This window comes from Phocoena phocoena, chromosome 4 (genome assembly GCF_963924675.1).
Source record: "Phocoena phocoena chromosome 4, mPhoPho1.1, whole genome shotgun sequence".
Taxonomy (NCBI): Eukaryota; Metazoa; Chordata; class Mammalia; order Artiodactyla; family Phocoenidae; genus Phocoena; species Phocoena phocoena.
In genome coordinates, this window is record NC_089222.1 from 98,456,280 (window position 1) to 98,589,906 (window position 133,627).

The following is a 133,627-nucleotide window of genomic DNA, read 5'->3' on the forward strand; positions in this document are numbered from 1 at the left end:
TGGCGACGCTTAAACCTTTGACCCCCTTCAACTATAATGGATAATGTACATCGTTCTTAAAGTCTACAGCAGCTGGTTTTCATAAATTATGCAGAAGCAAGATATTCTAATTGATATATGTGCTAGAAGACTGAGAATTAATGGGAGAGCAGACCAGGCAAGAGGTAAGATGAAATGAAAATGTATTTATAATTGCCCATGGCTATTTTCTACAATAGGTATTACTATTTAACAGTGTACTTTTTAAAGAAAATGCAGGTTGGTTGTGTATGTAAAGACTAAGTGTGATAAGTAGTTAATTAGCTTAAAATTTCTAGTGAAGAAAATGTGGCCTAACAGTTCAAAAAGGATGAAAGTCGGGCTTCCCTGGTGGCGCAGTGGTTGAGAGTCCGCCTGCCGATGCAGGGGACACAGGTTCGTGCCCCCATCTGGGAAGATCCCACATGCCGTGGAGCGGCTGGGCCCGTGAGCCATGGCCGCTGAGCCTGTGCTCCGCAACGGGAGAGGCCCCAACAGTGAGAGGTCCGCGTACCACAAAAAAAAAAAAAAAGGAAAAAAAAGATGAAAGTCTCAGATCCAGAAGCATAGTATTTCCTGAAGTGACAAGTTTAATGCTTCTTAACTGTGGCTACATGTACTTAAGGGATTTTGAGCCAGTATTTTCAAAGATGCTGAGGACACGTGGAATGCATTTTAATTTTGAATTAACCTTGGTCTCTAAGGCCTGGCTGACTGACCGTGTCCACACTACACTAAGGTTTCTGACAGCAGATTTTTGTTTTGTTTTGTTCATTTTACCTTTACCTCACCCTCTTACTTAGAAATCACTTTGTGTTTTTTCCAGTTGTTACTTTTATAGATCATCCTTTTGCTTATATGCTGGATTTTTCTGGTGGGGGTGGAGAGGTGTTCTTAAAGAGTCTCTTGTTTTGAGATATTCAGGGTGGGGAGAGGTTTACTTAAGTCTGAGTATAATAAAAAGAGCAAGCCTTCAGTTTTACTTTTCTGGAAAGCGTTTTACCCCTCTTTCAAAGGGTGCTTTATCCTATTGAAACCGAAAGGTCTTGTCAAAATGCTGTCTTTTTAGAAGCTACTAGAAATGATTCCCTTCCAAAGTCAGTCTGGAAAATATTGAAGGGGCAATAATTGGTGGGGGGCAATTAACATAATTTAAGATGGTTTGGAATAATGGAATGTTTGAGAGCTCTGCATTTTAGTTTTTAAATTATGCACCTACTATAAGCCCCGAATACAGAAATGTTCTATATCTCTGAATAACCTCTGACTTTAAAAAGAAGTTTTTATTTGCATGGCTGTATTTACATTAACACTGATATTTTCTTCTCTCTTCTCGCTTCCTATCCCTTGGGGTTCAGTAGAAAACACACAAAGGAAACTGAAGCATGTACCATTCAATACTAACATTCCACATCCTCATGGACTATTGCCTGTTCTGAAAAATATTTGAAACTGCACTGAAAGCTGCGTCTGTGTCTTTTCTATTGTAAATGACCTCACGTGTAAATTCACCAAATAAATATTACCTTCAAGCTTTTCAATCTATTCTTTAAATAGAAAGATAGGTAGTTTATTCATTTACCATAGTATTGGGTAAATTCATAATCATTCTCTTTGTGGGCTCAAACTAACTTTGAAAAAAGGGACATACTGGACACGTTAGTATCTGAAGCACAATAAGTTTTCGGTATTAAAGATGGAGTTTCCCCATCCTTCCTCCTGGTGAAGCAAAGCTTTAAGAACTGCTAGTAGAGCCACTTACTTTATTCCTACCTATACCTTACCCATACTTGCACAACAGCCTGGAAGGTTACCAATCAGACCTGAGGCCTGTGACTAAGTTTATACTCAAACTGGTTTCACCAGTGAGTTTTGATCAGTTTTCAACCACTTGGAGCCTTTAAGAGAGGATACCTGAAAATATCTACCACCGTTGAGTATTTGTGGTACAAATAGGGAATAGATCTCAAAGCAATAGTAAGCAGCTTTGGCTTTAAAACACAATTCAGATAGAACTTCCTGCCCTGTGGAGACTCAAATGGTAGTTTAAATAGTCCTTTTTCCCAGGAGAGCTCAACTAATTGTCATCTTCTTAAGGCTGTTTATAAACAGGGAGACTATATAATTTACCCAAGAAATTTCTGAGCATAAAGTAATAATTACTCAAGACTGTCCTGGGTAAGTTGGGTTGTATGGTCTTTGTATTTATAAAGAAATAATATGGGAGTGGTGATGGGAGGGGTAATAATTAAGCCTACTTTTAGTTCTCTGCAAAACTGATTTGCAAACAGTGACAAGAATTTTAACTTGATCTATTTATAAGCCTTAACACACTGCAATAGAATGAATAATGGTCCTCCAAAAGATACCAAATCTTGATCCCTGGAACCTGTGAATGTTACCTATTTATGTGGCAAAAATGGACTTTGCAGGTGTTATTCAGTTAAGAATCTTGAGATGGGGAAAATATCCTGGGTTATCTAGGTAGACCCCAAATATAATTACAAATGTCCTTGTAAAAGGGAGATTTCAGGAGAAGAGAAGACAGTGCGACAACAGGCAGAGATCAGAGTGATGTGGCCACAAGCCAAGGAATGCTGGCAGCCACCAGAAGCTGGAAAGGCAAGAAATGGATTCTGCCCTAGAGCAGAGCTCGGCCCTGCTGACACCTTGATTTCGGCCCAGTGAAAGTGACTTCGGACTTCTGGCCTTCAGAACTATGAGAGTGAGTTCCTGTTGTTTTAGCCACTAAATACGTGGCGGTTTGTTACAACAGCCACAGGAAACTAATACTCCTTCGGTTATTGTATACAACACAGCTTACAGTTTAAAGGAATTATTTTGAGTATCGCAGAGTTCAGCATGACTTCACATGCACTTAAGTTTTGGCCAAAGGTGTTTTAGGCCCAGAGTGGAGGTTTAGTCAAGAGCTGGAGCATTTGTGATGTAAAATACATATGAGCATGGTATAATCACCAGGCCAAAAGCCTGCTCTTCATGAGGTAAAAATTTTGAGATGCCTCTGCTGATACCTAGAAGAAACATCAGAAGTAAGATGCTCTTTCCAGGTGTTTTGAAACTCTTAAAATTAGGCAGTATGAAAACTACAGTCTGGTTTATTTCAAGCAGACGGTGCATAAATTCTGTTGGGGGTTGAGAGCTAATATTAGACTCTTCTAGATGGCCTACATGCTAGAAGGGATTAAAGAGCCTGCTGATCACTGGGACAGGAATGGTGCTAACCAAAGGAGGGGAGGAAGTTCAAGGTGGGAGGAGGCTGCGGGCTAACATGACAGCTACCGTTAGAGCCCAGAGACACGTGGTTCAATTTCTCCAGCATTTTTTTCTAGCACTGGAATATAGCATGACTCTGCAAGTGCTGTCCTAGAGGCCATGAGAGGGTTTGGCAGATAGGGCTTCTAGAGCAAATAGAGGGGAGGAAGACCATGACTGAAACAGACTCCTGGACACCATTTTGGGGGCTGGAAAGTTTAAAGCAAGGGGGGACCAGATAGAGCAGGTGGGATTCTCTGCACAGATGACCCATAGTCTAAATTTCAGTGAACTGCTGTATTAAGCAAATTTTACCCAATTTTATTTCTCAGAATATCTACAGGAACACTGAAGGGTCTAAGACTTTACTCTTCTTCCAAACAAGTTTCATGAAGGCTAGCAGAAGATGTGAGATCCTGGGTCAGAGACAATGGATTTAGTTACTTAGAGCACGGTAAGCAACATGAGCTTCATGTTTGCTTTGCACCCCACATCCCATGGAGGTAACCGGGAGTAATCTAGGTGGAGGCTGCACATGGAGTGGGTTTGTATCACAGCTGAGGAACTCTGAGTTTAGGAAACCCAAATCTTAATGAGCTGGCCACACGCAAACCTGCCTAACTTTTGCATCAGAGGGAAACATTTTTATTGTACTGGTTAGTAAAGAGACCGTCTCTGTCTTCTAAAGCTGTTCACTTTATACAAACATCTTTGAAATACCAGTCTGGAATAAAAGCTATCAGTGCCTCTATTTGCAAGACATGCAGAAACTAGAGAGACCTATGGAGAATGGACTACCCATCTCTACATGTTCTTAGCTCTTACTAATTCATCTCGAGCTTAATCTTTCATGAGTTTAGAAGATTACAGTGTCTATTTTGGACCACAGCATAGCGCAGAGAAAAGTCTTATTGCTCTGAGGATCAGTTGGCCTTTGTTCTAACTAACACAGCTTTCCACTGGCTGTGTGATCTTAAGTAAATGAAGTTCCCATCCAGCTCTAAATTATACGAAGCTATACCATGTCCTAGATCTCCCCAGATTAGAATCCCTTAGGGTAAGGGAACCATTCCAGAATATACAGAAGTTATTTAACCAGAAAACTGGCACATGTACAAGTACGAACTGTAGGAATGAATTCACTGCAACTCAGCATTTACTGAGCACATATTCATTGGGTGGCTCAAGGAGTGCCAAAGCTAGGATGAGTTTCAGTGCCATGAAGTTATATATACTGTGGTATGGAAATACATGACAGTAATAAATTCTGCTAGGCCTTGAGTAATAATTAGGATTTAGGTAAGGAGCTTTCTAGAAGATGGGGACATCACAAAACAACACACACAAAAACTAAGTTAAGGGACATTATGAGTCTGAGCTGAAAATAAGCCATCCAAGTTAGATTCCAGCAAGATGAAGCTGTTTTCTTTAAACTGGTTAGGAGACACCAATAGTGGAACTACCTGTGTGAGGATTATCAGCATATACTTAAGACCATGCAGGTAGATGAGATTACATCAGGACAAAAAGGACTAAAAACTGGGAAACATCAACATCTAAGGGACAAAGTTGGCAATGAAAAAGTGGTCAGATAGTAAGACCTAAGACCAAGGTCACGTTGATGGTCTTGCATTTCAAGAGGCCAAATGGACAGGTCTGCAAATAGATCATTAGTAGTCTTTGCCAGAGAAGTGTAACTAGAATGATGAGGGGAGAATCTGTCTAAAAGGGTCTGTAAAGTAACTGAAAAACAAGAATTAACTGGTGAGTAGAAATGACTCCTTTAAGAAACTGGGTGAAAAGAAAAGTTTTTTACAGGATGGCATGGTTTTTGTTTTGCTTTGAGGGAAAAACTTTCAGAATGATCCTACAGACACAATAGTAGTTAGAATAGTTGCACACAAAGAAATACATCTATAGGGTTTAAAATATTTCAAGAAAAGCTAGGATCACAAACTGCACCTTGACCATGCTCCATTCTTCCAGATTCTTATTCATTTGGTGAATCATGAACCAGCTACCAAGTAATCACTGAACAAGAGGTAATGTCCTTGTGTGTATGTGTTTATAGTAATTTGTAGATCTGGGGCTTTATTTTTTACTTCCTGATTTTAACAAGACCGTTTTTTTTTTCCTAAAGTGAAGTCTCTTCAACAGCTATATTTTTAATTACCCTCCAGTCTTCACTCAAGAAGAAATAGACCTGAATGAAGATAATAATTTGACAAGAAACTCATGACACAAAGGTGTTCATAAGGCATAAAGGAGAAAAGCCCATATTAAGCCTGCCACCCTGGCAATATGTTTGGTGAGTGCAGACATTACAGAACACATCTTTTCCCTTTCCATCACCTGGCTTTATCAAACCCATTCACCACCAAAACCTATACAGCAGTGCTTAAGGAGCAGCATAAAAGACTTAAAACTAGTGCCAGTGGAGCAGAACATTTGCCCAGAAACCTAAACTTTTGAGAAACAGTAGCTGATAATGTTCTAAATTTGATGAGAACTTAAACCCAAGGATGCAAGAATCTCACAGAACCCCAAGCATAAGACACATGAAGAAAACTACACTAAAGCACATCCTATAATCAAATTCTGTAAAATCAGTGATGAGAAAATCTTAAGAGCAGAAAGAGAAAAAAAGACATTACAAGAGGAACAACAGGTACAAATGACAGTACACTTCACCTCTGAGAAAGTAAGCCAGAAGACAGTAGAGCAAAATACTTTAATTATTCAAAGGAAAAAAAAAAAGGTGAGCCTAGAATTTTATAATCAATCAATCAATAAAAATACATTTTTTAAAATGAAAGCAAAATAAAACTTTTTTTCAGACATACAAAAGGTGAAAGAATTAATCACCAGCAGATCTACAGTACCAGAAATGTAAAAGGATGTCCCTCAAGCAGAAGGAAAATGGATCTACTCTAATGAAGAGAGATGATAATGTGTTGGTAAACATAAAAGACACCTACCTACTTTTAAAATCTCTTTAGAAGATTACTGGCTGTTTAAAACAAAATCAGCAATGTGTTGTTGTGGGGTTTATATATATGTTGAAGTACAAAATATGACAATAAAAAAGGAGTGAAATTAAGTATACTGCTGAGATCCATACCTATCAAGTGTTACACTACTTGAAGGTAGACTGCCATGTTATGGATGCATACTGCAAACCCTAAAGGAACAATTAAAATAACACCACAAAGAATTATCATTTATAATCCAACAGAGGCGACAAAGTGAATCAAAGAATGAGATTCAGTTAATCCAAGAAGAAGACAAGGAAAAAGGGAACAAAGAATAAGATAAATACAAAATTTTAAAATGGTAGATTTAAATGCAACCGTATCAGTAATCACATTACATATAAATGGTCAAAAAAACCCCAATTAAAAGGCAGAGATTATCAAACGATAAAAAAATATATGATCCACCTGTATGGTGCCTAAAAGAAACCCACTTTAAATATGAAGACACAAGTAAGTTAAAATTAAAAGAACTGATGGAAAAAGATGTATCCTGATAATACTAATCAAAAGAAAGTTGGACTGGCATTATTACTATCAGAGTCCCTTTAGAGCAAAAATAAGAGATAAAGTGTTATTTCATAATGAAGAAAGGGCCAATTCATCAAGATGACACAGCAGGCCTAAATATGCACTAATAAGAGAGCTTCAACATACCTGAAGCAAAAAATGAGAGAACTGTAATGAGAAACAGACAAATCCATAATTATACTCAGATATCAACACCCCTCTAATAACTGATAGAAAAATTAGAAGATGACTACAGATATAGAACACTTAAAAACACTATCACCCAATATGACTTAATTGACATTTACAGAACACTCCACCCATAACAGCAGAATACACATTCTTTTCAACTGCACATAGAACATTTACTAAGAGCATATTCTGGGCCATAAAACATCTCATTAAACAAATTTAAAAGTATTCGAATTATATAGGTGTGTTATCTGGCCACAATGGAATCAAATAATAAATAACAGAAAGATTTGGAAAATCCCCAAATATTTTGAAATTAACATAAAAAATAACCCTTGGATAAAGACGATGTTAAAAGGAAAATAAGACAATGTTTTAAACTACATGAAAATGAAAATACATCAAAGACTGGGGATGCAACTACAGCAATACTTAGAGGGAAATTTATAGCATTAAACAACTTTATAAGAAAGGAAAGGTCTTCAATGACCCTAAGCACCCAGTTTAAGAAACTAGAAAAATAAGAGCAAATAAAACCCAAAGTAAACAGAAGAAATAAGAGCAGAAATAAGCAAAATCAAATCTGAAAAACAGATAAGTCAATGGGACCAAAAGCTGGTTCTATTGAAAGATCAACAAAATTGATAAATGACCAGAATAATCAAAATTAAGAGACAAGATACAAATTACCACATAATTCTCAGTCCATTGAAGAGAAGGAAATACATCCTAAGTCATTCTGAGGCCAGCAGACCCTGATTCCTAAACTAGACACAGGTATTACAAGGAAAGGAAATTCTTAAAATGTAAGCAAATCAAACCCAGCAATTTATTTTTTTAAAGAAAGCAGAGGGTTTTGGGGTTTTTTTTTTAATTTATTTATTTTTGGCTGTGTTGGGTCTTCGTTGCTGCTCTAGTTGCAGCGAGCAGGGGGCCACTCCTTGTTGCAGTGCACAGGCTTCTCATTCAGGTGGCTTCCCCTGTTGCGGAGCATGGGCTCTAGGCGCATGGGCTTCAGAGTGCAGGCTCAGTAGCTGTAGCGCACAGGCCCAGTTGCTCCATGGCATGTGGGATCTTCCCAGATCAGGGCTTGAACCCATGTCCCCTGCATCGGCAGGCGGATTCTTAACCACTGTGCCACCAGGGAAGCCCAAGCAATATATTTTAAAAGAAACTTAATATATTATGGTCAAGTAAAATTTATCCCAGGAATGTAAGTTTGGTTTATCATTCCAAAATCAATATAATTCACAATATATAAACATAGACTAAAGAAGAAAAAAGATAAGTTTGTCTCAATAAGGCAGAAAAGACATCTGGAAAAAAAATCCAACATCCTTTCCAGATAAAAACTCTCAGCACACTAGGAATAGAAGGGAATTTCCCCAACCTCATTGAAGGCATCTTTGAAAGACTAAGTGCTTTCTTGTAAGATCAGGACCAACACAAATATGTTCACTCACTAGTCTATTCAGAACTGTACTAGAGGTTCTAGCCAATGCCATAGGCCAGAATAAATAAGTTAATAAAAGAACCAGATTGGAAAGGAAGAAGCTTATTTTGTAAACTATTTGCAGATATGATCATCTATGTGAAAAATATGGAATACACACATATAAAAAGCTGCTAGAGTGAATTTAGCAAGGTTTCAGGATAAAAGACCATATACAGAAATAAATCATATTTTATACACTAGCAATGAAAAACTAGAAATGTTTCCAAAACAATACTGCAGCATCAAAACACTAGTCTTCAGGGATAAAATGGACAAAAGATTTGCATTACCTTTATACTGGAACTAACAAACGCTGCTGAGAGAAATTAAGGAAGGCCTAAATAATTGAGATATCTCATGTTCCTGAGTCAGTGATTCCGTATGGGTAAGACTTCAACTTTCCACCAAACTGTTCTATAGATTCAGTGCATTCCCAGTGAAAACCCTGACAGGCTTTTTTTCTGGGGAAATTTACAACCTGATTCTGAAGTTTGTATGGAAATACAAAGGACTTAGTTTAAACCATTTTGAAAAATAAGTTGGAGGACTAATACTATCTGACTTATAAAGACTTACTATAAATTTACAGGGCTTTCCTGGTGGCACAGTGGTTGGGAGTCCCCCTGCCAGTGCAGGGTACACGGGTTTGGGCCCTGGTCCGGGAAGATCCCACATACCGTGGAGCAACTAGGCCTGCGAGCCACAACTACTGGGGCCCATGTGCCTGGAGCCAGTGCTCTGCAGCGGGAGGGGCCGCCACAGTGAGAAGCCCATGCACCACAACTAGAGAAAGGCAGTAGTGAAGACCCAGCGCAGCCCAAAATAAATAAACAAATTTTTAAAGAAGAGGCAAACCATTTAAAAAAAGAAAAAGAAAAAATAAAGTTACAGTAATCAACATAGTAAGTTACTGGTGTAAAGATAAATAGATTAATGAAAAAGAAGAGACGAGTCCAGAAATAGATCAAGATACATATGGCCAATTCATTTTAATAAAGATGCCAAGGCAATTCAGTGGAACGACTGGATAGCTATAAGCAGAAAAAAAAAAAAAAAATATCTTGACTCTTACCTCACACCATATACAAACAATTACCAATTCAAAATGGGTCATACCCTGAATAGCCAAAGCAATCTTGAGAAAGAAAAATGGAGCTGGAGGACTCAGGCTTTCTGACCTCAGGCTATCCTACAAAGGTACAGTAATCAAAACAGTATATTACTGGCACAGAAACAGAAATACACAGATCAATGGAACAGGAGAGAAAGCCCAGAAATAAACCCATGCACCTATGGTCAATTATTCCACGACAAAGTAGGCAAGAATATACAATGGAGAAAAGACAGTCTTCAATAAGTGGTGCTGGGAAAACTGGAAAGCCACATGTAAAAGAATGAAATTAGAACATTCTCCAACACTATAAACAAAAATAAACTCAAAATGGGTTAAAGGCCTAAATGTAAGACCAGATACTATAAAACTCTTAGAGGAAAATGTAGGCAGAACACTCTTTGACATAAGTCACAGCAATATTTTTTCGAATCTACCTCCTAGAGTAATGAAAATAAAAACAAAAATAAACAAATGGGACCTAATTAAACTTAAAACCTTTTGCACAGCAAAGGAAACCATAAACAAAACGAAAAGACAACTCACAGAATGGGAGAAAATATTTGCAAACAATGCAACCAACAAGGGATTAATCTGCAAAGTATATAAAGACCTCATATAACTCAATATCAAAAAACATACAGGGGCTTCCCTGGTGGCGCAGTGGTTGAGAGTCCGCCTGTTGATGCAGGGGACACGGGTTCGTGCCCCGGTCTGGGAAGATCCCACATGCCGCAGAGCGGCTAGGCCCGTGAGCCATGGCCGCTGAGCCTGCACGTCCGGAGCCTGTGCTCCACAATGGGAGAGGCCACAACAGTGAGAGGCCCACGTACCGGAAAAACAAACAAAAAACATACAAACAAAAACCAAACAACTCAATTAAAACATGAGAAGACCTGAACAGACATTTTTCCAAAGAAGACATACAGATGGCCAGAAAGCACATGAAAAGATGCTCAACACTGCTAATTATTAGGGAAATGCAAATCAAAACTACAATGAGTTGTCACCTCACGTGGGTCAGAAGGGCCATCATCAAAAAGTTTGTAAGAGAGTAGCACTGACATATATACACTACCAAATGTAAAATCGATAGCTAGTGGGAAGTGGCTGTATAGCACAGGGAGATCAGCTTGGTGCTTTGTGACCACCTAGAGGGGTGGGATAGGGAGGGTGGGAGGGAGGCTCAAGAGGGAGGGGATATGGGGATATATGTATACATACAGCTGATTCACTTTGTTATACAGCAGAAACTAACACAACATTGTAAATCAATTATATTCCAATAAAGATGTTAAAAAAGATTAATAAAATAATATCGTTTTTAAAAAGTTTACAAATAATAAATGCTGGAGAGGGTATGGAGAAAAGGGAACCCTCCTACACGGTGGGAATGTAAACTGGTACAGCCACTATGAGAACAGTATGGAGGTTCCTTAAAAAACTAAAAACAGAGCTATCGTATGATCGAGCAATCACAATCCTTAGGCGTATATCTGGAAGAAGCCATACTCTGAAAAGATACGTACCCCAATTTTCACTGCAGCACTACTTAGAACAGCCAAGACATGGAAGCAACCTAAACGTCTATGGACAGATGAATGGATAAAGATGTAATAAATATACACAATGCAATATTAGCCATAAAAAAGAATGAAGTAATTAATGGCATTTGCAGCAACGTCGATGGACCTAGAGATTATCATACTAAGTGAAGTCAGCCAAAGACAAATATCATATGATATCACTTATATGTGGAATCTAAAAAACATGATACAAATGAACTTACAAAACAGAAACAGACTCACAGAAAACAAACTTATGGTTACCAAAAGGGAAAGGTGGGGGGGGGAGGGATAAATTAGGAAGTTGGGATTAACATATACACACTGCCATATATAAAAGACAATCAACAAGGACCTACTATTTAGCACAAGGAACTCTACTCAATACTCTGTAATCTACATGGGAAAAGAATCTGAAAAAGAACAGTTATATGTATGTATATGTATAACTGAATCACTTTGCTGTACACCTGAAACTAACACAACATTGTAAATCAACTATACCCCAATATAAAATAAAAATTAAAAAATAAAATAAAATGGGTCATAGACCTAAATTCATGACAAACTTTATTTAAAAAAAGCAATTAATTGGCCTTCATGAAAATTTAAAACTTTTACTTTTTAAATAATACGTTTAAGAAAATGAAGACTGGGCTTCCCTGGTGGCGCAGTGGTTGAGAGTCCGCCTGCCGATGCAGGGGACACGGGTTCGTGTCCCGGTCTGGGAAGATCCTACATGCCGCGGAGCGGCTGGGCCCATGAGCCATGGCCGCTGAGTCTGCGCGTCCGGAGCCTGTGCTCCGCAACGGGAGAGGCCACGACAGTGAGAGGCCCGCGTACCGCCAAAAAAGAAAAAAGAAAAAGCTATAATAACATTACACGCATATTAAAATCGTTAAAATTTAAAAAGCTCATCATACCAAGTGCTGATGAGGATGTGGAGCACCTAGGACTCTGACAGACTGCTAAGTAAAATGGCACTGGCAGTGAAATACATGTAAGACTCCACCATTCCACTCCTAGACATTACTCAAGAGAAATGAACAACATGTACAAAATGTAGCTAGCAGCTTTATTTGTAATAGCCCAAAACTGGAAACAATTCAAAAGTCTATCAACAGGTAAATGGATAAATTCCAGTACATCCATACAATGGACTACTAACTCAATAAAAAAGGAATGAATTACTGAAGCACACACACGGATGAATCTCCAAATAATTATGGTGAGTGAAAGAAGACACAAAAAACTATAGTATGATTCTACTTTTGGGTAATTCTGGAAAATTCAAACCAATCTGTAGTGACAAAGCTGATCAGTGTTTGCCTGAGGATGTGAGGAGTAGCCAGAGAGATTATAAAAGAGCACAAAGAAGCTTTTAGGTGTGGTGGGTATATTCATTATCTTGATTGAAGTGGTTTCATGTATATACATGTCAAATTTTGCCAAATTACACACTTATTTTTAAAAAGTCATTTGCCTTTTTCCCTGTACAACACCGTACACAGCGCTGGTTAAACTGCACATGATAATGTCATCATTCTTACAGATAATGGGATGCGTGTTCGTGTATTCTTTTGTTTTAAATTTTATTTTCCAGTATGGCAAATATCTATCTATATGTAAACAGTGGTGTGCTGGAGTAGACTTGCACCGGCTCACAAGAGCCAATCGAGCACATCTATTCCCAGCTCTGTGTTTAGAGGTGTTACACTGATAGCTTGAATTTGGCAGTAAGTACACCATGGAAATCGGCAAATGCTACTATAAAATCGACTTCTTCTCAGACAGCTGGTCATTAAACATTTACCAACCTACCACTAGCTATAACATACATAAACCTCAATGGAATTCTTAATTTTTAATTATGTAAAAGGATTCTGAAAACCACTAGGCTAAAAATTTACCTTTATCAAGCTATAAGTGTTACTAGGGAGAAAAGAAAAAGAGACACACCCCTATCAAGAAAATCTTTTGCAGAGACTCACACTTTAGTTACCTTGACCAAATTATGCTACTGCCATTCTCCTAGGGGGCTCATTATTGAAACAATGTTTCCCCTAAAACTAAGGGGGTCTTAAATAGTTAGCTCCTTCCTGAGTTTGAAGAGCCCAAAGGCTGCTAGGAAAGGTGCTGCCATCTCCTCTAGCCAACACCAAGGATCCATCACCTTGCTTTCCATAGCTACTCACAGACCAAAAATGTAACTTTAAGGTACTGCTCAAAGAACAAGTTTTCTACATAATGGATTCCAACTCCAACAATCAGATAAGAGGTTCATGACACAGATATATTCATACCTGCTCAATCAACCATTAAGGATACCAAGATCTGATACTTTTACTAATTGCTTTGAGGTAACCTGAATATGGAAGACTTACAGCCAGCCATCCCCTTGCCTTCTGCTCGTCTATGCCAGCCTGAGTCCTTTTTGACTATTTAATGTGGTGTGGAGAATACCAGCATCAGTTGATGCTCCACCATCTCAACAGAGAGCTTCCCTATCCAGGAAGGGAAAGGGCTGAAATTAAAAAAAAACAAAAAAGAATCTCCATTAAAGAATTCAGAAGGGAGTTGATTATGTTGTAGAAACATATCTTCCTGTTTCATGACACGTTGGAAACATAAACATTAGGGCTTTTTCGCCTCCACTGCATAGAGGTCTGAGCGCTTCTGGCTAAAAATGGGGATTTGCTGGCGTATTTCAGCCAACTTCTTCAGGTCTGCAAAAACAGAAAAGTGCACTATTAGTAAGATGTAATTCCTTACCGACCGACGGGAATTTCTTCCCCAAACACTATAAAAACAACCAGAGCCTCAGCAAGTAATTTGCTCACAGGCCTTGTCTGGAGGCACAGACAGCCTGTCAATGCCCCTGTATTCATTTCAAACCAAACCAAGAAAACTCAGGCTGAGATACAGCCCCGGGGCTTGGCCAGAGAACCAAGGATTAATGAGGAGGGTGGGGCATAAAGGAGCCCCTCCAGGTGACAGGGTTGCACAGCTATGGAATCTGGCCTCAGAGAAAGGGGACACCAGAGGCCTAAACTGTGCCAGAACTAATCTTACCTATGTCTGAATACACGATCATTTCTTCAGTGCCAGCTTTGACGAGGACCTCCCCCCTGAAAAAGATTCAGGGGAAGAATGAGTGGATTCTCTGATGTTTGCTGATATTCAGGGTCTCTCTGTTTTTCCTCCCCATCTCACAGGCCAAAGGGGAAGGAATCTGAGATTTAAAACAAGAAGGTAGGGGCATAAATTCCTGTTCTACCATTGAAGTAGCCGTGTGGCCTTGTGGCAAGTCATCTGGAATCTCCATTTCCTAATCCATAAAGTGGAAATATGAGCTCTGTGAGGACTTGGTGAGAAAATTATGGAGTGTATTTTGTAACCCACAAACTGCTAGGGAATGGTGATTATTCTAAGATGTGATGGAAGAAATTTTCACATAATGAGGTATGGGGAAGTCATTCTGGCTTATACATCATTTAACTTAAACTTTATTTTAACTGGAACAGCCTGCCTTGTGGCCTATCACACATACATTGTACATCTGCTTTAACTATTAAAGAAAAGGGTGCACTGTCCAGAAGGAAAGAATGTTCGTTCTGAAGATGGAAATAAATGCCTCCCTTCCTGAGACATCAATGCTAATACTCTTTCTATATAAGGCTCCCTTCCCAAGCACCAAGGCCATACCACTTGCTGTATACGTGCTGATCTTTTTTTTTTTTGAAATCTTGAAAGAATGTACACCTGTTGTGTTTGACATTCCTTGTTCTGACAAGATATAAAACTGTGCCGCAAACCATGCTTCTTCAGAATAGTTCCTCAGAGCTATGTGAGAGGCTGTCTCAAAGGCTACAGCCCTCAGTTTGGCTTGAATAAAACTCTTTTCTATTCCTATTATAGATTATTTGTTATTTCTGTCGACGGATGTAAACATCTGGGAATAGAGACACCTATAACCAACAGGAAGCTCCATCTGTCCCCTCGTGAGTACATTCAAGACCCCTTTACCAGGGTAGTCTGGCTCTGTTTCTTCACACCTCCCAAGGCTGCTACCCAACCATGCGGATGGTGAGACTAGGCCTGGGCAGGGCCCAGATCTGCCTGGATCTCTGTTTTCATGCCTGTGATCCCTGGATCCCTATGTTAATGGCTTTCAGGGTTTGAGGGAAAGGTTTCAACCTATGGGGCCTGGGTAGAAATGCCCTGGCAGGAACCCCACACTGGAAACAGCAACACTCCATAAATCTGAGGAAAAGCTGATTTGGAAAACTCTTTCCAGTGCTGAGGCTCTTGGCCCAAAACAGAGCTTCAGAAACATATCTGTGAAATGAAATTTCTCCAAAGCACAAAACAAAGTAATCTGATACAACAAACAATCTGACATAATAATTGGTTCCATCTACCAGATGGCCAAAAATTTTTGGCACAATGAGCTACAAACACCATCATTAATGCCATTTAACTGAATCCTTTTCTAGTCTCTTCTATTTCTTCCCCATTTGCCCTGGCATTCAAAGATCTCTATGTTAACCCCAGGCGCCTATACCAACGCTGATATAAGCCAGAGGGCTCCCAAACCGAACGGGGGGGATTCTAAAAAGGAAGAAATAAAGGTAAATCTTATACAACTACTTTGTGTCAGAGCAGCCAGCTTGATCAGTAACAGAGTTCATTAGGAGAACCAGCTGGGGAGCAGAGCTGCCCAAAAGGTCAGGAAGCTGATCACTAACATCTGCAGAGGAACTTGAGTCAAGTTTAATTCTGAAGCCAACTCAATCCTTCCAGTCTTTCAATGCCTCCCAAATCCTAGCATGCAAGAGGCCCACTGGGACTCTTGCTGGTCACATCTTCTAAGGCCTTCCCTACCACACACTTTAATCTGTGGATCCTGTAAAGTCAGCAGAGAGAAACTTTAGGAACCCCACAGTGACGTTTAAGCCTTTGCAGCCTTGTTACTGGTATATTTATCCTGAAATTGTAGAAATACATATCTGTGTGTGTGCTTGTGTGTCTGTAATCATACAGACATACGAGAAGTAGTATGGAATAAATCTCAGTTCTGAATTCAAAAGTCTTGGATCCAAACACCAGTTCTAGCCACTTTATCCTGTAAACTTCAAGTCTACCATCTATAAACTGGGCTAAATAAAGATAAGTCCCTGAGAGTTCACAGTGAGATAATGTGTGTGAAAGTACTATGTAAACTATACAAATGCCAGTAAGATATGTCTATTAACATATGTATATGTATCTGGGCAGACTTCCATGCTGGTTTCGCTAAGTAATAAAATGCTTTTCCCTCTCACAGAGGACAAGTTCACAGCTCCCCTTAATTCATCCCATCCTCCACTCTCCTCTAATCATTACGCAGGGAGCAAATCCTCAACCTGCAACTCATTCCTGCCCTAGGACCATTGACCCAGTCTAAATTTTAACCAAAAGCCAAGAGTTTGGGAGCCTCTTTTACCAAAACCACCCACCCGTGACTGCTGCCTTGTTTCCAAGTTTGCTTGACATTAAAAGTCACTTAGAAACTCAGAAGAGGGCTGAGGCCAAGCACTCAGTCAGGAGAGCAGGACCGTTTCTCTCTCACATGGTTTTCAAGTGGAAGCTTCTCTCACTGAGAGACCTGGAGACCTGGCAGGCATGTGGGGAGATGGGAGTGGAGGGAGGGGCGGGACCAGGCAGGAATCAGACAACCCACTTGCCCAAGTGCCATCTCCCAAGCTCCTCGTGAGCCTGTCCCTGTGTAGCCAACTCACCAAGGACTCACAACGGTGCTGTGTCCCCAGGCAACATAGGAGGCTTTGTCATCCCGGGCAGGAGATGCCGTGGCCACGTACACCTGATTATCAACAGCGCTGTAGTTAATGGACAGAAAAGAGGTAAATTATACAGTGATTACATAGATCTGTGACTTTTTATCCTAAGTGTACAGATCCTTCTTTCAACAACTAGAATAGGACAGGCTGGCTCAGATGTGGAAGAAACATCCAAAGCCACAGGACCCTCTCTTCAAAAAAGATCTTATTGCATAAGCCAGTTCTCAACTAGAGCAATTCTGCCCACCAGGGGACATGTGCCAGTGTCTGGAGACATTTTTGACTGTCACGACTAAGGGACTGCTATTGGCATCTAGTGGGTAGAGGCCAGGGGTGCTGCTAAACACCCTGCAATGCACAGGGCAGCCCCTACACCAAAGAGTCATCCAGCCCAAGATGTCAGTGCTGCCAAAGCCGAGGAACCCCGGCCTGAGCCAACCTGTAACGTGTAAAGAGCAGAGCTTCTCTGGTTAATGCAGTCAAGGTGGCCAGAGAGAACGGACTGGCCTTGCTCTGGGACAACACACCTTGCAGGGCTGCAGGGCCCTTCCATGCCAATGTGGCAGCCCCATTGTCTCAAATTAGGCAAGAATTTCGGGTGGCAGCCCGGGTGCACCAAAGCCACCTGACCCAGAGCCCTCTGGGCTCAATCAACAGATTCATGCCAGACCATCCCAGTCTCTCCCAGGCTTTTCTTCCTTTCAACAAGGCGTTTATTAATACTCATGGGTATCACGTACCCCTACCCCGCCTTCCATCACGCAACCAGCCAAACACTTCTACATCCCCTTCCAATAAAAATTACCATCATCTCCAGACATGAGCTAGTGGCTACCCCTGGGCGGAGAGAAGAGAGTACTGACTGGGAAGGAGCAAAAGGGAGCATTGCAAGGCACTAGAAATGTTCAAGATGTTGATCTTGGTCATAGGTGAATACATATGTAAAAAATTACTAACCTGTAAACTTAAAACTAGTACACTTTTCTGTAAGTATATAACACCTCACTTTAAAAATCTTTTAATGAAAAAAACTGTCATCTCTGACCAGCATTTGTTTTGCAGAGCACTTTACACAGTCACACTCCTTTCCCCTTCCATGTTACACGCACCTCTGCCATCTGCCCTTCACCACTCCTCAGCCTCAGGGGACCAGGGAAACAGCAACTGTGACATGCACAACATAGCTGTGCAACACTCAGGACTCAGAGGTTAGAAGAGCGAGAACTTATGACGAATTTCTTGGCAGAGTGCCAAGACTAGCAGGACACTATGGAGGATGGAGTGGGATAAACACCCAATCTGAGCAGCACAGGGTCCACGGAGTGCAGACCACAAGTCTCTCCCTAGGGCTGTCAGGCTAAAATAACCCCTGCCTTTTCCTTGGCTTCGGACACATACATTCCGTGGGTCTCCAATTCTCTGTAAAAGTTGCTGGCAACTGTATCAGAGACACCAATCCATGCCTGAACACAGAAGAATGAAATTACTGCCCACCTGATGCAGTGAATGCTCTTCGAAATGCAAAAATCACAGTCCCCAAAATCCATGAGACTGGTGCTGTGGCTTCTGAGGAGAAGGTGCCCTACACTAGAAGCCCTCCTTCTGGACTGGAAGATGAAAAGAGTCACCTTTTTCAACTGCATTTGGATGCCGGGGCATTCTGAGTCAGAGGCAGCATTCCATACGGGGAAGGTTGGTGCTTCCACCAAACTGGAAATGTTCCCACAAAGAAACACTGAGACTCCTGAAGGTGTGCTTGAGATGCTTTCTTACCGGCCTCGCTGAAGCAACTCCCAGTGGGCTGGTCCGGTGGTCAAATTAAAAGCTCCAGGATATACCAACAGCTGGCAGCCTTGGGGAGAGAAAGGCCAAAGAAGAGCAGATGCAGGTAGACACCCAACCACACTAGCCCCTCCCCCTATTCCTTACCCATCAGGGACCAAACTCAAACTTCCCCAAGCATAAAAAGATTCAGCCAAGTCAGACAGGGTCAGCAGCATTAAGTATGGCTCTAAATTCCTCTAGACACACACACACAAAACACATACACACAAGAAAAGTGGTATTGACAACCAAAACCACAACATGTGACTTTGCTTTAAAAAAGTGGAGAACCTGTCATTCGAATTCCTCTCAGCGTCATGTGGTCAGCTCCCATGGCCAAGGACCATGTTCTGTGATGCTTGTCAGTTGAAACGAGGGGCAGAGTAGGGCTCTACTACTTATTGCTAAGACTCAACTGAGACTGCCAACCCAGAGCCCTTGTGCCTCCACCTTCTGCTGAGCAGGGAGTCAAACCGTTTGCACCCACTTCACTTTCACCGACAGATAAATTGGAATCAGAGTATCTTTGGCAGTCTAGTAGGTATGCTAATATTTGTTGAGTACCATATGAGGAATTCTGTAAGTCCTCTCTCCTTAATCTTCACACTGTTCCTGTGGAGATGCATATTTTTCCAGAGATTAAGTAATTTACCCAAAGTATTGTGCCAGTTAAGGGGAAGAGTTGGAACCAGAACCCAAATCTTCTGCTCTGACTTGGTGCTTCTCCAGGATGGTAGCATGCTGCTCTGGACCAAAATGTCACTGACTACATTTCAACCACCCAACATCTAGGACTAGCAAGTGGTGAAAGCCATGTGCACGCAGACCATTTCCACTGGGCCCCGAGTGACTCTTTCCAAACACAGTAGCAGGAAGGGCTCAAAGGGTAGAGCAGAGGTTTAGTTTAGGGGTATGGCTCCTCCCTCAGCTATGCGGCGTGTTCAATTACAACCCCCAAAAAACCATACTGTCCATACGCAGGAGAAGTCTGAGAATTCATATGGAGGTAGAGAAATTAAGACCTCTCCTCCAGGTTTTCTGACCAAGGGTTCCCTCTACCCACAAAGACCAGCCCAAATTAAACCTCCAAGCATTTATACAACATAACTGTAGTGCTGCCTTACCTCTCTGTGCATAGATTTGTGCCAGCTCTGCAAAGCGGATGTCGTAGCAGATGCCCAGGCCCACTCTGCAGTAAGCTGTTTTCCAAACAGAAAATATACAAACAAAAAGTTAAGCCCCTGCCTCATGGTGCAGCAGGGGAAAGCCTCCAAGATCTAATGATCACAAAACACTGATGGGAATACATTCATGCAGGGCCCATGGATGGAGAAAATGTATAAGCTTATTCCTGCCTGGACCTCACCTCGTGAAGACATCATTTACAACAGCAAAGCAGAGATGAGAAACTCGTTCTAACTGAATGCTTCTTATATAAGTGGGAAGTGTTCAATCGTGGCCTAATGGGTACAGGCCGGAAGCTATCATACTAATAAAAGGCTGTGACCAAACGGAAGAGCAAAACCATGTCAAACCCTCAGTTCTCCATCCAGCCCCCCCTTTCTAGATCTCTGACCATTCTCTGCCCTTCTCACTTCTGGCCTTTCAGTCAGGTTTTGTAAAGAGGTTGGGAAGGGAGAGAAGTGAAAAACATAGGACTACCTGATCCTTTTCTACAGGGACTGCTAAAAGAGGTGAATTTATCTGGTACGTACGAGTATCAAATGTGGAGAAACTATCACCAGGACTCAATGTTTTAGATTCTTGAAATGTGATTTTCCCAGGAACATCAATGTCAAACAGATGGAGCTGCATCACAAATAATGGATTCGGTTACCTCTTTTCTGCAGGGTTCATGACAGTAATAACACACATCTTTCCCTGGCCAGCAATGGGGGTGTTCTAAGATCAACTGTACAAACAGCACCCCCAATCTGCCCACAACCCACCCCACAGGCTGACTGACATCATATCAAAATAATTTCTAACACAGGGAACTGGAAAAATGATGCTGTAGGTCTTAGACCCTTGTTTCCTTAGTGGTGTGCAAATCAACATCTAGATTTCTTATGGAAAGCAATTAATGTGCAGCTTTTTTACTCAATATAAATGCTAAATGAAGACTTCTCAGAATCAGAATCAAACTCATACACTGGCAGAAGAGGTGGAGAGTGGGTGAGCAATCACAAATAGGTAAAATTTGCAAACCCAATGCAGCAATATATTAAAAAGAAACACATCACTTCCAACTTGGACTCATTCAAGGAAAGCCAATGTGATTTAACATTAAAAAACCAATCAATGTGATTTACCACATGAACAAAACAAAGGGGAAGAGTCATATGATCATCCTAAGACGTGCATAATGAGCATCTGGTAAACTTCTCCGTCCATTCTTATGTAAAAAACGGAACAGAAAAACTCTTCTAGGAAGGGAACCTCCTTCATCTGATAAAGAATATCTGCAAAAAAAAAAATCTAAGGAAACATCATATTTAATGGTGAAACATTAAAACCCTTCTCCTATTGAGATCAAGAACAAGGTAAGGACACCTGCTATTCAACACTGTACCAGAGGTCCTAACCAAAGCAACAAGGCAAAGGAAAGGAATAAAAAGGATAAAGATTAGAAAGAAAAAATTAAAAGCCATTATTCTCAGATGATATATTTGTATACCTAAGAAATGTCAAAGGAAATATACAGATGAATTATTAGAATGAATAAGTTTACACAAGGGTACTATATACAAGGTCAGTATTTTAAAAATTAGTTCTACTTCTGTACACTAGCAAGAAACAGAAAATGAAAGGGCATCAAGAAATACCAATTAGGAATAAATCTAGTAAATGATATACAAGACTATACCCAAAAAACTATTTAAAAACTTTGAGAGAACTTAAAGAAAGCCTAAGTAAATGGAGAGAGATATATATCATATTCATGGCCTGGAAAACTCAATTCTGAAAACAAGCACTTTAAAGAGTTGGGTTAATAGCTCAATGCTGGGACTTCCCTGGTGGCTCAGTGGTTAAGAAGCCACCTGCCAATGCAGAGGACACAGGTTTGAGCCCTGGTCCAGGAAGATCCCAGGTGCCGCAGAGCAACTAAGCCCATGCACCACAACTACTGAGCACCCCCTTATATTGAGACTGTGACAATATAAGTTCAATCGCCACAACTACTGAAACCCACACACCTAGAGCCCGTGCTCTGCAACAAGAGGAGCCATTGCGATGAGAAGCCTGCACAACGCAACAAAGAGTAAACCCCACGCTCCGCAACTAGAGAAAGACTGCATGGCAACGAAGACCCAACACAGCCAAAAAATTAATTAATTAATTAAAAAGAAATATACTTAACTTAAAAAAAAAAGAAACATAGCTCAATGCTGGGTCCTCTTCCACTAATGGCAGAGTGGCTCTTATCAGACCAGCTTTCTCACAGATAACTATGAACTCTGGACAAAATAAAACACACAACTACTTAAAAGCACTTGAGAATAATCAAAATCAGGCAGAAACAGAAGAGAAGTCAACACTTGGAAGAAGGGACTAGTGCTGTGTGAGTTTCCCATTTGTTTACAGCTTTTAGTTGGAGGCAAGGCCCCAGCTGTTGCTAGGAGTGGTGGTGACAACTACGCACAATCATACCAGCTGAGGAACCAGAGAATAGTTTCATGGCAGGTGGAAAGTGAGGGGGAAATGCTGAAAAGGAGAAAGCCAAAGAACAGCCCTAAATTTTACATATAAAATCTGTCCAAATCTCTGACTAACCAATGAACTAAACATGTGTGGGGCAAACTCCAAGCAGCCCAGCTAAATAAAGCTAAACAACTTTACAGTAGAACAGAGCAGCTGAAGTCGCTACCCACCTCACAAAGGAAAAAGAGTTTGGTGTTTGAGTATGCCCAAATTAACTACTTGCTAAAATAAAAAATTCAACACTTTTCAGGGGAATGTAATAGAAGTTAGAATCTCAACAACATATAATCCAATATACAATCCTAATTACTAGATACACAAAGATATTACCCAAAGTCTTAAAGAAAAAGCAGCAATGGAGCAGACCCCAGTAAGACCCAGATGTGATAATTATCAAAGACTTTAAAGCAGCTATTGAAACTAAGCTCAAGAGAGTAAAGAAAAATAAGCTCTTAATGCATAAACGAACAGAAAATACAGTAGGGAATAAAAGCTATGAAAAAGAATGAAATGAAAATTTTAGAACTGAAAAATTCAACATCTGAATTTTTTAAAAATTCCACTGGATTGATTTACAGGAGAGTGGAGATTACAGAAGAAAGACTCAGTGAATCTGAAGATGGGTCAATGGAAAATGCCCAATCGGAAGAAGACAGAGATAAAGCATTGAAAAACAAAAATAAAAAACAGAGCCTTGGTGACCTGGTTTGGTGAACAGTATCAAAACTGGAATCCCATAAGAAGAGAATGGGACAGAAAAATACTTAACAAAATAATGCCCCCAAGTTTCCCAAATACAGTGAAAGACTTAAATTTTACAGATTCAAGAAACACAAAGCAGGACAAACACAAAGAAAACCGTATCTAGGAATATAAGAGTCAAAATAGTGAGAACGAAAGATTATGAAAAGACCTTGAAGGCAGGTAGAGAAAAACATGAATTGCATGCAGAAGAACAATAGTAATTATCACTAACTTCACATCGGGGGTGAAAAAGAGGCTGGAAGATAACTGAGTAATAACATCTTTCAAACTTCTGAGGAAAAAAAGAAAACTGTCAACCCAGAATGCTATTCCACCAAAAATCTTTTTTAAGAATAAAGGCGGGACTTCCCTGGTGGTCCAGTTGTTAAGAATACACCTTCCAATGCAGGGGACGCGGGTTTGACCCCCGGTCGGGGAAATAAAATCCCACATGCTGTGGGGCAACTAATCCCCGTGCACTCTAGAGCCTTCACGCCACAACTAGAGAGGAGCCTGCGCGCCACAATGAAAGATGCCGCAACGAAGATCCCATATGCTGCAACTAAGACCCGACGCAGCCAAATAAATATTTTAAAAAAAAGAATAAAGGCAAAGTAAAGGTATATTCATAAATAAAAACTAAGATAATTCATAGCTAGCAGAGCCTCACTACAAAAATGCTAAAGGAGGTCTTTTTGTTTGAAGATAAACATACCAGACAGAACTAAGATCTTCAGGAAGAAAAGAAAAACACTAGAAATGGTATTTGGGTAAACACAAAATATTTCTCTCTTAATTTCTTTAAAATACACATGACTACTTAAATTAAAAATTAGTGTTTTGTGGGATTCATAATGTATATAGATGCAATATGTATGAAAACCATACCATAAAGAAATGACCTATACAATTGCAAGATTCTTAAATTTCACATGAAGAAATATATTATTAACTAAGTAGACTGTGACAATATAAGCGTGTATATTGTCACAGGGCAACAACTTAGGGAAAAAAAAGCAAACTACTACTCAACCCAAAAGAATGCAGGAAAGAGGAACAAAGGGAAAAAATAATTAAATGTCTATCTGCTTAAAATCCAACCATATCAATAATTACATTAAATATAAATAGAGTAACCACTCCAGTTAAAAGGCAAAGATTGTCAGAATGAAAAAAAAGCAAGACCCAACTACATGCTGTCTGCAAGAGAAGCATTTTAAATATAAAGAGACATATAGACTGAAAATAAAAGATTAGTAAAAGATGTACCATACAAGCAGTAAGTATAAGAAGGCTAGAGTGGCTATAGTAATATCAGAGCTAAACCTCAAGACAAAGAGTACTACAATGAAAAAGAAAAAAGACATATAATGATAAAAGAATCAACTTACCAAGAAGACTTAACAATCCTAAATGTATATGCATGCACTTCTACTGCAAAGATGTCAGCTCTCCCCAAAGTTGGATCACTGTATGTTCAATACCATCCTAATCAAAATTCCTGTAGGTTTTTCCTTGGCTGAAATCGATAGGCTGAGCCTACAATTTATATCAAAATGCCAACAGCCAAGAATAGCCACCTGTGCCAACTAATCAAATGCCTGATGTGTGTACCACATGATAAGAGTTACTGGGAACTTCAAAGCAAACTCTCAGGAGGCAATGAGACTTGCCACATTCTCTACTTACCTTTCTGTGCTTTACCAGTAAAGTTCCATCGGGCCCAAACACGGCACAGGTATTATATAATTTCCCAGCATCCTCTTCAGGAATGGAACCTTTCATTGAGAGGAGAAACACACAGACACAGAAAACACTCTGAATAAAGCATTCTTTTATGATAACAGGACAAAGGCTTGATAAAATTTACTATCTTCTTGGGTCCAACAATAAAGTTTACTATCTTCTAAGGGTTATTTAATCATGTTTTTTTCTTCTTGAATATGATTTTTCAGAGACCGACTTCAGAGTGTAGGTGAAATATAATTAGGTTAGATGCCAAAGAAAGGTTTCAAAAATAACCAAACTGTTTCTGAATTCAGCTTTGATCTTGAGCAACACTTCATCTGAAGCATTGGTGCAACACGGGGAATTCACTGTTGCTCAACTTAAATTCACCAGGTCCTGCAACATAACTGTATCCAAAAAGGTCTTGAGGTGGGAATGTAAGCCAGTCTTTCCATCACTGAATATGGTTCCTGCAATTCTATCTCTTCTTGCTTTGCCTTCTTTTCTCCTCCTCTTATTCATTTCTAATTCTTACTATATGATAATAGAGAAATAATTTTGTTTGCTATATTAAACAGAGTTTTATTGTATTTTTATTTAAACAAATAGAACACTTTATTTAAACAAAACCACATAAATAAAGCTACTTTTTTAAAATTGAAGTATACTTGATTTACAATATTATACTAGTTTCAGGTATACAACATTGTGATTCAATGTATTTTTTTAGATTTTACTCCATTTAAAGTTATTACAAAACACTGGCTCTATTTATCCGTGCTGCACAATATATCCTTGTTGCTTATTTATTTTATACATAGTAGCTTAAATCTCATAATCCTCCATCCTTATATTCCCCCTCCCCCCTTCCCTCTCCCCACTGGTAACCACTAGTTTGTTCTCTCTGTGAGTCTGTTTCCATTTTGTTATATACATTCCTTTGTTTTCTTTTTTTAGATTCCACATGTAAATGATAGCATTCAGTATTTGTCTTTCTCTGTCTGACTTAATTCACTAAGCCTAATACTCTAAGCTACCTTTGATGTATGCGGCCTCTTTATGGGAAAAAAAATAATCTTAACACTATATTAATGAAAGACATTCAGATATGGTTTCTCTTTCCACCTGCCCCTGTACTTCCAACTCCTTCTCCAGAGAAGATCATCATCAGTTTGGTGTGTGTCCTTCTACAGTATTTACTATGTCTTACATACATAAATACATATAAAAATATACAACCTTCTTTTGTGTGGGGCATTCATCTGTATGGAAGTACCTGTTCATTTCATATTAAACTTGCTCTTTTTCCACTGAACAGTGTGTCTCAAAGATCCTTCCGCATTCCTAAATACAGATCTACCTCATTCTTTTTTTTTTTTTTTTTGTGGTACGCGGGCCTCTCACTGTTGTGGCCTCTCCCGTTGCGAAGCACAGGCTCTGGACGCACAGGCTCAGCGGCCATGGCTCACGGGCCTGGCTGCTCCGTGGCATGTGGGATCTTCCCGGACAGGGGCATGAACCCATGTCCCCTGCATTGGCAGGCGGACCCTCAGCCACTGCGGCACCAGGGAAGCCCCTACCTCATTCTTTTTGATAGCTAATTTGTATTCCATGATTTAAATGTAACAACAAAAGTTACTCAGATGTTTTTAATGTTTAGGCCATTATACCTTGAGGGCAGGAAGTTACCTCCAATGACATATATGCTGCACTTCTTTGCTACTTCAGAAAGCTTCTGTGTGGAGTCACCAGGAATTTTCTCTGCATATTCAGGAAAATATTCCGTACCATATGGAGAATTAAAGCATTCCTAGAATAATGTTGGAAGAGAAAAAGGGGAAAAAAACACCCAACTCACTTTAAAGTTCTGCTGTAAAAAGACATAGCTCTCAAAGGGGTAAAACACAGCTGATAAGAAAAACATGGACACCTCAGGGCTAAAGAGCCTGTGGACACAGACAGGACTCGGCCCCTGACTCAGGTGGGGCTGGAGGAGACAAGTCAGCGTGCTGTCCCAGATCCTGGTCACCTTGGCAAAAGACCACACTTGCCCCTCCCTGAGTTCGCAGGAGAACTACGCCTTCCCAGCCTTGGGCACCCAGGCCCCACTACCACTGGGCTTACTCATAGGACTTTGGGTGTTAGGATGACTCCATAGTCTCAGTACTATATTATTAACTATGTAAAGTAATAAAGCCTGTGCTTTTTAAAAATACAGAAGCTTTGAAAGCTACAGAGGTTAGGGTGTTTCCTCATGTATAAAATGATCTATTTCTAAGCTCCCTTCCAGCACTATCATTCTGATCCTGCAAAATCTCTCACTCCCCTGAATATGTCCCAACAGCTCTGTGATAAAAGAAAAGCAAAACTACTAGATTTCGACTCTAGTTCATTCATTTCGCATTTACTGAGATTGCCTGTGCACCAGGCACTGTGCTAGGAAACTCAAGGCCGAGGATCACCAACTTGTACAAAACACGTGTTAGGTAGAGGGGAATTCAAGTGCTTTCACTCCTGGCCTTTAGACTCTTTTACCCCTAGCAACTTAAACCAACAAGAACCCGTTATCAGGTGCAAGTACAGGTGAGTCCCATGGTGCAAAATTAAGATCTCGAGCTCCCTTGTTGAAGATTCCTACTCACTGGCCACGCTGTAATGGCCTGGAGCCTAAAATAAAATACAAGGTAGCCCTGAAAATTCTCCAGGGTTTGCAAACGGCTGCCTCCTCCCCACAGTGGGGTAGTGGGTGGTCGGGAATAGTTCTCCCACTGACCCCAGCAGGCCTCTGCCAGTAGATGCATGTCCTGACACGTGCAGGACCTTCTCTGGGGCTGACCCTGTATTTGCTGACAAACAAATGTGGCGCAATCTTCAGCTGATTCTGTTCTAAAAGAGATGACGTAGGAGACAGATGCAGAGTCCTACTGGCTTACCACACTTTGGAAGATACCACAGACTTCCTAAATGTCTCTAACAATTTTCAGTTTTCAACAATTTTTTTAAATGCTGGAAGCTTAGCGCTAAAATCAATAGCTGGTCCTGTAAAGACTTAAGTACACAAGGAAAGAAGGTAAATATCTGAGGCACTGAGTATTTTAGCTTTAGGTCCCTCAGCCTACTAGGCTTCTGAACCGAGCAAGTGACCTAAAGTTAAAAACCTGTAAGCATGCTGGCACATCCTATCACAAAGACTCTTGCTAGGGTCATCTTCCAGACAAACATGGGACAATCCTGGGGCCCCAAAGGACCTTGCTGGACCCCAGGACACAGAAGGACAACCAGAGCTAGCGGACATTATTCTGCTGGGACAACAGTCCCCAGAAAGGGGTGGCTGCCTCCATACTTACTGGCAGAGAAACTATTTTGGCTCCCTGCTTTGCTGCCTCCCAGATAAGGCCACAGGCTCGAGTGAGGTTATCTGATTTGACAGAAGAAACTTGAAGCTGGATGAGGGCCAAGCGGAAAGCTGAGGATGAAGATAAAAGAAAACAGCTGTCAGAAGATCTGACTGCTGAATCACATAGAGCAGCATTTCTCAATGGAAGGTTAATTTTGCCCCCCAAGGCATCTGGCAATGTCTGGAGACATTGTTGATGGTCACAGCTAATGCAGTACTACTGGCATCTAGTGGGCAGAGGTCAGGGACACTGCCAAACATGCCATAACGCACAGGACAGTCCCTGACAACAAAGAATTATCCAGTCCTAAATGTCAATAACGCTGAGGTTGAGCAACCCTGAGACAGAGCCACATCCGTGGGCAAAGCCCATTCCAGGCACAAGAATCTGAAGTGAAGCAGGCAGGGCCAGCTTCTGCCTTACAAGTGAGAACATGGCTTGAAGAAAGAAGACTAGGTCCTTATGTGACCTCCAGCCTCCAGTCTATCCCCAGTCCAGATGCTGGGCACCTCCCAGCGTAGCAGGTGAAATCCCTTTGGAAGTCTCTGCTCCACCGTGAGTTGGGGCAGCAGGCCCATGGGAAGCGGACATGCCTGTCTCGAAGTCCCCGTCACCAGCTGGGACACAGTGCACTGGTCCAGCTGCAGGTAGAGGGGGAGCCTGGCAACCAGTGGGCCGCACATGTGCCTCGTCACAGGGCAGGGCCCCTGGGCAGGTCTGCACTCACCGCATGAACATTCCCGTGCCCAAAGGAGCACAACGTTAAGTAGCAAATGGAAAATACCATGAGAGGTTGAGAGAAACACTGTGCAAGGAAAACCCAACAGCGTTTTTTCCTGCTCCCTGAACAAACGGCTCCACATTTTCACTGGAGACTCAGTCCCACATATTATGTGGCCAGCTCTGCCAAGAGGACCTGCTGTCAGCCTTGGGGCAAGCAGGTCAGTGGCTCCTCCAGGCTTACTCCTTCCTTGAGGTAGTAGCCACACCCTACATTTGCTTTTCCTATAGAGTTCTCTTTTAGCTCTTACAGTAATCACCTTTTACTGGTTAATAGTCCTTTATATGAATTCTTTTCCTGTTCAAGTGACTGGTGTGGTTTCCGAGTGCTGCCTGGACCCTGATTGACAGTTTTTCCTTATGGTCTGACGAAAGGCTACATTAAAGGTTCCAAACCATGTCGTAACCCACAAAGTTTTGCAAAACTTCAGGAATTATCAGTAATGGCCTGGCCTCGCTTCCCTACCTGGCTTCTGCTGTGGAGTCTGAAATCCCACCATTAGTGACTTCTCTCTCTGGGTCTCTCCTGTAGCTGTAAAAACATCCCCAGAGAGGCAACATTGACAGACCCTAGCCTTTGATGAAGGCCTGTTTGGCTCATGGTTAACCCCAAAAGTAAGAAAACTCAGATGTTCCATTCCTTGGTTTCTCCTAAATATTCTGAGAGGAACTAAATTTAACCCGGAATGCAGTTCGTCAAATAGTTTCAAAGACTGGATGGAAACCAAACAGGAAACAAAAGCTGGGATAATTACTTTGGGGCAAACAGCCTGAGCTGTCACTAAAACATCACAGACCAACTAAAGGTCTCCACTATAACTTAGAAGCTGGGTTTGTCTCTGCTTCTGAAGGAGGGTAAGATGAAGTCCACCATGGTTCTGTTGATGGCTTCCTTTCTCGCCCATCACACCCAGAAAGGCAGCTGTCCTGCACCAGGCTTGGGACTGCCCGACATGCTGCAAAGCACCCGCTCCACAGGGGGGCTGAAGCCGGACAATTCCACCACTGGGGAGTTCCCTGAGGCCAAGGACGAGATACTAGTCACTTCATCTCCTCAGCAGTAAAATGAAACTACCTTTCATTGTCAGGTCCCTGGCTATACTAATATTCATTGTATTCTAAAAATTAAGGACTTACCAAGGGGAGCAAAGGATAAAATATCTTAACTGAAGGGACCAACATGGAAACAGCAGAAGGAACAAGCAGGTCCTTTACTCATGGAAGTATCTGTGAGGTATCATTAACAGTATCTTGTAGATGAGGAAACAAGAAGCTTGCAGAGGGAAAGCTGCACGAAGCCAGTCAACAAAGTGAGTGGCACAGCCAGAAGCAAGCCAAAATCTGGACTGTAGACAGAATGACTACCTTGTTTGTTTTTGGGTGGGTGGGGCTGAGGTCATGTAACTTGAAAACATTCCTCAAGGGAGTCAGATCAACACCACTCTCAACCCCACCAAGAACCACAGCTCTCAAAGTCCATCAGCCTCTTCTGAAAGAGACAGTCACACTCAGAGGGAGGTGTGTAAAAGGGCTTTTTTTTTTTCTTTTTTGACTGCGTTGGGTCTTCTTTGCTGTGCACAGGTTTTCTCTAGTTGCAGTGAGCGGGGTCTTCTCTCGTTGCGGAGCACGGACTCTAGGCGAGGGGGCTTCAGTAGTTGTGGCGCACGGGCTTAGCTGATCCGCAGCATGTGGGATCTTCCTGGACCAGGGATCAAATCTGTGTCCCCTGCAATGGCAGGTGGATTCTTAACCACTGCGCCACCAGGCAAGTCCCTAAAAGGACTTCTATACCTTGATCCTGAGGGTTCATTCAGCCACCAACTTGCACTGCGCTCCAGGAGGTTGAAATGAAAAACAGAGAGCACTTCCACAAACCTTACCATCTTGAGGGAGCCTCACTAGCCCTTGGTAGGAACAGTTTATGTCCATTTTTTTTAAGGGTTTCAAAATAACATTTATTTCTTAAAAATGTCCATTTTAAAGGACAGGAAACTGAGGTCCAGAGAGATCAAATGACTTGTTGACATGGGCTGAGCCAAGGCTGTAATAATCCCGGTCTCCAGACTTTGAGCCTAGAGCACTCCACTGCCTCATGTAAAAGAATCAGGCAAAGACCTGGGAACAAACACAGCTAGAAACTCATCCCTGGGGCTGATCCAGAATGGGGATGTGTAAGTAACATGTAGTACCTAACCTGAAAGCTCAACGTCCAGGTGCAGAAAAAACTTGCCCAGTTTTTTTTTTTTTCCCCAAGAGAAGTGGGCATTCTGCAATGGGTGTGAGGGGGGCTCACTGTGGAGCAAATTAATCAGTCCTCTTACCACAAAAGCACAAATCAAAGAAAACAGGTGCTTCATTTTCACCTGACAGGGCTCAAATTACAAATAATCAGGGTTGGTGCCTTTGCAAAACTCACGTTCAAAACTAAATCAAACTACCACTGGCATTTTTCACAGAACTAGAACAAAAAATTTCACAATTTGTATGGAAACACAAAAGACCCCAAATAGCCAAAGCAATCTTGAGAATGAAAAACGGAGCTGGAAGAATCAGGCTCCCTGACTTCAGACTATACTACAAAGCTACAGTAATCAAGACAGTATGGTACTGGCACAGAAACAGAAAGACAGATCAATGGAACAGGATAGAAAGCCCAGAGATAAACCCACGCACATATGGTCACCTTATCTCTGATAAAGGAGGCAGGAACGTACAGTGGAGAAAGGACAGCCTCTTCAATAAGTGGTGTTGGGAAAACTGGACAGGTACATGTAAAAGTATGAGATTAGATCACTCCCTAACACCATACACAAAAATAAGCTCAAAATGGATTAAAGACAAATGTAAGGCCAGAAACTATCAAACTCTTAGAGGAAAACATAGGCAGAACACTCTATGACATAAATCACAGCAAGATCCTTTTTGACCCACCTCCTAGAGAAACGGAAATAAAAACAAAAATAAACAAATGGGACCTAATGAAACTTCAAAGTTTTGCACAGCAAAGGAAACCATAAACAAGACCAAAAGACAACCCTCAGAATGGGAGAAAATATTTGCAAATGAAGCAACTGACACAGGATTAATCTCCAAAATTTATATGCAGCTCATGCAGCTCAATAACAAAAAAACAAACAACCCAATCCAAAAATGGGCAGAAGACCTAAATAGACATTTTTCCAAAGAAGATATACAGATTGCCAACAAACACATGAAAGAATGCTCAACATCATTAATCATTAGAGAAATGCAAATCAAAACTACAATGAGATACCATCTCACACCAGTCAGAATGGCCATCATCAAAAAATCTAGAAACAATAAATGCTGGAGAGGGTGTGGAGAAAAGGGAACACTCTTGCACTGCTGGTGGGAGCGTGAATCAGTACAGCCACTATGGAGAACAGTATGGAGGTTCCTTAAAAAACTACAAATAGAACTACCATATGACCCAGCAATCCCACTACTGGGCATATACCCTGAGAAAACCATAATTCAAAAAGAGTCATGTACCAAAATGTTCACTGCAGCTCTATTTACAATAGCCCAGAGATGGAAACAACCTAAGTGTCCATCATCAGATGAATGGATAAAGAAGATGTGGCACATATATACAATGGAATATTACTCAGCCATAAAAAGAAACGAAATTGAGCTATTTGTAATGAGGTGGATGGACCTAGAGTCTGTCATACAGAGTGTAGTAAGTCAGAAAGAGAAAGACAAATACCGTATGCTAACACATATATAGGGAATTTAAGGGAAAAAAATGTCATGAAGAACCTAGGGGTAAGACAGGAAAAAAGACACCGACCTACTAGAGAATGGATTTGAGGATATGGGGAGGGGGAAGGGTAAGCTGTGACAAAGCGAGAGAGTGGTATGGACATATATACGCTACCAAACGTAAAATAGATAGCTAGTGGGAAGCAGCCGCATAGCACAGGGAGATCAGCTCCGTGCTTTGTGACCACCTAGAGGGGTGGGATAGGGAGGGTGGGAGGGAGGGAGACGCAAGAGGGACGAGATATGGGAACATATGTATGTGTATAACTGATTCACTTTGTTATAAAGCAGAAGCTAACACACCACTGTAAAGCAATTTTACTCCAATAAAGATGTAAAAAAAACCTCAATCTGAAACCTAGCAACAGTCTCCAAGAATCCCACGGGACAAAGTTTCACATTTGAAGAAGCATCATAATTACTGAAAGTGCACAGTCTTCGGGTCGCTGAGCGGGGGTAGCGGTGAAAAACAGGCAAGACCACAGGGAGGGTGCGGAAGTGGCATTTTAAATAAGCACCTGCCCCCGCCCCTTCCCGCGCAGGTGAATCTAGAGTAGGGGCGCCCGGAACGCACCTGGAATCTCTGCCTTCCGCTTCACACAAGCCCAGTGGGACGCAAGGCGAGGGCCCTTCCGGCACGCAGGCCCAACGCTCCCGCGGCCCCTCCGGCCCTCCCGGAAGCCCGGAATCCCCGTGTGCGCCGCGCTGTGCTCCGCGGCCTCCCCTCCCCGCCCCGCCCCGCCCGCGCCCACCGGCCTCGCCGCTCGGGCCCCCAGCCCCGCGGCCACTGGAGCAAGGAAGGCCATGGGCGCAGCGGGGACACGACGCGGAGGCGAGGGGCTGAGCCGGCGAGACCGTCCGCCGGCGCCGCGCCCGAAGCCTCCCTCCAGTCCGAGCTCGGGCCGCGGCACTACTTACTGGCCATGGCTCTGCCGGGAAGCACCACTGGCTCCGGAGCCTGAGCGGAGGTCTGTGGGCCACGCGCCGGCGCCGCGAGGGGCGGTGCCGCAGCGTCCGAGGATCCGCCCCCGCCACGCCACGCCCCGCCTCGGCTCCGGGCCCGCTGGCTCCGCGGAGAGGGTGTTTTCTTTCCAGCAAGCCTCAAACACCTATTAATCGCCCGCTGTTTATGTAACATCCTTGTAGTCAGATCCTCGAAAGGCAAGGGACGACCAAAATCCGGGGGGTGCACTCGTCAGTGTTTAACAACCGGCCTCTTCGATTCTCAGCCAAAGAACTGAGCCTCTTGCCAGTTGCATCACCTCTGTGGCCAGGGGAAATACCAGAGGCTGATTGCCTTGGGCTATTTGAACAAGTCGCCGTGACGAGCATAGAATTATCTAGGTTATTTTAGGCACTCAAGACAACAGTGGGATTGGACTACAAGGCTGCTACGTTATTGGGGAGGGGAAAAGAGAAACTGGGTTCAGACAGAATATCCTCAACAACAATTCAGTCCTCTAATATGCTGAAATCTGCTAATAATGTTTCAGGATACTTGCATTTATTAGTCAGGATTGATTTTTGTGTGTTTGTGCTTTTGTCAGGCTTGGGGATCAAAGATCATAAGACGAATAAAGTTTGCTATTCTTAATACTCTGGAATAAACTATATTGAAATGTATCTTAGTTTTTAAAAGGATACTATAAAAAACATTCTGGAGACAATTAGGGACATTTAAATATGAACTGGATATTTGCTGCTTTAATGAATTTTGTGTGATAACTGTGATTATGCCAGACATTGTCTTCACTCTGAGGAGATTCATGCTGAAGTATTTAGGGGTGAAGTGTCAGAATGTCTGACTTGAAAATATGTGCTTATATAGAGATAAACCAAATATGGCAAAATGTTAATTATTAAATCTAGGAGGAGGATATATAGCTGTTCATGGTACTATTTTAAGACTTTTTAAAAGTTTAAATTCTAACACTTTCATAATAAACTCAAGGGGAAATGCATAGCAATTATGGGGTTTTTGAAGCTTTAACAGACTATCTGGACCTGGCTTGGCAGCAGAAAGATCTTTAATAACCTTTTAAATTTTGCTATACTTATAGCCTTTTGAAGTTCCTTATTCAATATTAGCCTCTTACAATCTGTAAAAAAAAAAAAAAAAAGTTACCCTTCATTTAGACTTGGAAGTTTATGGCATAAAGTTGTATCCAACAATGGTTCCAGACATGGCTGGACATGTTATTGGAACATCCAGGTAGAGATGCCCAGTAGGCGGTTGGACATAAGCCTCAAGCTCAGATGCCCAGCCTGGAGACTGATTTAGGAGTCATCAGAAGTTTAGACCAAGATGGAGCTCTGAATGCAAATGACAACAACTCAAGTGGACTGTGAAAGGCACAGGCAGAAGAGGGGCCTGTGAAGCCTGGGAAAGAGCCATCCAAGAGGCAGGAGAAGACCATCAAGCCCAAGAACCGGTGGGTGCTGTGTTCCTTACATCCCATGCAGGGAAACTGCCAACCCGGATTCTAGAGAAAAGGAAAGTAATAAAAATGAAAACTGTTTTTGCGCTTTCCCTTAGAACTTTCTGGGCATAACAGAAAAGCTAGATGCTGGGTTCCAGTTCTGGCTCTGCCACTTATTTTATGTTAACACCTAGGGCAAATCACCTCACTCTCAGGACCTTGTCATCATGTGTAATACAAAAGGATTTAGAGGCAGAAGGAGAGAGGCAGGTGAGCTGAGTTTGTGCAGCCCTTCCACCACTCCACTCCCTGCCCCTTCAACCGCAGCAGCTCTGCCTGCGTGTTTCCATATTCCCTTTCATCAGACATTTGAAAAGCAGCCGAAGAGTAAAATCACTACACTAGATGGATCTCTAAAACCTAGCTAAAATTCTGCTGTTGCCAACCATGTCTCACCGCTTTAATGTCCATGTCCAGGCTGGTACTGATCAGATTTCCATTTTTACTCCAGAGGACCTATTCCACCATCTTCAGCCATCTCTATTTACATGTCTTGATACCAGTTCAAACTCAACTGTCTGAAACTAAATTTATCCCCTCTAAAAGAGCTTCTCAACCGTACTTTCCTCTTTCACTCACAGGCACCACCCTTTATACTGTTTTCCAGTTCCCTCTGCTCCCCATCCCCTCCTCCCAAAAATCTAAGTCACTTCTGTGTCTTTCAAGTCTTTTACCCCCAACCTCTGGCTAGCGACAGGGCGCTTCTTATTCTTCTGAAGCACCCCCTTGATTGCTGCCCCTTTTTCTGTCCCCATGACCACCATCCACAGCAAGGTCTTCCTCATTTTGGGGAGACTACTACAGGCAACTCGTAACTGGTCTCCTTTCCACCAGCATCTTACCCTCCAGTCAATCCTTCGTAGTATTAGGGAAGTTAGTCTGGGGGAACATGAGTTCAATTTTGGGGGTGAGGTAGGTATATAAATGACTAAGAGAGATGAAGGACCGAAAATCAGGAGGAAGAATTGGAATCATCTGCACCAGAAAAAGAGAAGAAACTTTAAGAGTGGATGAGATCCTAGCAGAATGTTTGATACTACAAAACACAAAAGACTCAAACTTGGGAATTATCATATTGGGTTTAGAGCTTTGCACAGGGTGAGAGTCGAAGGAGAGGGGTGGTGTGTGTATGTAAATGTATGTATAACTGCTTCTAAATTTCTGACGCAATTGTCTACAAATCAGAAGACCAGAGTTAAAAACTTTGCTTCATCACCGAAAGGCCATGTAACTTTGGGCAAGTTATTAGCAGCATAGGGATAGCAACTTATAATACCTACATGGACTAGAAAGGTACCTATGGAGTGAAGCTGGTGACCTGAAGAGAGAAAAGTGAGCAGTGACCTGACAGAGGCCCCTAGCTCTGGCCTACTGTTTCCAGACCCCGGCAAAGAAGTCAGGCACAGCCTATCAGTCATGAGCGTGAACTCTGGAATTGGATGGTCTGGTTTTAAATCCTGGCTCTAACACTTATTTGCTATATATCTTAGAAATAGTTATCCTCTTTGTGCCTTTATTTCTTCATCCATAATATGGGGATAATATCACACATAGCCTAAGACTGTTATGAGGATCACACTGTGACCAACTGGGATTTACCCCAGGAATAGAAGGTTGGTTTAACATATGAAAACCAATTAATGGAATAAACTTTTAATAAAGGAGAAAAGCCACATGACTATCTCCACAGATGCAAACAACTTTTGACAAAAATCCAACACTGTTCATGATAAGAAATACTGTCACAGGCAATGTTTGTGTACCCCTACAATTCATATGATGAAACCCTAATCACTAGTGTGATTTGGAGACAGGGCCTTGGGGAGGTAATTAGGGTTAGATGAAATCATGAGGATGGGGCCCTCATCATGGGATTAGTGTTCCTGTAGGAAGAAGAAAGAGCAAGAGAGCTCTCTTTGAGAGCATAGAGGAAAAGACATACAAAGACTCAGTGAGAAGGTGCCCATCTCCAAGTCAGGAAGAGAACTCTCTAGAACCTAACCATGCTGGTACCCTGATCTCAGACTTCAGCTTCCAGAACTGTGAGAAAATAAATTTGTTGTTCAGGCCACCCAGTCTATGGTATTTTGTTATGGCAGCCTGAGCCAAACTGTCAAATTTTAAATAGAACTGTCAACCTATGGCAGTTAGTTTAGTATGTTAGAATATCCAGCTAAGGAGTTTTAATGGTCCTGTATGAAACACACCAGTGGCAAAATGGTTGAGTACGTATCAGTAAAAATTTATCATCTCTACTAGAAAACATGTTTTATTAATGGTGGACAAGTGACATCAAATATTACATAGGAGATTAATTTTACACCTTAATAAGCAATAATAATTCCCAGGGATTGGGGAGAGATGAGGGGTACTTTTTCTTTTCAATTTCTTTGAGCCTTGTTTTTCTCATCTTGAAAATACAGAAAATACCAACCGCATAATGCTGCAACCCCTGCAATCCTTAAGGGTCCACGAGAGGTGGATATCCCAGAGTGAATTCTAGTTCTCTGGTTATCGGGACAGTGAAGGGAGGATAAGCTACATAAGTGTCTAATACAATCAATGAAACATCTTTCTATTTGGTATTCATGACTAATAACTGGGCTATTTCAGATGAGAAAACTGAAGTTCAGATGAGTAGTTCAAGGGAGGAATTTACTACATGTAGAATGTAATGTAATTAGTTTTAAACCACCTCTTTCCTCCTCCCCATCTAGAAGAACAGAAATAGGAATCTAATACTTTCAAACCTAAAATCTGAACATTTAAATTCCACTGAAAGGATAGCCCTCAATTTCCTAATTTTGTTGTATCCATAGAGATTTACAAATGGGGGGAAGGGAGAAAAAGAGAGGGAGAGACACACTGTCCTTAAGAACAAAGTTTTGAGCAAACTGTACTGATTTATTTACAACTGTAATTTATAAAGAGTAACACAAATATCTTTACACTAATATTATGAAAGAAGTCCCATGGCTGAAATGGGCAAAAAATGAGACTTCAAGACATTTCTAAAAGGGGCACCAAAAGAAGGGAAAAAATGCAATACAACAGTTGTGGGGAGAGTTATAAATATCAAGTATTGCACCAGGTGCAATTTCATGCAAATGTCTTCAACCACTCAAACTTTATTATTTAGATATTAGAATAAAATATCTTTAATTATGTTGCCTTTTTTTCACTTGATTTCCATTAAGTAAATTAAAATAACTGGCTGTAAACAGAATACATCTAAATATTTCTCCTATCAACCCCTTAGAGACAATCCATTACATTTTAGGACATAGCAGGTTGTGAGGATTTGCTACTTCCCAAACAGATTTTATAAGCAGTCATTCCATGGCCCCAAACGTGTTCCTGGATTTCTTTCACCAAATGTGTCTAATATGAACCTCAATGAATTAAACTGAGAAAGCTGCAAAATAAAGCAGACCACTTTTCAGTTTTGTCATATTAAGAGACTAAAAATCTTCAAACCACTGGAACTTTAGTAAGAGAACAAAAACCAAAGAAGAAAAAGAAATTTCAGAAAGTGATGATAAAAACTAGTTTAGACAGCTCTCTGGTTTATCTGGCTTTTCTTTAGGTGGATAATAGTGTGGTCACAGACATAATCTCACTGAGGATAAATCCATGTGTACTCAACACCTGTTTTGAAACATTCTAAATCAAACATTCCTCTGGTAATAAAGACCAATGACATTTTTAAAGATACAAGTCAGTCCCCCAAGTGTTAATTTTAATCTTAACATGCCTACCTACTTATTATAATGCTTTTAACTGCTCCTTAGAGACAATTAGGATGAAGTTTAGTATCTGAAGCACTAAGTGTTCAAACTATTAGCTAATGGTGCAAAGATGACTTAGAAACTGATGTTTCAACATTTCACTAGTTGGTCTCCATTTGAGTTGGCTGGAATCTTCATCCATTGCATTAAAAAAGATTTCACTCTTTTTAAGAACAGAAACAGCAAGCTAATTATTAATCTATGTAATACTTTTTAGTTTCTCATACTGCTCAGTGGGTAAACCTAAATGTAGCAATTAAAGGGGTCTCTTCAACGAATTCTACCTCTAATTTTCAGTGAAGACACTGCAAATATATATGTGTATGGTTGTTTTTAAATCTAAACTGATGCATGTTCCCTTAAAACAGCTCTTCAAAACAGAACTGCATTCTGCACCCTTAGTTCATAAGGGCACACGGTCAGTTACTTCAAAGTCATTTAATAACTGACCTTTATAAGAAATCATTTTACAAAACCAAAAATGCAAAAGAAAACTTTAAAACAATTTAACTTTCCAGAGATTGATTGTAATAATTTACACCTTCTTAGACTTGCTATTCAAGCACCCCCATAAGCAAATGAAAGTCTCCGGTTAGTACTCAGTCAGGAAAATATGTCCATATTTCTCTTGGTTGCCTTAATTTCTTTTGAAAATTTTTCTTTTATATTAACTTTCCAAAGCATCCAAAACTTTCATGATCTGTTGTTTTATGGCTTTGGTAGCATCTCCTGCATTTGGAATCAAATACCTATGGGGGAAAATATATATATATTAATATAGAGCCTTCTGTTCAGGATTCAACTTAGATATCAATTCCAATGTCGAAGTAACCTACAAATCAAGCACAGATGCCCTCCTATGTACTCCCCATCACTTATTTCAACATATACTCAAAAGAGTTATTTTTAAAGAAAGAAAATCTAAATGCAAAAGCAAGGTGATTTTTCATATTGCATAGAGCAAGGTGGAATGAACTGGAGATCAGGAGTCAGAAGGGCTATATTTGGTTCTAACACAAGTGTGAAGATCTGGAAGTCATTCAACCCCTCTGGGCTTCACATTTTTACCTGTATGATTAAAGATGGTTTAGCTTCAAGAGCAGTGTGGTCTACGGCCCTTGTGCCAGTCCATGAACTGTTTGTCACTGGTACACAATGAGATAAGGAAGAACTTGTACCAGACTGTAAATTAACTACATCATCCAGCACACTGCTTACTTCGTTGATACGTTTTTAAAACAAGAATTATTTGATGAAGGAAAATAAAAGCTCGTATTTAATTGCAAACCAGCATTTAGTGTAGCACTGGTGTAGATTATTCCTAAAGACCCTTCTGTCAAAAGGTTTGTGAAATTAGCTACTGCACTTAATGAAATCATGTGCTAATGGCTAAACCATATATTACTACAAATTTGTAAGAAGAAAGATAGCGAGAATACTAATAAAAATGGTTCAAGTATCCTGTTCCACCATCCATTCCCCAAAATAGAGAAACAAACCATGTTTAATAATGAACTAATTCAGTAATTCAGATAACATCATCCTAAGAAAATCTTACCTTTCGATTGCCAAAATTTCTATTCCTGAAGTGCTGCTGTTTCCATACTTGAAGGTAATTAGCTCAGGATGTTTTTTTTTGGATGTTATTTTAACCACAGAATTTAGTGCTTGTCGAGACTGTATATAAGCCAATCCTTTCCGTGAAAGAATCTCCCTTAAACAGTACATATGTGTTGCAGTAACCAACAGATGACTTGAGAGGGACAAAAGTGTTAAAAAAACAAAAAGAATTTAAATAAATGTCATTTAAAACAACTATTACTTCAGCAGCCCCAATTATAAAAAATGTTCAACTCCAGATGAAATTACTTTTGAGTTAAAAAGTGAAGGCAAAGGATCGTCTATAAACAAATAAGCTACCTAGTAACAGCTTTTAATTTTCCTTTAGTTGTATGCAAAATTGATGTTTTATTAACAGATAATCCTGTAACTGTTTAAGAGCAAAAATTATATTTAATATAATAAAAACTAAAAGACAATTAGAAATCATTAAAATAATAAAATTTTAGAATCTATTCTATATGGTATTTGGAATATACTACCTTTCAGACTTTTAACAGTAAACTATCCTCATTCAACATACCATAACATATACTTTACGTCAAAGACCACTAAGCAATACCTGGGCTGCCTTACATATTTAATAATATTCTTTAACTGGATCCTACAGGCAAAATAGGGATAGAATTATTAATACACACACCCTGCTTTGTGTCTCAGCTCACTTTTAGTATAGTGATAATACTCACACACTTTTATGAAATACAACAGGACAAACATCAGATATCCAGAATGTGGGACATTCTGCAGAACAGTTGGCCTAGACTCAAAAAGGATTCATTCAACATGAAGAAAAGGGGGAAGTGTGGTGAGGGAAGCAGTATTGTTCTACACTGGGTGAGACTAAAGAGAGATAACAGGCAAATGCAATGTGTGAAACAGGACTGGATCCTGGACCAGGAAGAAAAAAACAAAGACAATAAAAGATACTTTAGAGACACTGAAAAATTTGAGTGTGTTCTGTATGTTGAATGATGTTCATTAATTTTAAAGTTTTTAAAGATGTGATAGTGCTACTGGAGTTGTGGAGGAGACTGTTCATATTCCTTGGAGATTTATGCTGAAGCATGTAGGGGTAAAGTGTCATATCTATAAGCTTCTTCCGAATGGTACAACAAAAAGAAAGTGTATGTGTATGTGTGTATGTATATACACACATAAAGAGAGAGATGGGGTAGTGTGAAAAAAAGTTAAAAGCTGGTGAGTCTGAGAGAGGCTTATAAAGATATTCAATGTACTACGTCTTCAACTTTTCTGTTTAAATTTTTCAAAATAAAAAAATTACATTAGAAATATTTTTTAAAAATCAAGACATATAATACAAGTTGACAGAGGAAAATTACATCTCATTGTGTGTTTGTTTATTATTTTTTTCTGCACTGCACGGCATGCGGGATCTTAGTTCCCTGACCAGGGATTGAACCCGTGCCCCCTGCAGTGGGAGCTCAGAGTCTTAACCACTGGACCGCCAGGGAAATCCCCAGGAAATTGTATCTTATTGTACTTGGATACATAAAATTTCTTCTGCAGCTACCTTTTATATCATTCTTCCCTAAATTCAATTTTACTTCTGAAGAAGGTATTTTAAAAAGTACCTAGGAAATATGTGTCCACTTTCTTTCACTTCTTTACAAGGAAAATGATGCTTGACGTCTGGCTTGTTTATCCAAGTCTGAATGTTTACAACCTCTTTTCTATCATCATCTGACATTGAAGAACTGTCAATTTCATCTATAAAGAATTATAAGATGTTATAAGTGGGTATCACCAACTTTAAAAATGATACATTTTTTAATAGCCTGAAAAAAATTTCAGTAGTATTTTAAACACACATGTTGGAAAAAAAAAATTTCTAACCCAGCTACTATATTTCCTTATGCCACTGGTACTACTATAAAAGACTATGAAACATCATTCTAGATGGTGTGAAAATATTGAGAATATACTTTTAAAATATTAAACTATGAGGAATTTCAACTTTTGTTTTGTTTTGTTTTGCAGTACGCGGGCCTCTCACTGTTGTGGCCTCTCCCGTTGCGGAGTACAGGCTCCGGACGCGCAGGCTCAGCAGCCATGGCTCACAGGTCCAGCCGCTCCGCGGCATGTGGGATCTTCCCGGACCGGGGCACGAACCCGTGTCCCCTGCGCATCGGCAGGCGGACTCTCAACCACTGCGCCACCAGGGAAGCCCTCAACTTTTTTGATTTATATAACATAACTCTAATCTATGACTAGTCTGTCGAGAGATGGCAGAACTGTCCAATAATAATATTAGCATCTATCTTGAGGGCAAAGATGGCAGAGTTCTTTTTCTCTTGCTGGTTTCTTTTATTTTTTTTTATTGAAGTATAGTAGATTTACAAAATTATACTGGTTTCAGGTGTACAACATAGTGATTCAATATTTTTATAGATTGCACTCCATCTGCAGAGTTGCTGGTTTCTGATTTTAAGGAAAATAACAACAAAAAAATCCATGCTGGGATAGATAAGTAAAAATCTATTTAGTGGGATTTTTTGCGAAAGAAATATAAGACATTCTAGTTATTTTGTTTTTCTAATTTAACAAAGGGGAATTACACTCCCTAGAGTTAATAATTGTAGATATTCTTCTCTTTGCTTTTTAAGAAGTCAAAATATAAAAAGACATAATAAAAAATGAAATCTCACATATCTATTCACCTCTAGCTTAAATAAAAAAGTGAAGCACTCATGGATTTTTGCCCAGTCACATCCCCCTTTCTTCCCCACTAAGAAACAGTGACTATGTGAATTTGGTGTCTCATCTTTACTTTTAACCCAACATGAATATTCTTTTTTTTTTTTTTTTTTTTTTTTTGCGGTACGCGGGCCTCTCACTGTTGTGGCCTTTCCCGCTGCGGAGCACAGGCTCGGGACGCGCAGGCTCAGCCGCTCTGCGGCATGTGGGATCTTCCCGGACCGGGGCACGAACCCGTGTCCCCTGCATCGGCAGGCGGACCCCCAACCACCGCGCCACCAGGGAAGCCCTCAACATGAATATTCTTAAATGATATACAGTAGCGTTTTGCATTTTAAGTAAAATTTATACAAATAGTACACTGTTCAATTGTATTCTTCTGCAACTGCTATCCTACTCCCAACATTGTAAAATTTATCCATGTTGACACACATAGCTCTAGTTTTATTTTTCATTACTGTGCAATTTTCCAGAGTGTATATATACATGTATGATATGTGAAATATACCATCATTTATTCATCCATTTCCCTCCTCCCTTTGTAAATGGAATAACACATATTTAGAGAGAGATAGAGACGGACAGGTAACAGGAAAATGGCACAAGAGGGGGAGGAAAAAGGAGAAAAGGAAACAATTACAAATAGCACACAGAAGTGCATGAAACAGAAGATAAAGAATAGCTAGAGAAGGTGTTGGGGAAAAATCTGTATAGAAATTAAATAAATGTACTGATTATTTTACTATAATATAAAATAAAAGAAGAAGTATATTTTTGGATTTTATATACAGGAATATAAAAATTTTGTGTAGGAGAAAATAAAAATTCTGCGTATTTGCTTCAAAAAAAAAAGAAATAACATATAGAAAATTACATTTACCTCAATGCAGTTTTCAGGAAGCTGACTCTGTAATATCCATTAAAATGTCAAATGTGAGTCCCTCTAATCTGGCAATCTTACTGTTAAGAATTTACCCTCTGGATATACTTGCAAAAGTTAACCTAGATATATGCATAAAGATAGCCACTGCTATTTGAAACAGAAATAAAACTGGAAAACTACCAGTGTCAATTGGGAGAAGAATGATTTAATTATGGTATGTTTGTACAATAGAAAGAGAACAGAATGATTTAATTATGGTACATTTGTATAACAGAAAGAGAACTGTGAAGGTATACAGGCTGAGGTGGAAAATATGAAATATATATTACTAAGTGGAAAAAGCAAGATGAGATTTGGGAGTATTTTTTTGTACTTTTACATATAACATATACTTTACATACCATACATATTTTAATATATTTTTTCTAACTCAATACACAATATTAATTATGATTACTTAAGCAGGGTAATCTGGGCAGTGGGATTATGAACCAAAGTAATAAATTATTTTTTAAAATATAAAGAAAGACAATCACAGAGGATGACAAGCTTCCCTGGCATAATATCCCCAACTTGTGGCCCTTTAGGCTACTGCCTCCAGTTTCAAAAGGCTCTTTTCAGATGTCTCAATTCCCTCAATCTCCTACCTGGGTGGATCAGGGGGATTTAAATCCAATCCCATGGATTTAAATACTATTTATACACTGATAATTCCCAGATTATCACCAGCTTAGACTTCTCTCCTCAGCTAAAGACTCCTATAATTAACCGCCTACTCAGCATTTCTATGGCATAATTTAAGATGTCCAAAACCAAACTCTTAATAGAAAAACCACAGACTCTCCAATCTCCTCTACAGAATTTCACTGTGTCTTTTTTTTTTTTTTTTAAGCAGTTGTTCAGCTACTCCCAGAATTATCTCTATAATCACTCTCGGTGCTTGAAGAAAGCAGTCTATAAATTAGTGTATTGCCATACCTGTGTCGTATTCTTCTTCATCCCCAATGCTGAAAACAGGCTTTACACCACGGTAAGGCTTTCCCACCCTGTCACTGCTGCTCACATGCCTATATTCAAAGAATTTTAGGAGGGAAATCATTACTCAAGTTACCAAAGATTTTCACCAAGTATCATTTGAATATTAAAACAAAATACAAATGTTCTAAAAAAAAAAAAAAAAAAAAAAATACAAATGTTCTGTGCGCCCACCACGTACCACCCAGTTTCAGGAGAGCTATGTTAAGGAAATTGAAACAAGATAAGGAAATTGTTAGCAAAAGTGGCATAAGGTCTTGGGTATGCGGAATGTTTTCAAATCTGTAAAAGTTAAATTTTAAACAATTTTAATGTTCACATAAAACCAATGCATTGTGAAATTCCTTAACCTCTCTGTGCTTCTGTGTCCTTATCTGTAAAATGGTGGTAACAATATCTACCCTTCCTGGTTACTGTGAAAATTAAATCGGTTAGGACTTCCCTGGTGGCACAGTGGTTAAGAATCTGCCTGCCAATGCAGGGGACACGGGTTCGGGCCCTGGTCCAGGAAGATCCCACATGCTGCGGAGCAACTAAGCCCGTGTGCCACAACTACTAAGCCTGCGCTCTAGAGCCCGCGAGCCACAACTACTGAAGCCTGTGAGCCTAGAGACCATGCTCCGCAACAAGAGAGACCCGCGCACCGCAATGAAGAGTAGCCCCCGCTCCACGCAACTAGAGAAAGCCCGCGCGCAGCGATGAAGACCCAACGCAGCCAAAAATAAACAAAAAAATTGAATCAGTTAATATTTGGTAAAGCTCTTAGAACAATGCCTGGCATACAGCAAGTGCTACATACACATTTGTTAGACAAAATAGTTTATGAAACCAAATATTCAAATTCCAGTAGGAGTGCCTAATTCTCATATGGGTACAAATGTCTTAAGGTTTTTCCTCTCATTTTTTTTTTCATTACTGTTACTTTTGTTTCAACAGAAACTAAGATGCTACTTCTTTTACATAAATAAACCATGAAAATGAATTTGCCTTTCACTTTCAAGTGACAGAAACATAAACATGTAAACTCAAACTTAGTAAGTTCTGCAGGAAGTATGACCTCTCTCTTTTTTAATATAAAAATCAATACCTCATTACTTTTCAGGTAACCTCAAATAAACCAATAAGTAAACTTAAAATATTTCGACAAAATACCACATTTCTGGAGAAAGAGTATTGTATTATTTGTAGAATAAGGTTCAGCTAAGATAATCTATGATGAAGGAAAACTATGGCTTTTTTTTCCTTGTCATGTATTGAGAGTTCAATGTGGAGAAAAATCAAGTTATGTGTCTTTAGTCTTAGAATTCAATTTTTCCAGAAGACAGAGATCAAATCTGTATTTTAAATGATTTCTTAATACATATCATCAATAAAAATGAAGACCTAATTTTGTTAAAATATGCTTAAATCTTTATTTCTCCCAAAACAACATTCCTCAACAGAAAACCAATGAGAGTTGAGTATATAACAGAATTATAAGTTAATCAGTACACTGCTTACAGTTTAAGTTATAAAATCATTTTTTATGTTAAAGCATATCTAATGTAAAATTATCCAATAAATTATCAAACTATGCTCATTAAAGAAAATGAAAGAAATAATTCAAATACCTATGAAACTCAGATTCAGCTTACTTACAAAAGGCAAAGATAATATAGCTTTGTGTAACAATACTTTAGTGCGGTCTAGATTATAAAGTTGTATGAGATTAAGTTATTGGTGCTCTCCTGATATTGAAGTATAAACTGCTATAACATAGAAAGTAACAAAGATAATGTTTATAGTAAATGCTTGAACCAGAATATAAATGACATCCAAAAAAAAAAAGCTGGACTCTTTTTAAAAAGCAGTATAGGGCTTCCCCGGTGGCGCAGTGGTTGAGAGTCCGCCTGCTAAAGCAGGGGACACGGGTTGGGGACATGGATTCGTGCCCCGGTCCGGGAAGATCCCACATGCCGTGGAATGGCTGGGCCCGTGAGCCATGGCCACTGAGCCTGCGCGTCCGGAGCCTGTGCTCTGCAACGGGAGAGGCCACAACAGTGAGAGGCCCGCGTACCGCAAAAAAAAAGAAAAAAGCAGTGTATCTATGGTTTTTAGCAGAAACAAAATCTACAAGAGTTTGACTAGATTTTAACCTGATTTACTGACCTCAAAAACCAACCCAATTTATTCTAACTTTTCACTAAACTCTATTTTCAAAATGGATATATCTGCCTGTGGACTAGAGAAGATAATTTGAACGTTTAAAAAATTATTTGCGATAAAACTTAGGAGTTAAAATTAGACTAATTCAATGGTCCTGTAACAAGAGAAAACAGAAAGATGATTCACAAATAGATTATACTTTTAAAAGAAGCAACCTCCTTTAAAATTATAAAATTATAATAGAAGCTCTGTAACTGGCATTGGCCAACTCTTATCCGTAAGTTGAAAGTAAACTATTGTTAAAAATGCTACTTCTAATTCACTGAAAATATTGAAATGACCTGCTAAAAAAGTCAACTCCATTATTCTGAAGCTTAACTTACATTCAAAGTATGATTAGAATTTCTTTTTAAATGTTCATAGGGATTGCTATAATTGATATTCAAACTCAAATTGCAGAAAAATCATGAGTATAGAAACTGTAAAGCCATACAGTATAATGTTCTTTTGTTTATCCTAATTGAAGATCCAGTAGATTTCTAAACTTTAAACCTATGGAATCTAATGATAAGTACCCTGTTTTATTGGGGTCAGAGAAGAGATGGATTATATTTTAACATGTCCACCATGGCCTAATTTCTTTCAAGGAAAAGCAAAGGTAGAACCCTAGAACTATAGTTTGTTCACACCAATTTATATAATGTTAACTCACCAACTTAAATACATACATCTTATTAAGAAAAACCTAGCAATATTATAAAACTACATAGTGTACATGAAATAACAAAAAATTTGAACCACAAACTGTGCCTTTTCTCAGATGCTGTAATTTTCCCTACTGTTAGAGCACAAGACAGAAGTAAATGATCTCCAAAGCTAATACCCTCCTAACTCTCAGACTACATATTTTCTTTGTTTCACCTTCCTCTGTCTCAGAATTAAAACTGCAGATTTTATGAAGTTTTTGGGTTTGAATGTACTTGATTTTCATATGAGGAATGGGAGATATAAAGAAGAAGGCAAGGAAAAAAATTAAAATGATCGAGCAAAAAACCAAAAGGAAAACATACCAGCATCACACACTCCTAAAAGCAGAATGAGAAAAGTTTAGCACTTGAAACAGCTGCATGAAATTTTAGCCAAGACAACATGAGGCTTATAGACAGCATGAAGCATGCTAAAGGAAAAGGATGGTCCAGTAAAGCTGCTCTACTCATTGGCTTACCGCTCGGTACATGTTCTGTCTGGCCAAGGAAGATTGAAAGACATTCTATAGCAAATTGAGGCAGAGGACAGAACAATATGATTATTAAAAATGCAAAAGCTTTAGAACAAAAATATAATCAGTTTTTCTAACCCAGGGTGTATATTGAAAAAGAATATTTTGATCATCCCAAGTACAAAGAAAAATGAAGAAAAGTCAGTTTCACGTGATTCTTTAATGAAAATAGTCTTTTCAATTTAGAATTATCACTAGTTCATTTTAAAATAAATTTTAAGTGTTCATGCTACAAAATGTACCAATAATAGTACCCTAGGGCTTCCCTGGTGGCGCAGTGGTTGGGAGTCCGCCTGCCGATGCAGGGGACACGGGTTCGTGCCCCGGTCGGGGAAGATTCCACATGCCGTGGAGCGGCTGGGCCCGTGAGCCATGGCCACTGAGCCTGCGCGTCCGGAGCCTGTGCTCCGCAGCGGGAGAGGCCACAACAGTGAGAGGCCCGCATACCGAAAAAAAAAAAAAAAAAAAAAATAGTACCCTAATTGAGAATGCACTAACTAAAAGTAATTTTAAAATTAAGGCTTTTGAAAGCAGACATAATTTTAATGAGCAAAAAAAACCTTTCAGCCTTGATAACAACACTTTAACATTAGTCCATTGTAGACAAGGTACAATTTTTTTGGATTAGTGAAAATAATCTATATCTTCTTTGCTATTTACTAAATGGAAAAAAAAAAATCTGTATGCATATGTCCTTTATTTAATAAAGTGAATATTAATAAATGCCTTATATTCAGTTCTTAAAATCAAATACTTCAACTCTCCTAGGGTGCTGCAAGTAAGACATGAGAGTGAAATTAAATACTATAACACATTTCCAAGATCAGGCTTGCTTAGAAACAAATTTCACGCTGGGATTGTTAGGTTAGCTTTGAACCCTAAGAACAAGAAAGATCAATGAGACCAACATGTGGAGGACAAAAAACATACTGTGCCCTCACAGTTCCAGTAAGAAACAATATAACAGACATTCTTAAACTTATCATTTGTTAGCTGGATACTTCATTTGTAATTGGGAAAATAGGGGTCACACATGCTGTGAACAAAATTCTATGAAGATCTGAATTCTTCAACTTTACAAAAACGGGTTTCTGCTTGATTTAGTATGACCAAATTTTCTAGGTTTTAAATTCCTGAAGCGGAGAAAGAGATTCCTGCTATGAGATTACTGCACTTAGCAGATGATTCCCAACCATTTGACATGTGAGAAGCAGCTGCTATATGAAGTGTCATATACATAATAGCATTGGAATAATTTTTTTCTAATGAATGGCGTGAAGGGGCAGAATTATTACTTGCCTCCTGTTCTGAGAAGTGGGAGAAGAGAGAGTAATCTTTACAGTAAAATTTTATAGCAATAAAGAACATCTCTGTGATGACAACGAAAACTGGAATCATCTAATAAAAAAATGTAACTTACGATCCTTTTCTAGAGCACACTCTATTCAACTAACATTTACTGTTAAGATACTTTTCTATAGTTTTAATTACTCATCACAAATTCATACTGTATAAGCAACTCACCGGTCCACAGGAGTTGATGTATTCTCAATAAAACTGATAACTTTTTCCCTGACATTAACGGATTTTGTCTTCAAAGCAACAGTCATTTTATTTACTAGTGATTTCATTCCTCTATCATTTGAGCCATTAGAAGATTCACCCTGAAAAAAAGAAAAACAAACAACAACTTACTGATGGATTAACTACTCTCCAAATGATTAGCAAGATACACTACTGCTAAAGGTTATCTAGATGCTATGTCCTGAACTGGGTGCACCCCCCTACCATAAATTCGTGTGTTACAAGTTCTAATCCCCAGGGTACCTCAGAAAGTGACTGAATGCGGAGATAGGGCCTTTAGAGAGTAAACTAAGGTTAAATGAGGTGGGCCATAGCCAATATGACTGATACTCTTACAGGAAGAAGGGGATACATCAGGGATTCACATGCACAGAAAAAAGGCCATGTACCAACATCACAGGAAGGTGGTACTCTGAAAGCCAAAGACAGAGGCCTTAGGAGAAATTAAACCTGCTAGCCCTTTGATCCCAGACCTGTAGCCTCTGGAACTATGAGAAAATACATTAAGCCACCAGTTGGTTGTATTTTGTTATGGCAGCCCCAGCAGACTGATATACTGGGTGAAACCATTTTAGGAATGGAAGGTAGAAATGAAAAATGAGGATATGTATTACACACATAAATGTGTGGAGGCTGAAATTACCTTATTTATTCAATAAGAAATAAAGTTATTGACCTTTTCTTAACTCAGATTACTCTATAAAGATAAGCAAAATTATAATCAGAATATCATTCATATAGCTAAATTTTTAAACATTTATTCCTTGTAAATTTTTGCTGTTTAAAACATTATTACTTAGGCCTTTAATTTCTCAAGAAAAGTCACTCTTACGTACCTAGTGTAAGAGATGTGAGTATAATTCTTGAGTTGTATATAATTGCTCCTTTATACCCTACAGGGGAAGCTGGTAGTAGATGTCAAAAGTTTTAAAATGTGCCTATCTTCTGCTTATTAATTCTTCTTCAGAATTTATGGGGAGGAAATAATCAGAAAATGCCCTAGGATTTAGGAACTATTTGGTGGAAAACTATACTGATACTAAAAAAAAAAAAAAAAAAAAAAAAAGCATTTAAAAATACTAGAAAATACTCGTATGTTCAATGAGAAAGCAGAAAATAAAACTGTATGTACACTCTGATCACTACTTTTAAAATAAAATACTAAAAAAAAATGCATTATAAAAGATTTAAAGAAAATATTTCAAACTATGAATAGCTGTTATCCATGGTTGGGTTATAAATAATTTTGATTTCTTTATATTTTTCATATTTATATATGATGCTACAATGAACATGTATTATTCTTAAGAGAAGTCATTAACGAAATAACACAAAAATCATGTTCCCATTGCAATATCCAAATTCAAAACCAAATTAAACTGACTGTGGAAATTCTTTGGTACTTCTGAATGTAACACATCTTTTTTTTTTTTTTTTTTTTTTTTTTTTAAACAAAATTCACATTTTATTTAGGTTGAAATAAACTATACAAAATTGATTTTCTTCACCAAAAATAACAGCAATATTTTCTATATTATTCCTAGATAAACCACAAAACACTTATTTTTGTAGGTTTTCTAGGTTTTGTTTGTAAATCAAGATGAGGCAGTAGATATAGTCATGGAAAAAGACAGAAGAAAACAGACAAATCAGTTGTCAGTATCCATGGTCTCTGATCCTGTCTTGACCATGAAACAGAAGTGTTCAACATATACCTGTCAAAAAGCTTATGAAGATGTAGGCTCAATAAAGGAATGTAAACAGCAACAATCAGATGTGGAACAACAATGGCAGGCTCTTCCATTCAAACTTTAACTATAACTTGTTCCTTCAACTTCATTTGATAAAGGCAAAATCTACACTGAAATCCCTGTTTGGTGAGCTCACACGTTTCTCTTACAGTCTGATCATTTGAACGGTCCCTTACAGATTTTTAACAGCATACTTAAAGTTCCTACTATTCAAAGGTCAGTCATGAGCTTCACTGTAATGTTTTATAAAATGTATTCCTTCCTCCCATACCTCCTCAAAATTTATTTCTTCAAAGAAATGATAACTAAGTACCTGACAACTGGATCCACAGTGACAAATGTTATATCTAAAATGACTTAACTAATACAATTTCAAAGTGCCATTAGCAGAGATCACACAGAGTGTAACATGGTACTTTCAATGCTATCTTCTGGAAGAACAGTTAGGTCTCCAAAGCGTGGGCCTTCAAATGGGCCATTTAAACAGGCAGATTATCAATGACTAATGTACTCAATGGGAGGCCTACAGGTCAAGATATTCAGTGATTAAGTGGCCTACGTACACCTTACAACTTTTCTGTAAGATATTTTCAAATTTCTTACAGATTTTTTCAAATATCAAATATAAGAGAAAGCCTATGTTAAAAGTCTCTTAGGTATTTTCAATGGTTTCTGAATTATCTGTAGGAAGCTCTGACTTACTTGTATAGAGTTTGATATATGTATCCACCATTAAATCCAAATCGTGTTTTATATCAAAATTTATGTTAAGCAAAGCCAAGTTACTTGACCTTTGGTCTGTCAAAGTGTTCCTCAGGTATGCTTTGAGACGCTTTCGCCCATTTTCATAGCGTTCATTCTCAACCTTCATCACAGGAAGAATACACAGGACCTTCAGCAATGCATAAACATTAGGAAAAAACTTGATGTCTGGCAGATGAAGGGCTTCATAAATAGTGGATGGGAGCTCTATATCTTTCCCTCTGTGTTTCCACTTGATTCTCCAACAATGTAGCTCAGCAGAGAGTGTGTCAGGATTAGGTAAATCACTTCTGTACATGTCAGCGTGATGCTCCTCTGATGTATTGAATTTGAGCTGTCCCATGACAGAGGGTACCAGAGATAAGCATTTAAGAGCTTTGAGGTGTTGTTCTGAGAAGATATCTTTCAGTTCCTGAATAATGTGTTCCACTGTTGGAACACTCAGAGTTTCTTTATAGTAACTCTCAGAGGTTAGCTGAGATTCCAGGTTACTGTGCTGAGCTCTGCGAAATTTCCCTGGGAGTTTCATCTGAATATCAAGTTTGGCTGCCAAATTTGTGGCTTCCTCAAACCAAAATTCATGATAAACTTCGATATTTTCCATCACTTCATTTAGTGAATGCAGCACTGCAGTCAAACTACTGGCTGCAAAGAAGACATCAGAAGTTTGCCCCTGAAGATTTTTCCCAAAGGCTCTTGTAAAAGATAGAACATTTTTAAGAACAACAATGGTAACGATGAAATCAAAATCTGTTACTGCACTACAGAGTACAAATGCTCGGCCAGCTATACAGTTATTCCATCTAACATTTGTGTCACTATTTATACCATCTAAACATAAAACAAGTGCTTGTAGGAGGTCCACTAAGATTTCAAAAGCATCATGCCTGCCTGTCCACTGAGAATGGCAAATTTCCTTCAGTTCTTTGCCCCTTTCTTCATTGTTCTGAAATAGGACAGAAATTACATTGTCAAGTTCTAAAAGCAGTTGTGGTGATCGATGGAAAAAAGAACAAACTTCCTCAATTGTTCCTAACGCGACAGATACTCCCATAACAGGCACTGATTTTGCCAACCACATATTTAAGGCACAGGAAGAGCAGAGTGTGTAGATAGCTTGGGGGTATTTCTCTAAAAGTCTAGAAGCAACAACTTTCATTTTGGAAGAAAATCCACTGGACACAATGTAAGCCTGGCCACGACAGTACTCCATGTTTAATCCCCACTTCTCAGTTATCGTAGTGTGAAATTTCACAGCCAAAATTTCTGCATCAGCTTCATAAGGCAGGAAGCCCACAAATTCCTCTCTCAGGTTGTGAGCTTCGTCAACAAACCTCACCAACACAGGCAGGTGCTCTTCCCCTGCTATGTCCACCACATCGTCAGTGACGATGGAAAAGAAGTGAGAGTCTCTCACTTCCCTGAGGGTTTCTTCCCGAATGCAGCTCTCACAGATCTCTAGCATCTGTTTCTGCTGTGTTTTTGAACAGAACAATGTGTTAACTGCTGTTGTCTCAAAGCGCTTTCTCAGAACCTCTTCACCAGAATTGATTCGGCACTCCAGCAGTGCTTGAAAGTTATCAGGAGTAAAGAGACCTTCTGGGATTTCATCAGCTTCATGTCCATCCAGAGGTATGTTCTGTTTTCCCATAAGAATCAAAATTTCAAATAAAGATTTTAAGTATTCTTTGTTTTCCTTCTCTTCAAGGGTTAAAGGTAAAATGTCTTCATCCTGCTCTTCACCCCCTTCTTCTGCACTGGGGTTCTGAGCATTGCTGTTGTTTATTTCCTTATGTTTTGGTTCCTGTTCAGAAGTTTCATCAATTTTTTTCTGTTTCAGTGTCCTGATTTCATCTTCACTCAATTCTTTTATTCGTTTTCTGTGTCTACTGTGTGGATTATTCAAATGGCTGGTAAGATCAAATATTGTTGGTATTGCATTATCTCGAAGAACTGTCCTATAAGGGCTAGTTCTACAGATCATAGAAGTCTCAAAGTGTTTGGCACACAATCGATAATGTTTATTTAGTTGATCGGGTGTTTTATCTTCTAAGTCTGCTCTCCTACAGTTCTCCACCCACTTCTGGCATCTGGCTGGATCCCGCGGGAACCTGAAAAAGGCCAGGTCCGACTGCGTGCTCTTCCGCGTGCAGTTGGGGGCCGCGCAGAAGTTCGGCATCGTTGTCTGCCCGCCGGCCGGCCCAGCCCTCCCCTCCCCGCCTCCTCAGGGCAGCCCGCCCGCCCGTCGGGGCCGGGGAGGGGAGCCAGGCCGGCCGGCCGGCTCGTTAGGGCCGGCGCGCCGGGGGGCTGTAACACATCTTTAAGACAGTTATCTTTAGCCTCAATCATTGTTTTTCAAATCTGAAGATAAAAAGTTCAATACAAAGACCATCCAAAGCTGTGGACAGGAATATAAATTAGAATAATGTTTTTTGGAGGGCAATTTGACAATAATGCAGAATTCTAAGGATTCTGACATGTAATCTTCTGATCATGTTATTTCACTTCTAGGATGAAATAATCATGTCATATGCAAATATATTACTACAAAACTTAATTGTAGTAGTGTATATAATAGTAAAAGACTAGAAACAATGTAAATATTCAACAATAAGGGGACTAACTGAACACATTATAATACATCTATACTATTTAGATATTTAAAATGAAAACAGCAAATACTTATTAAATAAATGGTGAGCTCCTAGATACCTAGATCAAGCTGAAAACCTAATTCTCAGAGAAGACTTATCCGCTGATAATTTGGCAATAATTCGCTTTGACTTACATGGCTGAAGATAAGCCTCAATTAATCATCTAATGAGTTACAATTTTATAATAACTACTATAAGATATATAAGTGACAGGTACTACACTTTACATTCACTTGCACATTTAATCCTCATGTCATTATTGTGAAGAAAGCTGTGTTATTATCATCATCCCTATTTGCACAGATGGAGAAACCAGAGTGGAAAAGATCTTGCTAGAGATCATGAAGAAAGTAAACTGTGAAGACAAAACCTGAATACCCAGGTGAGTCAGACTGGTAAGCCCAAGCTTGTAACCATCACCCTGTACTGGAGTTCTCCCTCTATTTCTTTAAAGAATGACCTTTAGGTAGATGAAGACCATTACTTGTTAAGAAAATGATTTAATGACACCTAGTTCAAATGACATGAAATACTGAAAACACACAAGACTTATTGCCCAAATATTTCCAAAGTAGAACAGAATGGATTTACCCACTATTGCAAAACCCTGCAGTAATATACACCTCAATAACTAAAACTCAAATAAAATGGGATTGGCAACTGGTTCCTGTCTTCCTCTGCCTGGCCCATTCTCAAATATGGGTGGACTGAAGTTTTAATCATGTAGGTATGTGGTGGGGAGGAGAGCTACAGAGACAGTATGCTGGAGATGCAAACATGAGCCTCAGTATTCTCCAGACCCAAACTAATTGGGAGATTCCTAGAACCAGCTCACTTTAGAGTCCTAGCTAGTCACGGGACTCAGAATTATCTCCATTGACATTTAAGGTGGAGTAGAAAATTGTCACTAGGTGATACCAAGCTGCAGCTGGAGAGGGAGAAATCTGAATTCAGCAGGTAGACCACCAGAACTCCTGGCTAGTTTAGCTGCTTAGGCCTGCTCCCACCATTTCATTAACCTCGCAATAATATGATTCCTCACTGCATGTGTCTGAATTATTTTTACTCCATTTCTGTTATGGTAGCTGTTTAGTTGTTAATCACCTGGGCATTTATCCAACTCTGGTGACATATTCTACATATACACTTACATCAAGAGAAGAACTGACACTGCTCCTTGAGCCTGAGGTACTAGCAATCCAATGGCCATATCCATTTTCTGGTCCATCCACATTAATGTCTGCTAGGTGCTGCTGCAGTGCTTAAAGATAAATAGGAAGAAGAAAAAAAAATCCTGACGTATCAAACCCTTTGGAAAGATTCAATACCAGAGAAGTACAATAAACATGTCATAGCTGAATGAAAAGGATCCAAAGGCATAATCACAGGTATTTCTTTCAGCACCTCTGTAAAGTACTAAAAGACCCCAGGCTACAGAAAGCCTTCCTTTTCCTCTTCCTTCTAAAGCCCTCTCTCTATACACATATAACTTTTCTTAATTGACCCTAAGGGTAACAGTAACTATATATATAGGCTTGATGTTTTCCTCTTTGGAAGGTAATCCTTCAAGTATTAATAGATAAACTTAGCAATGGTTTTATGACATAAAAGATTAATAGAAAACCTATGGTGGCTTTTGTTTACCATAAGGAGACATCAGTTAATCCTTCCCATAATAAAGAAGCAGTCTTAGGCATTAACTGCTATGGAAAGAGAGATTATTCTTGGAACAGAAATAATTTAGAAAAAAGTTCCTAAAACCTAGGATATCTGTGATATAAAAGAATACTTTTCAGACTCTCAAAAGTGTCTTGTATCACGACGTTTTGTATCATGTTGTCAGAACTTCCAATAACACTGGGCCTTAGGCCAATACTTGCTTAACACTAGTACTTATTTAAATAAGCCCTTTTGTTAAATCACTTTGGGTATGAGCTTCAAGGGTAGTTAGTTATCAGGCCATGATATACAGGAGAAATAATTCTTACTAATATCAACAAAGACCAAGAAGAAATAGACCCTAACCTATCAAAATGTCTAAGTCATAACATAAGAAAATCATATTAAGCCAGAACTTAATCCTTATAAGACTCTTATGATTCAAACTCAGGATTCTATTGCCTCCAACAAATATTAATTTGATTTTATCATTAATTTTCCTAGTAATTATAGTTCAATATTTTTATATCTCTTCTCCTAATGAAAGGTGCCTTATCTTTTAATTGAAATATATTTGACATATAACACTGTGTAAGTTTAAGGTATACAAAATGTTGATTTGATACATTTATATACTGTAATATGACTTCCACTGTAGCAACAGCTGCACCTCTATCATGTCACACAATTACCATTTCTTTTTTGTGGTGGGAATAATTAAGATCTAGTCTCTGCAAGTTTGGTGATTATAATACAATGCTGTTGTCTATATTCACTATACTGTGCATTAGTATACTGTGCCTTAGTACTCCAGGACTTATTTATCTACTAGTTGTAAATCTGTACCCTTAAATAACATAATTTGTAAAAAAAAAAAAAAAAAAAAAGAAAAGAAAAGAAAAAAAGATAGTCTTTTTTTAACCTTACTACCCTGACCTACTCCTTCACATATTCTCAAATATTTGCTGGTAGGGATTCTGTCATTTTACTATCCTGAATTACCAGATATTATCTGCAGACTTGAAAATATCAACTTATTTGTTTTATTCTATTCAGTCAACATTTTTTCAGCAGCTAATACTCTCATGTAGTTCAAAACTAAAATGAAAACAGAACAAACAAAAAAGCAAATAGCACAAAGAGTATACAGTGAAAATTATTCCTCCTACTCTCGTTTCCCAGTCCTATCTATCCTTCCTTCTCCACAGAAACAAATCATGTGGGGCAGTTTTTCACCCATCTTTACAAAAACATTTTCTACAAATACAAGCTAATTAATACACATCCACTTCAACAGTCTTCCACTATTTATTCACTCATTGCAATTGTCTATTGTGTTTGTCTTTATCTATATGTCCTGCTGGCCTTGCCTTTTCTGAAAATAGTGAATGACTGAAGAGAAAGTGTACCCATTAACTAATTTGGTCATTCTAAATCAGCTCCAGTGATAGTATAATTTCCTCTGAAAAGTAGGGACAAAGGGATTAATAAATTAAAACCTTACCCATAAATCCTCCACTGGCAATGCTCACATATTCTTTGTTTTTCTGAAATGGAAAATAAAATTTAAAATTATTCCCAAATGCAATTTAATTAAAACTTCTGGGGGCTTCCCTGGCGGCTCAGTGGTTAAGAATCCACCTGCCAATGCAGGGGACATGGGTTCCATGCCCTGGTCCATGCCACAGAGCAACGAAGTCCGTGTACCACAACTACTGAGTCTGCGCTTTAGAGCCCGTGCTCTGCAACAAGAGAAGCCACCACAATGAGAAGCCCGCGAACCGCAACGAAGAGCAGCCCCCACTCACTGCAACTAGAGAAAACCTGCGTGCAGCAACCAAGACCCAACGCAGTCAAAAATAAATTAATTAAATAAATAAATTTTTAAAAAATTCTATAAAACTTCTGATAGTTCTATAAGCATTGACAAATGTAATATAAGGTTATATACTAAATTTCTGAATTTCTTCTTTGACATTTTGGACTTTGGCACAGAGAAGTACATACATTTATCTTGTGTACTATAAGGTCTGGTGCTTGAGTGGGAAGAAGTGGATAACTTCATGGCTACTAATGAGACTGTGATTTTACTTGTATTATAGTCCCAATAGTGCGATACAGAGTCAAACCAAAATCAGTTACACTGTATTTTCGGATGTTACTAGAATGGTTTTTAAAAGCTTGCCAAAATATTTTGGGTCTTTTATAAAAAGGAAATACAAAAGCAAATACTACAGCTAATTATGAAGAAATGACAGAATGTTAACATTTTACAAACTACTAAAAATTAATGAATCTAAGCAATGATAAACAAACAAAGACACAAAAAAGAAAGATATCTGGGCAGTATTTACCTCCTGAGGAAGTACACAATACCCAAGACTTCCTATCCCTCCCACCCCCAAAAGTAATCTAATAAGTCCCTAGGTCTAATTACCAGTTTACAGGAAATACCAGGGATAGAACCTGATAAACAACACCATGTGAATGCAATCTGCAAAATCCAGATTGTGGGAAAATATAAGACAAAGTAACCAGTTTTTCCAAACAAATATATACAAGGAAAAAAATTAGGAAAGGGAACCTATAAATTAAAAGATACTTAAAAGATACCAACCAGAGTGCAATGTCTTGTTTCAGATCCTGAGAAAACCAAGGGAACTTGAACACTCGTTACTTTTTTTTATAATAAAGTGTAATAGTGATAATGTGGTTATGTCTTTACAAAGAATTTATAGAGTTCAATTCTCCCTACTTGTGGATTTGTTTGAAATTTTCCACAATAAAAACTGGGAGGGGGGGAATTTCTAAAACCACATTAAGAACTCGAATTATTAATAGAAGTCCACAATATTCCAAATTCTTGCCATCTGACACCCTTCATAATATACAGCCTATACCAGGCCATTTTTAGAACAGGTCAATTAAATTTATAAGTAAAATGAGTTTGAGAACCTATTTTTGTTATTCTGTATAAACTTCTAAAATCTTTCCCCCAGTAAAGTATAACTTTACCTTATAATCCCTCTCCCAAATACCTTGCTCCTTCTCTGATTTTGTCTTTCAAGGACTGCCCTTTAGACCAGCGGTCCCCAGTCTTTCTTGGGACCAGTTTTGTGGAAGACAATTTTTCCACGGATGGGGGGTGGGGTGGGGGATGATTTCAGAATGACTCAAGCACATTATATTCATTGTGCACTTTATTTCTATTATTATTACTTTGTACTATATAATGAAATAATGATACAACTCACCATAATGCAGAATTACTGGGAGCCCTGAGCTTCTTTTCCTGCAACTAGATGGACCCATCTGGGGATGGTTGGGACCACCTCAGCTCCACCTCAGATCACCATGCATTAGATTCTCATAAGGAGCACGTAACCTAGATCCCTCGCATGCACAGTTCACAGTAGGGTTTGTGCTCTTATGAGAATGTAATGCTGCTGCTGATCTGACAGGAGGTGGAGCTCAGGTGGTAATGGGAGTGATGGGGAGCGGCTGTAAATACAGATGAAGCTTCACTGGCTCGCCCACTGCTCACCTCCTACTCTGCGGCGCAGTTCCTAACAGGCCACCGACTGGTACCCGTCCATTGCCCAGGAGTTGGGGACCCCTGCTTTAGACTAATTTTCTCAAACCAGATTCCCAGTAAAGTGGATGTAAATTGAGTGGCTTGTGTAATAGCATTCCTATTGTCTTCCTGATTCCATAGTTCAGGGCCACACAAAATGAGGACTTTAATGTATAAACTACCAAAGAATACCTAATAAACAACCATTTTTATAAAGAAAGAGCCATCACTGAGTGAGGCTTTGTAGAAAAGGTAGAGGGGACAGGTTGCATAAAATCGCTGATACAAATTAGTTGTGCTGAAGACAACATTTAAACACAAAAAGGAAAGGTGGCTAAGTGTCATGAGTACATATACATGTACATTTATTCAATTTCAAAGTGAAGATATTAAAATGAATTATATAGCAACTGTAAAAAGCTGAGGCATGAATAGGCATAGAGAACAATGCAAAAGAATAATCCAGCAATAGACCCTGATTCATTGAGGAATTCAGTATATTAAAGAGGTAGTATTTCATACTGACAGCACAACTGGTTAGCTATTTGGGGAAAAAATTTTTTTTGATTCCTACCTCACTTCTTACACAAAAATAATTCCAGATGGGCCAAGATTTAAACATAAAAGTATAACACATAAGCACGCAAGAAAAATCTGGGGGAGAAGACCTTTGTTGGCAAGACACAAAACCAATAAAGTGTTAAAAAAAAAAAAAAAACATAAATTTGACAAGGTAGACAACAGCACAAAATTACCTAGGAGAATTTCTTAAAGGTGATAGCAGTAACCAAGGAAAACTGAAATAATCTGTCGGCATACCTGTAAAAAGTGTGCCAGGACCATGTTCATATACATGTCTTCTTCCTCTCTGCCACTGCCCATGAAACAGAGGTGCTCCCCACCAGCGATGGAGCCAGACTCAATGGACTGCTTCTGTGCTTCCAGCAGGGATTTTACTGACTGTGCAAACTCAGACGGATTCTGGAGCATCTAGACAATTAAAATTTTTTTTAATGTGGCAAGCCTGTGCTTCTTATACATTTGCAAAACAAAATATTTTCCCAGGGCGGGAAAAAAAAAACAATATTTAAATTGCCACCATGAAAATAAAGCATTTTTTTGTTTGTTTTGGTCACGCCACGCAGTTTGTGGGATCTTAGTTCCCCCGCCAGGGATCAAACCCAGGCCCTCAGCAATGAAAGTGCAGAGTCTTAACCACTGGACTACCAGGGAATTCCTCTAACAAAGGCTCTTATAAATAAAATCCCTGGGATAAAAGAAATGTGTATAAATGTACCTATAATACATCAGAAAACAAAAGTTGAAAATTCACAGAAAGATTAAATTATGCAAAGAAAATACTTTACTAGACAAAAAAATTGTTTTTGCTGTTTGTTTTCTAAGCTTCAGTGTCTTTAGGTATCATGACAAGAAAAGTTTAACACTGAGTGGAAGGGCCCCTGACAAAAACAATACATTGAAACAACCTATATTTTTTAGTTTCCACTTACATGGCAAACCATGAATTTCTTAGAGGACAGTCAGAAATTATAGAAGCCATTTATTCATCAGCACTACTCTAGATACTAGAGATACGAGGATGAAAAAATTGATTTCCTACCCTCAAGAAAACAAGTATGCCAATAAATACAAAAATTTGTTCAAAAAACTGTTCATAAAAAGCACAGTGGGGCTTCCACAGTGGTGGTACAGTGGTTGAGAGTCCGCCTACCGATGCAGGGGACACGGGTTTGTGCCCCGGTCTGGGAAGATCCCACATGCCGCGGAGCAGCTGGGCCTGTGAGCCATGGCTGTTGAACCTGCGTGTCCGGAGCCTGTGCTCCGCAGCGGGAGAGGCCACAACAGTGAGAGGCCCGTGTACCGCAAAAAAAAAAAAAAAAAGACACAGTGAAAATCCAATAGAAAAATGGACAAACCATAGAAAAGCAATTTGCATTGATAAAAAAATACAAATTAACAGCACACTTGAAAAAAGATGCACAACATCACTAGTAATAACAAGAATGACCATCATTCTTGTAAAATAAAAAATTGGTAATGTCCAATAATGCTGATGGTATGAAACAATCATTCTCACTTAGAGTTGTAAAGTATCAGTTGATTCAGCCTTTCTAAAGGGCAATACGGCAGATTCTAGTAATGTTGTATATGCCCACAACTCTCAACCCCAAAATTTTACTTGTAGGGGTCTATTTTACAGAAATATTTGCACAAGTCCACAAAATATATATACGGATGTTAACTACAGCATTGTTTTATTACAAGAAAACTGAAAACATTCTAGATGTACATCAATCAGGCAATAAATTATGGTATATCTGTACCATGCACCACTATACAGCCGTTAAAAACAATGTACTAAAATGAAAAGATCTCCAAAAAACTGTTAAGTGAAAATGCGAGTGAACTGTTAAGTGAAAAATCAAGTGGAAAAAAAAAAGTGAATAAGAAATATGTAAATACATATTAAAGGTCTGGATGATTAAACAAACAGAGCAATTGTCAACTCTGGAGACATCCTTTGAGTTTTTTAAGAATAATCAAGTTATTAATGATGAATAAATTTTAAAAATAAGCATAAAAGAAGGACCATTTAGGTCTTCCTAGATGAATCAAGGAAGAGAAAGGCACAGAGTTCACTTTTAGGATGCAAACAAGTTAGGACTGCCTTCTTCACCTATAGCACCCCAAACTCTCTGGGTTGTTTCACCTCCATTTTCCATGAGTTTCCTCTTGATACCACCTAGATCTTTCAACATGCCCTTTCACAGCTTCAGCGTCAACTTTTTCAGACAAGTTGGGAGGAAGGGCAGATAGAATAGTCAGCAAAAGAAGTTATTCCTCTTTCTGTCTTCTCCATCCCTGAGGCTCTAATAACCCCAGAAGGGCTTAAATGATGTCAGTCCCAGTCCTACCAAATGCTCTAAGCATCTCTGACAATATTTAATTATCTACTTCATCTAGTCCTTCAATTCAAGTGACCCTAGGACAGCAATTTGAACAACTGAGCCCCTATACACCAGATACCACCCTTATTAAATATTACTTTATTATATGCATAAGTACTCATGATGGAAAAAAAGGCTTATAGACTAATTACCCAATCATAAGAAGAGTTAATATTCACAGAGTACTTACTAAGTGCAAGACACTATGCTGAGTGCTACATCAGGTAGCTCACAGTAAGAAGTTTAGAATTTACTGACATAACAATGGTAAGCAACAGTAAGCCATAGTTAACAGTGCTTTCATCTACCCTTTATGATCCCAAAAGGGTGTCCTAGGTGAAAAGGAAACCTGAGGCAACACTTTTATAAGGGCAGAGACTCCCTCCTTAAGCAGAAAGAAAAACATCCCCAATCTGGTACATGTGTATTTATTTATGGCCTAAAGAAAAGAAATCCATTTCTTCTCTTACTTTTTAAAAATTTTTAATCAGCATTTATACTAACCAGATCTGAATCTAAGTGGAAAGCAGTTGATAAATGCCCAGCATTATACTGTTCTGCAGGACGGCAATCCACCACAAAGAACCGGACTCCTTCCTAAAAGGGAAACATTTGACAAAATAAAACTTGCCATGAGGGTCACATTTTACACAATATAACATTAACAATTAACCAAAGAAGGGGAAACAGATAGATTAGAAATGGATCTCACATAGGAGGACCCATAAAGACTCAAGAAAATAACCTCAAGATCTTAAATAGTTTTATTCATTTTAAATAGTTAAAATACTCTGTATATACTGTTGACTAGAAAGTCTTAAAATATGTAGCAGAAGAATATTAGTTTGAGCTATAAAACTAATTATACTGGAATTTAATAATTTAATATCTATCATGTTAAACACTTTTAAAAACACTATGTAGTTATAAACACAGATGTAGATACAATTCCTGTTTCTGAAAATAAACACAGATGTAGATACAATTCCTGTTTCTGAAAATAAGCCCACACATTTATCAACAATGCAATTCACATAAGGATTAAATAAATGTCTTTTGGGGGTGAGAGAAGGTTCTCCAGTGCCAGTCTGAACTGAAGAAGTTCACATGGGTCTCTTTAAACTAGATTACATGCTCTGATTTGTTTTTAAGTAATAGTTCTAATAAGAAAAATATGTGAAATGCTTGTTTTAAAAAGATCTACTGTAAAAGGCCTGTCTTTCCATGTCCGTTTCTCTTCTCTCCATCTTCGAAATACATCCAACCTTCCAAACACACACGGTTAACTGTTGCACTGTTAGCAAAAAGATTTTCATGAAGACAGCAACAGACAGAAAACCATGGTATATCCTCAATTCTCCTTTGTAACATGCCTTTTGGCGTTAAACCATGTAATTCAATTAGCTGTATAAGTATCCAGAATTTAACTGTTAAATCCACCCTTTTAAGTACTTTATATAACATTCAGTTGCTTTGCTAAAATATGAAAAAAGATTTGGCAATTTACAAAAATTTGGTGTCAAAATTAATTACTTGTTGACAAGTAAAATAACACGTAAGCTGGCAGTTTAAAAATGAGCATATGGACAGAAGATTTAACACATTAATCATTCAAAAAAAGCAAAACAACAACATTGTTATAGTAAATTAATTTTGTGAGAATCAACAAACAGGGAGGAAATGTTGATTCCTTGCATTTAAAGGGGATAGTTTTCTGATAAACAGTGGGGTTTTTTTTTTACTTACCCCTTGAAGCTGATTTGCTTGAAGGATCTCTGACACGGAGATGGCCAGACAAAGTGCTTGACTCAAATCTGCATCATCATCCTTAATTCCCAACAAAGTACTACCAAAGAGATGGTGATTATCCTGTGGGAAGAGGAATTTTTGAAACATTATGCAGAAAAAATAAAATCAAACTTTCTTCCTAAAATTATTCTCAACAGACCAAGACAAAAGGTAAAATAATTACATAACATCTTTGAGTCACGTGATTTAACATATCCTCTCATATTTTACAGGCTAAAAGCTACAAAAAGTCTGCATACAAAGTCCCCATTAGATTTCACACAAAATGAAAGACTAAGAAAAAATAACACATTCTACACAGCTATTTTCTATATTATCACCTATATTTAAATAGTAAATTTTTAAATGGTTACTCACAACTTTTTATATTTTAATAAAATGAAAACAAAAACATGGCATAAATTGTGTAATATGCTGCTAAAACCTGCTCTAATTAGCAACTGCTAGTGTAGATTATTTATGTCTGAAGAATAAAAGCTATCCTCTTAAAAGACTGGAAAGAAAAGGATAAGACTTCTTTTTCATCCAGTATCATAACCACTACGCCACCATCTAACTTAGTCAACACTGTTGGGAAATGAGGTGATCTACATAAGGCAATTATTAAAATAGCTGAAACTAGTCCCTAGAAATAAATCTCTTTTGTAATTAGTTAGTTTTGAGGGAAATGCTCTTACAAGGTTTCCCTTATCTGCCTCCTGAACACACTATATTGAACATAATTTAATCTCATCTTAATGTTTCAGTGACATAACTTCCAACTAGCAATTATGATGCTAGAATGCCTTAAAAAAAAAACAAAAAAAAAATAAAGCTCTCATGAGCACCTGAGGTCACAAATTGTTCATAAATGGTACTCCTGTGCCTCCCCGTTACTTGCTTTTGCTTCTTAGAGTTTTACTTTCTAGGAGCTCACAGCACTTGGGCTTCTAATCTGGTGTCCTTTCTCTTGAAAGCACTTGTCTGATCTGAGAAAGGTTCTAGGTCTCTATGGAGCTAAGTGACCCTTTTCTGTTTAAAAGACAGCTCAGCAGCATTAAAGTTGTGCAAAGCTAAACTCCAGATAAAGAAGGCATAATTATATATCCTCCATCAGATTTTTGTAATATTTATATTTTTTAACATCAAGGAAACATTAATTTAAGAAATACCTTATAGTCAATAGTCTCATGATCAGAAATAATAATCAGAGTAGAGGTGAAATGGTTCCTAGAATATTTGTATAGTATCTTTTTTAATGTCTGTTCCTCCATTAGGGAGAGTATTTACAGTGAAAAAAATCACACAAAACTGTAACACATAAAAAGAAAAGAAGGACAACCTAGAGTATTTTAACTGAAGTGGATACAACATAAACATAAAACAATGCACAAAATGTGAAATACTGAAGTAGGTGATTTCTTGTCTGATACCTTCCTAAATGAAGCTGGTGTTTTACTGCAATAATACTGAGCCAGAGAGAAAAGGTCTTCTATATCTTCTAGATTCAAACTGGATGGAGTATTTTCCAAGAACTCTGAAATATGATTACAAATATAATATTTAAAAGGTTTTTTGTGAAAAATACAGTAATGAACATTATTTACATATCAAAGTTAGTTTATCTTCAACATTTGAACTATATAAATGGAACCTCAACAGTGATGCACTGAAAACTGCTTGAGAAGTGGATTTTCCCCAAAGAAACTGAAACTGTTAATACAGTTCTGCTCTTAGTGAATGATGGTACCTAGCAATCAAATCAAATTCATTAGCCTCGATTGGAATAGTGTGATTTATTCAATGAACACATAATAAATGTCAGGGTCCCTGGAAATAAAAAATGACCAAGAAATGGTTCCTGACTTAAGGAACTTTGTCTGGTTTGAGAAATGTGACGATAAATCATTATAACATAGTGAGATAAACACTGTAACACACACAGTACAAAGTGCCAGGCACTATAGAGAGCAAGTAACTAAATCTGTGTGGGAGCTAGAGTGGGGGAGAACCCAAACGAAGAACCAAGACTTCAACAACGGATACACTTGTAAGAGCTGAGTATTCAAAGGCAAATTAAGGAAGAAGGAAGGGGAGAGTGAGAAGAGGGCAGTTTATCTCAACAATGAAACCAAAGAAAGAGTATATGGAAAAGAATTGAAAGAGTGAAAAATACATAGAAGGAATGAACAAGGGTGGCAATCAGGGGCAACAGTCTTTAAGGTCTGTACGTGGAGAGTGTGTAAGACTTTAATGGAACCTCAGAGCTCTTCTAGAGTATTCTAAATTTATACATGAGGAAACCGAGTTTCAGAAAACTGACTTGAAATGTTTTCTCCACATTAAATAATACTTACGGATAACTTCTTCTTTGCTGTTAGACTCCTGCGCTAAAATGACTTCTCTGTAAAAAGAGAATCAGATGAATTTGAGTTAAATATCAACAGAGCACCCTGAGAACAGAGAGGAAAAAATCTAGTCAACTTAATACTTACTTTGCATTAACAAGGATTATTAACATTAAGAAATAAATAAAAAATGGATCTGCCTGTTGTAGATATCCATCCCATATTGCCTGAGTGACTTCAATGGAACAGTAACAGGAAAAAAGACTTCCAAGCTGTAATCAGGAAATGAAATGAGAGATATAAACCACTGGCAACGACTTGTTCTTTTAAAAGTATTCAGGCAAATGCGTAACATTATATCAAACTGTCTGTACCTGATATTTAACTTGTACCTTAACTTTACTGTATGTAATCCAAAGGCAGAACATGTGGATTCAAGGCACAATGAAGCCACTTACTAGCTGTATAACTTAGGGTACGTCACTTAACCTCTAGAGCTTCCATTTCTACTTCTGTTTTTTTAAAAAAAAAAAAAAAAAAAAAAGGAATACTACTACCCATCCTCTAACCTAGGGTATATACAGTAACTAGCACATATATACATATATATAGTAACTGGCACATATCTGCCACAGCATAGTAACCCCACAAGCTCTGTAAGGGTAACTATTATAGTACTTAACTTGCAAGGTAATTGTGAGGATCAAGCATGGTAATTGGAGTTAAGAGCACCAAATGAAATTGTAAGGACAATTTAAAGGCAAATTCTTCACCAATCTTACTTGTACATCATTTGAAACAGATGAGACAACATTCATGTCCCTCAAAACGTTTCAGGAGCTCTATGGTTTTCTACTTCAAATAAAAGAATTGTTAATGTGTAAGTTCCTCTAGAGCCCAACTGTGTTTTAAATTGCATAAATTCAGTGATATTTTTAGATTATTCCATTTTTATTAGATACAGAAACAATTCCATCTAGAAGTTAAATTTCAAACAGTCTTAATGGCTAAAGGGAGCTAATGAGAACACGTACATTTAGTGAATATTTTGTGCCAGGTACTAAATTACTGCCACATATCTTTTATTATATATCTCTTATTCTAAATATTCTCACAACAGTCCTTCAAAATAGACATTTTCCTCCCCATATTATAGGTAAGAAAACAGACGTCTATTAAATAACCTTCCTAACATCACAGAGCTAGTAAATGGTGATGTTTGGGCTAGAAAAAGCCTAACACTCCACAGCTGATGTAACTGCTATTACAGCTGACCACAAAGCTTTTAAAGTACATAATGCTTCTAATGTTTTCTGTAACTTTAAAAATTACTATTACAAATACAGAAGATGCAAATACAAACAGAATAGCAAGATATGGTCATCATTAAATTCAGTTAGCTAAACTAAAGCTACCATTGCATCATTCACAGTTATGAGTTCTCAAAATTTAGGAATTCATTTTGTTTCATCTCATGATTTAAAAAAAAAAAAAAAAGACTCCATCCCATAGACATGATACTAGTAGCAAGAATGAACTACTTCGGGCATTGACAAAGTGAAACTGGTAGTTTCAGTACTCAGTTAAAATCTGCTAGCAGCACTGAGTACTACTTCAGAGTTCTGGTCACAGAAATGGCATTTCCCAGGCATAATGTGACAAGAGAGATCTCTATTAACATATCAGAATGCTTAAAAGAAAGTTTCTTACTTCAACACAAATAAGTAGATTTAATAGCAACATATGAATCTCAGAGAAACTACAATTTTATTATTTTTACTCAAAATGAGAAAACTGCAGCCGAGAAGGAATGAAAGAATAGGCTGCTGCAGTATGAGATTTAGTATGCCAGAGCTGAAACCAGTTGCGATTCTCTAGTCACCATTTCCTCATTACTCATCTCATCACCTCCTGAGATAGGTACTATTATTATTATTATTAGTTCCATTTTACAGATGAAGAAATCGAAGCTCAGAGGCTAAGTGTATTAAATCACATGGTTAATAAGTGGCAGAAATGGAATCCTTCCTGAAGAAAAGCTAGGTAAGACATGATCAAGGAATACATTAAAAGTTTTGAATATATGTATATTCTTCTAGAACCCAATCACTGTTTTAGAAAGATCTTCAAGTTACCCTATAAGAGCAGTTCTCAAAGTATGGTCTGAGGAGCCCTGGAAGTCCCCAAGAGTATTTACAGGGCATTTGTGATGTCAAAGCTATTTTCATAATAATACTTAGATTTTGCCTTTTTCATATTCATTCTCTCACAAATGAACAACAGAATTTTCCAAAGGCTACACGAAATATGGTATCATCACAGATTCAACAGAGAAGCAGATATGAGAACGTACCTGCCTGTGCTCTAACCAAATATTGAGATTTGCAAAAATATTAAAAAATGTCACTATTCTGATTTTCTTTTTCGAAAATAGTTAATTTTCATTTAAAAATAGGCTATTTATGTTAACATGCATTGGATTTATCACTACTTCTAAATGAATTAATAAATGGTTAAAATTTCTTAATTTCTAACCAACATAATCCACATAAATTGTGGCTCCTCAATAAATGTTGAGTGTTAAGAGGTCCTGAGACCAAAAGGTTTGAGAACCACTGACCTAGAAATAACAGAACTTCCCATTTAAAAATACAAATATAGGGCTTGCCTGGTGGCACAGTGGTTAAGAACCCACCTGCCAATGCAGGGGACACGAGTTTGAGCCATGGTCCGGGAAGATCCCACATGCTGCAGAACAACTAAGCCCGTGCGCCACAACTACTGAGCCCACGCACCGCAACTACTGAAGCCCGCGCACCTAGAGCCAGTGCTCTACAATGAGAAGCCAGCGCAATGAGAAGCCCGCACACCGCAACAAAGAGTAGCCCCCGCTCACCGCAACTAGAGAAAGCCCACGCGCAGCAATGAAGACCCAACGCAGCCAAAAATAAATAAAATTTAAAAAAATAAAAATATAGAATGACAGAGTACTGAGATGTACTTTTATTAAAATTTTTTTAATTTATTATTTTTTGGCTGCGTTGGGTCTTCATTGCTGCACGCGGACTTTTCCTAGTTGCAGCGAGCGGGGGGCTACTCTTTGTTGCAGTGCGCAACCTTCTCATTGCGGTGGATTCTTTTGTCACGGAGCACAGGCTCTAGGGCACACGAGCTTCAGTAGTCGTGGTGCGTGGGATCAGCAGTTGTGCCTCGCGGGCTGTAGAGCGCAGGCTCAGTAGTTGTGGCACACGGGCTTAGTTGCTCTGCAGCACGTGGGATCTTCCCAGCCCAGGGCTCAAACCCGTGTCCCCTGCATTGGCAGGGGGATTCTTAACCACTGCGCCACAAGGAAAGTCCCTGATATGTACTTTATATTCTTTCATATTAATCATTTGATAATCTTGTTATTTTCCTTGTCATTGGATATCAATTCTTATACATACTATCAACAATTTAATCACAGTTTTAAAGTGAACTGATACAGATCATATATTTATATATATTACATATATATATTATACATAAGTAAATATATCACATATATTTACATATATTTGTAAAACAACAAAAGGCTAAACTTCATATTAAATAATTTAAACTAATGTAAGTGAAGAGCAAAAAAAAATCATTTTTGAAGTGTCAATAATTTTACTCCTTTAGTTTAAATAGTAATAGTCTATAATTTAGTGCTTTTCTTTCTCTTCCTTGGGGGAAAAAAAACACCTAACTATAGTTTTATAGAAAGCTATTTTTCATTAAGTGTTCCTACTTTCACTTTATTACCCAGTTGAGTGCATAGGAGTCTGGAGTAATTTTCTTTGTATCAAGAAAAGAACAAAGCTCTGGCTCATGGTACTGGATGAGTAATCGGAAAAGATGAAATGGTCTCCCCTTCAGAGAACAATCCCTAAAAAACAAAAGCAAAGTTTCTTGCATTAATAGGTCAGAAATGATCATGTCAGTAACCGATCCTCCTGCAATACCCACATCCCCTCCCTACCCCAGAACATCTGAACACCACAGCACTGACAACAGCAAGCCTGCCTGATACAACCGGGCAGACCTCTCTTGCTAACACCTGATATACCTGACCTGAAAGAAAGTCTGTAGAAACAACAGGTCTACAGCCAACTCCAGGCAGAGTCTTTCCAGGTGAACCCAGGCAGCACTCAGGAGAAAGGACTACAAGGACCAATGAAAACAGTGGGACTACTTAGGTTATTTTGATAAGTTTTGGATCCCAAAAGGATATCTGGAGAGTCCTGAGGAAGTCCAGCTCCCTTCTTCCCTGCCAAATAAGAAGAAACTCCTAGAAAGGCTTCAGGTTAGCTCCACAGTTAATGTACTCAATTAGGAATCCTTCAGCAAAGGTACAAGTCTGAAATGGCCACAGATGAACATTCCAAAATAGTGGACCCAGAGCCTTAGAAGCTGTTGAAGTGGCCTGGGTATCAGGTGCTCAGAGTGAATCCTGGGAAGTGCCAAACACCGACCTTATTAACTGTACTACTTCTTACCTTGTTACCCTATGTCTCATAAATCATTAAAAATTTTAAAAAATTTAAACAGCTCAAAGCATAGGCCATCATAATAAAAGTCAGTATTTATTGAGGAAATACCATGTGCCAGACACTATAATAGACACTTCACAAAGTTACCTCATTTTATCTTTACAGGCAACTATGAAAGATACTATTATCATCTTCACTTTACAGATGAGAAAAATGAGGCTTAGCTGCGGTCAAGCAGCCCACCCAAGGTCATGTAGCTAAGAAGTGATGGAACTAAGACTTGTACACAGAAACTGGGCATTAAACCATTATGCATACTACCCTTCCACATATGTAATTTAATATTTCAACAAGTGGTATTTTGGTAGATGTACAGTCTAAAAAAGCAAACTATAAAAAAACTGAAGGACTTCCCTGGCAGTCTAGTGGTTGGAACTCCACGCTTCCACTGCAGGGGGCGGGGGTTTGATCCCTGGTTGGGGAACTAGGATCCTGCATGCTGCAGGGCACAGCCAACGAAAAACAAACACTGAAACAGGTAAAAGGCTTCATGCAAAAAAGTTAATGAAATGAATGTCAGTTTTAACATAAAAGCATTGATAAGGAATGTTTCAAAATGCTATTCCAATGGGAATAATGAAAATTAAGTTCTACAAAAAACTAAGCTCTAAGGTCAATGCCAGGATTTGGTATGACCCTCTATCTACCATTTTCTAATACTGCAGATAACAGAGAAGTTTTGTAGAAAAAGCCCTAAATTGGTAATTCAGATGCCCAAAGACAGAAGTGGATTCATATTGGCAAGATTACCTCCTCCTTAGTCTGAATACTTTCCCCACTCTACATATGCAAGGCAACAGACTGCTAAAACAAAACACATAAACACAGGTTGTAAGCAGAGTAGGGACATACACTGTAAGGACAATTGCCTAGTTTGCCTCAGAAAAAGTGGAACATCTCAGAGAGTCAGCCATTGCAACAGCATCTATTCATTTAATAGCTGTGTATTACAAAGTTACTCTCCACTGCAAAGCACTGTGCTTGATAGAATTCTACCTATGTTATATCTGAATCTGTAATAAGAAGATATATTATAGTGGAGTTGTTCTAGCAACATTTTGTGGGGCTGGGCCCTATGCAGGGGTATTAACACTGACCCTGGAGTACTGTGTTACATGTGGAACTCATGGAAACAGTAACTGGAGAACCTGACAAGACGATATGTTACACAGCTCAATGTAAACCCCAATCCCTCTATTAGTAACTACCACTGCCAACATTCTGTAGAGAGAAAGCTGGAATATCATGTCCCTTGCTATTACTAGCTCTGTTACACTGAGAGGTGGTAAAGTATAAGCAGTTGAGAGACTTAGTATAACAGAATGACTCCCAAATATGAATTCCAGTCTCAGCTTTACCATGACCTTAGCCCTGTATTCTGGCATCTCTGGGTCTGTTTTCCTAACATGAAGCACTATCGCTTCCAGGTAGCACAGAGGTTCTCCACTCTGGAGTACACTAGAGTCACCTGGGAGTTAAAACAAAAAAACCCTACATGGCTCTACACAGTCTATTTATAGTTGAAACTTCAAGAACCAGTATGTTTTAAAAGTTCTTTGGCTGAACAGACATTTCTCCAAAGAAGATATACAAATTGTCACTTAGCACATGAAAAAAAGCAGAAAATCATTAGCTGTCAGGGAAATGCAAATCAAAACCATAATGAAATACCACTTCACACTCAGTCTGGCTATAATTTAAAAAAAAATGTTGACAAGGATGCAAAGAAACTGGGATCTTCATTCACCACTGGTGGGAATATAAAATGTTGCAGTTATTGTAGAAAAATCTGGCAATTCCTCAAAAGGTTAAACACGGATTTACCATATGATTCAACATTTCCACTCCTAGGTACATACCCAAAAGAAATGAAATACATGTCCACATAAAAACTTGTACACTAATGTTCACAAATGCACTATTCATAATAGCTAAAAAGTAAAAACAATCCAAATGTCCAGCAACTGTTGCATGAGTAAATAAAATGTGGTATTTTATTTATATTGTGCATACAATTAGATATTACTTGGCAATAAAAAGAAATAAGTACTGATATATGCCATAATATGGATGAATCCTTAAAACACTATACTAAGTGCAAAAAGGTAGTCATAAAAGACTACATATTATATGATTCCATTTATATAAATTCTCCAGAATAGGCAAATCCATAGAGAAAGGTAAGTGGTTGCCTAGGGCTGAGAGTATTAGGGGAAAACGGAGAGTTGACTGCTAATGAGTATTGGGGTTTCTTTTGGGGGTGACAGAAACATTCTAAAAATGATTGTGGCTATGGTTGCACAACTCTGTGAGCATACTAAAAACCACTGAATTGTACATACTAAAAGGATGAATTTTGTAATATGTGAATGATACTTTAAGCTATAAAAGAAAAAGAAAAAAAAAAAAGTTCTTCAGTTGATTCTAATAAGCAACGAGGGTGGAGAACCTTATTAGTTAAAGCACAGGTGTCCAATCAAACTTAGGTTCAAATCCTGACTCAGTCATACAGCAGAAGTGTAATCCTGAATAAGTCATTTTAATGTCCTTCTTTGCTTCAGTTTCTGCAGCTGTAAATCAGAGATACATACCTTACAGTGGTCACTGTTTAAATGAGAAAATACACAAAGGACCTACACCTAATATAGTATGTTACCGCACAGTAAAGCAGAAAAAAATGGTAGTCACTTAACTATCAAGCTCCAGAACAGCTGCACACTGCAATCAACCGAGGAGCTCTAAACCTAAACAAACATCAGTGCACCAATGTCCTCCTCAGAGATGTGATTTAATTAGTCACGTATGTAAACGGGCATCAGAATTTTTAAGAACTCCCCCCAATGATTCCAATGTGCATCAAAGGTTCACTGTGCAGCCAAACCACTGGTCTAGATTATGTCAAAAGTTCCTTTTGGCTCTAAAATCCTGACTACCTGATCCACAGCACTGAGAACTACAAGAATTCTTTCTTTCCTCGTAAGTGCCACACCTGCTACTACCCACCCCCTTTCCCCTGCCCCCCACAACGACCTACACATCTGTCTAGACTCAACTTAAGTGTCACGTTCCCAGAGGCGACCTCCCTGACCTCCAGGGCAAGTTAGGTCACCCCCATTATACATTCCCATAGCACTCTATATTTCACCTTCCTGACACTCAGCGCACTTCTAATTACTTGTTCAATGCCTCTATTTCTAGGACTACATTCCAAGCTGTAACCCCAGCACCTCATTTAAAGTAGCAGCACTCCAGGGCTTCCCTGGTGGCGCAGTGGTTGAGAGTCTGCCTGCCGATGCAAGCGACACGGGTTTGTGCCCTGGTGCGGGAAGATCCCACATGCCGCAGAGCGGCTGGGCCCGTGAGCCATGACCGCTGAGCCTGCGCGTCCAGAGCCTGTGCTCCGCAACAGGAGAGGCCACAACAGTGAGAGGCCGCGTACCGCAAAAAAAAAAAAAAGTAGCAGCACTCCAAAAATTTTACTTTTTACTTAGACACTATGTTACTGTTTTATAAGTAAAGAAATCAAAAAACTATGAAGAGTTATACTGCATATATAAACCCTAGAAGCATAAATTACTTTTTTTAAAATTGGAGTATAATTGCTTTACAATGTTGTGTTAGCTTCTGCTGTATGACGAAGTGAAACAGCTATATGTATACATATACCCCCTCCCTCTTTGACCTCCCTCCCACCCCACCCCCATCCCACCCACCTAGGTCATCACAGAGCACCAAGCTGAGCTCCCTGTGCTATACAGCAGGTTCCCATTAGCTATCTGTTTTACACATTAATGTATACACGTCAATCTAAAAGCACTGAGCTGAGCTCCCAGTGCTATATAGCAGGTTCCCACTAGCTACCTATTTTACACATGTTAGTGTATATATGTCAATCTAAATCTCCCAATTCATCCCACTCCCCCTTACCCCCCGGTTCTGTACATCTGCGTTGCTATTCCTGCCCTGCAAATAGGTTCATCTGTACCATTTTTCTAGATTCCACATATATGCATTAATATACGATATTTGTTTTTCTCTTTCTGACTTACTTCACTCTGTATGACAGACTCTAGGTCCATCCACGTCTCTACAAATGACCCAATTTCTTTCCTTTTTATGGCTCAGTAATATTCCATTGCATAAATTCTTAACTAAAGAATCCTTTAAAAAATATTTATAACCACAAAAATAAAGTCAAGTAACAATTATGATTCAAACAACCTTAAAAATTATTTGAACCATTTACTTTACCATCAAAATAAATCTAACAACTTTAGTTCAAAACAAACTAGACCTTTATTCATTTTTAAAAGTGCAATAACTAAATAATATTTTACCTGGGAATGTACTTATTCATGATAGCATAAAAGCAGTTGTATAAATCGCCGCGTGGCAGTTGAAGATGCACCAACGGTTTGAGGAGATGTATCCAGCTAAGGGACGTGCTATATTTAATGTTACGTGATTTACAATAAAAGGTAATTACAGATTCAATATCCAAAAGTAATTCTGCTGCCTTCTCTTCGGGCACTGAAAGCTGGTCTAGAAAATAAGTGTCAAAATAAAGTTACCAAGGGCCTGTTAGATGCTCAGTTATTGGACAAAATACTGGGTTACAAACATACAATACTACCTTACTCTATTTAGAGTATGTCAAGGGCAAAATAGAACTACATAAAAGCATATTTTTCCTTATACTTATTCATATTCACTAGCTATTCAGTATTTACTAAGTTAATAATACTTGACCTATATCTATGTTATATAGATATATATGTATCTATATAACATATAGATATATACAAGAATGGACAATCTGAAGCAGGAAAGGTAGGCATAACCCGCATTCCTGGAAAGCAAAAAAGTGTTTTCCAAATAATGGATTATCATCTGCCCCATAATGGGCAGCTGCCACTTTAGCTTTGTCAAGGGGAGGGAAAGTGATTCATTCTCCACCACCAAATTCCCTTTCCTTTGCCCACATCAGCAATAATGCTTCTGTTGAGGTTAGCACATAAAAGCTTATTTAGCCAATAATTTAACTAAAATGTGACAGAGAAAGAAACAAAAAGACCAATGGACTATAGATGAATTAAAAAAGAAAAATATAAACCAAATTAATTTAATCTTCAAAAGACCTTGTGGGGTGATTGGAAACATATTCACCCATGATTTACAATACTTTTTCTATAACAGATCATGACTTACGACTTACAGATAAACTTTTGGAACACAGCCCCCTTAAATCTGAGGACTGTATACAATCATACAGATCTTCAATTATCCAAAAAACAATTTAAAACTGCCACAAAACTGTAAAGGTACTTGAAGAATTAAACATAAGTATGTTAATGTTTAATCAAACATAATGCAAAAGAAACACTAAAAATCAGACTCTCTTAAAATATTAGACATTATTTCGTAAGAATTTCAAAAAAGAAGTTCTAAAGCTATTTATTAGCCCTTTACAAATTCAACACATCCCAAATTATAACAAGTTAATTCTACTAAAGAGCAACTCCTTCATCCAAAAATTATTATTTGAAAACTTTTTCACTGTTTGAAAACAATTATTAAACTTACCAATAAACTCCAGACAATCTTTGTGAATAGTGTTCTGTTCTGGCAGGTCTAAAATACCATCCCAGGATGCCAAACTATCTCCTTTTCCTGCAACATTTAGAGCAATCTGGAAGAAAGATAAAAAAAAGCAAACAGCTTCATATGTTATTTCTCATTCTTGGAAAATATGCTATAATAATGGAGGCCTGAATTTAGGAATAATGCACACTTCAAAGATTACAAAGTAATGTATCTATATCAAATTTCACTACTTCATGTTAATCCAGTGAATAAAATGAATTACACAAGATATTTACATAATTATATATGTAAATTTATTTCAAGCAAACATCATTAATGCTATAGACTGAATGTTTGTGTCCCCTCACCCAAACTCATTTATGCTGAAACCTAATCCCCGATGTTTTGGTAATTACAGGCAGGGCCTTTGAGAGGTGATTAGGACATGAGGGTGGAACACTCATGAATGGGATTAGCCCCCTTATAAAAGAAACCCCAGTTAGCTCCCTTGTCCCTTCAGCCATGTGAGGACACATTAAGGAATTACTATTCTTTTCAATTTAATAGTTATGGTTATTTTAAAAGTCTTTATCTTTTAGACTTTCATACTAAAATATTTTAGTGTGCTACCAAGGATCTGCTTTAAAATAATCCAGTGGGCGGGGTGAGGAGGAAAGGATAGAATACTAATCAAACAAGACTGGCCACATGTTGGTAACAGTTAAAGCTAAGTGATGGGTAAATGGGGGTTCACTAACAAGTCTCTCTACTTTTGTATGTGTTTTAAATTTCTATAACAAAACATTCAGAATGCTATATACAGTTGTAATTCCATTTCTGTTACATATATATGTGCAGAGTGGAAAAAATAAGATGTGTCACCAAGGCATTATTATGTGTTCTACCTATAAGTGGTAGATAACAGATGGATTTTTTTTTTTTTTGCGGTACGCGGGCCTCTCACCGTTGTGGCCTCTCCCGTTGCGGAGCACAGGCTCCGGACGCGCAGGCTCAACGGCCATGGCTCACGGGCCCAGCCGCTCCACGGCATGTGGGATCTTCCCGGACTGGGGCACGAACCCGTGGTCCCCTGCACCGGCAGGCGGACTCTCAACCACTGCGCCACCAGGGAAGCCCAACAGATGGTTTTTTATCTTATCCTTTGCTTACACGTTTTAACAAAGGGAACTACTTTTTTCATCATAAAAAAATCTTAATTTAAAATTTAAAAATGATAATACACACGTACTAGAGAACAGCTGAAGCAGAAAATAAAGCAAAGGACAATCTCCTGTAATTCTAACACCCAGAGACCTGTTTCTTCTCCCTACCTTTTTTTTTTAAAACATAGCTGAGATCATTCCATATCTGCAATTATATATCCTATTTTACTCATTGGTTGCATTTTCCCATTTCAGTGAACAATCTTCATAAACATCATTTCTAATGGCTACAAAAGAAAGCACTGCCTTTCAAAACCTGAATTATTAAATATACCAAACACTACAGAAACACACATTTTAGCAAGCTGCTCTGTTTGATAAATTTTCTAAGTGTGGCATGTACTTCTGCAACTAAGACAACTGAAAATAAAAATTCTAAAATATTATTCTTAAGTCATTACATTTTATTTGTTTCAGTTTCTAGTTACCTTCCAAACTTTAGCCCTCAGATCAGCAGGCAGTGGTCTCCCTTGAATTATATTTCTCAAAGTTTCAAGATCACAACCTCCTGCTTCCAAAGCTTCTTCAAGATCTTTTTCCCTGAAAGACAAGTCTCATTTATTAAGATAAATTTTATTTGTTTTTCCTTCCTCAGTACTCATTTATAAGTATGACCTATTAAAGGTTATGTCTAAGAAAGAAAGGTTCTTAGACATAATGCCAAGGCATACACCACATTTTGTTTTCTTGAAAGGAAATCTCAGATTTCATACAGTCAATTTATTCTTATTTTACACTTAGTTCTAGCTAGCTTAGTTATCTGTTTGCTAAGATTAAAGAAATTTAAAAACAGGAAACACGGCAAACAGCATTGAGAAGTCATAGTAATAGTAATATTCATAGTAGCGATAATGACTAATAACTTTCTATAGCACTAACTTTGTGCCAAGCACAGTTCAAACATTTTACATGCCTTTAAATTCTTGCAATAACCCTATGAAACAGGTTATATCACTGGCCCTAGCTTACAGACGTAAAAACTGAGGCAAAGGGCGGTTGTATAGCTTATAGTCACACAACTAGTAAACAGTAGAACTAGGATTCCAATTTTAACAGTCTGGTACCAGAATTTATGCTCTTAACATTATGCCAGATGGTGGCAAGAAGGAGAAACCATAAAATTGGGCCAAGAATTCAAGGTATGGGAATACTACTACAAAACTATACAGATCTCATGCCTAGAACAATACCTGTCTTACAGTGAATATTCAATAACTGTTAGAGGAACGAAAAAAACTCTAACATCATCACTGTATTTATTATATATTAAAGCAAAATAATACCACGTCATCAAATAAATTATCAAGTAAATCATCAAGCAATTATGTTTAGTCTACTATGTTTAAGGAGAAAAGTAAGTATGAAATAAATTTTATTTTCATTTGTATATGGTTAAAATAATACTTAAAAAAAAACTTTCACAAAGGTATGAATTGTTTTTTAGCCAGGAAATAACTACTAAAAATAGCTAATTCCCTCAGAATTCTCAAAAGCTAAGGTTCCAGTCATTGTTTACAATTTTAGCATACAATACATAAGAAATCTGTACAAATAAAAATCCCTATCTTAGCCAATTTCTAAAATTCTTTTGGAGCAGGCTAAAAGGCAGAGCATCCCACTAGGATCAGAAAACCAGGATTTTGTCATTTTTGTGGTTTTTTTAAGAAAATAAATTACTCCCATTACATTCTCTCAATAAGATAATGTAAATCCTTTCCTCTACTCATAGGATTCCAAGAATATTAGTTTAACTGTATAAATTTCCCAAAGTGTTGCCTCCTTAAGGGAAAGGAATTAAACGAAAATGTAATCACTTGGGTTCATATTCAACAGAAAAGCAGTGATCAAATTTGAAAGATTTCTTAACCAAGCTACTACAAACTCATATGTTTAAGAATCTAACTCGTAACCACACAAGAAACATTTTGTTCTTTTGCTGTATGGTTACCAAAGTGTTGGACCAGAAAGTGAAAGAAACGTCATGTCTACTGTTGAGACAGTTAATTAAGGTCTATAGTTGATAAAGACTGGGGTTTATCTATTCTATTTGGCCAAAATGTACACGACAGCCTGTTAGAATTCAAAGGATTGTTTGTAATCATTACACAAAGAAAATGTAATGGAATCTTTCTTAATAAATACCATACTTTTAAATGATTAAATGTGTAAATGAACTGAAAACCCCATTTAATGAGATAAAATTATTTTTACCAAATTAATGAAGAACTAGAATTTTTCCATTTTTCTTTTTTAATATTTATTTATTTATTTGGCTGCGTCAGATCTTAGTTGCGGCACGTGGGATCTTCATTGCAGCATGCGGGATCTTTCACTTGCCGCATGCAGAATCTTTAGTTGCGACAGGCGGGATCTTTAGTTGTGGCATGTGGGTTCTAGTTCCCTGACCAGGGCCTGAACCCGGGCCCCCTGCATTGGAAGCACGGAGTCTTAGCCACTGGACCACCATGGAAGTCCCTAGAATTTCTGCATTTTTCAGTGTAAAATCTTTGGTTTATTTTTGAACTTTGCCAAATCCCTTACTATTCCAGACAACAAAGTCAGTACTTTGGGGCAAAATGTCCAATCCTCAGTGTACTTGATAATAATGATAATAATATACAAGCACATCTCTGTTGATACAGCTGCTATTGGATTATTTGATGCTGCCCCCAGGGAACCACAAATGTGGTTTCCAGGAACACAACCATGAGCAAGAGACCAGAAAATGTTCCACCTTAAGTAGTCAAAGGTACTTCTCACAAACTAAACAATTAGAAGTAATGTTACCTTCTGAACAAGGTGTTCAAAGGTTTAGTTATCAGACCTTGAACATTACAAATGTGCATGTAAAATTAGTAAAAGAGATGAAAACAGTGAAGTTAATTCATAAAAGAGTCAATTTCCTATCAAGAGATAGGAACTCTATGGCATTTAGCTCTCAGACAGAACTTTCCTTCCCGGAAAGCAAATTTCTTTTTACTTTTGAACAAGCAATACCTAATATCCAAAAGAAAAATGCATGTCTGGTGGAGTATGACTGGGTCGGTTGCGATTTTTTAAGTCTTCTCTGATTATGGTGGTTTCTTACTATCCTTACAAGATAAAGTTGATAGAAATGTACTGGATATTCAGACAGGTCTTAAAAATAGAAAAGTACAGGCCTTGTCCATATATCCTAGTAAATATGAAAACTAAGTAATTGTCTTCTTTGCTCAAAGATTTAAGGCAAAACAAATCCAAAGTTTTAGGGTTGGAAAGAAGCAGAAAGGCATCTCTTCCTGACTCTGTACCTTGAAACTGTAACATTTGTTTGTATAACAGTATAGCACTTCCCTGGTGGCGCAGTGGTTAAGAATCCACCTACCAATGCAGGGGACACAGGTTCGATCCCTGGCCTGGGAGAATCCCACATGCCGAAGAGCAGCTGGGCGGGCCCATGCACCGCAGCTGCTGAGCCTGCGCTCTAGAGCTCATGCTCTGCAACAAGAGAAGCCACCACAATGAGAAGCCCACTCACCACAACGAGGAGTAGCTCCCGCTTGCGTCAACTAGAGAAAGCCCATGCACAGCAACGAAGACACAACACAGCCAAAAATAAAAACAAATAAATTAATTAATTTTAAAAAACAGTATAGGTTTCTGTCAATGATCTATCAATGACATATTTTCAAAACTTAAATAAATCCTAATGGAATTTCTCCATACCTGATGTTCTGTGGCAAAATCACCTTATCTAAGCACTGTAACCCGATCTGCTAATCACAGCAAGGCAAACAATGTGACTAAATTTATATGAATTATTTTAATGATTATATTTAAGTTAGCAACTGAATTAGATTTTTCTTCCTCAACCAAATGGTGAGTAACTTCTAGCACACTGAAGCATTTGCACAACGCAAGTTAAGGGGGTGACGGGACATGGATTTTCAAACACTACCAAATTAAGTATTCATTTCTAAATGCTTCTAGGATTAATAAATTCAATTTGAAGTTTTGTAATTATTTTCCAAATAAGCTGTACATTGAATCATATTTAAAGTTTTAATTTTTAAAAGCAACTAGATTATACTATACGTTGTGTTCCTAAAACTTAAAAGTTACAGAAAATTTGCCACTGGGAAAAACTAACTATATATTACATTTTTTTCTAAATTCTGTTTTCTTCCTAATCATGTTCTAAACACTTCTCTTCCCTATAATTTCAAAATGTTTGCAAAGTTTAATTGTACACACTCCAAATAGGAGATGAAAACAAGACAGTCCATTGCCTAAAATTTTTTTACATATCTTTCTGCACTTAAAATCCATATTCATTATCAGCCATTCTGAATTCCCCTATACCCACCTCTCAGAGCCTAGCAACCAGTGATTTACTCTCTGTCTCTATACATTTATCTATTCTGGATATTTTATATATAAAACCATACATACATGGTTTTTATGTCTGGTTTCTCTCACTTAGCATAACGTTTTCATTGTTGTAGCATGTATCAGTACATGCTATTTATTGCCAAAAAATATTTCATTGAATGTACTATATTTTATCTATTCATCACTTAATGGACATTTGATTTGTTTCAACTTTGTGGCTATTATGACTGTCTCTTTTCTGTTTTTAATTTTATTTTTTTAAATTTATTTTTGGCTGCGTCGGGTTTCCGTTGCTGTGTGTGGGCTTTCTCTAGTTGTGGTGAGCGAGGGCTACTCTTGCGGTGCGCAGGCTTCTCATTGCGGTGGCTTCTTTTGTTGCCGAGCATGGGCCCTAGAGCACACGGCCTTCAATACCTGTGGCACACAGGCTTAGTTGCTCCACGGCATGTGGGATCTTCCAGGACCAGGGATCGAACCTGTGTCCCCTGCATTAGCGTTAGCAGGCGGATTCTTAACCAGTGCACCACCAGGGAAATCCATGACTGTCTCATAATTTTGAACATTAATATCAATAATTCAATTGGTTAAGTGTATGATGCATACATAATACTTATTAATTATTCATTCTTCCCAAGAAAGTCTGGAAGAATTTAAAAATCAAGTCTATTAAAACTTCACACCCATTAGGATGGCTATTATTTTAAAAAAGAATGAAAAAACAAAATAAATGTTGGTGAGGATGTGGAGAAACTGCAACTCCATGCACTGTTGGTGGGAATGTAAAATGGTGTAGCCACTTTGGAAAATAGTATGGCTATTCCTCAAAAAAATTTAAAAATAGAACTACCATATGCTCCAGCAATTCCACTTCTGGATATATACCCAAGAGAAGTGAAAGCAGAAACTTAAACAGATATCTGTACACTCATGTTCATAACAGCATTATTCATAATAGCCAAAGGTGGATGCAATTTAAATACCCTTTGATGGATAAACAGATAAACAAAATAGGGTGTGTGTGTATACATATACATGTATGTATGTATGCATGTATACATATACACACACACACACACACACACACACACACACAATGGAATATCATACAGCCTTAGAAAAGGATATTCTGACACATGCTTCAACATGGATGAATCTTGAGGACATTATGCAAAATGAAATAAGCCAGTCACAAAAAGACAAATGATGTACAATTCCACTTATATGAGCACCTAGAATACTCAAATTCATAGAGACAGAAAGCAGAATGGCAGCTGCTGGGGACTGGAGGCAGTGGGGGAATGAGGAGTTTGTGTTTAATGGGTATAGAGTCTCAGTTTTACAAGAGAAGAAGAGTTCTGGAGATTAGCTGCACGACAATGGGAATATAGTTAACACTACTGAACTGTATACTTAAAAGGTTAAAATGGTAAGTTTTATGTATCTATTCTACCATAATTTAAAAAATTCAACTATATTCAGTATACCAAAACAGTTCATGGGACCTCCCTGGTGGTCCAGTGGTAAAGAATCCGCCTTGCAACACAGGGGACGCGGGTTCAATCCCTGGTCAGGGAACTAAGATCTCACACGATGCAGGGCAACTAAGCCCACACACCACAACTACAGAGCCCACGCACCCTGGAGCCTGCGTGCCACGACTAGAGAGAGAAAACCTGCACGCCACAACTACAGAGAAGCCTGTGCACCACAACAAAAAGCCCGCGCAGCGCAACTAAGACCCGATGCAGCCAAAAATAAAATAAATAAATCTTTAAAAAAAGTTCATGAATCCAGACTTTAGAGTCAGATCTGAGATCCAATATTGGCCCAACTCAACAGCCATGTAATCTCAAGCAAGTAACATATATAGAAGCAGTGCCTATATTAGATCAGTTAACACTTAAACAAATTTCTGAACACAAAGCATTCAGTGCAATACTTGGCACATAATAATTCTTCAATAAATAGACGCCACGAATACTATTACTGTTGTTATTATTACTGAACAATAGCTGACTTTTTTTTCTTGACAAGCAAGTTCTATTTAATTCTCAAGGAACAGAAAATCCTTGTTCATAAAACTTCTTACAGAACAAAGGAAAAAGCCAAGCCATTAAGTTTAATTTTGAAAACAAAAAACAGGTAAAAAATATTGGCCAACTTGACTTATAACATTGAAAAATGCAAAGAATTCAAATCTAGCAATGTATTAAAAAATAGTACATTGTGACTAAGTTGAATTAATCATAAAAGTGAAAGGAAGTTTCAGTGTTTAAAAAAAATCTTTCACTGTAATTTACCACATTAATGGCAAAGAATGAGAGATTGGGTGATCAATGATAAAGAAAAGCATTTAATAAAGTTAAGTTTTTTCTTCTCCAGATGTTATCAACTCTTAGAAAACCTGAAATAGGGAATTTTTTTAGCTTTTTAAAGGCTTTCTCCTAAAAACCTATTGCAGATGTCATTTTTAATGGAAAAAACAAAACTTGAAACTCATTCCTGTTAAGATTGGGAACAAGACAAGAATGCCTGTGCTGCTTCTACTTACCAACGTTATTACCAGATACCTGACCAATGCAGTAAGACAAACAAATATAAGTAGACTAAATGAAATGAAATATATAATTATTATTTCTAAGTAAAATCATTTATATAGAAAACCAAAGAGAATCCAATAGCTGACTTTTAAATTAAAACTGACTTTTTGGGACTTCCCTGGTGGTGCAGTGGTTAAGAATCCGCCTGCCAATGCAGGGTACACAGGTTCAATCCCTGGTCCAGGAAGATCCTACATGCCGCGGAGAAACTAAGCCCGTGCGCCAAAACTGCTGAGCCTGTGCTCTGGAGCCCGCGTGTCACAACTACTGAGCCCACGTGCTTAGAGCCTGTGCTCCACAACGAGAGAAGCCACTGCAATGAGAAGCCTGCACACTGCAACTAGAGAAAGCCCGTGTGCAGCAACGAAGACCCAATGCAGCCAAAAACTTTAAAAAATAATAAAATTTTTTTAAAAGGCAGGATCAGCATTAGAAAACAAATAATTCATTTTAAAAAATTGACTTTTTCTTATCGTAACAAAATCAAAGGGGATTTCCAATGTATTTTGACCTCCAGGAAGAAATGGGACAGGACTGGAACTCGGAGTCCCCAGAAAAGGCAACAGGATATATTCTGATCAGAAGGTGTGCAAAGCCAGAAACAGGCAGAAAAGGAAGTAAAGAACCAAATGGAAAGAGTGCGAAAGGATCTCAAATTAGCAGACAAGAGGCAGGCATGGTGCAAGTCTCAGATCTGAAAGCAAGAACAACACTATAAAACTTTTAGAAAGAAAAACATAGGAGAAAATCTTTGTAACCTTGGTTACAAAGGAGTTCTTAGATATGTACCAAAAGGATGATCCATAAAAGGAAAAACTGATGAATTAGATTTCATTAAAATTAGAAACTTCTCTTGAAAAGAAAAACAAAGAAAGGACATGCCATAGATTGAGAGAAAAAAATGTAAAATTTCTGATAAAGGACTGTGTCCAAAAAGTACACCAAATGCTTACAACTTAATGAAACAGAGCAGGACCTTATGGTCCTTGCCCCCATGTCCTCAGCCAGCCTTTTGTGTGTGGAAAAACTTCAGCCAAAGAATAAGTTTAATCAGAGAAATGAGAAAATGCAGAAACAAAGGAAAACAGTCCAACAAACTAAATAATAATAGTTTAGTTACTAAGCATAGTCAAGGACCTTTAGTTCCTCTTTAAGGGCTACAGATAGTATTCTGAGCCATATCCTGTGAGCTGTCTTATAGATACTAAAACCCCCACCAGGTGGAAGAAGTTAACCACTTGACGACCAGACTGTAGCCATGACATAAGCTGCCACAATTCTGAGAACTGGCCTCAAAGAAATGGGAACAAACCGGCCCTGGAACTGAAGATTAATTGTACTTAAAACAAACAAAATGACGCTGATCAGACCACCACATGTCCAATTTCAAGGTGACTGTCAGAGCTGACTATGCTGTTTCTGCATGTAGTCCCCTCTTTTCACCTATAAAAGCTCTTGCCCACTGACTGTCAGTGGGTGGGAGTTGGCCTATGGGCAGGAGTCCACCCACCACCCCCTTCTGCTGGCCCCCCAAATAAAACAAACCTTCCTTTCCACCATGCCTCTTTATTGGCTTCAGAGCAGGGAGCAGCCACACTCCCACGTTGAGTAACATTAATAGTAAGACAAAAGCCTGATTAACAAAAAATGGGCAAGTAATTTGAACAGACACTTCACAAAAGAAGACATATGAACGGGAAATAAGTACATGAAAAGCAGCTCAACATCATTAGTCATTAGGAAAGTAAAATAAAAATCAAACCCATAATGAGATAGCACTATATTCCCACCAGAAAAACTGAAAGACTAACAGCACCAAATGTTATTTATTGTAGGGCGAAACTGCAACTCTCATATACAGTTGGTGGGCATGAAGAATGGAACTGAACTTGGTATCCAGTTCAGCAGTTTCTTATAAAGTTAAACATAATTTTTTCCATTCAACTTCTAGATATTTACCTAAGAAAAACAAAAGCATGTATTCACACAAGGACTTATATACGAATATTCATAGCAACTTTGTTTATAACAGCCCCCAAATGGAAAAATACATATGCCCATCACACTCATCATTGGAAAAACAAATTGTAGTATAAAATGGAATACTACTCTGATTTCAAAGGCAGAAACTATATGTAACAACATGGATGAATCTCAAAAGCATTATGTTTTTAGTGAAAAAAGCTAGATCAAAAGACTAGTATATACTGAATGGTTCCATTTAACTGAAATTTTACAAAAGGCTGAACTATAGGGATAGAAACAGATTAGTGGTTTCCAGGGCTGGGGGTAGGAAAAGGGACTGACTACAAAGCAGTACAGGGAACTTTTTGGGGTGATGGAAGTGCAGTGCTGGCTACATGATTGTACACGCTGGGTAAAACTCATCAAACTGTACCCTTAAAATTGGTGCATTTTCTTCTATTTAAATTATATTACAAAAAAAGATAACTAAAAACATGTAAGGGACCTTAAGATTCTTACAAATATATTTCACCATTATAAAGTTAATGGTGTTATTATTAATAAAGAACTTGGGATAGCATGTTACTATGGGATTTCTTTACATGGAATTTCAAAATAATTTAGGGATCACATAGTCAAATTATTTATTTATTTATTTATTTATTTATTTATTTGCAGTATGCGGGCCTCTCACTGTTGTGGCCTCTCCCGTTGAGGAGCACAGGCTCTGGACGTGCAGGCTCAGTGGCCATGGCTCACGGGCCCAGCCGCTCCCGCGGCATGTGGGATCTTCCCGGACCAGGGCACGAACCCGCGTCCCCTGCATTGGCAGGCGGACTCTCAACCACTGTGCCACCAGGGGAGCTCCAAATAATTTATTTCTAAGTTTAAGTTAAACCAAGTAAATAAATGCATTAAAATACTGCCTCTCTTTAAAATGTGAAAATGCTTCTGAGGATAAATTTTCTGCTTTCTTTACTATCTTGGTGAGATTTTTGTTCAGTCATTTTCATAAGGAACTGCACTCCTTGTGACCAGTATTTATGAGTGAAGGAGTAAGTCTTGGAGGGAAGAATGTGGCTCTAAAATGGCTTTTTCTAATTCTGAACAGCTAACTGGTCTATATGGCACTTATATTTTCTATTGTGGCCTTTTTCGGTAAAACAGTCAAACAAAAATCAATACACTATCTTTATATTACTTTATTTTAATGATATTATCCCATTTTTAAAAGTCATTTTAGAGAATTTGGTCAATGTATAAAAAAATTTAAAAACCAACCACAAGTTGGGGGGGGAGGGATAAATTGGGAGGTTGGGATTAACATATACACACTACTATATATAAAATAGATAACTAAAAAGGACCTACTGTAAAGCACAGGGAACTCCACTCAATACTCTGTAATGGCCTATATGGGAAAATAATCTAAAAATGAGTGGATATATCTATGTGCGTAACTAATTCACTTTGCTGTACACCTGAAACTAACAAAACATTGTAAATCAACCGTACTCCAATTAAAAGTAAAAAAAAAAAAAAAAACCAGAAACAACCACAATTCTATTACCATAAGATTAACATTCCGTAAATAACTTTTCAGTTCTTCATATATATGTATGTGTGTAAGTGTATGTGTGTGTGTACAGAAACATATATACACATAAAAACTGTTATATTGAATACATGTATATTTTTAATAAGCGTATTTTTTAAAATATTTATTTATTTATCTATTATGGCTGCACCAGGTCTCAGTTGTGGCATGCAGGATCTTTAGTTGCGGCATGTGGACTTCTTAGTTGCAGCATGTGTGAGGGATCTAGTTCCCCGACCAGGGATCGAACCCGAGCCCCCTGCATTGGGAGTTTGGAATCTTACCCGCTGGACTACCAGGTAAGTCCTTATATTGAATATATAATTTTATGCTCTGCAGGATTCACTCATTTATATTTTTCAAAAATATCATACACATTTCTCTGAGTCATTCAATACTCTTAAAAAATAAGATTTTTAATGGCTGAGTAATTGATTTGGCTGTCCCCCTACTGTTTGGTATTTATGTACTTTCTAAATTTTCCTTGTGCTAATCTTTTCCCACTTATCCTTAGCACAAATTCCCTCAAGAATTATTCAATAATCAATATTCTTTAATGTTAAAAGTTAGGTAATGCAGGCATCAAATATTATTTAGAATTGTGATAGTATCCATTTGAACAAAAAACAGAATCATGAAAGGTGGGTACTTCAGAGAAATGAAATAGGAAGGAAACTTTCACTTCTCACATAGCATCAGTCAGTACAGCTTGAGTATACTTATAATACATATTATATTTGTATGTACTTTTTGAATAATTTAAATAACATTTATGGATTCCTTTTTAACATATATACCTTTCACCAAGCAATAATTAAGAATGAGTAAAGTGAGTCAGCTACAGGCATGTTCAAAGCAGTGCTTATTTTAACTATGAAAAACTACACACAATGTAAATTGTCCTAAAACGAGGAATTGACTTAAATCAGCAGATGAAATACTAAGCAACAGTTTAAAATGCTAAAAAACAATTAATAAAATGGAAACTGTTTATGATATTAAGGACATGTATTAAGTTTTTAAGAAAAAATTTTAAAAATAAAATTAACATCCAGGGAGGAACCAAGATGGTGGAGTAGAAGGTATAATGTTATAAGTCATAATTCTAGTTATTACTTTAAAATGTATTATCTCAGAAATAACTAAAAAAATAAAATAAAATTAACATCCAAGCATACATGTTTAAAAGAAAAAGTACATTATTCCCACTCCCCACCCAGTCTTTCCCATACACATGGGGAAGGATATTTAAAAAGTTTATTTCTAGTGGTTTACTTACAGGGGAATTTTAATTTATTTTGTTTTGTTTTGTTTTGTTTTAGGGGGGATTATTATCTGTATCCTCGAAAATGCACAAATATTTGCAAGGAGAAAAAAGATGATAATAATTCTCACCTCAAACATATATGTCCTTGCTTAAAGTATTAAGTATCTACTACTTAAGACTATTTCACATAATCAGTAAGAAGAAAACAATGTGACATATGTAACATACATATATTAATTTATTTTAGTTCTCTCATACTGAACACTGAAAGTGTAAAAAAAAAATAAACAAGTGCAACCCATACTGACAACAAAATTTCTAAAAGTTTAAATATATGATAAACTTGGAAGGAAGTTAAAAGATGTAAAAATATTTGTTTCTATTTTTGAGCATGGAAGAAAATTAATTTTGGAGAAGGGATATCCTCCCCATGCTTCCTGTGTAAGGAGTTAAAAGTAGAAGGTGGAAGGGTGGCACAGATTTGCTATAAGAACTTTCATGTGGCTTCACTTTATGTCCTCAGTATTAATTCCATGGCCTAAGACTTCAAGCACATTCTTAACACCCTGAACTTCACTCCTTTGTCTTCCTGCCACATTCAGAAAGCTGCAAACTCCTAACAATGGGATAATCTAACCAGTTCTACTTTCTTTGTTCCTATACTCTGCTCACTGAGGACTTCATGGGAAAAGAAATTAAGACAACTTCATGATGCTATCATATATTCACCACCATCTATTTCTTCTAGGCATCAATGTTACCTAAAAATCTTCTATTTACCACTTTCTTCAGACTCCCTACCCAGCCCACTTTACCTCAAGTGACATTACTTCTGACTCCAAAGAGAAAATATAGGACAGCAGGCTTCTCTTCTCTTTGATCTCAGCCACTCTCCAAAACCAAACATAAGTAACTTATTATCCCAGACATCATTTCCTTCTTCCCTATATGCACAGATGTCTAGGTATCCTTTCTCTAGTCCAAGACTGATAACTTCACCTGGGTCTTATCTCCCTCATCCCTCCCTCCCCCACCCCACCCCACCCCAATTCCTCTAGAGCCATGTGCCACCATTATCCCCCTCTCTCCTATCTTCCACTTCTCTTTCTCCACTGGCTCTTTCCTCTGAGCCATATACTCAAGTATTGCTATTAGAAACAACATCAATAATGACAACCACAAAAACTCCTCCAAACTTTCCTTTCATGTAAGTAACCAAACTCTTGGTTGTTCCTTTCCCAGCAAAGCTTTCTGAAAGTATTCTTGACAATATATGTCACCACTTCTCCCTCATCTTCCACTCAACTCCTCCTCTTACGCACCCAATCATTCCTCCTCCTTCTCTGACACCCACAACTCCAGAGGGACCGCTCTCCCTATGCTCCTTCCTAATAATCAAATATTTACCTTAATTTGACCTTTCCAAAGCATCTGACAACTCTCCTTTCTCCAAAATAAAGATACACAGGGGCTTTCCTGGTGGCGCAGTGGTTAAGAATCCGCCTGCCAATGCGGGGGACACGGGTTCAATCCCTGGCCCAGGAAGATCCCACATGCCGCGGAACAAATAAGCCCATGCGCCACAACTACTAAGCCTGCGCTCTGGAGCCCACGAGCCACAACTACTGAGCCCGCATGCCACAACTACTGAAGCTCTTGTGCCTAGAGCCCGTGTTCCACAACAAGAGAAGCCACTGCAGTGAGAAGCCCGGGCACCGTAACGAAGAGTAGCCCCTGCTCGCTGCAACTAGAGAAAGCCCGTGCACAGCAACAAAAACCCAACGCAGCCTAAGTGAATGAATTAATTAATAAATAAAAACTACTCATGTTTCTTTAAAAACAAAAAGATACACAAATAGCCAATAAGTACATAAAAAGACACACATCATCATTAGCCATTAGGGAAACTCAAATCAAAACCACAATGAGAAAAAGGAAAACCCACAAAGGAGATGCCACTTCACACTCACAAGGATGGCTAATACCGAAAAGTCATAATAGAAACTGGAACCTTCATACATTGCTGGTAGGAATGTAAAATGGTTCAGCTATTTTTGAAATTGGTTTGACAGATCCTCAAAATGTTAAAGTTGCAATATGACTCAGCAATTCTACTCCTAGGTATACATACACAGGAGAGAATACAATACATACACCACACAAAAACTTGTACATAAACCACAATGAGATACTATACAACACATCCATTAGGATGGCTAGTATCAAAAACAAAGGGGGGGAGGGGGCAAAAATATGGAGAAATTAGAATTCTTGTGCATTGTTAGCTAGTGGGAATGAAAAATGGTACAGCCAACTGTGGAAAAGTTTGGCAGGTCTTTAAAAAGTTGAACACAGATTTACCATATTACTTAGCAATTCCACTTCAGGGTATATACCCAAAAGAACTGAAAGCAAGGATTCAAACAGGTATTTGTACATCCATGTTCACAGCAGTATTATTCACAACAGCCATAAAAGTAGAAACAACCCAAATATTCATTGATGTATGAATGGATAAACAAAATGTGGTACATATATATATACAATGGAATGTTAGCCTTAAAAAGGAAGGAAATTCTGACACATGCTACAACATGAATGAACTCTGAAGACAAATGCTAAGTGGGGGAAAAAAGTCACAAAAGGGCAAACAGTGTATGATTCCACTTATATGAGGTACCTAAAATAGGTAAATTCATAAAGACAAAAAGTAGAATAGAGGCTGGAGGTAGGGGGCAATGGGGAGCTATTATTTATTAGGTAGAGAGTTTCTGTTTGGGATGATCAAAAATTCTGGAAATAGACAGTGGTGATGGTTGCACAACATTGTAAATGTATTTAATGTCACTTAATTGTACATGTTAAAATGGCAAATTTTATGTTATGTATGTCTTATCACATTAAAAAAGGCAACAACAAAAAACTTCTAAAGAATATTTATAACAGTACTATATTATTCATAATAGCCAAAAAAGTAGAAACAATCCAAATGTCCATCATCTGATGAATAAATAAAATGTGTATTCATACACTGGAATACTAAGCAATAGAAAGGAATGAAGTGTTGATAACATGCAACACGTGTGAACCTTGAAAATTATGCTCAGTGAAAGAAATCAGACACAAAGGCCACATATGTATGATTTTGTTCACATGAAATGTCCAAAATAGGCAAATGTATAGAGATAGAAAGTAGATCATTATGACCTGGGGTGACAGGGGAATAAGACGGATGCTAATGGGTATGGGGTTTCTTTGGGGGTAATGAAAACACTCTAAACTTAGATCATGGTGATGACTGCTTAACTCTGGGAATATACTAAAACCAGTGAACTGTACACTTTAAATGGATGTATTTTTATGATTCATAAATTACATCTCAAAAAAGTAACTTCATTAGAAATAGTTTACAGACTCTTTAATTTAGGGCTTTAAGAGGAAGCTTTTGTGTCAACCCTCATTTACTACTTCAATGAAGGGAGTGTATCACTATGAAGGGTCCAAGCCACACCTTAGCATTGTTAAGGGGATAACAGCTTGCCTTGCCTCTTTAACTTCTCAAATTGATACTACTTGCTAACTACCGGTGTGGGAAAGGAACAGACTCCTAAACAGTTGCCATGGCAGCTCAACAGCAAAAGCATCAAAAATTAAGAATATAAAGGCTTAGAAACAATGTGTTACAGAGAAAATAATATAAAATTTAAAATCAGAAAACATGACATCAGATTCTATACAATTTTAACAGCCGTGTGACCTAAGATACAAACTCGGTTTCTTCACCTGTAAAACAGGGATAGTATCAGATACCATCCAATCAAAAGAGGTGGAGAGTATTTATACAGCACATGAATTATCTCCTGTTCTACTAGACTATCACTCCCACTCCTCTTTCATTCCATCTTAATGACTACACCTTGCCTGAATTTGTCCTTTCCAACTTTCTTTTTCAGGACCGTCTCCATACAAGACTCCACAGGCATTGAAGATTCACTGTTTCCCCAAAAAGAAGTGTGTCAGACAGTGAGTTGCTGTTCACATGAACCACTGCTGGGTACATGTGACACAAATCCTGAGGCACAAATGAGACAACAGTAAAATGTGGAAAAAACTAAAATTAGAAGACAAGCGAAAACATGCGTGTAGGAATACTAACTAACTCTTCATTTAGTCAAGATTAAATCTTTAAAGGCAAAGTAAGCACTCAATAATTTTTTTTAATAGAAAGCATACATATGAAATAATGAAGTAGCCCTAGAATTAAGCAATTAGCAATCATTCCCAGCAACTTATTAGATGGCCTGTATGACTTACATAGCCTATTCAACTTCAAAATAGACTCTTGTCACCCAAAAGCATACTGAGATAAATTGCTAAAACACTTAGGACAGAATGTTTTCTGGGTTGGAAACAAATCGTTTTAATTCATCAAGCTTCTCAGTCTACCAAGTAAGCTAAGTCAACTTCACTAGTTTTCAAAATTCTTTAAAATCCAATCCTTTCCAGTAATTATTTAAAAAATCAAAGATTATAGTAGTTCAAAAAGACCACTTAGGGGCTTCCCTGGTGGCGCAGTGGTTGAGAGTCCGCCTGCCGATGCAGGGAATGCGGGTTCGTGCCCCGGTCTGGGAATATCCCACATGCCGCGGAGCGGCTGGGCCCGTGAGCCATGGCCGCTGAGCCTGCGCGTCCGAAGCCTGTGCTCCTCAACGGGAGAGGCCACAACACTGAGGGGCCCGAGTACCAAAAAAAAAAAAAAAAAAAAAAAAGACCACTTAGGACCTAGAATATACATAATCACCTAACCTTAAATGCAGAGTACAGAGAAACTAGAGAAAACCCAAATTACCAATTTTTTAAAAAATTAATTTTGTGTCTTAAAATGGTCAGGATCTAAGATACATTATTATGTGATTACAAGAAAAATACAAAAACCGCATTACAGGGGAAATCAATAAAAGCCCAACACCTGCTGTGTAAACATCTTAAATGTGTTATTTCTACTGCAAAGGATATTGTTCAAACCTCTGACTGCTAGCAGTAGTATAGTCATCCCTCCGTATCGGTTGGAGATTGATTCCAGGACCCGCTGCAGATACCAAAAACCCAAAGATGCTCAAATCCCTTATATAAAATGCCATAGTACAGTCGGCCTTCTGTATTCCCAGGTTCCAAAACTACAGGTTCTACACTCCTGTATATGGAACTCAAGGATACAGAGGGGTTACTGTATTAAACAGAGCCAAGAGATAAAATGGACTCAGAACTCTTCACTGAAAGTATTCCTAGCATTCAAATATATAAAGAACAATATAGCCTATGATTATTCTCCTTTCCCCCAATATTTCCACATTTGCTTATTCAAAAGGTCCTACATGTGACCTCCCTTTCAAAAAGTCATCTCTCTCTTTCCCTTTACGGTTCAACGCCCTGCAAACTGTAGTCTCCACTCGCCTCCACGTCGTCTCTTCTCATTCACTCAAACCCTCCATTGCTCTAATAAAACTGCTCCAAGGAGTCATTAGTCATCGTTCCTGGTCCTCATCTTCACATACTCTGCAAAGTTAGACTCTCTCGTTAAAACACTCTGCCTTCAGTTTGCAGTACTTCTGTAACTCTCTCTAACCCATGCTCTGAATTCTTTCCTCCCTAACAAAAGTATTCTTTTTTCAAATCTTCAATAAATATGTATTGAAGCACCTACTACATGCTAGCCACTGTGTGAGGCACTGAAGATCTAGCAGTAAACAAAGCCGGTGCTCTCATGTAGCTTACAGTCTAGCTGGCTCCTCCAAGGTTTTAGCCCAGGTCCTATTACCTAATCCCATTGAACAGAGATGGGAGCGGCTCTTTTTGAGCTGTAGTTCATTCCAATTTGTTTAGAATGTAAACCGCTGATGAGCACAGAGTAAACAATGACAGGCCAGCTTGCTCATGTATACACATTATACCCAGGCACAAGCTTCTGATCAATTATTTAAAACTCAAAAATAGGGCTTCCCTGGTGGCACAGTGGTTAAGAATCTGCCTGCCAATGCAGGGGACACGGGTTCAAGCCCTGGTCCGGGAAGATCCCACATGCCGCAGAGTGGCTGGGCCCGTGAGCCATGGCCGGTGAGCCTGCGCATCCGGAGCCTGTGTCCCGCAACGGGAGAGGCCACAAGAGTGAGAGGCCTGGGTACCACAAAAAAAAAAAAAAAAAAACTCAAAAATAGCCAGCTAACTAGTCCTGAGCACCAGCAAATTGTGTAACAGTGACAAGTTGCACATGTTGAGTTGTGGTTTCATGACTTAATTTGTGCCATCAGACTTCTGGTTATTTCTTAATGCCCAGGTCATGAGACATCAGCACCAAAGCTTTGTCTGAACTTATTTTGCTACTATTGTTAGCACACTTGTTACAAATTACTACCAAACCAAAACTCCTTACTTTGTTCCTGAATATTTTGCGTGACATTTGTTCGAAATGGAAATACCAGAACTTTGTTACAGATTTGCTTGTACAGTAGATATGGATGGAGTTGACCATAATATGTATTATGCAACTTATTTTAAAATACCAATCTCAAATTATCAAAGCATTCTAACAGCAAATAGTATTATGGCACATTTGGAAATGACCATGACACCTTACAGTCCATGAGAGCACAATTTGTTAACTGCAAAATCTTGAAGTTATCTGGATTCTTGTCAGACACACTGTTACAGTATTTTAACAAAATGTGTATTTGAATGCCAAGGGGAAAAACACCCCATCCACCAGCTTGAAAAAAAAAAATAGTGAAACTATGTATCAGGATCAGATCCACAAAAGAAGCTTTGGGAGATTCCCCTATCAAATACTGTAATCCTCCGCAGAATTTGTGTTTAACTAGGATCTTGGCCAAGTAAAGAAGGTGCTAAATCTAGTCCTCTTGGCTTGAGATGACAAACAAACATGATAGCTACAATATTTCAGCACTGTGCAATAGGCAAAGGAGACAGTGATCACAGACTGCTCTGTAAACTACTAAAATTAACTACAGTACAAATGGACCAGATGCTTTAAATTTTCATAAACTTATTTTTGATCCATAATCCACATAGATCAAATTGCACCAATGGTATACCTTCTTCTGCTAAGAAAAAACTCAGGAATTTTTGTGTAAGCATTTTAAAAAAAAGCTGCTTATAACTTTACCATATGTGTAATGTTGCAATGCATTTTCTGTAAGACTTGGCTTACAAAATGGAAGAATATCTCTCTACTAATGAGTAGTTAACTTTAGAGAGTGTTCTAAATCCTTTTCCTCTTCCATGCTTCCTCAAAATAAAACGTCCCCAACACACTGTTCTTTTCTATACATATAAGGTGACTTTCTAGCACTTTTAAGGCAAAAAGAAATGCATCAGCGTCTTTCCCCTCACCCCCCAACCAAAGCACTAGTTTATCTGGAAACTGAAAATAGTGTATACCTTTTGCCTCAAAGAAAGAATGGGATGAAAACAGCACAAGTCAACACAAAACAGCAAATTACCTGTTTCTATTACAAATTTCCACTTTACTCAAAATGTAATGAGAAAAGAAATACCCCCAATATTCCTTTTCTTGAAACCATCATTTTGGAAGATAAAGGAACAATTATTGCAAATGAGGTGACAATATTAGCAACATTTGGGCAATTCTTTCCAAAGGTACTTTACCAATGGAGATCATAGTTCGGCAAAGAAATACATAACGGATTTATTTTTTAAACCTGAATTCCTACATTAGTGAGAACTTATTCAATAAAATAGGCTCTCATTTATTTTCATGTCAGTGGTTAAATCTAAATGGAATCTACTAAATAAGCTCAAGAATGTTTGGTATTCAACTGCACACCCATATGAGATGAATACATCCTTCTATGCGTCACTTCTATACTTCAAAACAGAGACCAGAAACTCTTTAGAGGGACAATAACCACAAGGAAGCGATTTTAAAAGCAAGTTTCTTACTTCTCCTACATCACTGAATAAAAACAATGAAAAAATTACTGAGGTGGGAGTTATTAAAACTGTGTAACTGTTTACATGTTCTAATTAAATACCACTACTGTGCTCTCACAAACTAAATAGGTAAATCAAAAATTATAATTTTACTTCCATAAATGATACATATAATTGTATTACTTATATATTTACATATATTTAATATGTAACTTATTACATAAATACATTTAAATATATAACATATTATATATATAATCTAGATGATATTTGTAACCATAATATCTTTTTTAAATTTATTTATTTATTTATTTTTGGCTGGGTTGGGTCTTCATTGCTGCACACGGGCTTTCTCTAGTTGCAGCAAGTGGGGGCTACTCTTCGTTGCGGTGCATGGGCTTCTCCTTGCAGTGGCCCCTCTTGTTGCAGAGCACAGGCTCTAGGGCACGCAGGCTCTAGAGCACAGGCTCAGTAGTTGTGGCGCACGGGCTTAGCTGCCCTGCGGCATGTGGGATCATCCCGGACCAGGGCTCGAACCCGTGTCCCCTGCATTGGCAGGCGGATTCTTAACCACTGCTCCACCAGGGAAGTCCCTGTAACCATAATATCTTAAGATAAAAAACTAATCTATTTAAGTGATTTTTGGCAAGAGATATGAGGACACATTATGAAAACCATAGAGATATAACGTTATAATATATAATGCTCTGTATCATATCCCACCATATCACTCATGAATTGTCCCTTCCTGTGGATGCAAGAAAAATAATGTGTTTCACAGCTTATGCATATCCTTAGAGCCTTGTAAAGTGCCACAGAAAATACACACCATATGTTCAACAAAGCACAACTTTGCATATTGTATGTTTCAAAACACATGGTTGATTGGGTATAGGATTAGCATATTTTTAACTGGGTTCTCTCTAGCTGTCTGTTAAAGTATTTGTGAACTATACACTGTACACACAATCAACTTTAGAAAGAGCACAGGGCTTAAAGAGCCATGAGTTTAAGTTCCAGATTTTCCACTCACTGGGTCTATTGTCTAACCTCCCTATGCCTGTTCTCTCATCTCTAACAAGGAAAGGACAATAATTCATAATTTCCCTTCTGCATAGAATTGTTCTAAGAGCCAAAATAAGATAGTATACAAAAGATAAAAGCTCTACGTAAACATAGTATTTTCTTATATCTTCTTAGTGAAATTATTAAATACCACCACAGCAACTAGTTTTATGTAACAACTGCTTTAAAGTAAGGAAAGCACACGCTACAGCATTCTCACCCAACTACGAAATGCTATGTCAGCTTAGGGATAAGAAAAACCTCCTTTAACCTTGGAGAAGAAGGAAGATGTGAAACAAATTATTTAATTAGTCATCATTTTCTCGACTCAGGTCAAAAGGTAAGACAGACTCTTAAAAACAAATATACATTAAATTTCAGGAAATAGGTGTTTTTTTTTAATTGGCTCTTACTGCTCTTGCATTTCCACAAACAACAATTTGCTCTTATGAACCTAACATATGGGACTGATTTGTTTTCCATGTGTAATTCTCAATATCTAAATAAGTCACTTCAAGCATTGTCCCTTTTCAAGCTGTATAATCCTATTCTACTCTGCTAAAGCATGTAATTTCCAACAACACAAGTACTTAAGTATCTTCAGAAGACATCTTCATGTATCTATTCCTAGGGCTAAAATGATGAAAAACTGAAGTGCCCAAGAATGTCAGAACAATGCACAGTTCTGGTTTTAAATGTTTCAAATTTTTTCTACAACACTACATAGCAGCTTGAATATAACCAGTATTTAGTAAATGTTTACTGAATGAATTAGGAATGCTTTGCCTCTATTTTGCTTTTTGATACATGGGGCGGGGTGGGGGGGCACTGTCTTTGGTTTATACCAAGTGGAATCCACATTTCACCATAAGCAGCAGAAAAGATTTGCCAAGCATACTTTATCAATTCTGTTCAGAAGACACCTACTCATGAGTTGGCTGTGTATCGCAGTACACTTAACTCGTGCTCCAGAATCACCTGAACTGCCTCACTATACTCAGAGAGGGAATGCACCTGTATTCTCAGCAGTGAGTACAAATAAATAGAAATAAATTAATTGAATACATTTCTTTAGCGTGCAAAAACCAATTACTAACTCTTACCTGTGGATATTAAAACATCCACAGGAACGAAATCCTAAAAGTGAATTATTATTTAGGAATTACCTCTAAAAACAGTAAAATCTGAATTATAATAATAACATTAATGTAAATACTATAAACAAAATAAGTCTTAATTTCTAATTTTTGTCTACCCTCTACTTACAGTTTACAAAATCAAACAGTTGTCACTTAAAAACTCCTAATTCCAGCCAGTAAGGTTCATTTTCTCTTCATTTTTTGTAAGGTAATATCTAGTCTTGCTAGAACTACAAGCTACCAATATTCTTCTTAAGCAATGGGTTACATTCTCTTTCATATTAAATGTATTTCTTTATTGATTTTATCATGCCTGAAATTGCAATCACCTGCTCCCTAAGTGACCCTTTAAATCTCTATTTCAATGCTTATGAAATGGAAAGCACTGAGAGTACTATTCACGAAGTGCACAAAACTTTGAAAAAGACCCCATTATTCTCAAAACAATTCCTATTCGCATTTCAAATTACAACAATAGAAGCTTCTTTATGGAACTGATATTTCTACAATTTTAATAGAAGTTTAGCAACAATTTAAGAAAAGTTGTACAAAAAATTTTAACTAAGCAAACTCAGAATACCAACAGTTGTTGTACAATCAATGTGTACACCAAAGAGAAAATTTTTTTTAATCATGACTTTAGATCCTAAGGAGTTATTTCAGAAAGAAAGCCTCAGAAAATGAAAGCCTCAATTTCAAAGCTGGTTTCTTCAATACCAAGAAGAATAATGACCAATCTTTAGACTGTAATAATTTAACATTTCTTTTATTTTCAAACCTGTAGCTTATACTAACTTTTTAATTAAACTTAAATCATTTCAAACTGTAAACATTTTTACAAGGATTTCTCCATGCCCTCTGAGCTTATATGGATGCAATTTCAGAAAGTTTGAGAGCTGACACAGTTTCTGATAACCCTGGTTTTCCATAAAAAATGAGCATTACACCAGCAGACAATTACACAGCTCACAAAAACAATGGAGTCAGAAAATTTATATGAATTGACAGCTTGCTATATTACTGCACATGATTTTACAAAAGTAAAATCATACACACATTCAGACAATAAACATTTACTGAGCCACCTGCCATCAGCACTGCCCATGAGAAGTTCACTAGCTAAAGAGCAATGATAAATCATGTAGTCAGATAAATTATAGTATAATTATGTGATATATATAGTATAATGTATTAGGTAATACACTATAACATACAGAGAGATAACATACATACAGATATTCCTCTGACCAACTCATTCGGAGATACACATTACCTAGAACCTTGATAAGCAGAGTATGGTTCATGAACCAGAAATGCCATCACCCAGTAGCTGGTCAGTCAGAAATATGGAATCTCGGGTCCCAAGCAAATCTACTGAATCAGAATCTGCATTTTAACACACTCTCCAGGTAACCCCAATGCACATTTAAGTTTTGAGAAACACTGATCTAGAACATAATTGAAAAACTGTAAATAAGTAAAAGTGACATCTTGTACTTTTAAGCTCTTCAGGCCCCATCCTGAGCCTTTTTACAAATGAATAGATAATTTAACAAGTTCAGTTACTTACCTACACAGATCAGGAACAAACTGGGAGATACCACTGACAACAAAGAAAGAAAACAGGAAAAACTAATAAAAAGCAATCTCAAAAAGGGATGGCTATAGGGGACCATTTAAACAGCAACAATCTACCCTTTCTGCCTAAATAGGCCCAAAAGGTGTCAGTGTGTTACAGAAATATAACAGTTATTGATGTTCTTAAATGTGTCTCCTCTAACTAGTCCACAAATTCCTCGAGGACAGGGACCTAGTTTTATTTATTTATTTATGCCGCATGCGGGCCTCTCGCCACTGTGGCCCCTCCCGCCTCGGAGCACAGGCTCCGGACGCTTAGGCCCAGCGGCCATGGCTCACGGGCCCAGCCGCTCCGCGGCATGTGGGATCTTCCCGGACCAGGGCACGAACCTGTGTCCCCTGCATCGGCAGGAGGACTCTCAACCACTGCGCCACCAGGGAAGCCCTAGTTTTATTTTTATACACTTACATTTGTAAACTGAATGACCTTAAATCATTAAGATGAGTTTGGTTAGGCAATGAGATATATATTTCACAAAAATTTCTATCTAAAAAAATTACAATAAAAATGTCACAGCATTTTTTTTAAAAAAAGAATAAAGCCTCTCCATTCTATAACAACCCAATTAACAAGCACTCTAAGAACAGAGGCTTCACTGAACTTGTGGCTCCAAATCCAAATCTTTTCTGACTCTATTCAAACTCACTTCTAGGGGACCAGTGCGTGGAGTGAGTAGAGAAAAAGATTAGAAGAGAATGGAGGGAGAATAAAAATCAGAGAACACTCAGGGTTCCTCCAGTCGTGAAAATAAAAAGAGAAAAATGGGAAGCCTCACCAAAGATACAGAAATGCCAGAGAGAACAAATACTACCTCTAGCAACCATTCACTCCATGGTCCTTGCCCCTGTGAACCAGACACCTGCTCACAATCCTCCTAACCTAAGAACTCAAAGACACCTTAGCTCTAGAAACACTTCCCCTTGTGGCCTATTACAGCCAGTTTATAATACAACGAATTCACTCTTCCAAAACAGCAAATTTCATGACGTTATAGTCCTTACGCTCCAGACAAATCATTAGTTTTCTTGCCTATGTCCTTGCTCATGTTATTACTTCATAGAGAACTTTCTGCCTGTTAATCTGACCCTGCATGTTAGCCACCAGCCATGTGTGGCTATTTAACATTTGAAATGTGGCTAAACCAGACAGAGATGTATGATAAATGTAAAATACACTTCGAATTTTAAGACTTGGTACAAAAAAGATGTAACAGTATTGTTTAACAATGATTACATGTTGAAATAATATTTTGGATATATTCAATTAAATAAAATAGATAATTAAAATTAATTTCACCTGTTTCTTTTTAATGTGGCTACTAGAAAATTTAAGTTACATGTGTGGTACACGTTACACTTCCATTAGACAGTGCTGGTCTAGATCCTACTCATTCTTCAAGGCCTAATTCAAACACCTCCAGCCCCGTAAAGCCTTCCCCAATGACTCCAAGTGGACATGGTTTCTGTCTCCCTGAACTTTCATATAACTTTTCTTCCCAAAGAACCAGAGGAGTTTTACCTTCTTACTGAGTGTTCCTATTACAGCTCCCCAACTCCAAGATAAGCAAATCGAGAAAAGAAACTACATCTAGGTCACATAAATTCTCATCCTACACCTTGGAGAGTGCATGTACTAAGGTGATGCGAGATGTCTGCTAATTGAGACTTGAACTTCTCAATTACTATATTATCTATCCTTTTCACCGATTTCCATATTTCTTCCTGAGGAATTAAACTCCATGTCTACAAATGTCCTGGATTATAATTAGAGTGCCAGTGAGCTGTACATATATGATGAACAAGCAGATCTAAAACTAATACCAGCAGTCAATACACTTACATCAATTGTAAAAATTCTACAAGCCTCTAAAGGTTCCACTTTTTTTTTTTACATTGCTGTCCCTAAGTGTATTGTGAAGATCAATTAATTCAAAAGTAGGAGACTTTCCCAGAGATTAACGACACTGGGTGACTAAAGTCTACCAAAAATTGTCCGAGATCCTCCCACAACCCTGAGAATAGACCAGGTAAGCATACAAAGGCTTGAGTAAAGCATGAACAGTGTCTTATATCGCAACCAAATCTCTGAAATCGAGCTGTGAGGAAAGTGGTAGGAAGGGAAAAGACGACTTGTGTGCAAGAGACGAAGGGTGTTAACTACTGGAACGCGAAACGAGAAATAAAACCTAGCACAAAAAATGTCTGAATTATGTGGGAGGGATCCTCCCTGGGTGAATCTCTCAACCTCTGAACCCTCAGGCAAAGGTCGCAGTGGTCATTTCAAGGGTCTTTTCTTCAAATGGTATTCCAGTACCTGAGATCTGCATCCGCGAATCTTCCTTCCTCACCAGCCTATTCTGACTCCCCCGGCCAGGAATTCCGGCCAAACCCAACCCTGAAGCCACCCTTCTCCAGCACAGTTTGGAAACCGGCGGACGAACCGGGAGGGCCGAACTGAGACCCAGCAGCTGGACGACACCCCTCTCCCATCGAGTCCGGGCTTAGCCCCTTGGGCAGGACTGGGCTGGCACAGGAGACCCAGTAGGCAGAGGGGGCGGGGCAGGGCGTCGGACTTCGAGGACGGGTCTTCCCGTTCCATGCCGGCGCCTGCCGGTGCCGCGGGGACCCGCAAGGTGGTGATAAGGCAGAATAGAAAGGCAGTGCAAAGCAGCCCGGGGCTTTCACTCACCAGCCGTCGCCCCCCGACGTTGGCAGTGGCAGGACCTCTTCTCCTTCCGCCATTGCTGTTGACGTCCACGTCACTTTGCCGAAAAGTGGACCGGCGCCGAGGCCGACTCAGACCCAACGTCGTAAAAGGTCCTCGGAAGTCTGGGACTGAGCTTCTTAAGAGGGAAAGGAAGAGGGAAGAGGCGACAACGCGAAGAACGCAACGTCACGACGTCCCGAGGGCGAAAGGTAACTTGGAGGAGGAGACGTGGAGAGCCGCTGCCCCATCCAAAGACTACATGTCCCAGGATGCCGCGGGGACTGGGCCGGGCGCAGTGGGCGGGGCTTGGTGAGGGCGTGCGTCCCAGTAGGAGGCCCTTGAGAGGGTCGCTTCTTGGCGTCCAGTTAGCGTCTTCTTTGCGTCTTGGCGTCCTGCTTAAAATCAAGTTTGACTGTCTTAAATAGTGGAGAGGCGAGGGGAGGGGGGAATTCTACAGGGAGGGTGGAGATAGGAGCATAGCCACATTTGGGCCATTTCCTAGTGCAACAGCTGTGTTTGAGAAAAGAGTGGGATGTAAGGAAAAGGCACGCTCACCCCTGTTTGTGGGGCGCGGTCAGAAGTACAAATGGAGGCCACGTACTTTATGTTTGAATACTTTAAAAGTTTTTTTTTTTTTTAAAGCTAAACAGTAAAGGAAATATGTTCTAGCCTCCCACCTTTATAAACATATCTTTCTAACAACATAGAAGGGCAAGTTCAAATTTAGAATTCTAGAACTCTGGATTTCCAAGCAGGGAGAGCTGCCAAGTTTCTTCTCTTCCCACCCTACTTCCCCTTCACTCCACGTGGGTGGACTCCTCGGCCTCCACATCCAAGCTCCGTGTCTACCATCACCAGCAAAGCACCGGCTTTTGGTTTCCCCTTGACCATCCCTGGGCCTAGGGCTGAGCACAGGGTTCAGGAAGATGGACCTAGGGAAATGCTTTTGTAAGCCCTGGACCTAATGCTGATGAAGTAGAGCCACATGTAACAATATGGATTAATCTGGAAAATGTGATGTTAAATGAACAAAACATTGCGGAAGGGTAGGTAAAGTATGGTGCCATTTATACTTGGCTTTAAAAATAGGCAGCACAATATACATTTTTATAGAATGTATGTGCTTTTAAAAAATGCACAAGAATGATATATAGAAAAATTGGAATGGCAGTTCTCAAAGATAAACAAAACCAGACATTAGTTAAGTAGTGAAAACAGATGTTATTCTGAAACTACGGACAGTAGGGGCGTGGGCTGAGCTCCATTCTGATTTGTGCAGAGGTGATTAGGGGTTTTAAAGGGAGAAAGAGGGAGCAGAGAGAGCGGGACTCAGAGGCAGACAAGTGAAAAATTACAAAGCATTGGTCAGTGTAATTGTGATTAGACCAGCTGTGTCTGCTAGCTGGCAATTTTCGAGGTTAGGATTCTTCCCTTGCACAGAGCCTGAGAGACAGAGACCCTGCCCTTCTTGATGATTACATTTCAAAGGAATGGCTCTCAGGTCCTTGAGAAGGACACGTCTAAGTTGTAATAGATACATATTCACAGATGTAAGCCCTTTGTAGTAAATGCTCCAAGAGACGTCAGTAACCTATCATCAGGTGTTGGCTAGATCAAACAGTAAACTGCTGGCAGCCATTGCACTTTCTCAATCAGGCATTTTAATGGGGTTCATTGGAGGCCAGGGTCATCCTAGGGACACAGCCTTAAGTTGCCAAAGACCATGCTAGAGTTTGATCAAGTCTCTTAGTGCAAGGGTTTGGACAGAACTGTTAGGTGCCAAAAGTTCTGCAGTTCTCACAGTTACATTTGTGGGAGGAGAGGAAATGGCTTCAATTATATTTTTAATATGTTGTTTCTAAAGAGCTGAGAAATGGCTACATAGGTGTTCAGTATTCTTTATAGAGTCTATACTTTGGTATCTAAAATGTTTCATAATTTTAAAAACTATTTGATTAAATATGCACAAAGCATAGTACAGCTCTTTCATTTACAACCAAAAACATGTTCATTCTCTTCCCAAAGGGGAAATAATACAGAGCCACATTATTGCACCTACTTCTAAGCCAAGGATCTCTGCATGATGTTCAGTCCTTCTATGGGGAAACATTTTTTTTTAATATGGAGTGAGAGTTTAGATAACAGCTATCAAAAAGAATAAAAGACATGAATCTAGGTCAAATTACCATCCTGATATTCAGGACCTCTGCTGGTTCTCTTCAATTGCTGTCAGTGGATTTTCAGAAGTTTTCTAAAATGTTTTGTAAAACTGTTAATTCAGTGACATGACAAGCAGTTGTTCATTGATTAAGGTGATCATAACCCTCAACTGTAATTCATTCTCAGTGTAATTAAAACAGTGACTGCTTAATACTCCATGTTGTAAAAGTATTATTCCATTTAAAATATATCAAGTGTTTGCTTGTGTTTGATATCCAGGCTCCTGAGTTAGCACAGACTCCGTGGTTGATGAGTTTTCTGATAAGACCTTCCTCTTCATTTGGATCCAGTTTGTCCACATTTTCCCCAACATGCCTCACTTCCTGAGGTGACAAGGATATCACTATGCCCAAAGAACATTTTATAGATGGCTACAAGTTTTTATGGGTGTAACTTTCTGAGTATTTTTGTGCTTTAAAAAAAAAATCTCAAAGTCCTGCCTTTTACCTGGATTGTTATGAGCTTTAAAAAATATAAGTATGGGATTACAAGTAGAATGTGTTAAATTCTAGTAGTAAATCTCTGCTTAAAGAAAAATTTCAAGAGCTAGAGAAGATTTTATTATGAAATTATCTCCCTGTATTTTCTTTCTTTACTCTTTTCTCCTAATTATGAGAAGATTCCATCAATGACACTAGAAGCTCTCTCTGCTTTTATATATCTTTATATCTTTCTGGAAGAGAGGAAGTTGGAATTTCTTTTTTCATAGGCCTGCTGATGCTAATAGTGCTGACCATCTGGATCTGTGCACAATGCAGGCATTCCAAGATATATCTTCATGAAAGGCACATCCTATCCCCCACATAGGGTGTGTTATCGGCCTGCACTTCTGCAGCTATTTGTACTCCCGTGCCCAAATAGAAAAGTATGGTATTATTCTATATTATCCTTGGATAAAATCCAACTGCATTTTTATAAAGGGAAAATTAAAGTTTCTTGGTTTTGAATGAAACTGTAAAAAAAAAAAGAATATTTTTCATCTACTATTTGGTGTTGCGTGCCATATAACTATGTAATTATGTAGTTCATGTATTATATGTACTTAAGTCATATTATGACACAGTCTATTCTCAATAAATATTTGTTAAATGAATTGAAGATTTTTTTTTGAAGTATTTTGGAATAGATGAAGTCATTCAGCTATATATAAACAGCTGGTTGGGACTGGGGGCAAGTGTTGAGCGAACAGTGATAACAAAATATTTCTCCGTTATCCTTCTAGTAGTCGTCTTTGCTAATTGAAGTTGACTCTTAATAGGTTATATAGATGGACCCAAAGTAAACATTTGGACAGGGATTGACCAATTCTTGGGTTTGGGATAGTTATGCTTTAACATGAGAGCCTGTTTCACTCTTTCCTCATTCCAGATTTGCTCCCAAATGTTCCAGACAAAAGGCTCTTATTAGGGTTGAGTCACTGCTGGTTAGAAACAGAGATTGTAAACAATATGTTAGCTGGAACTAGCCTTCATTTTAAAAACTTAACTTCTTGCTTTTTGTGAGTTCACACACTCACAATATGTAAACAGTATCTTTAGACAATGGCTGTGCTATTCTTTACGTATAATCTGTCTCCATTCACCTCATACACTTATACTCACCCTTCCTTTTCGGCATATGTCTTTCCAAATAAAAGAGTTAGCAAGCAACCATCTAAGGTAATTGGATGAAATCGCATGATATATGCTTTTAACGATATGTGTAAAAAATACAGGTATGTATTACAATTTCTATGAATATGTTATTTACAGACTGGTTTCTGTAATACCCATGCTAAATTGTACAGCTTATCCCACTCCTGGGCATATACTTGGACAAAACTATAATTTGAAAAGATACATGCACCCCTATGTTCATAGCAACACTATTCACAGTAGCTAAAACATGGAAACAACCTAAATGTCCATCAATAGGTGAATGGATAAAGAAGATGTGGTACATGTATACAATGGAATACTACACAGCCATAAAAAAGAATGAAATAACGCCATTTGCAGCAACATGGATGCAACTAGAGATTATCATACTGAAGTACGTCAGAAAGAGAAAGACAAATACATATGATATCACTTGTATGTGGAATCTAAAATATGGCACAAATGAACCTATCTACAAAACAGAGAGACTCACAGACATAGAGATCAGACTTGTGGTTGCCAAGGGGGAGGCAGGGAGGGAGAGAGATGGACTGGGAGTTTGGGGTTGGTAGATGCAAACTATTACATTTAGAATGGATAAACAACAAGGTCCTACTGTATAGCACAGGGAACTACATCCAATCTCCTGGGATAAACCATAATGGAAAAGAATATTTTAAAAAAGAATGTCCATATGTGTATAACTGAGTCACTTTGTTGTACAGCAGAGATTGACACAACATTGTTAAGTCAACTACACTTCAATTAAAAAAAAAGAAAAAAAAAGAAATTGTACAGCTTATCACTGTCATTACTACATTCCAAATTCACATAAGAAGAATTAAAAGGGCTTCCCTGGTGGCGCAGTGGTTGAGAGTCCACCTGCCGATGCAGGGGATATGGGTTCGTGCCCCGGTCCGGGAAGATCCCACATGCCGCGGAGCGGCTGGGTCCGTGAGCCATGGCCGCTGAGCCTGCGCGTCCGGAGCCTGTGCTCCACAACGGGAGAGGCCGCAACAGTGAGAGGCCTGCGTACCGCAAAAAAAAAGAATTAAAAAATTAAGTAAGAAGAATTCTTAGGATATAATGAATATGCAAATGACCACAGAAACAAAAGCATTTAAAACATTTAGATGAAGAATTTCTTCTCTATAATTTTGCTCATACTTTTTTCTAGACAATATCAACTACTTCTGTGTTGTTAATTTCCATCTGTAACTCCTAAATCTGTATTTCCAACCCTGCTCTTTTATAGTTTGCATCTATGAATCTAGCCATCCGCTGGGAGCTAGCACTTGGATGACCCACAACCACTCTAAACTCAGTATTTCTAAAACCAAACTCATTGTGTCTACCTGCTCCCCAGTCCATTCCATTTCTATAGAGGTAAATGGTTTTATTATGTATCTAGTCATCTAAGCCAGAAACTTGGGAATTATTCTAGCTTTCTTTCCTTCTTATTTCCCATGGGTCATCATGGACCTATGCATATTTTCCTCCCTAGGTATCTTTCAAGTCAGGTCGTTCTCACCACCCCTGCAGTTTTTATCTTGCTTTTGCTCCTTATTTTGTTTTGCATGAAGGGAGTCCTTAATTAGTCTCCAACTTCCTTCCACTCTCTTCCCCAAAGAGTCAACACAGGCTCTACACTAGGGGTTCAAACTGGCAGCCCTCAGGCTAGATTTACTTAGCAACTTTTATTCTCTTGTCATTTTTAATCACTTGAATATCTTTATACACTTTTCAGTTTGTCTCCTCCACCACTCCCCACCACTTTAGACCAGCCCCCAATTTACACATTTTTTATTTGCTTGATCCTCAGAGGTATTTGAATTTGTGACTCTTGTTGCATATTTCTAAAATGGAAGTTTTCCTAAAATCCTTCAATTGCCCATTATCCCCTATAAAGAATGTCTAAATTCTTTATCATGGATACAATACTCTCAGAATCTTGAGTACTTTCCCATCTTCCCTTTTAACATATGCTTCAGCCATTCTATATTTTTTTAAGTCAGTTGCTTGATTTTTAAAAAATATTTATTTGGCTGGGCTGGGTCTTAGTTGCAGCACACGGGATCCCTAGTTGTGGCATGCGAAATCTTTCTTCTTTTAGTTGTGGCATGCGGTATTAGTTCCCTCACCAGGGATCGAACCCAGGCCCCCTGCATTGGGATTGTGGAGTCTTAACTGCTGGACCACCAGGGAGGTCCCTCAGCCATTCTAGATTTACAGGCCCCAGATATGCCCTGCTGCTCCATGACTTTATGTCTTTGTTAAAACTTGCTTCCTCTGCTTTGTTACATTCTAACTTCCTTCAACTGGTTACACTTAGCCATATGGCTTGAGCAACATTTTCTTTGTAACCCTCTCTCTCAAGCAGAATTATTCATTCCTGCCTTTTGCTATCACTTCCCCTTAAATATTCCTCAAAATTATATGCTTATATATTTGTTTTCTCTGCTAGACCTGATATCCTTGGGACCAGCTTAATATGTCTTTACATTTCTAATGCCTAGCATAGTACTTGATACATAGCTGTAATCTGCTGTATGAGTAAATGGATGAATGGACTGTGTGCATGCGTCTGTGTGTGTATGTGTGCGTGTGTAACATTATTACTGCAAACACTTATAGACCATTTATCATATCCTCGGCATTGTTCTAAGCACTTCTGTTAACTCATTTAATCCTCCCAACAACCCTATAAACTAGTAATGAATAAATATGAAATCTGAAATCAAGTTAGATCAAATAGGCAAGTAGTTTTCTATTATGATTTAAGAAGCATTTCTTTAGAAGTAGAAATGATTGTCATGTTTGTATTAAATTAAAAAAATAAGTTAATGAAGACACACAAAAGAAGAAGAGGGAGGACATTACTTCAGGGTCCTTATACATCACAAGTAGGTGCAATTGCTCAGTTGTTTCTGCTTCTGCTTAATGAAATCCTTCCTGGGAGGGGCAAAATCTTGTGTCATCCTTTCTAACCTGAAGCAAATTAATTTCTTCCTCCCATAAAAACGTTATTATTTTTTAAATCTTTGATTTGTATAAAGCATTTGGTGATAATCTGTGAGCAGAGACAAAGCCTATATCCACAGATAATGATATCTGCTTCAATTCTGTCTAGTCACAGTCTTTTTTTTTTTTTTTTTTTGCAGTACGCGGGCCTCTCACCCTTGTGGCCTCTCCCGTTGCAGAGCACAGGCTCCAGAGGCGCAGGCTCAGCGGGCATGGCTCATGGGCCCAGCCGCTCCGCGGCATGTGGGATCTTCCCGGACCAGGGCACAAACCCGTGTCTCCTGCATCGGCAGGCGGACTCTTAACAACTGCACCACCAGGGAAGCCCTAGTCACAGTCTTTACAATGTCCTAAGAGGCTCTACATAATCTGCAACCCCAGTGTTCCCTCCATCTGGAAATCTCTTTGCCCAGATATACTTAGGCTCAGTGGGTACATAGTTTTCAGGTAGGCAGAGATAAGGAAAAGAACTTCAGGGAGGGACTGACAAGATCAAATGCAGAAAAGCACCAGGCATGTTGGTGGTTCAGAGAGTAGGCCAGTGATGTGGAGAGACAGTTCAGCCAGGATCTGGCAGGGAATGGAGAGCAACTGAAGGTTCTCAAATATTAGAGGACTCTATGACCCAAGGACAGTTTTACAAAGATGAACAGTTGGATTGAAGGTAGAAGAGATCAGAGACAGGGAGGTCAGCCAGGGGCCAGTAAGATCCTAAACTGGGATATTAGCCATAGAGCTAGAAAAAAGTAATAAAAATGAGAAAGATTGTGGGAAGAGAAAGATTATGAGAGACCGAGTTCCTGATCAGATATGAGACAAAAGAAGGGGTATGTGGTCCTGATGATAGTAGCCACAGCAAGAGCAGAGCCCTCAGGAGGGATCTGTTGCAGATAGAGGTTTGATGGAAATGGGATATATTAGGCACTTGGAAATAGGGCTGTGGCCCAGAAAATGGACTAGGTCTAAGGATACAAATCCTGTAAAATTCTGATTCTGGTTCTTTCTGTAGGATGAGAGGTAACCAATCAGGAGACAGAGACTGGCAATGGGCACTCTCATATGCCACTATGGGAAGTGAATTTGTGCAAATGTTTTTGGATTAGAATTTGGAAATACTCATCAACATCTAAAGTATACGTACCTTTTGAAATATTCTCTGTAGAATTTACCTTACAGAGATATTTGCACAATTGAGGAAGAGCATATACAAGGATGCTCATTGATGTACTGTTTGGCTTGTAATGGCAAAAAAAATTGGAGTCAACTTAATTGTCCATCATTGGATGGTACCTCTATATGATGAATTACTGTGTTGCTGTTAAATATAATAGAATGAGGTAAAGCTATATATAATGACACAGAAAGGTGTCTACCATGTATTAAGCAAAAAAAAGCAAGTTGTAGATGTGTTAATTAACTAGACGGGAGGAATCTTTTCACAATGAATAAGTATATCAAGTCATCACCATGTACACTTTATTTTTTTCACATACACTTTAAATATCTTTCCATTTTGTCAATTATACCTCAATAAAGCTGAAAACTTTTCAATTAAAAAAATGTCTTGGGCTTCCCTGGTGGCGCAGTGGTTGAGAGTCCACCTGCCAATGCAGGGGACACGGGTTCGTGCCCCGGTCCGGGAGGATCCCACATGCCGCGGAGCGGCTGGGCCCGTAAGCCATGGCCGCTGAGCCTGCACGTCTGGAGCCTGTGCTCTGCAACACAACAGTGAGAGGCCACAACAGTGAGAGGCCCACGTACTGCAAAAAAAAAATTTTTTAAATAAATATAATGCAGTCCTTCTCCCAACACTCCCAATATTTAGAAAAAAAAAAAAACCTCTTAAAGTTCCCCTCCCACCCCATGACCACTAACAGAAGAGTTCAGTTGGTGCATGTTCTGGTTCTACCTAGCCTTGAAAAGCTGGGTCCAACAGCAAGTCACTTCTCCATCCCCCAGGAATTGTGTTAACCATTTTATTTATTTTTAAATAAAACAGAAGGGTGGGGAGAAAAGCAAGTTGCAAAATGGTGTGTCTAATATAATTCCACTTTTCAAAAAAAGTGAGATATATATTTGGACATGCACACAGAAAGGTCTAAAAGAATATGTGGAATTGTTAACTGTGATAGTTTACGTTGGGCACGACTTAAGGGGACATTGACCTTCTACAGCTATAAATTGTTAGACGTTTTTTCCACTGAGCATGTATTATTTGTAATAAGAATAAAAGTTTGGAATTTTATTAAAAAAAACACTTTCAGACTTTCTTAAGGAGGTCATTCAGTCACTGGTACTAAAGGTGAGGTAAAAGTAGGTCAAAGCCAGGCAGGAAAACGTGTGGTGGACTGAGTATGTGAAAGTGGTACATGGTGTGTATGTATTGATATATGAAAACGAGCGGACGGGCCCTGCCTGGTTTGGCACCTCCTGAACATTCTAGTCCCCTTTCATAGCACCTTCCTCTCCCCCTTACACCGGCCTCCTCTCTGTTCCTTGAATAAGCCTTTCAACACATGGCCTCTGTGCATGCCGTCTCTGCCTGAAAAAATCCCCACCCCAAACACACAGCCTCCGACATGTACACACCTTGCTCTTACTTCACATCTCAGCTCAGTTGTCACTTCCTCAGAGAAGTGAGAGGGCAGCCTCTCAGAATACAGCAGGCCCCTTTGGTACATGTGTTTCTAAATATGCTACACGTGACTTGAATGGGAAAACAAGAAATTTAAAACGGGAAGGGAGAAGGATGGCAGAGAGTGACTAATGCTTTAATGGTATTCATGTTTTGAAACCTTTCTTCTTGATCTATATTGTCTAGTCTACCTGCTTTTCCTACTTTTAAGTTTACTTGTGGTTCTTCTTAGATATTTCCTATGCAGGGCGGTAAGAGAAGCCTGAAATCATCAATAGACTGTGAATTCCTGCAGTATCATTGTACAACTTCCCTTTGGACAAATTCCTTTCTGCCCTCGTTTACTGAGCGCTAAGTTCTGTTCGACACCCTGGGTGGAATAACCTTATCTACCGCCCACGTTTCCTACTTTTTCCTCTTCTATTCTCTTATTCAGGGCAAGCTCAGTCCATCACTGTGATTTTCAATCTCGTGAGCATTGGAATAACCTGAGGAGCTTTTAAAAAAAGGTGGGAATTCACCCTCAGGGATTCTGACTCTGCTGGTCTAGGGTCAGACCCAAGCACAGGGGTGTTCTGAAAGTTCCTTGGGTGATGCTAATGGGCGGGCAGCATTAAGTACCACTGGCTGAGATTAATCCTGAAACAGAAACTCTACTTGGAGAACTGGAGAACACCTGACTTATGGAAATCAAAGGCTGGGTGATTCCGATGGCATCCGTCTCTTAGATGGGGTCAGACTTGCTTTGTTCACAAAGGTAGAGGCTGAAGGCCGAAAGCATAAAAGGTGACAGCTGAAGCACCACCCTGAATTAAGGCTGATGACTTTGGACCAGAGCACTTGCTTGTAGGAAATAGTTGGATCACTTGTACAGCTGGATTAGTGGCAGGCGTTCATGGAGGAGAAGAGCAGATTAAATGCCTGTGGGGACCCGTATTAGCTTTCAGATTCTGTTCTCTGTTACTCATGTGTCTCAAAGACTTTCAGAACGAGCAAGTATTATTTTAGGAGTTTACTGCACGGGGCACCTGAGGCCCTGGAAGTTTTATGCCTTATTCTTCGGCACAGTTCATCTCCCAGGACTCCTGACTCCCAAACACCAGAGGTTATCACCAGGTGTCCTGTCTGAAGCAGGACATCTGATTCCTAGTCTTGGCTTAGCCACTAATCACCACAGATGTGGCCTGCTTAAGTCACCTCTGCTCTCAGGGCCTCGGTTCCTTCAGATGAGGTAAGTTGAACTATATGGTCTATCCAAACCCCCTTCAGCAGTAGCAAGTGACACTAGGTGGCACTCATGTAACTCCAGTGGGGAACGGTTGGACCATGTTGGCTGCCAGCCTCCTTCTGTCCCTTAAAAGACCCAAGGACATGATAAATGCAACTTGGGAAATAATGCAGTTTTAGGAAGACTGATTGGGCCTCCTTTCACCAAGAAGAGTTTTTGAATCTGTGGATGTCTGTTATGTTTTACCAGCTACTTTTACAATGTACTTTTGATTTCATATTCCTCTCCTTTTTATCACCTCAAATATTAAAATATTACAGAGAAAGCTATTTCCTATGGCTTAGCTACATTTGTAATCTTGTCCAGGCACACAGGCTTGTGTGACATAAGAGCATGTGGTATTACCTTAGCAAGTACCAAGTTTTCCCAGTCACATGCCACTATACGAGTAACTTCTAGGAGAGAGACCCACTGTCCCAGCACTGAACTTCAAGCAAATGGGATTCTTCCCTGAGATGAGCCGCCCCTGAACAGGGTGACCCAGACATGGCTTTTGTTCAAAGTCTTGCTCCCCACGGCTGGTTGGTCCTGATGTTTCCAAGAGGTTCCTTCTGGTCTAGGTTCATTTCAAGAATGCAGTCTGGATCAACCTGGCTTCAGAACTTGACCTTCATGATCAGGATATTATCTCAAAGGTGATACTTTCTTCATCGGCAAAAATCACCCAAGACACTTTTCAGATGCTTCTCCCTCAATCAAGGACCACAGTAGTAGTACCCAAGGATTTAGCAACAAAAATAAAAGATGGAGGAACTAAGTTTGGCATCTAAATCTGTGAGATCTAAGAAGAGATTTAAGAAGTTTCATACTGTTAATTCATGTTGGGAGTAATAGGTGGATCGCAGTGACTGCATCACCTGTCAATATAAGGGACCCTGGACTTGGGTGAACTTCCTGGGTGGAAGTATAGTCATGACTTCCAGACCTAGGGGTGGTGTTAGAGCCAGGGGAAGGGATTGAAGGTACATATGTGTATGCACTGGTAGACTACAAAGACCTGAAGCCAAAATACTAACAGCAGTGGCGTTATGGGTGACATTTATTGTCATCTGTATACTTTTCTGTATTTCTCAAATTTTATTTAATGATCATGAATTTGTTTTTGTGTTTTATTATTTCAAAAGAAAAAAGAAGGAAAGAGAAAAGAATGATCAGCAGGTTTCAACAAAGAAACAGTTGTTGGTAAATTACCTTGTTTATGACTTGAAAAAAAGCCAGTATGATTTCAGAAGGGGATTGTACTATTTCCCTTGGATGTGGAAATTACTTGACTCTGGTCTGATCCACTGATGGTGAAGTAACACCTGAAAGACTCACATGAACATTACAATTGTCCTCAACAAACACAAAAGGAACCTGGAAAATGAATACAAATAATGTTTTATAATTTATAATTCTTCTCTTGTTGAATCAAAATGTACTACTTTAAGTGTGAGATTGCTTTTTCAACTATGATGTTTTTTACTTTTCAACCTCACGTGAATTCTACAAAGCTTGGCAGATACCCAGTTGTGACTTCCTTTAGGACTTTTTGTTGCCACTCATTATTCTTCTTAACATTGCCCAAGGTAAAGAGCACGAAGCTTGGAAAAGGTTTGGAGAAAGTTTCTAATCCAGCTTTGGTACAACCTAGCAGTGTAAACATGGTCAGGTTACTTAAGTGTCCCGGGTTTCCGTTTTTCCATTTGTAAAGCAAAGCATGGCTGTTCGTACTATCTCTTCCACCTCAGTTATTATAAGGCTAAAATAAGATAATGTTAAGGATAAAATAAGATAATGTATGTGACAGGACTCAAAATTCTATAGGTGAGTTCTTTTGGAAACTGATGGTGAGATAAAGTATGGAGTAAAAAAGGTTTTCTGAGGGAGTGACACCTGTAAAAGAAAAGGGGAGTCAACAGGATCGAGCAGGGCAGTGGTCAGAGCGCAGTGCTTTCTCTGCCAGCCCAACAGGGAGCACAGAGCTACGATGGCCAGTTCAAGAAGTCCGTGTTGGATGGGCATGGCCAGTTCCTTATACCACTGCCTTGCTTAGTCATCGGCTGGGGGGCCACTCCATAAACAGAGTGACCTCAGCTCCAACACAGAGCAGGTCTCGAAGGAGCTAATAGCTGGAGGCTGTCAGCTAACCACACTTCTTGAAGCTGAATAGCAAGTCCTTTCTGGAAAGGAGGACATGAGTGGTATATCTCATGTCTGCCACACTGGCCCCTAATATGACTCTACTTGGGGCCACCAGTTGAGATGGGTGTATATTATATCTCAAGATTATGAGTTCCCTTTCTCTGACCACAAACTTCTGTCCTTTGATATTGTCCACTCCCTCTCTGAGCACTGAGCGTGCTCTCCCCACCCTCCGTGACCCCTATCCTTCTCTCCCTATCTTGACAGTCACCTCCTTCTGATTTCCCTGGCCTCTCTAGCAAGGTTCACTAGCTTGGAGTCAAGGGTCTGGGATTTTATGTTGCCTTCTCTTGTTCCTCTCAACCCTTTGATTTTTTCTCATGCTTGTCAGACTGATTTCTGAGTCACCCCATGGTCTTCTTTCCTCTGAAACTTGAGTGATGAACCTTACTGGAAAAATTCATGTGGGGACTTCCCTGGCGGTCCAGTGGTTAGGACTCCACGCTTCCACTCCCGGGGCCCCAGGTTCCATCCCCGGTTGGGGAACTAAGATCCTGCAAGCTACACAGTGCGGCCAAAAAAAAAAAAAAAAAAAAATCATTCAGTACCATCTACTGAATGGTAAACTACACTTCAATGACAGCCAATTTCATCAACACATTTACTGCAGCAATCCTTTTACCCAGTTCATATTGTCTCCCTGTTCCACTTACATTGTGTCTAACTTGTAAGAGATGATTGACATTTATCCAATTCTGCCTCATGCAGAAGGTATCTATGTACTTGATATACTCCCTTCCGCTCTTCTCCCTCCAGCTTTATTTTTTAAAATAAATTTATTTATTTATTTTTGTCTGTGTTGGGTCTTCGTTGCTGCGCGCGCGTGCTTTCTCTAGTTACAGTGAGCGGGGGCTACTCTTCGTTGCAGTGTGCGGGCTTCTCATTGCAGTGGCTTCTCTTGTTGCAAAGCACAGGCTCTAGGTGCGTGGGCTTCAGTAGTTGTGGCACTCAGGCTCAGTAGTTGTGGCTCACAGGCTCTAGAGTGCAGGCTCAGTAGTTGTGGTGCACAGGCTTAGTTGCTCCGTGGCATGCGGGGTCTTCCCGGACCAGGGTTCGAACCTGTGTCCCCTGCATTGGCAGGCGGATTCTCAACCACTGCGCCACCAGGGAAGCCCCTCCGTCCAACTTTTATATGGTAAATCTCTAGGTTACCATAGGAGCTAGGACTTGCACTATCCTGACTCTTGTTCAATACCCAGAACAGTATCGTAAGCTTATCTGGCACTGAAAAAAATTGTTGAGTGAATAAATAGTTGAATGAAGAAGAACAACTAAATTTGTTTTGTTATATGCCTATTACAGGCTAGAGACAATTTCAAGTATATTATATGTCATCTCAATCTTCATAGGACTCCCATTTTGTAGGTTTTAATCTTCCTATTTTATACATTTATTTGTTGCCTGTCTCTTGCCACTAAATATAAGTTCCTTAAGGGCAAATATCATGTCTGATTCGTTTCTGTAGCTTTGCAGCTCCACTTCCCAGGTGATGCCTGACACATAGATGATACTCAATGAAAGTTAGATGAAGGATCAGATAAGTGAGGGAACCACAAATGGAGGGTCAAGTTAAGACTGTGTCCAACACCAAAGCCTGTGCACTTTGTACCATGTCATGTGGCTCTGTCTGTATTGTGCTGTTAACTGCCCAAGGCTTCACAACAATTTAATGACCAAATTTGAATTAGAAGACAATGATCCTCCATGCCATACTTCAATCAAAATGGTGACAGGAATTATAGTTGTCACTTGCTTTATTTACTTCTAAAGAACGTACCTAATATCATACGAAGGATAATTGGCCAGTTCATGAATTTTCTGTTTCGAACATCCGACTGTAATTGTTTCTTTACCTTGTTCTGATGTTATCCATGACTCAGTATATGTTTGGGTATTATTTGGGACCCGTCTGAATTCATAAGCCTTCTATTTCTTACCATGAGAATAAGATTAGCCAATATTTGCATATGCTAACACTAGTGACAAAATTATAAAGAATGAGTTAAACAAAATGTCACTTAGCAGAAAGTGATAATTAAACTCTTAATTAATCTTTCTTTCTGCCAGAATTTGGCTTTTAGTCAACTGATACCATTTGATAATAGTGTACATAATGTGGCAAGCACCAGAAAGAAGCTTCTAGACTGCTCATGGATACTAAAAGTATGCAAATCTTTGAACCTATAGTTGGAAATTGAACAGCAATAGAGGTGAGATTCTAGAATTTCCATTCCCACCACTACTTATAATGGAACCAAACAACTGTGAATGCATTGCAGAGATTACTGAGGCCTTCATTTATAAAGCATTTTATGAAACTTTTAGTGTAAATGCCAGCTATTTTTAAATCTTATGATTCCCTGATGAAAATATTTTCCTAAACAATTTGGACCACTCCATATAGTTCTAATGGTTTCCCTATTAAGTACCTTTCAAATATAGCCACAACGTATCTTTTTGAAATAGATGGGTATTAACCAAATGGAAGTGTGCATTGAAAGTTTCTGCTAAAGCAATGAAACCAAAATAGTCTATAAAATTAAGGATTTGAACTAATATCTCTAAATTTGCTTTCAGTCATGGGAAAAAAAAAATCTATGGCTGCAACCCTGAAAAAGTTTAGTCAATGCTAAAACCTGAACACAATTCACATGCCCTGTTATTCATGCCTTACATGATAAATTCTTGCCCATTAATTTAATTCAAATCTGAAGGGAAATTAGCAATTCTATGTGAATTCATCCATTTGTTTTTATTAACTCATCACTCTATCTACATGTTTAATAAAATGTTCACAATGTAACAAGAGCTTCTAATGAAAGGAAGAGGCATTTCGGAAATTTTTTTTTCCTTATTTTTCTGCAAAGGTGATGACAGAGTTTCAACACCCAGCTTTATGTTCCACCGTTATAATTTTGTGCCATATGTACATATAAAAAAGAGCTGCTATTGCAGCACCTCTCCCGATCATAATATCTTACATTCATACCACACTTTACAGTTTAACAAATTGATTTTTTAATTTTTAATTTATTTATTTTTTGGCCGCGCTGCATGGCTGGCAGAATCTCAGTTCCCTGACCAGGGACTGAACCCGGGCCTCTGTAATGAAAGCCCAGAATCCTAACCACTAGACCACCAGGGAACTCCCCAAATTAATTTTTTCAGTTTTTAAATTTCCTATCACATTCACCTCATTGGCTCCATCACGCATCATTGGTGACATCACACCTTAAGCACCTAGTCTCCTTGACCCCTCATTCTCCACCTTTGATCCCCTTAGCGGCCCTGAGGAGAGAGCTTGGCAGATATGCAGTCAGAAATAAGCAAACCTGGGGCTTCCCTGGTGGCGCAGTGGTTGAGAGTCTGCCTGCTAATGCAGGAGACACAGGTTCGAGCCCTGGTCTGGGAAGATCACACATGCTGTGGAGCAACTAGGCCCGTGAGCCACAACTACTGAGCCTGCACGTCTGGAGCCTGTGCTCCACAACAAGAGAGGCCGCGATAGTGAGAGGCCCGTGCAGCGCGATGAAGAGTAGCCCCCGCTTGCCACAACTAGAGAAAGCCCTCGCACAGAAATGAAGACCCAATACAGCCATAAATAAATAAATTAATAAACTCCTACCCCCAACATCTTCTTTAAAAAAAAAAAAAGAAATGAGCAAACCAAAGCTCAGGGAAATGAAGAAGCTAGCTGGTGGGTGATGATGCCTCAGATTACAATTTATATTGCATCCGTAAAGTTAATTTGAATAAAATTTTGAATGAAAAGGAATCAATCATGTGGGTAATTCAAAATGGCTGAAACCATTTTAGGAAGGTTGATAATTGATAGATCCATTTCAAGACAATTTGCCCACCCACAAGGATCCACAGTGACTTCTAAACAGAACTTAATGTCTCCCCATGTGTATTCTTCCTGCTACAATGTAGACAGATCTCTCAGATGGGTTTGAATTTAGACACTGCTGACTCCCTAACTCTGTGACACGTTGGATGGATTTATTGCCTGGCATATAACTGAACAAATATTTGTTGAGTTAATAAATGGCTTAAAACTTTTAATAGGCGCTCATTTTTTATTAGCTGTTTCTTTGACACAATTCTTTTGGAAAACAATAAAGCAACATGTAGCAAGAACCATAGGAATGTCTGTGTGATACTCTTTGATTCAGAAGTTCTACTCCAAAGAATTTTTCATAAAGAAAAAATCTGGTAGGAGTAACAACCTTGAAGGTATTCTCAAGGTTATCAATCATAGGCAAAATACCAAAACAGTCTCAAAGCCCAGGATACAGTATCTATGACGGGTATGATTTCTGGCTGCTAAGCATGTTTCTTCCCTATCACTTCCTTAAACATAAGGGTAGGCACATGACCTGAAGTGACCAATTAAATTGTCCCATCTCCACAGCCCACAGTGATTGGTTTAGGGATGAGCCAATAAAAGTCCTTTCCTAGGAATTTTCCTTTAGAATTAGTTAGGAAGACATCCTCTTGCATCTATGGTCAAGGACTGGAAAAATACAGCTCTGTGTTGCCAGCCACATGAAGAAAGCCTGGCTGCAGCAAAATCAAGTAAGGCCAATACACAAACAGACACAAGAGGTGAAGAGAGACAGAGACTCAGCTGGCACGTTCCTGAAAACATAATTTGAGCCCTGTTTCTTAACATCTCTTCCACTCTTGTCTATTCCAGTTACACAAGCCGTTAAGTCTCTATTTTCATTAAGCTAGTTTAAGTTGGGTTTCTGTCACTTACAATTAAGAGCCCTGATTACTACATCCACACAAAGGAAGGCTATGTAGCCTTTAAAACAGCAATTTTGCAGAAACATGGGAAAATGTTTACAACAAAATGTTAAGTGGTAGCAACAAAAGACAAAATAGTAGGTGTGTATGTATGAGTATACAAGGAAAAAGGTGTTAACAGTGCTTACTCCTGAGTGAGAGTGAAAAGGAATAGAACGTTTCCCTTTCCTTTATCTACCACTTGAAAATATTTCAGTGAGCATGTATAATATTGCTCTTGTCATTTAGAAAGAAAAAAAGTACATACCTTAAGATTACCATGATGTAAATATACTTAATCACCTGCAAGATAATATAAAAATAGTTATTGCGCTAAAAAGTGAGATTTTAGCTGTTTAAATTTTTTCAAAAACATCTTGAGATGACTTTACTTATTTATTGGCTTTTCAGTAAGAAAAGAAACATTTTAAAGAACAAAATGCATAAACTCTGTCATGTGACAACTTTAACGATTAAAACTAACAAAGGAGAAGAGTAATCTCATCTATTGGGAGCTTGCTTATAAATTATAATTCCATTTTCAAATTAACGTTTTACTTTAACAGTATAGTGCTTGTAAGGACATTCAGGGCTAGATTGTTGGTTTTCCTGCCATTGCCTTACCACTCTCTCCCCTAGCTCCTTTTAACGATTGTATGATTGTAAAATTTATCCAAGTTAATTTATACCAAGACTAGTTGTGAAGGAAATCGTTTCTTTTGCTTTATATTAGTATTAGCCTTGGTAGTTAATTCCATGTAAGATATTTCTGCTCTCTCCTACTCAGTTTTCCTCATATGGAAAACGAGAACTTTAGGTATGCCATTTTGTATATAAAATATAGATTTTACCTGAAGATGTGATTGGTTGTTTGGTTTGGTTTACTTGGTTTGGTTTAGAATAAAAATTTACTAGTGAATGATTTTAGATGGTCACTTCTTTTGGTAAATTTAGAATAGGAAACTTCTGTATACTCTATTTTTACTTTTACTAAGAGGAGTGAAATATACCTTTACTCCATTCTTTCTACCTGCATATTGGGATGTATAAATTGTTGGTATATAATTAGTAACATGTGATTCTAAAGCACTACTTCCTACAAAGAGGAAAAAAAACACAATTAAGACAAGGCACAACATTTCTTCACCTTCAATACAATAAAGCACTGTTTTAGCCCTGATCCACAATGTGAAAAGTAACTTAAGTACTTTAAAAAGGTCATTTATCTTCTCTTTACCTCATTTTTTTTCAGTTATAAAAGAGACATAATAATAGTTTCCTTGACAACCTCCTAGGATTTGTGTATCTATTGAGATTAAAAACAAATATTATTAGAGGATACCAAAGAGAAAAGTGCACATTTTAGAATTGCATAGCTTGATAAAACTTTACCAACTGAGCATGCCCATGTAATAATAAACATGCCAAGACAAGAAACAGAATGTCACCATACCCCAGAAATATCACTCACACCCCTTCAAAAGAGTGTTCACTACCTTGATCTCTAATACTATAGATTTTGCTTGTGCTTGAACTTTATATAAAAGGGCCCACATGGTATGTATTCTTTTACGCCTGACTTGTGTCACTCAGCATTATGTTGACGAGGTTCACCCATACTGTATGCAGTTTATGGATAATTCCTTTCCCCTGCTGTATAGTACTGTTTTATAAAAGTACCATGATTTATTTATACATTTCTCTGTTGATGGGTATTTGAATAGTGTTTCTGGCTTTATGAATGGGAGAACAAATATGTTCATTTCTGTTGGGTATATACCTAGAATTGGGATTTCTTGGTCATTGCTTGTATGTATTGGGCTTTAGTAGATACTGCCAAACAATTGTTCAAAATAGTTGATGCAGTTAACACTCCCACAGGTAATGTATGAGACATCCGCTTGCTACACATCTTTGCCAACAGTTAGGATTTTTCTCTGTTGAGATTGTAATATACATAAAATAATTTCATAAACCATAAATCTCCTTCAAATGCAAGACGTTTCCTAATTTTATTTTACTAGCTTGTCTTGTTCCAGAGTAATTTAAGGTGAGTTGAAGGTAAGACTGTGTATGCCATTTCACTACTCACAGCTTCTCTTCAGACAGTTACTGCCCTCTGGGGCAGCCTTAATTAAGCTATGCCTTTGTTAATCCAAATAAAAGCAAGCCCATAAAAAACTACAAATAGAACTACCATACGACCCAGCAATCCCACTACTGGGCATATACCCTGAGAAAACCATAATTCAAAAAGAGTCATGTACCAAAATGTTCATTGCAGCTCTATTTACAATAGCCAGGACATGGAAGCAACCTAAGTGTCCATCAACAGATGAATGGATAAAGAAGATGTGGCACATATATACAATGAAATATTACTCAGCCATAAAAAGAAACGAAACTGTGTTATTTGTAGTGAGGTGGCTGGACCTACAGTCTGTCATACAGAGTGAAGTAAGTCAGAAAGAGGAAAACAAATACCATATGCTAACACATATATATGGAATCTAAAAAAAAAACAATGGTCATGAAGAACCTAGGGGCAAGATGGGAATAAAGACACAGACCTACTAGAGAATGGACTTGAGGACACGGGGAGGGGGAAGGGTAAGCTGTGACAAAGTGAGAGAGTGGCATGGATATATATACACTAACAAACAAATGTAAAATAGATAGCTAGTGGGAAGCAGTCACATAGCACAGGGAGATCAGCTCTGTGCTTTGTGACCACCTAGAGGGGTGGGATAGGGAGGGTAAGAGGGAGGGAGATGCAAGAGGGAAGAGATATGGAGACATATGTATTTATATAACGGATTCACTTTGTTATAAAGCAGAAACTAACACACCACTGTAAAGCAATTATACTCCAATAAAGATGTTAAAAAAAAAAGCAAGCCCAATAACCAAACTGAATTAAATTTTCCTAATTTTGCTAGAGTGTCTCTCAGAAATGCTAATTATGTCCTTCAGTTCTACAGGCAAGAGACTAATTCCTTCCAATCTGTGAAAACAAGGAGGAGCTCAACTCTATACCACAGGCTAGGAAAATTTAGTACACAGCAAATATACTCATTTAAAATGTAAATCTAATTTCCTATGCAAAGTTAGTAACCCAAACACTAGGACAGAATTCATCTCATTTCTTTAACATCCACTACCTGACTTCACTACATCTGACTTTATGGGCTCTTTTAAGTAGTTCTACCAGAGTTTCTTTTTGAGAATAAGAGCGATGTTGGATAGAGGAGAGGAAGGGAAAAGCCTGTACTTAACAATGGCTATGGTTACTAGTAGACCAAGCTCAATTGTGGGTCTATTCTGTGATCTGACAAAAATGCTCAAGCTCTGGGAAATCTAATGACCAACTGTCATCTTGCTCCTCACGCTTTTCAGTTGTTGACTCTAACCTTCCTTACTGCTGGTCTTCCCCTCCACTTGCTTTAAATAGATGATGTTTTGCTCAGTTACCCTTGTTTATACAACATGACTTCCAGTGGAGAGTGTGACTCTATACTGAGCTGCTGTTTTAATTAGTTAATTAACAAAATATATACTTACGAACTACATTCCATGTGCTTGACACTAAGACCCCAGAGGCAAATAAGAGCCTTTAAACAGTTCACAGCCTAGTGAAGGAGACAGGTTGGTACACATCTGGCTACAAGTACTAAAATAGCAATAATAAAGCAAATGTAAACATGAAAGGACCTTATTTTGTTACACAAGTGGATTTGGGACAAATGAGAAAGATATTTTATGATCCCTCCTACTGCACTTTCATTTACTTTGTTACCTCAGTCTCAGGTTACAATTACAGTAATTTATTCAAATAGAAAGAAAACCACAATCTGGCAAATATATGAATGTAACATCAATGATGAAAAATGCTCATCTTTCATATTCTTGTTTCTTTGTTTTGGTTTGGGGTTTTGTGTGTGTTCGTGTGTTTCCTTTTTTTTTATAACAATCTTTTAAAAAAATAAATTTATTTATTTGTCTGTGTTGGGTCTTTGTTGCTGCGCAAGGGCTTTCTCTAGTTGTGTCAAGCGGGGGCTACTCTTCGTTGTGGTGCGTGGGCTTCTCATTCCGGTGGCTTCTCTTGCTGTGGAGCATGGGCTCTAGTCACGTGGGCTTCAGTAGTTGTGGCATGTGGGCTCAGTAGTTGGGGCTCATGGGCTCTAGAGCACAGGCTCAGTAGTTGTGGTGCACAGGCTCAGTAGTTGTGGCTCGTGGGCTCTAGAGCACAGGCTCAGTAGTCGTGGTGCACAGGATTCATTGCTCCGTGATATGTGGGATCATCCCAGACCAGGGCTCGAACCCATGTCCCCTGAATTGGCGGGCAGATTCTTAACCACTGTACCACCAGGGAAGTCCCTGTTTGTGTTTCTTTTTTGGTGTGCTTTCACATTTCTTCCTGCAAACCACTTATTACTCCTGGACTTGAAGCTCATGAGCTATATTTCGCTGGTCATTTCTGATTGATGCAGGCTGAGAAGCTTCTCCAAACAACTCGTTCATTGGCCTCAACTTTTATGTGTCCATCCCACGCTTTCTATCTCCATCCCCCGTGTTCACAGGCTTATTACATATATAAGAATTTAGTGGACAAAAATAAAATAAAATAGAAGACCAAGAGATTGGTATAGTGTAGACCGGTACAGTGTACACTAACAGGTCACAAACCTTAAAGTGCATAGGAATCACTGGAGTGTTCTAAATGCAGATTTCCAGATCCCACTCCAAGAAACTTTTTTTAAATTAATTAATTTATTTATTTTTGGCTGCATTGGGTCTTCGTTGCTTCATGCGGGCTCTCTCTAGTTGCGGCAAGCAGGGACTACTCTTCGTTGTGGTGTGTGGGCTTCTCATTGTGGTGGCTTCTCTTGTTGCAGAGCATGGGCTCTAGGTGCACAGGCTTCAGTAGTTGTGGCACGCGCAAAAAACTTTGATTCAATAGTTTTGGTCCAGGAGTCTGCATTTAATAATCAACCCAGTTGATTCTTATGAAGGGGTTCTTAAACCTCATTTTGAGAAACCCTACTTTGGTTTCCGTTTAACAAACACACAAATACTCCACATGATTGAGAAGATGCAGATCTCTGCCTGGCCCTTTTTTTATGCATATAGGCATTACCAGTCCTCTAGTCAGCAGGGTTTTTTTGGTTTTTGAATTAATACAATTTATTTTTTTAGAGAAGTTTCAGATTTACAGAAAAATTGAATAAAAAGTACATAGAATTCCCATAGATCCTCTAAAAATCTTGTGTGGTCCACCTATTCATCCTTCCTTCCCTTCTCCAGACCCTTGGCAACCACTGATCTTTTCACTGTGAGCATTTGGTTTTGTCGATGCCTGGATTTTAGCCATTCTAAGAGGTACATAGTGCCATCTCATTGTTGTTTTAATTTGCAGTTCCCTAATGACATATGATGTTGAGCATCCTTTCATATGCATATTTGTCATCTGTATATGTAACTTCTAATACCATCTGACTCCCAGTCTGTTTAAATATCTCCACTGGGCTGATGTCTTTTAATTCTTTCTAATCCCAGGGTGTTGTCAGCTTCAGGCTGTCCATCCCCAATAGACATCTTGTTCCTTACATCCTCTTTATTCCTACACTTCATTGAAACTGAGGGCCCTGGATTTTTCAAACAATATACCAGTTCCTCTAGAGGCTTTGACTTGGGTTGCTGACAGAGAAATCTTTATTAAGTCTTTTTTTTTTCACTTTTAAAAGTTGAGATTTATTTCATTTAATACAAAGGGTAAGAAGCTACAATAAGGATTCAATATTGGTAAGCAAATCATATAGGTCAGGGAGAAGCTTATGGATCACATATTCTCATATGTCAGGCAACCATCTTCCAGATTACAGGAAAAAAATAGAGATCATAATAAGATGCATTGGGGATAACTGTCATATGTTTGCACACTCTTGCAATGCATTTTTCCTATACTAAATTTTTCACAGAAATAAATATAAAGCTGCCACTCACATTTGTTCAACAATAATTAGTCATCAGTCATTTTGAATAGATGATAACACTGATTATTCAATAGGCAGTGAGGAGAGATGCCTGCAAGAAATATGTCTAGTTCAGGCTGTGAAATCTCGGTTGCTTCATAAGAGAAGATGGATGCAACTGGGAATTAAGATTTTATTTATCTTGTTTCTTGAGGTAGGCTTGTATTGCTATAAACTTCCCTCTTAGAACTGCTTTTGCTGCATCCCATAGGTTTTGGATGGTCATGTTTTCATTGTAATTTGTCTGTAGGTATTTTTTGATTTCCTCAGTGATCTCTTGGTTATTTAGTAACATATTGTTTAGCCTCCATGTGTTTGTGTTTTTTATGTTTTTTTTCCCTGTAACTGATTTCTAACCTCATAGCGTTATGGTCAGAAAAGATGCTTGATATGATTTCAATTTTCTTAAATTTACTGAAGCTTGATTTGTGACCCAAGATGTGATCTCTCCTGGAGAATGTTCTGTGTGCACTTGAGAAGAAGGTGTAATCTGCTGTTTTTCGATGGAATGTCCTATAAATATCAATTAAATCTATCTGGTCTATTGTGTCATTTAAAGCTTGTGTTTCCTTATTAATTTTCTGTCTGGATGATCTGTCCATTGGTGTAAGTGAGGTGTTAAAGTCCCCCACTATTATTGTGTTATTGTCGATTTCCTCTTTTATAGCTGCTAGCAGTTGCCTTATGTATTGAGGTGCTCCTATGTTGGGTGCATATATATTTATAATTGTTATATCTTCTTCTTGGATTGATCCCTTGATCATTATGTAGTGTCCTTCTTTGTCTCTTGTAACATTCTTTAAAGTCTATTTTATCTGATATAAGTATTGCTACTCCAGCCTTCTTTTGATTTCCATTTGCATGGAATATCTTTTTCCGTCCCCTCACTTTCTGTATGTGTCCCTAGGTCTGAAGTGGGTCTCTTGTAGACAGCATATATAGGGTCTTGTTTTTGTATCCATTCAGCAAGTCTGTGTCTTTTGCTTGGAGCATAATCCATTCACGTTTAAGGTAATTATCGATATGTATGTTCCTATTACCATTTTCTTAATTGTTATGCGTTTGTTTTTGTAAGTCCTTTTCTTCTCTTGTGTTTCCCACTTAGAGAAGTTCCTTTAGCATTTGTTGTAGAGCTGGTTCAGTGGTGCTGAATTCTCTTAGCTTTTGCTTATCTGTAAAGCTTTTGATTTCTCTGTTGAATCTGAATGAGATCTTTGCCAGGTAGAGTGATCTTGGTTGTAGGTTCTTCCCTTTCATCACTTTAAATATATCATGCCACTCCCTTCTGGCTTGTAGAGTTTCTGCTGAGAAATCAGCTATTTACCTTATGGGAGTTCCCTTGTATGTTATTTGCCATTTTTCCCTTGTTGCTTTCAATAATTTTTCTTTGTCTTCAATTTTTGTCTTTAACTATGTGTCTCAGTGTGTTTCTCCTTGGGTTTATCCTGCCTGGGACTCTCTGTGATTCCTGGACTTGGGTGGCTATTTCCTTTCCCATGTTAGGGAAGTTTTCAACTATAATCTCTTCAAATATTTTCTCGGGTCCTTTCTCTCTCTCTTCTCCTGCTGGGACCCCTATAATGCGAATGTTATTGTGTTTAATGTTGTCCCAGAGGTCTCTTAGGCTGTCTTCATTTCTTTTCATTCTTTTTTCTTTATTCTGTTCCACAGCACTGAATTCCACCATTCTGTCTTCCAGGTCACTTATCTGTTCTTCTGCCTCAGTTATTCTGCTATTGATTCATTCTAGTGTATTTTTCATTTCAGTTATTGTATTGTTCATCTCTGTTTGTTTGTTCTTTAATTCTTCTAGGTGTTTGCTCTTTAATTCTTTTAGGTCTTTGTTAAACATTTCTTGCATCTTCTCAATCTTTGCCTCCATTCTTTTTCCTATGTCCTGTATCATCTTTACTATCATTATTCTGAATTCTTTTTCTGGAAGGTTGCCTATCTCCACTTCATTTAGTTGTTTTTCTGGGGTTTTATTTTGTTCCTTCATCTGCTACATAGCCCTCTGCCTTTTCATCTTGTCTATCTTTCTGCGAATGTGGTTTTTTTTCCACAGGCTGCAGGATTGTAGTTCTTCTTGCTTCTGCTCTTTATTAAGTCTTTAAAAATGATATTATTCAAGTGACACACAAGGGAAATGAGTGATGAGAAGAGGAGGTACTATTACAAAAGTGGTCCCAGGACATTAGATTTATCACAAAATCCTTTCCATGAGTCAGTTCATCTTTTCCATTTTAGTTTCAGGGAGGATATTTGACCCCTTGGAATTAGGAGTCTTCTCCTACTTTCACCAAATTACTAAAACCAATGAATATTCAAGTGAAACCTTATCCAAATTTGGGGCTTGCCTGACTGCAGAGGACCCTCTGCCTGAGTTATTGCTCCTGAAAGTCACACAGCTATCTCTGGAGAGCACAGAATGGAGGCTAAGTTTCTTGGATGAGATGCAGTAAGTTTTCCAAGGATGTGGTTGATCCAAGAATATACACAGCTAATTTATAAAAAAGCAGCTACCTTGAGGATAACACATGAAGGATTCCAGAGGTCAAGAATTGACCTCAGTCCATATGGGGAAATCTCACTGGTGTGAACTGAAAAAGCTTACATGAAGCTATAGGCTATCTAAAACCTCTGACAATGGTATTTTATGTTTCAGACAGAAAAAGGTCAAAGATGAAGATCCTGAAATACAGACTCTCTCTCTGCATTAGCAGGGAGACTGATGGTATCTGGGCTGGCTGGAAGGAGGCTGGGGAGTCGGAAATGCCTTCCTTCTGCTGGTGTTAGTCCTGATCCTAGGATTTAAATGTTATTTTCAGTTTAAAAGAGTCCGATAGGTCTATATATTTTAATATATTTTTATAGAAGAGGAGAATTTTTCCACAGTCTTAGAGTCTCTCTAGAAGCCAATAAACCATGTTAAAAGAGGCCCAGATTATCTGTCTTCCTTCATCTTAATGCCTCTGCAACATCATGCATTACCTCATAGGATTGGTATGTGACAGATTCTATTTTGAGTCTTCCAATGACTCCTTCATTTAGTCTTTCTTGAGAAGCAGAGTTCAGAAAAATCTGTGCAACTGGAAGTCGTCTCCCAGTCCCTTGGATCTTGCAGTCCTAGTTTCAAAGAGGTCAGTGTCTTCTTAAGGGTCATGTGGAGGCTCCAGTGTGTTCCCAGGAAAATGCATTCCTTGTGCTAAGAAGTTATCTACAGAGCATCTTAGACGGAGTTCTGTTCGGTGCTGTAGTGACATAAGATGTCTGTGCCTGAAGAACTTTTTGAGTTGTTAAATAATGGGACTGTTTTAGTGAACCCAATAAGCCCTAGTTAATAAAACTCTCCATTGATGTGGACAGTATTCATTTCCAATAAAACTAGCAAGACAGGAACCTCACACAACAAGCCACGCTGTTCTAACTTGTTGGAAGATACTGCAGTTGAAACCTACAGCCATTTTCACTCCATCTTCCTTACTGACATTTGGCTTGATCAAATGCTTAACACCTCTGCAAAAGCCACTCAAAAAGACTTTTTGGTATCTGTCATTCTAAATTCCAAGCATGGCACACTGACCCAGAGATTTTTCTTTGTTTCGGTGGTAAAATACACATAACACAAAATTGACCCTTTTAACCATTTTTCAGTGCATAGTTCAGAGCCCTTAAGTACATTCATATTGTTGTGCAACCATCACCACCATCCATGTCCAGAACTACTCCATACTCCCAAAATGAAACTCTGTACTAATTAAACATAACTTCCCACTCCCCCCTATCCCCAGCCCCTAGCAACCACCATTCTACTTTCTGCCTCTATGAATTTGACACAGGTATGTCATATAAGTGGAATCATACAATATGTGTCATTTTGTGTCTGGCTTATTTCACTTAGCATAATGTCCTCTAGGTTCATCCATGTTGTAGCATGTGTTAGAATTTTATTGCTTTTAAAGGCTCAAATATATACGGCTGTGTATAATACATATAAATATATATATACACACACACATACATATACACACACAGTGGACCCTTGAACAACATGGGTTTGAACTGTGCAGGTCCACCCATATTCAGATTT

The 133,627-nt window shown here is 38.5% G+C and overlaps 3 protein-coding genes across 4 annotated transcripts; all 3 read right to left on the reverse strand.

Moving 5' to 3' along the window:
- Positions 1 to 13,514: 13,514 nt before the first annotated feature.
- NIT2 (nitrilase family member 2) lies at positions 13,515 to 33,938 on the reverse strand. The gene is made up of 10 exons (XM_065876474.1): positions 33,917 to 33,938; positions 28,382 to 28,500; positions 26,724 to 26,844; positions 24,996 to 25,084; positions 20,576 to 20,669; positions 19,985 to 20,059; positions 18,810 to 18,888; positions 16,977 to 17,075; positions 14,269 to 14,324; positions 13,515 to 13,922 (listed from the first exon to the last, which is right to left on the reverse strand). The coding sequence occupies exons 1-10, from the start codon at positions 33,921 to 33,923 to the stop codon at positions 13,831 to 13,833; spliced, it is 831 nt and encodes a 276-aa protein (XP_065732546.1). The 5' UTR covers positions 33,924 to 33,938; the 3' UTR covers positions 13,515 to 13,830.
- Positions 33,939 to 39,933: 5,995 nt separating this feature from the next.
- TBC1D23 (TBC1 domain family member 23) lies at positions 39,934 to 105,773 on the reverse strand. Of its 2 annotated transcripts, XM_065876148.1 has the most exons (19): positions 105,712 to 105,773; positions 79,841 to 79,952; positions 78,190 to 78,295; positions 76,944 to 77,148; positions 71,819 to 71,942; positions 68,183 to 68,307; positions 68,045 to 68,091; positions 67,121 to 67,224; positions 65,646 to 65,768; positions 64,404 to 64,496; positions 61,750 to 61,920; positions 58,861 to 58,903; positions 56,849 to 56,958; positions 50,471 to 50,610; positions 48,893 to 48,937; positions 45,466 to 45,554; positions 42,482 to 42,617; positions 40,825 to 41,019; positions 39,934 to 40,015 (listed from the first exon to the last, which is right to left on the reverse strand). In XM_065876148.1, exons 1-19 carry the CDS (start codon positions 105,762 to 105,764, stop codon positions 39,934 to 39,936), a joined length of 2,103 nt encoding a protein of 700 aa, XP_065732220.1. In that variant the 5' UTR covers positions 105,765 to 105,773. The 2 variants fall into 2 exon arrangements, with proteins under 2 accessions (XP_065732220.1, XP_065732221.1); XM_065876149.1 differs by lacking the exons at positions 48,893 to 48,937; positions 105,712 to 105,773 and having other exon boundaries at positions 79,841 to 79,945.
- LOC136122814 (52 kDa repressor of the inhibitor of the protein kinase) lies at positions 52,934 to 55,222 on the reverse strand. Its single transcript, XM_065876912.1, has one exon. The coding sequence runs from the start codon at positions 55,220 to 55,222 to the stop codon at positions 52,934 to 52,936; it is 2,289 nt and encodes a 762-aa protein (XP_065732984.1).
- Positions 105,774 to 133,627: the final 27,854 nt, after the last annotated feature.

What these genes read in the sequence shown, in the direction of transcription:
- NIT2 (XM_065876474.1), bottom strand. An exon ending in TTTCTCCACATTTGATACTC is followed by an intron (nt 20,060 to 20,575) that starts GTACGTACCAGA and finishes TTTGGAAAACAG; the next exon opens with CTTACTGCAGAGTGGGCCTG. An exon ending in AGCACCGTTGTGAGTCCTTG is followed by an intron (nt 14,325 to 16,976) that starts GTGAGTTGGCTA and finishes AATCTTTTTCAG; the next exon opens with GGGGGAGGTCCTCGTCAAAG.
- LOC136122814 (XM_065876912.1), bottom strand. Translation starts at nt 55,222, where the DNA reads ATGCCGAACTTCTGCGCGGCCCCCAACTGCACGCGGAAGAGCACGCAG.
- TBC1D23 (XM_065876148.1), bottom strand. Translation starts at nt 105,764, where the DNA reads ATGGCGGAAGGAGAAGAGGTCCTGCCACTGCCAACGTCGGGGGGCGAC. An exon ending in GTGTCAGTTCTTCTCTTGAT is followed by an intron (nt 50,611 to 56,848) that starts GTAAGTGTATAT and finishes TCTTTTTTTCAG; the next exon opens with GGTGAATCTTCTAATGGCTC. An exon ending in AGTGGACACATATTTCCTAG is followed by an intron (nt 41,020 to 42,481) that starts GTACTTTTTAAA and finishes GTCCCTCTCAAG; the next exon opens with TCATCTGTTGGTTACTGCAA.